This window comes from Glycine soja, chromosome 18, assembly GCF_004193775.1.
Source record: "Glycine soja cultivar W05 chromosome 18, ASM419377v2, whole genome shotgun sequence".
Taxonomy (NCBI): domain Eukaryota; kingdom Viridiplantae; phylum Streptophyta; class Magnoliopsida; order Fabales; family Fabaceae; genus Glycine; species Glycine soja.
Window position 1 is genome coordinate 56,288,043 of NC_041019.1, and position 141,286 is coordinate 56,429,328.

Below are 141,286 nucleotides of genomic sequence, written 5' to 3' on the forward strand. Positions count from 1 at the left end.
TTACAGATATTTCCGATAAATATTTTTTTCTTTTAAATTTTTAATCAACACTAATTAGTAAAAAAAAAAAACAAAATAATCGAAGTGTGACAAACATGCATGCATTGCTCTCCTCGAGTAAGCAAGCATTACGGCTGGATGTATAAATCAAAGCACAGTATGTAGACACAACACAGACAACACCCCCTCTGAACCAGAGACACGCCCTGCGACAACAACAGACAAATAAAGCAATTCAATTCAATTCAGTTCAGTTCTTCCACTTTCACCCTTATAAAACCATGCCTTCTCTTCACCCTTTTTCTCACCACAAACACTCCGAGCCACATACACACACATTCCTTCTAATTAACACACTTTGATAGTTGGTTTTGTTTAGTAGTTAGTACTATGAGGCAAGAGAACATAATGCATTACCAAGTGGAGCCTGCATGGAGCTACTACATGAGGGTTCGGAGGAGCATGGAAGAGGACCAGATGGAGAGAGTGGCAAGACTGGCCTCACAGAGTGCAGTGGTGATATTCAGTGTGAGTAGCTGTTGCATGTGCCATGCAATGAAGAGGCTCTTCTGTGGAATGGGGGTTAACCCCACAGTGCATGAGCTTGACCAAGATCCCAAAGGGAAAGACATGGAGAGTGCACTTATGAGACTCCTTGGAATTGGAATTGGAAATGGAATCAACTCCACTGCTTCTGCTGCTGTTCCTGTGGTCTTCATTGGAGGGAAACTTGTTGGCTCCATGGACAGGGTTTTGGCTTTCCACATCAGTGGCACCCTTGTTCCTCTTCTCAAACAAGCTGGTGCCTTGTGGCTTTGAAACTGATTAATTAGAGTAATTAAAACAAAGCACTGTCTATTGTCTTCATTTGTTTTTTTTTTTTTAGACATTGCTTTGCTTGTTGTCTCCGGGAGCAACCGTATTACTATTATATTATCCATACTTGAGATTTTATCATGAGTATTAGCTAACTAGCTAGCTAGTTTTCCTCCAAAGAAACAAAAAAAAAAGTAGGAAAAAAGCTAATTAGAGCCTTTTCACTTCTAACAAGCTTTATCTGTTGTAAGAAATTGTTTTCTCTCAATTTTCTTTTGCTTTTGTAGTTCGTGTGTACGTGTTGTTTAGCTTGTATAAAGAAGCACATGTTTAATGGAAATGAATGAACAAGAAGTTCTGCTGAAACTCTTTCCTCAACTTTAATTTCTTATATATATATATATATCGGTATAAATGTGCTCCTACATATATATGGTAGAAGATCACAACATATCCATAGTTCTAGTCAATCTCCTGGTGACACGCAGCGAGTTTTTCAATTTTTGGGAAAAGTTAATTAATAATTTAACTATATATCACATGAACCTAGCTGTTTACTCTTTGGAGAACATCTTCAACGAATGAAGTGAAAGAGTGTTTGTGTGTGTGGTCTAATTTTTATCCATCTAATTAACTTTGCTACATGGAATTAAGGGAAGAGAGCATGATCATTGACCGGTACAAAGTCTCTATGATATATATATATATATACACACATTTCTGTAAAAGAATAAAGAGTGAGACACATCGTATTTTGCAATGCGGGTTTTCTTCTTTTATTAATCATAATGTCTTTTTCCGTACTTGTGGGGTGTGAGATTAATCAAAGAATAAAAGAGAGATAGAAATAGAGGAAGGATATAATTAAAATGAAGCTAAAAAAAAGTGAACGAAAAAACAAAAATCATTTGAACTAAAATAAGCGATCTAAGAAAGGATGTAGGTTTTAAATTTGCTCTCGCAAGACTGATGTTTTGATCAAAGGGATATATAGCCAGGGTCGAGATGAGTAAAAGTGTAAAATTAACCACCCATACTTTTACCATTTCCAAGTTTATGAATATAAAGTTTTTTATAAGATGATATCATTGCTCAATGAGTATTAACCAGTGTTTTAGTCTTTCTATATGATGTTGTCGTTCCATGCATGTCCCAACAAAAATTAATTTCCACAAAATAAAAATTAGGTGATTCATCAATCTGACCAAATCATGAAACAAGAAGCTGAAATTTCACAAAATCAGATTCCAAATTCTAGGGAACAATTCCCGAACTATATAATCCAGGAGCGTTTCCAAACTTGACATGGCAACAGAGATTGTGAAATTTCAATTCCTCATTTGCTCAACCGAGGATGACTTTGAAATACAAGGTTTGACTTATTTTTATAACTGGTACTTTTGAGGTTTCATTTTGCTGCCATTGCCAAATGCCAAGTTTATGGAAATAAAGTCTTTTATAAGCTGATATCATTTCTCAATGAGTAATAACCAGTGCTTTAGTTTTTCTATGATATTGCATTTAGGTACACCACATCACCCCCTCTTCTTTTGGCTATATTTTCATATGTATAAAATATTGTGCCTCTAGTCCAAAAACCATATGAATATATATACTGTCACGGTAATTGGTGGATCCTCTTCTATGTTCGCTCATTAGTGCAAACACATCAACTTTGGTGTGCTTATGTACTTTGTTCTGTTTGTTAGCTACTAATCTTTTAGACTTGCTAGCTATTACAAGGGGGTTTCTGTCTCCAATGCATCACATTAATTAACAATCTCAGCTTGAGCTCGATATGCTTGTCACCATGCCACGTCTTCTCTGTAGGCATAATGTTTTATTTTTCTTCTTCATGAAGATCTAATTAATGACCAAAACCTTATATATAATATAAGGAACAATAAAGTGTTTCAATGTAACTTGTCTTGGTAAAGTGGCATAATAATAAAGTTCAGCAAACCTTTCTTTTACAGCCTAACAAAATTAATTAAAGTAGCTTAATTAGATTGGATGCATGAAAAATGGAGTTAGTTCACAAATCCGATGCATGGGGTTCAACATCGTGATTACTACAACTCTTGCAACATCCTACCATTTTTCATCACACAATGTATACTGTAGCAGCCATTTTATATATTTAATATATGCAAGACTGCAAGGGATTTTAGCAAAACCGGATGGATTAAAACTTTGCTTATTTCCATGTACGTACTAAGAGACAATTAAAAATACATCAATCGGGTTGCACACTCTTTAAAGAATACATCAATTAAATCAGATTGATGCAGTCTGTAATTCCTGAATTTATAATCAAGATTTGCTCACTGAATTCGCATCTTAAGCTAGGTTGGCGATTTTAAATTTCTTAGAGTAACATTATCTATCAACATATAATCGAATGATAGAAGAAAATTAAATATATGGTAAAAATAATTACAAATTTATCAAGTAACAAAGGTTCAGTACCACACCCTTTGCAACTTGCAAATATATCCGATCTAAAATTCGTGATTATCAATAAAATATTTTAACTAGATTTAGTTGGGGTGTGTCAGGTCCTTGCAATAGTGCAAGGCATGGAAGACACATAAGATCCCAGTATTAATGGATCTTTTCCCCCCAACAAAAACTTAGACAATATAAAAGCTAGGTTATACAAAAGAAACAAGAAGCTGAAGTTTTACCAAATTTATTGTCAATTCCAGGAGCAATTCCCAAACTATGCAGGGAGCATTTCCAAACTTGGCATGGTTACAGAGATGACAAAACTTCAATTCCTGGTGAGGAGATCATTTATCTTCATAATTCAACCAACTCCTTAAATTAGGTACAAAACTTTATCTTCAACAAACTCCTTAAATATGTAATTTAAGGATTTGATCGAATTATAAAGATAGAGTTTCATAATTTTCAAACTTGACATATCTAAGGTACTAAACTTTATTTTCATAATTCGACCAACTCCTTAAATTACGTACTTGGAGAAAAAAAATTTCAACTTAAAGATAAAAATTATTTTTTATCACGTATCAAAACAAAATTAACTTAGAAACAAAATTAGCCTCACCTAATAATAACCAAACATTTGTATCTTCATTAAGACTATTTTTGACATGAGGCAAAAATAATTGTCATACTTCCCACAGTGAAACCAAAGAGACTCTTGAAGCATTGTAGTGCGTGATTATCAAGTGCCACTAAAGTCCCTATCTTGTGCGGGGTTTGAGCTTTTGAGAACGAGAAAGTGTCCCTACTTACTATGTAGCCCAAAAACATGTACATTTCACATATAATTTTAATTACAAGCATTTGCGGGCAAAAAGGTTCAGTAAAATTAAAATTAAAAAGAGGGGGGAATAAACCACCTACTATACTGTTAATCAAATCCTTCCTAACTCAAGTAATGAACTTTGATCATGAAGATCTCAATGCAAGTGTTAAACCATGGGTGGCTGCTGTTCTGCTTCTTCAGGAGTGGGTGCAGGTGCAATCTTGATGCTACTATTCATTATATAAACCATATGACAACCAGAAAATATAGCAAAGACAACAAAAGCAAAGCAAAATATTAAGAAAAGAGCAATGCCAAATCCTGCCCACAGCACTTCTTGATTTTTTCGAGCTCTATTATTCATGACAGATGACAATTCCATTACGAAATGGATCACTAGGATGAAGCAGAAACAAACCATAAGTGCACTAAAGAATAGTGAAAGTACAAGAAGGGATATTTTTTCTCTGCCATTCAACATTATCTTTGTGTCACAAATTAATAAGAAATGAAGTGTGAAAAGTGGGAAAATAATTTTCTTCCCGTATTGTTTTGTTTGGCTTTGCAGTGGAAAGGTGTGAAAAAATTATGAGAATATTGTTATTATTTATATATGTGGCTCCTAGTATTTGTACTGTTAAAAGACTGTAGTAATTTTTTTATAGAAAGTGATTTAAATCAATTACTACCATTAAATTATTAGTACGGTTGATAATGTATAATTTATAAACGTATATTTTACATGCATTTTAAGAGTATTTTTTCATAGGCTGCATAATGCTCTTGAACTGAGTGAAATTTAATAAACACGATAAGAACAAGTTTATGAATTTATGATAGGATATATAAAGTATTCAAGAAAATATCATATCAAGATGGTTTTGATATTTATACAAAAAAAAAAAAAAATCTAAGAGGCACAAGCTAGTGAATTTTATTTTAAGAGACACAGGTGAGAAAAAAAGTAAATTAGGTGATTTTTAAGTCTGATGAAGAGATGAAGAGAAGAAGAAAAAAATAGAGAAAAATATAATTAAAATAGATCTCAAGGCAAATACTAATATTTTTAAAATTTTAGTTTTTAACTTAATTAAATAAAGTTGTATTGATTCATGTAACCAATTCACCTAGTAGGATAAAGTTTTTTTGTTGTTGTATATAGATTCTGTGTTGTTTAAAAAATATTTATTATTGAATTTAATATTAATGAGTTTATCAATAAGTTATTGATCCAAATAGTTCTTGAATTTAATTTCTTTAAGTAATATTTTAGATTGAAACCTTACATATGGATAAAAAAAAATACTTAATTGAAAGAGATAATCCACTAAAAATTATCAATAAGATTCTCTCACAGATTAATTATAATGTGGTCGTCATAAAAAAAATATTAGTCGGTATATATAATTAATATATGTAGAGTGACGATTGAAATTTTCTTAATTTATATAACTTTTAGCTGATACTGAGGGGGCAGGTTAGATTTCACCAAATCCTTTTGGGAAAAGCTGTGATGTGCATATTGTTTTGTGCTTAGTGTGGTCTCATGAAATATTAAAGCGTCACGAATAATAAAATACATTATGATGGATTGAGGTTTTCTTTTAAAATTGCAATGTTGAGTTAATTGTATGAGATTCTCACGTGCCAAGATTTATGTAGAACTTGTATATGTAACGCATATTAAGTTGTAATGGGCCTCCTCAGATTTTAAACCCCAAATTTTAAGAACTGCCCTAGGCATGAGATGTGAACCTGAAGTGACACAGCAAGGGGCTAAGAAAGGTTCCTTCTTCATTTTTTATGTTCGGGAGCTTTCATGACTCTTCAATGCAGGATTTTAACTTGCGTGGTATATACTCTATGTTGAATATGCATTGTTAGATTGTATTTAAAAAATGCATTTAATTATTCTGTATTGCAATTATGATAAAACTACAAAACACTCGATAAGTCTCTCAATCAATTCCATCAATTCAATAAACAATTTTTAAAAGGAAAATGCTGATAGTTACTAAATCATATTTGTTAGAATCACACAAGCGTATTTTCTGTTAAATCTTATTTTATATTTTTCTTATTCATTTAAAAGAATAGCAATTCACAGTATATTACATTTCATTCAATATTATTTAACCCAACACTTTTCAAACTTTGTACTAACTTGAAAGTTTACATTGTAATAAAGTCATTTAATTAAGTTAATAAACTTACTTTTTTTATAAGCAGTTAAGTTTAAGTTGTATGTATATGATTATTTTTTTTATGCTTCAGAAGGATAGAACAAGTAGCCCTGAGATAGGAAACACACATCGCATCAGATAGCATGCATGATCTTTACTTAGAAGAGGAGGACTTAATTTCCAAATCCTGAAAGTCACAGTATTTTTGGAACCTTTGCAAGCCAATATGCATATTAATTAATTAGCTTCCCTTTTAGTGTGCTCTAAATTGATAGTCCAACAATGAACAGTCTCGGCCAAATCATTTGCTGATGTTACTGATGAATGATGATACCCGCATAAATTAATAATGCATCTTATTTTAAACTCTATTTGATACGAGAGTAGTTGCAATTGTAGAATCACTACAGCAAATAATCTATCTAAGTCCCCCTTTCCCACGCTAGATTGGGCCCATATTCTATTCATCTATTGTATTTCTAATGACACCACCATATCCAGCACATTAGTCTTGGTTGTTTATCAACTGTCTTGATCTCCATATATCTGGCCGACATCATGGACTAATGTGTTCTGATTCTTACAACTGTGAAACTGTATTCATTTCAAGCTTCCATGGACTAATTGTCGAAGTACAAGTATGAGGTGAAATCCAATATGAGTAAAAGTGAAAAAGTTGAACACTAAGTGAGAAAAAGCCCCATAAAATTGAGTCTTAAGATTTTCGGTTAAAGTGTGCTATCAAATTTTCTTTTGTAGTTGCTGCTTCATGATCTAACTAAATCTCATGTTAAATGTGAGTTAAACGGTGTAGGATTTTGCAATAGGAGTTTTCGCTAATTGAATTAGATCAATTTTGAAGAAAAAAATCATCATATTTGATCACTTTGACATGACGTTGTAAAAAAAAGAAGAGACAACATCTAAGTGTGGTGTCAAATTTTCTTATCAGGTGATGTGGACATTGCAATGACTTGGGCAATGTAGATTCCTCCAAAAATGTCATTGTATAAAGTTGTTGACCTAAGCTCATTTAGCTGAACAGGAGTATCGACCTTTATAATAATAACTTATAAGAATAAGAGCAATGTGTTTCTGCAATATTTTTATCAATGGTACCTGTCTCAAAGGCTTTGTGCACTGCTTTAAACACCTCATCTTCCACAATATCCTAACTGGATTTGAAGAAAATAGTCATTGATAACCATAAGGACCTGAGGCTTTCTAGGAATCCATAGAGCTTAGAGCTGTAAATTTCTTCCTGCTTAATTACCTAAGTCGCTTAAGAAAATAAGCTTGATTGTCAATTTTGGGAACTCACTCTAGAGATTAATTATCTGAGTTGCTTCGGGAGTTTGCACAAAAAAGGTCTTTGAAGAAGGAAACAGCTTCCCTTTTCAAACATCCTCTAGAATGCACCAAATATCGTTAATAAACGTATTATTTAAGGTAGTTTTGCCATGTTAGCGAATTGTGCCACATGGCAGTTCTTAGTGGAAATATTAGTTTTCGTTGATATTTATTTATATTAAAATGCTACATGTCATGTGGCATGGTTAATTAAATAATTGACATGGCAAAATTTGTGCTAAATATAAATCAGACAGTATTTTTTAGGTTATTAATTTGTAAAAGAAATATTAACCTGCCTATCTTTTATCATAATATTTGTGTGCTTACCCTAAAAACATATCCTCAAGGTGAAAAATAAAATAAAATACGAAACTGAAGTACAAAATTTAGAGTGAAAAATAATAATGAGCAGAATAGTAATACACATGTATTACATATTTATGATAATTACATTACATAATTCTTTTTTTTTTTTACTTTTTGTCAGGAGAAATTATTAGATAGTCTAAAACAATTACCATTCTCACTAATCTATACTATATGATACATAGTTGAGTCACTGGAGTGCTATTAATTATTTTTTCCAAATTGAAAAATTTAAATACATATCACGATAAACTAGTCATCAGACCATAAACACATTATAGTTCTGGACTAAAAAAAATCTCTTACATTATGTGAATTTTTATATAAAAAAATTAATATTTATGCATTGATTTTGAATTACTTTAAATAATTTTTAAAAATCAATAAATTTATGATGATAGGTTATAATTAAATGATTATATTTCTCATAGAAAAAGGAGTATATATGTATAAAACAAAAAGTTAATGAAAGTCTATCACTTGGCAAAGTAAGAATGAGGGGCAACGTTCTAAACTCTTATCCATTTCTAGAGGCAGAAAAAAGTCGAATGCTAAAACCACTCGTGAATTTCCCAATCCATGCCACCTTGATTCCTTCTTGTTCTGTGATGCTTGGAAAAACTGAATAATGGAAGTAGAGATCAAGCTTCGTCTCCCAGACTCAGCCACTCACCAGAAACTATCCAACTTGCTTGCACCTTTCCACACCAAAACCTTAATCCAAGAAAACATCTTCTTCGATGGCATGAACAAAGAGCTCACTTCAAACCTCGCCGTTCTCCGAATCCGCTTCTACGACTTGGAACACTGCGTCCTTTCCTTGAAGGCCAAGCCAGTGATCTCGGCCGGTATAAGCCGCATGGAGGAGCACGAGGAGCCGTTCGACGTCGCACTTGGCCGTGCATGCATTGCTGAGCCATGGAGGCTCTTATCCGTGGAGTCCTCAGAGATACTCAAGAGGGTGAGGGATGAGTACCGTGTTGGAGAAAATGGGGTGGTGTGCTTAGGTGGGTTTAGGAATGTGAGGGCTGTGCATCAGTGGAAAGGCTTGAAACTGGAACTTGATGAGACCAACTATGATTTCGGGACAAACTACGAGTTAGAATGTGAGAGTGACGACCCAGAGAGACACAAGAGATTGCTTGAGGAGTTTCTTCAGGGGAATGGAATCAATTATTCTTATTCCAAACTTTCCAAATTTGCTGTTTTTCAGTCCAGGAAGTTGCCTGGATGAGGAACAAATGTTATTGATGAATGCATTATATTATGCTTTATTTCGTGCATATTATGTTATTGTTTAAGAAAGTTAAAAACACATTTTTTTTTTACATTATTTATAATATTAATTATTACTGGGTGAATTTCTATACAAGGCTTCATTCTAGTCAGGCTATTTAGCAGGGTCTCTAATAAGCAGCATACTATGTGGAGCATATCAGAAATGACAAGTGTTGTCGATTAAACCAATTGAATCACCCCACATTGGCATCGTAGCCATGTAAAGAGTAAATCTCAACAGAGCTCAAATTCCATCAAATACCAAACGATAACATACTTCTATATTAATAATAAATATTACTAGAGCCGAATAGTTATGGACAGACAGATCACGATCTGTCGAACAAAACTAAGGGGCATACATTCTTATTACAAATCCGAAAGGAATGAAGCTATCATTAGCAACATTTCTATTCGACCATTTAGATTAATGTGAATCACACGCTCACAACCACAACACGAGGAAGTTGCAATCCAGATTCTATTGAAAATGAAGCCACGTATCTCAAAGCTTATGGGCAAAGACAGAGAGAAACCAATATATATAGTATAATGAACAGAGTCGCTGCAACGATTTAGCACTTTAAAAAAATCGTGGAGGAGCGGCATTATATTAACTAAATGTTAAAGTAAATATCCTTCCTTCGCAAGTTAGCATAACAAAATGTGTATTGTAACAAAAGGCACCAACTTGTACCCTCCGACCTGTCCCAAAGGTGCCAGTAGCAAGTGCATCCAACTAGTATATCCCTGGTATACTAAAAAAAAATACATTAACTTAAAATGTGTATATGACAGTAAGTTAGTGACACAATAGAAGCAAACAAAAAAAAGCCGTTTAAGAAATACCGTTCATACATGTAAATAAACATAACAATCTGTGTCATCAGGAAACCCATCATCTAGTTCAAACTCATTAGGCAACTCTTGGGCCTATTTACTGTGTTATGTATAACCAATAAGTCGTGGGCCATTTGTCATACTGCTCAATGGATTCCCCATTAACAACTATAAGGCAATAGCAGATAGGTAATTCAGGTTACATCAGTTTCAGCTCTTGCAAGAAAATAGCAGGAATAAATAATATGCTCCTCAGAAGTTCCTAAAACCACCCAGAAATTCTTGCTGCATAGCTTATAACCACATGCCACAAAAATGAAGAAAGGTGCAACTCAACGACCACCACGTCCACGCCCACGCCCACGGCCCCTTCCTCGTCCACGTCCCAAAGGTTTCCCTGGAAATGCGATGAAAATATGTTAAAAATTAAACCTGAGGAACTCACCAAGAAACAATTAGAATGAATTGAGCATGGATGTAAATTTTGTAGTTAAACTATATACAGTACCAGCAGTTGGCTTCTTGGGTTTGATCTTAGGTGTCTCTTCCACAAGCAGGGTCTCGAGATTCAAGCTGTCAGGAAGAATGTAGTAACGGATGTTGTTACCCCTCACACTGAGATGATCCAGAGTCACTGGATTTTTCCCTTTCAGAGTTAGTTTAACTGTTTTCAAATGTGTGTTCATACTGATATCAACACCTGTGGCAAAAATCCCAGAATCAGTAAGCTAAGACTTCCTGTCTTAAAGTTGTTGGTGTAGTTCAACTAGGAAGCAGCAATATAGTAAGAGGACTCACTAAATCAAAGATTTATTATCTACACACCCAAATGGCTGGATCAAACTCAAATCAGATGGATGTCCAATAGGAAATTTCATGGAAGATGTTGCAATAATTTTAATCAGACAATGGTAAAGATACGTCTTAGAGTGTGGGTGGGAAATCCACATTGTTCTATTTGAACTGGGAAGATATTACTAGAATCAAGTAACACTGTAAAAGCGTAAGGTGGTCAGGAAGTCTAGTTCAGTAGTTTCACTATCATGCAAGTTCCTCTGAAAGTTGAAATTTCAAGAAAATACTGAGCCATGAGAAGAGAAATCGGTCAAGTGATAAGCTTAGAAGACATTAAGTTCCTGAGATCTTCCAGGAAAGGATCATTTCCCCACAAATTATCCCCCAAAAACTTAATACAAGAATCAACCATCATCCAAAGCCCACAGAGGCAGCTTGTCTCAAACCACTATAAGAACTACAAGAAATTGCAGTATCTTTAAATTATCATCCTACAGAGCACAGTCTAATTATACTCCAAATTACCCCCACAATGAACTACTCTGTAAAGGAAAGATTTGCAGTTATTCAGCCGCCAGAGAAAATCAATTTTGGAAGCTAAATCCCCAATCCCTCTCCACTTTCAGGCTAGAAGAAATCCCCCACCCAATGAGATGGTCTTTTATATGTTTACCCATACCAGACCAATAAAATGCTCTAAAATTAAATGCCTCACGATCAATAATCACCTAAAGAGTAAAGAAAACCCTTGCAAATAATTAAATGCCTCACGATCAAGTTCAAAACTAATAACCCAACTGAATCCAACACTAACATGATGTTTGTAAACGGCTCTACAAGAAGAAGAAAAGAAACCTGTAATGGTGCCATGAACAATAGTGCCATTCTTGAGCTCAATTGACACGGTTTCATTGTTCAACTTCATTAAAAACCTGCTCATGCAGTGTTCGTATATTATTAGACTTTGATCCCAGAAAATAAAAAAAAATAAAATACATAGCAGCACATAAACAGATCAATTTACCAACGCAACAAAAAAAAAAAAAAAAAAAAACAAAGAGAGAGATAGAGCAGAGAAAAACCTGACGAGCTTCATGGTGAGTCGAAGATGAAGACTCGTTTGCGCTCTCTATTCTCTTTTCTGTGAAGCAATATAGAGAGAAAAAAAAGTGAGAAAATTTTCTTTTGCACAAATTAATATAATAATGCAGAAATTTAGAAGACAATAGCAGCGATGCAGTTCAGAGAAGACGAAGACTTACCTTGGGCGGCCACCACGACGGCAGCGAGGGTTTTAGGGCAAAAAATCAAAAGTGAGAGTGAGACAGATGAAGAGAAGAAGAAGCGGTTCCTTTGTAAGGGCTTAAGGGATAATTTTGTGATTTTGAATTTTGAATTTCCAATCAAAGTAGAGAAAGTATTATTGAAAATAAATTTATTCTTAAAATTAATTCTCTATCTGCACTTTTTTTTTCTTCTTTTACAAAAAATATGATTTCTTTTCTCTTATACCTTAATTTATTTTTTTGGTTTGCATACTTCAATAGTTTAATTTTTCATGTAATTCTGGCTTATTAATTTTCAATATTTTCATTTCTTTTTACAATTTATTTAATAAAAAGTAATATTGGTGTATGGAAATTTTAATAATATCAATCATAAAAAATAAAAAAAATATGAAGTATACAATAATTATTATAAAAATCTTAAAACTTATATTATTTGTAATTAAATGACATTCAGTACAATGTCTCAATGCAAAGTTGTTGGCTATTTGGCATGACTTAAAAGCTAGCCTGAAATTTTGATATCAACTCTCTGGTTTGTGAATCAGACTCATCCAAATGCTATAGGAGTAGTTTTACCAAGGCATTTGTAATTTTTAAATCTTTCTGTTGTTATATTCCCCTTAATAAAAAAAAATGACATTCAGTACATTTATTATTTACTAAAAAAAATTAATGCCTGGAATCCACACTTTTATTTGCGCTTTTTTTAAATTTGATTCAAATAGTTTATATAATTTCCATTTGTCAATATATACAAATTAGCACTACCTCACACATTCATTACATTTTCATTAATTATTGAATAAATTTTTTAATGAAAACATTACATTATATATGACTAACTAAGGGGGAAAAAATAAATACAAACAAAAACATTTTTTTAATTAATGAGAAAATAGAAACCTGGCTTTAAAAATAAAATTCTCTCTTTCTTTTTAGTTATTAATTCAAATTTTATTGTTGTTTTCTCTTTTCATTGTGCATTCAAATAAGCCATCCTCCATCATATAGCACAAGTCCTATCATGGGAATAAATGAGTGAGAGTTATTATTGTAATAGTTTTGAACTTAATTGGGTGGTTTTAGCATTAAATTAATTTATTAGGCTACGTTAATTAGGCTTTTTAGCATTTTGATTATACTATTTTTTTTGGGCGGAATTTTAGCCTCACTTTTATATTTTGTAAATAACTTGAGCTGCAAATCTTTGTTTTTTTTTATTTTATTTTTTATTGTAAGAAAATTAGGAGAAAAATCTGCAATTTTTGTAAAAAATGAGACTTTACCCATTTTGAAGATTCAAAGGTGAATTTGGCCCTAAACTTACGATTAATAAAGATGTTGTTAGGACTTAGAAGACTTTGAGCAACAATCATTATTTTGGCTATAAATTGAATTTTTGCATAATTTCAACGTCTATGGAAAGTTAAAATATAGAGCTACATTTTTTCTTTAGTGGTCTAGTCCAAACTATATCATTTTAGACCGCTTTGGGGCAATTTGTCTAAAGTGATAAGAAAAAAAAATATGATTTGTAAATCAAGTCACAAAGTTTAATATGGATGTTTAATATTTTATTTTATATTTTTGGTTGTAAAAAAATATTATTTTATATTTTAAAACTGCAAAAAAAAAATTAGAAGAAACTGTAAAGTTAATAATGGCACATTTGTTCAAAAACTAATCGTTAATGACATTGGAAACAAATAATTTTGTGCTATAAATCTCGTTCATAAATGTTTACTACAATTAAGAAATTCGTTTAAACCAAAAACTACATATAATTCCCATTAGTTGTATGGGTTTGCTTACATTTTGTGAATATAACATTTATATGAATATTTTTTGAAAGAAAGCAAAAGTTATATATGACATTGGAAACAAAAAATTGTCCTACAAATCTCGTTCATAAATGTCTATTACAATTAAGAGATTAGTTTAAACTAAAAACTGCACATAATTCTTATTAGTTGTATGTTGTTTTAGTCCTTGCATTTGGAGTATTTGTTTTTTAAGACTATAAAATTTTAAAATAATTTTTAGTTCCTAAATTTTAACAAATTAATCATTTTTTCTTCTTTTGTGGACGCCTAAGAAATTGGTAGAATATTAAAATAATGAGTTAATTGAAAGAGTGGGAGTTTTATCCTCAAAATCAAGTACTCATTTACAAGACGGAAATAAATTACAAGATTTTAAAAAAATTACAAATCTCATCTCCAAGGTTATTATGTCATTTATATTAATTTATAGTGCTTCAAATTATATTTCAAAAACATGTTTTCCTAATCCGAAGGAACCCCCTATTCACTATTTTCATGAGCTGATTGATTAAAAAGCATCCCAGTCAAATAAATTATAAATTGCCTCGTTCCACACCTATGCATAGGGGAAAAACATTAAATTGGAAATCATGTTATCTAGAATAAATTTATGAAAAAAAAAACTCAATTAATTATAAATTGACGGCAACCGATATTTTCAATTTCTTTGGGGAAAAAAAAAGAAAGTCAAAGATGGGAGGCTGCGCGCGCTTTCACCCTCGCTCCGTAGTGCGTGGGGTCCTAACATGCATTATTCAATATGCAACCAACATGAGTCGTGCTCCAATTTATTTATGAAAAAAAAAATTATACTAGGGTGTAAAAATTCATATCATCATTTAATTATAATCTTTTATGTATGATAAATTAGTTGATTTTTATGATAATTATTTTAAAAATTATGTTAACAATAAATTATAATTAAAGGACACTGTACATAATCATTAAACACCTTATTTATTCAACCACTAATACATGGATACATGATGCCTAAGGTTTTTGATTTTTAGGAGGAAACAAAGGAAAATAAAATCAGAGAAGCAAATATGCACTACTCTAGTATCCGCCTAATTATAGATTATAGACTTTGTATAGAGCTTGAGATTTTAATTTTATTGTCCCCACTGTATAAAAATAAATAAATAAGTGAAAGAAGCAAATTAAAAATAAATACAGATAACTCAATGGACAAATTATTCAAAACTATTTCTTCCAACTAAATGAACTATTTAATTACGTACACGCTTAAGAAAAGAAAACTATATAATTGTCAAAGCAAAAATAACTCAAATATTGTAATAGACATAAATGGCTTAAACGCTTTGTTTTGCAGATATATAAGGAGACGGATTGAGGACAGAAGGGGAAGCTAATATACCATTCTCACTTGGTAATAGGAGAAAAAGGAAGGAATGTGACATGAGTTCGAATGTATTTTTATGTTTTGCCCGTTTTTGGATAAAAAAAAGTTAAGTTTTTTTTTTTACAACAATAAAAATACTCTTATATCACATTATACTTTTCACTTTAATTTTTTGAATGTGACGATAAAATGTATTTAAATTAGTTTAATCATTAATTTTACAATACAACATGTATCCTAAAATAAATAAATATTGTTTTGCTTCCATCATCCACTTGAGTTAACTACAGCTAAACACGCTATGGGACTAGGATTAGAGGGATCGCATGCCTAGAGCCTCAATGATAAGTGTTACCCTCTTCATTATATCACATGTCATTATGAAAATCTATATAATATTTAAGAAATTAACAAGCATGGTAACAGTGGTCTCATACACTAATTATTACTATGTTGAAAATATAGATTCATGATGGAGAGAATAACAAGTATACTTGGATAGTTACTTTAATCAATTATGTATTCATTTAATAAGGCTATCATATTTTTATATTAATTAAAAATCATTTTCATATCTTACAATAAAATTTACCAAAACAAATTAAAAAGAAGATATAATTAAATCATAAAGCACTTTAATTTACAAGGTAAAAATAAGGTTTTTCATGCAATTTCTCCAAAACTATAAATTTAGATTATACAAGTACATTAAAACGACGAATAGGTAAAGACAGCATGCATGTACGTTAGGTAGCTCCATGAAAGTTGAAACAAATAAAAATAGCCAAAGCAAAAGACCCGCGGGCTTGTTATGTTTATGTTATGAAAGTTGCATAACATAAGCAGCAACCAATTGACACACAAGGCCCCAAAAGCAAAAGCAAAAGAGAAGTGTCCATTATGGAAGATTGTAATATTTCAATTTATTTTTATGCTTTAGAAAACTAAACAAACAGAATTACAAAACACCTACGGTATAAACTAGCAGACATTTGAATCATTAGATGTCTATAAGTTTTTTGTTTTTTTTATCCGTAAAAATCATAAACAGTATCAAAATTTACAATAATTTACTTACCCGTTTAATTATTTGACCTAGACTCCCTTAATAAATTTCTATAAAATTTATAATAGTTCATACATGTATTCAATTATTTGAGTTAAACTTTCTTAACAGATTTTTATCAAATTTATAATAATTCATACATTTTGTTCAATTATATGAATTAGACTTCCTCAACGGAATTCTATAACCTTAATAAGTAATTAATATACTAATTTTGGCTTCCGAGTCATTTGATCTCTAAAAGCTTAATAAGTAATTAGTATACTAATTTTAGACTTTCTCATATGTTTTGAATTTCGGGAACGGACTTGGTTTGAAAAATTGTTCCATAAACTATAGTTAGTCTTGGATATAGAACACATGAAAAACAAATTGATACATAATAAAAAATACATTTTTAAAATATATAAAAATATGGATGTAACACCTGTCTAGAAAAACTATAACTTATAAGCTAGATATACTTGAATTAAAAATATATAGATATATACATTACACTGTTTGGAATACATATTATTTTTATGCATAGAACAGAGCAAGTAAAATGATTAGTGAACCAGTCACTGACCATTAATCAACGATAACTTTATGGCGCCAAATACGCAAACAAAACAATTGCAGTTGGTGCGTAAATCCACACACTACAAAACAAACTAAAATCAATCAACAAAGAAAATAAAATAATAGAAAGCAATACGCACTACGAGCCCACTTCATAGTTCATATTCATTGGTTGAAATCAAATACCAAAACAAAAACCAATATTTTACTTATCAGAGTTGTTTCCAGGAGAAATAGTAGTTACGTGTCCCTTTAAGCGAAAAAAAATCCAAATCTGTTTTGACCCAATTGATGTTCATGTCGGCTGTGTCCTTTAACTTCGTGGAATAACAAAAATTCGGTTGCAACAATTCATGAATTCATTACCCCAATTTGCTTTCTCGCAAAAGGAAGCGACCCTGATTGGTTTTGTTGCATGTAATGGAGATTTTGGATTATGGGCACCCCGCATAAACCAAAAAGGTCTTACTTTTCTTTTGGGAGAATTGTCAGAGAAGGTTCTTTCTTCCACCCCCTCTTCATTTGTTTTTTAGTAAATTCTTCTTGAGTTTCTTCATCTTCTTCTTCTTGATGACGATGGTGATGATCTATAAGGGTCAGGTTTGGAAAATCGTGATCTTGTTGGGATCTTGATTTGCTTGTGTTTTTGTCAAAGTTTCTATTTTATTATTTTTGTTTCTAGTGGGATCAGAATGATTTTGTCTCCTTCTTGTGTTTCTATGAATTGAAGAACCTTATCATTTCTTGTTTTGGCCTTTTTCCAACTTGTTTCAATTACCTGAGCACTTTACACTGTTTCTTCGCTGTCAGTGATTGCACACAGTTGAGTCAGATTCATTGACATGTTGATTTGATGGTTTCTTCCTCCTTTATGCTTTTATATAAATATTATTGTAATATTTTTATTATGTTTGTTTTGCTACTAAATTGGAAGAGTTAACTACAAGGTTTCAACTCAATGGATGATTCAAATTTAGACGAATCTATCCATTTGCTGCTGGTTGTTTAATTTTTCTTCTGTTTTGCTATATTCATTTCGTTGAACAATTTTATAATGATGAATATGGTTTAGGGTATGATGTCTCATATATGAGATTTATTTTTTTTGTTTTTCTTTTTTGCCGAAATTGAACTTGCTTTAATGCCTTTTTCCCCTTTCTTTTTTTAGGTCTCTTGTGCTAATAGAGCATTAAAATCATTTCCAGGAAGTGTTGAAGCATAGGAAGCTCTAGATTCCTCAGCCCCTATCTTGTTATTCCTTTTGGCAACAGATGAGATGTAATATATGAGGTTGGTTTGTTATTCTGCTTGCTTTAACTTCACTGTTTTGATAAGTTGTTTACTACGATAGCTGTAAAGGAAAAAAAATGGTCAAATAGATTATGTTTATCAGCGTGTACTGATCACCTTTTTTTCCTTGTAACAGTCATTGTGATTTATTGCAGACAGTTTCATTGATTTTTAGGGAGTGCTTGAGTTCCAGTGTATCAGCTTGATCTTGTAGAGTAATCATTGTCCAATGGAGTCCAAACAAGAAGCATCAAGTGTTATTTTAAACTTGATGGGTCTTGATAAAGTACCTACCCAACATCCCGTTAGAGATAAACAGAAAGTGCTCTCTGAGAATTACCTGCAGAAAGTTGCCTCTATTGGTGTCAGAAAGAAGCGTTCATCTTATCAGCATCATTCCTCTGGAATGAATACTAATGAAAAGGATGAATCGGAGGATGTTTTGAAAGTGGTTAAAGCACTAAGGCGAGGTAAGCAACATAACCCATCAAAGGGAAATGGGAAAGAGAATCCTAGTTCTTGCAAAAATTCTCATTTCCCTGATGGGCTGCTCCAAGAGATGTTTTATCCTAAAAGCATGAAACCATATCCTGAAATGAGGGAGAGAAAGAAAATATCATATCACATGAATTCTGATAAGCAGAGTTCAAGGCCTTTGAGTAAAATTTCAGAGGAGATTTCTATGCCATCGGGAAATGTTGCAAATGGAGTTTTAGGTACTGCTTCAAGTTCGTTTTTCAGAGGGAATGAAGCATTTTCCAATGATAATATGCTGAAGCCTGCTTCAAATATTTCAGTTAATGAGATCCAATGCAATTCCCCTTTCCTCTGTTCTGATACCAGGACCAACACTTTGGCACAGGGGGATGCGACTGAAAAATTGCAAGAACTTGGACGGTGTGGTCAAGACTGTATACATAACCAGTTGCCTATGATTTCTGAACATGGAAATAGAGCAGGAAATTTGAATCGTCGAAGTGGTTATAGCTATGATAAAATTATAAGGAACATTAGATTCAAGGCTGGTGTTAACTATAGCTTTTCCAGAAGAGTGGCAATACCTCTTTGTACAGCTTCAGTTATTGCTGATAACTGTGGAACTATGAATCAGGATATCTTGTTTCAGAGATATTGGGGTTTGAGAAAGAATGCATCTGCAAATCGATTATCATGGAAGTCAAAGAATCAAAATATTAACCAGAAAGAATGTTTGGAAGATGTGAACCTCAGTCCTGGCCATGAGAAATTCCCTTCTCTTTCCTCTTATTTCAATAGTAATCACACTGAAGAGAATTCTACAGGCCATACATCAGAGAAGAGACGTTATGGGAGCAATTTGTCTGATAAGGTAACTATGCCTCCTCAATTGTCAAGTTCTAGTCCTTCTTCCGCCTTGATAGACTGTCAGATCTTGCAAGAGAGATGCTCAGCAAATGATGAAGTGAGGAACAAAACATATGAAGACAGCAGTATGTCTAAGCAACATGTTGTGTCTCCTGATTCATCAGTTGAATTCTTGGCATCTGATGCAACAAATGAGGTTGTTGGCAGGTCACATAATAATCCAACCAAGCGTCAATACAAGTCAGCAGCCTTCATTTTGTCACAAGAAATTGATTCTCTGAGTCACACATATGCTTCAAAGAAACAGGTTTTTTTTTCTTTTACACAATTGTTAGGAATGTTCATATTTTTTCAATAATTTTTTTAATGGTGAGAGTGGGTACAAGGCAGATATTGAACTTTTATAACACTTGTATCCTGAAATGATATTAGGTGTCATAATTTGTATATTTGATGGAAACATACATGAATGTTCCATAATGGAGTAATATTATTGTTTTAGGTGTGCTTTATATTTTCAGTTTACCCATGAATGGACATACCATAGAAAGATCCATGTGGTTTGTTGAGATTTAATCCTTAAATGCATAAGAAATGTTATAATTTGTATTACCTCATTGATTATTAACAGATTACCTGTTGAAGGTAGTTTTATTGTTGCCTTATGACCTAACAGTCATAAATTCTAGAAGTGTAAAAACCCTCTTTGCTTTTACACGGGACCATCACTTTTTTGTGTTCTTTTTTCTACTTGTAATTTATACACTCAAGAGTATTGCTAATTGTTCTGAGACCTGCTCAAAGTTCCACTACCTACCACCATATCAAAACCAATGTGGAAAATTATAGTAAGTAATAGTAGTTTCAGGAATGCTGACTTGTTACTGAATGGCTAACTTCGCGGTCTTCTTTTGTTTTGAGTTCTGACTTCTGATATTTTTGTCTTGGGTATATTGAAGTCAAAATATAAAGGGTGAGCTTGGCACAACAGTAAAGTTGCTGATTATTTTCTTTTGCATTTCAATAGAAATATCTCATGTTTTGGATGGACTGAATGAATGAGCATTTAAGTTTTCTAGCTAGTTCGGTGCAAAAAATATTGAAATCATTAAACTGTTAATCTCAGGTAGTACATAAAACTTATGCGTTACTGTATCAGAGGCATTGAGCATAAAAGTTTGATTGCCGAGTTCTAGTTATCATGTCAATTTTGGTGAAGTTTAATTTTAGAAGTTAATGTTGCTGCATCATTGTTTTCCTTGAGTAACATCTTGAAATGTCCTTAGTTACATTAAATATATTTTTTTTATTGGATACCAAATAGTTATAGACAACTCGTATTTAACTTTTTTAGTTGACTTTTCTCTTTATATCATTGCATGTAACATAGATAATCTTTTGAATTTCTTTGTAGTTGTTGTTATTTCAGTGATGTTAAGTTTTCTCTTCAGGTTTAATTGCTGATCATGATGTTGCTTTTTATTGTTGTTAAGTTACAGGATACATCAGACTTTCAAGAAGATTCCGTTCATTCACTTTGCTCTGAGGCTGATCCAGATTCCATAGGTAGCTTTGAGGAGGCATACGAACCTAGTCCAATTTCAGTTTTGGATCCCTTATTTGGTGAAGACAGCTCTAAATGTGGCAATCATGTATATGGTATGTAATGAGTATGTTGAGTCATTTGTTCTTCATATCATCCACTTCATTTGAAGTCAATGCTCCATTTCCTAGTCCCCCTTCTTTTATTTTGGTATTAATTATAAATGTGACGTCATTTGTTCATTTCAGATTCCTCTGAAGTGGATGATGAAGAATATGGTTTGAATGTTTCAAGTGATGAAGATTGTGAGAATGAATCTGTAGGTGACTCCGAAGAAAAGAAAGATGTAGCAGGATTATTTAGAGCTGAAGAAAGTAGGGATTTCTCGTATATTGTTGAGGTCTTAACCGAGGCAGGTATAAGTAATAGGAGCTTGTTTACAGACTTTTCAACATGGCACTCTGCAGAATGTCCTATTAGCCCTTCTGTCTTCAAAATCCTGGAAAAAAAATTTGGCGAGCAGCAACTTTGGAAGAGATCTGAAAGGAAACTTCTCTTTGATTGCATTAACCTAGGGCTGCTAGAGATTCTGCAGCCATATTTGTACATCCCGGTGTGGGAAAAGCCCATGTCAAGAAGGTTGAATACTGAACCAAGCCAGGACATGATTGAGGAGGAGATGTGGGGGTTGCTTGTTGCACAGGAAAAGAAAGCTAGTAAAGGGTTAGCAGACAGTATGCTCGAAGGGGAGATTAGGTGGATAGAACTAGTTGAAGATGTTGAAGATATTGTTAGAGAGATAGTGAAGTTGTTAATAGAGGAGCTCACAAACGAGATAGTTAGCTTGGAGAATTTTTGAAAGATTGTAGTTTTGTGTGCGACTATAGCATTTTTTATGTTACAAGCAATTGGTGTACAGCTTGATTGAGTCGATTTTGGGAGGTTGGTTTTTGAGTCAATTTTTGAGAGTTTGAATTAGGACATAGGCATTTCAAGAGTTTGAAATAGCATATAGGTATAGTAGGTTCACTATTCTTTCATGTGGGGCAAATATTGTATTTCATTTGTATCCAAAATAGAAGAATCTGCTTGTTGATTTGTTGTATTTGCTGTGATGATTTTATGCATCTCATTGCATTTGAAGCAAACTTCATTTGTATTTTAGAATGCAGATGTCTTACAATTTTTATTTATCTTTGCCTATTACTTGATGTTAACAACCTTTTAGTAAACAATTTTTTAGATATTACAATTTAGATTTTGTTATCTTTCCTGGTAGAGCAGTCACTTTTTCCTTATAACGAAATGAATAAATGCAAAGATTCAGTACTGAGAAATAAGACAGAAATCAATAAATAAAATACTCCACCTGTAATGATATATTGTTAGTAGTAAAACAGACAATAAAAATTGATTATATTAATTCTGTTGTCTAACTAGAATATTTTTATGTATTGTTAGTAGTAAAACAGATAAAAAAAATAACTAATGTAATATAACTTATAATATCAATAAATTGAGAGAAATAAAAGATCTTTAAATTCTAAAAAAAATTATAAATATTTTAGCAGTAACAGAAATATTCTGAAAGAGTATTGACATTGATATTAGAATAGAACTCTAATTTGAAAACAATTAACTTCAAATTGAGAGAAAGACTATTGAAGATTTTTAAGGATGAGACATGAAAAAAAATGTAAATTTTAGCCTAAATTTAAGATTTTTACAGCTTAAAAATCGTATTAATTACTATCTTTATGTATTACAAAAAAAAATACGAAACTTACAAAAAGATCTATTCAAAACATTTTAAAAAGGAAAATAATAAGCGTTGTCACAAAACTGAAAATGACATTTTTTAGACTAGTGAAAATCTTAGAACATAAAAATTGTGTTCTGAAATAAGTTAAAATTATTGGAGCATAGAACGATGCTTCAAAAAAAGTGAAGATTAATCTACCGGCCAGAAGAAAAGCAAATTCAAAAAATCCCTTCCTTCTCCAGCAACACATTAAGATTCTATGACTATTTCTCTTTGTTTTAAAATAAGCTTATCTTAGCCTCACATCATTCAACCAAATCAAACGGATACTTTAATCAACAATACAGGAAACATGCCTATCTAACTCCTAAAATAAAAAACTTCAAAACTAAAATTGGAAGGGGCTGCGCGAACGCAAGCCCCCACTACCACAAATTATGACGTAGGCTCTGCCACTTGGGCAGACCTTAGGAAAGCACCCCTCCTAAGTGCAATGGAGGTTACTTCCCTAGGCCATGGACCTTATTGATCATCCATTGACCCCGTCCAGGTAAGTATGTTGCAATGGGTTACACATCTCAGTTTTATAGTGTATTCTCTTTGTTACTCTAGCAAATCTTTTCGATGTGGGATTTATTTAAGCAGAGTACTTCAAAGGCTACGTACAGTAAAATAGTCTCTGAACTTGATTTGTGTTTTGTCTAAAGTGGAACTACGTCTAACGTCGGAAGAATTTGCGTTCCAGCATCAGTTACTACAAGTGGAATCAAGATTATAGGTTTAATTTCACACCAACTAATGAATTGAGTGTTCAAAACCCCAAAGAAAACTTCTTCAAGCTCCTATTGAATTAAAGGATTCGATCATCACAGCATCCTTGAAGTTGTTTGCCATAACAATATATATGACGATACACTTTTTTGGTCTCCCCTTTTCATACCAGCATCTTTAGTTTACCGTAAACTACACGTCCCATCTCCCTTTCTCTGTCATGACTCACTTTTACCCCTCAATTTTACAATATAGGGGGTTTCTACAAGGAATGAACTCAGAGAATATGATAGTTCAGATTCTTCAATAGATATTAATCCAGACTCACCTTTCGGCTGAGACGAGATTATAGTTTTGAAGGTAAGCCTAGGCCATTTTTATCTTGGCAATCAGGACATTACCATATACCAACCCTTAAGCATTCCAAAGATTGGGCATTCAAATTCTTAAGGCCCTTTGTTGTTAACGAAGCTAAACGCACTTTGGTTCCGATGTTTCTAAAATATGAACAGCACAGACACAAAGCAAACTTGGTGACTCTACACACACACTACACTGGCGGATATTAGACTAATCATAGTTAACTTTAGGTTTTAGTTTTAAAGCAGCTTAAAAAATGTCATTTTGGACTAAAATTATTGTTGTCTTTTGGGTTTGGGTTTGGGAGGCCCGCCCATGAGAGTTCTGCAAAGTAAGCAGCGTCAACTCACGGCCAGCCTATAACCCCTCCAAAAACTACTTGCACATCACAATGAGTGCTGCAAGCAGCTCCCACTGCTTGCTTTGTTTTCCTTACTCATTAGTTTAAGGCAAGTTTGAATGTAGCTGCTTTCGTCATATTTATTTACTACATGTTGGGTCGATACCTCGCTTCCAGTCGATGTGGGTCTCTTTTTCTTTTTGTCGTTTTTATTCGTTATGTCTGGAATGTCTTTCATCAAATGCCATCCTCTCTTCTAAGTCTTGGTTACTGGCTTAAAGATTATATACTTGTGTAACATGAAAAGACCATTAAATCCAAGCCTCTCACATCAGCTTTTGTTAAATGATTCCGTGCACCTTGAATCATGATCACATTTTAGATTAAGATATCAATATCATGATTTTGATGGAATGGAAGGAAGTAATTTTGAATATGGCAAACAATTTCCTTGCGAATTTAGATGGTGGTAGCAGTGTCCTTATCTGCCGTTGCTCATGCATAACAACATATAATTAATCATTGCTCACAGTTAAACTCAGCTTAAATTCCAACAGATTGGAAATTTCACAAATGGACAAGAAAGACCTTAAACTAGTGTTATTGTATATTGGAATCAACAAGGAAAAAGTACACTTCGAAGAATCAATAAGGATACATTTTTCTCCACTGGTATAATGCCAAGCAAATGGAAGTGGGAAGTAGTCACTTTGAAAGACACGAAACATAGGAGAATGAAAAGACAAGATATAGGAGAGGATTAAAGCACAATTGGTAGTAACTGAATTTCTTAAGCAGGCTAAGAGAGTTCCTGACCATGTATGAAAAAGACTTTATTGATTAAGAGAAGTAAAATTCACTTTAATAATATCTACGTCTCATAAGATTAGTCTTATAGTTTCCGACTATAGCCACCAAATGATACCAAAAAGCTTTCTCAATTGATTAAAAAAAGTAGAAGTGTCATGCATGCACTTGAATTTGGTGACAACTTGATTTTTTACACAGCTTGGAATTTATTGTTTATAACAACTTTCTCCCAACACAAGTTTGGCTCAGTTTTGAAACAGAAGGTTAGTAATCATTCTGCTGCCTTCAGTTATTTGGATCCTCTTAGGTATAAAATTCTGCAGCATAAATGACTTTTGGGCATACTAGAGGAATAATAATATAAGCTGGGATACTTGGGAAAGTACTCTTCTTCTGCCTTCATGGTACTAAGCTTTTTTCTGTGGAAAAAAGAGAAAGTACGAGAGACTTTTAAATTGTACCAAACAGAAAAATCTTTGAGGCCATTTCTATTACCTTCAGCTCCTGTATTTTTGCAATTTCCTTTACCAAACAGATTCCCTTCAGGAGGAATATTTCTCTGCTTCTTTAAGCTCAATCAACTGCAGCCACACAACACAAATGTATAGCACAATCCAGTGTAACATATTTGAATATGAGAACCTTTTTGTTTCATGGCACGACGAATAAGTGTATCAAGTTTAGCATTATAAGGTTACTGTATCAACAGACTTCGGATTTCTATGCCCACAAAGAAAGCATAACACAAAACATTAAATGTTGAATCAATGGTATGCAAATGTAAAACAGTTAAATCATAAGAGGAAATTAAATATTGGTTTTGCTACACACACACATATGGTGGCATACATGTAAGATTTAATGGTCATGATTATATTCACCTCTCAAACTCTCACATGATAGATTCCCTATCTGCATTTATATATTAGTCTGGTTGATTAATGGTTTAACAAGCAGTAATAATTAAAGTGAATATTCTGTTAAGAAATCATTGCTCACAACAGAAAACACACCTCCAGGTATATTTACTGAGATCAGAAAACAAAACTCATTCATTCAAGAATCAACTTTCTGCTTTGGCTTGACCACACTCAGTCAAACTGTCAAAGTCAATTGCCCCCAATTTTTACCTAAGCAAGAAAAAGAAAAGAAAAAATGAATTCCCATTTAAATATGATAACAGTGACAGGCTTCTTAGCCAAATAACTTGGGTGACCTAAACCTCTCTGTCTCTAACCAAACTATTCCATTTTTATCCACTTTAGTTAAAGCACTTTCTGGTTAAGAATTAATCAGAAACACCAGTAATGAAGTAGGCTATGTTTGGTTTGCCAGTGAGTGAGTTTCAAACTCAATTTGAAGAAAAAAATGAGTTTAACGTCATGTTTGATTTCTCCTCAAAAGCATGTTTGAGGCTAAAAAACAACAGGATATTTTAGCAAACTTAAGTTTGTAAACTGGAATCCAAACATGTATTGAAATTTCAGTCATAACTTATAACTAAATCCATTTTATCAACTCCTATGTCATTAAGACTGTCCTTTATATACACACACGTGTCCACAGATGCTCCTCTGAGTCTCTGACCTCAGATTCATCAAACAAAGTAACTTTACATGTTCCAGGGTGACATGATAGTTGAGCAGACTGCAGACTATAATCTTTCGGACACTGCCTCTTCAGTCTTAATTAGTCATCATTGGTGAGACGGGAAAATAACATTCTTAATTAGTCATCATTGGTGGGACGGGAAAATATGTGAATGCCAAGGGTTTAGCTGTCGGAAACCACATAGCCAATAATCAACATGAGGATCCTAATTTGCTTGAAATTTTCCTGTCAAATAATCAGAGCAAATTTTGCAGGAGAGAATCCTAATTTTGCGTCATGTTGTTCGAGTCCAATGTGTAATGTTACACATTACTCAATTGCTTTTAAGAAATTCAGGAAAATTATCAATGCTTGAAAAATATTTATTTATTTTATTGCATTTTGAAGAGTTAAAAAAACAGCAAATTACTACATGGCACATATAATGAATTACGTATTAAATGAAGTTAAGGTGCATAAATTGTTTATGTTTTTGGATAAATAATATTTTTTAAACTTTTTTCATTAACTTAATCAAATTAGTGGGTCTTATTAAATATGTCTAACTCAATTAATTAAGATAAGTTGTAAATTTCTTAATATCCTTTTTCTATTTGTAAGAATAAAAAACTAATTAGTGGGGTTTGCGATTGGGAGACCTGCCTATGAGAGTTTAGCAAAGTAAAGCAGCGTCAACACACTACGGGCCTATAATCCCTCCAATTGATGTTAGAAACTGAAATTCGATCTTCTTTATTGCATTGTTGATGAATATCGATTATGGAGGATGAAAATTGGTTATTTTTTGTTATATATACGGTGAAGTGTGAACAATTGATTTTGAATAAAGATAATTATTTTTAAAAATACCATAATTTTTTCCTCACATCATACTCAATTTTTTTTTATTCTATTTGAGATTTTATCTCACAATTCTTTGGTCCTTATCATTTTTCCATTTTTCTTCTACCAAACAAAGTGAGAATTTCAATCCCATGTACTAAAAAAACCAATGTGGGAATGATCCCAAAAAGCCATGTAAAGTGAAAGTGCATTTATTCATGCACGTGCGAAATTTGGTGACAACTTGATATTTAATTTAGCACCTCGCGGTATTTTGGACATACTAGAGATGCTCATCTGTATTCATGGTACTGAGCTTTGTGGAAAAAAGTGACTGTACGAGAGATTTTTCAGTTGTAGCATACTGAAAATTTTATGAAGTGATTTATTACCTTCAATTATTGTACTGCTTCAGTAATTTCCTTCAGGCATGTAAAAGTAAAACAGTAAACACATGAGATTCAATAAAAAATATCTTCGGCACCATAGGAATTCTAATGCATGATTCATTTCGCATTCACCAAAATAAAGTGACTTTACAGTTGTGCAGGTATTACAAGACTAACTCCAATGATAAATGTATCCAGAGACCACAGTCGATTTAAACATAATGGCGAAATTTTTGTTCCACTTCCACGGCATCCCTATATATATTTTTTTCGATAAATTTTAATAAATAATATGTTATATTATTGAAAAGATTCAAACTCAGATCTCCTTGTACCTCCAACCCTTAAAGTCACTCCCCCAACCATCAAATCAATTTATGACTCTCTATCCCTGTAAGTATGCAACTCATTGGCGGTTCTAGATTCAAAGTTAGAAAGAATAATTTATGTTAAAAAATTATTATTATTATGATTTTAAATCGCAGTCATAGTACGTACGGCACAATTTTTTACATTTTGAAAAATCACTAGAAAGAGGCCAGCACATAAGAAACATGAGGAAAAAAAAACTAGCCAAGCAAAAACAAAATTTGACAGTAGCCGGAAAGTTGGAGATTGTGGAAAGAAAGAAAACAAAATAAACTATATTTAACGGTGAAGGTTCTTAACTTATTTTTAACAGGTCCTATCATCTTATATAGATTTAAGAGCTTTAAAAACTTTCTAAAGCTTATATACAATTATTTAAGAACTTCAAATGTCTCGTATATATACTACTTAATAAAATGACTTTTTAATAATAAGAATTGATTGTTTATGTAAAACTGACTCTTGCATTTAGAAGTCATGTAGTTTCCTCAAATAATGATTATGAATAAGAACCGATTCTTAAATTTAAAAACCAATTATATTCTTAATTCAGAATCTCACAAATACTGCTGTTGGCATGGCCAACAATGTGTGTTGATGTTGGAGATGCTCCAAGTTTTTTTTTTAATATTATTGATGGGACAGGAAAATGTGTGAATGCCAAGGGTTTGGCTGTCATGAAGACATTTTTCGTAGCCAATAATCAGGGAACAGGCTGACCCAGAGACATTGTTGTGTCGAAATATTTATGTTCAGTACTAGCTGTTTGAGTGCAACTAGTAGAAATTGACAAGTGGAGTAAAGTGAGAAGAACTCATGCGATGAACTTAATATCTCGAAGGTTAATATGATATCAGTTTTATTTGTATGGTTGATTTGTAGATTATTTATCTTTTTTTTTATTATCAATTTTAATAATTATTTTTTTGTCAGAAAAAAATATATATGAATCTACGGTTTATTTATTTTTATCATTAAATTAACCTTATAATTCTATTTCATCTGTAAATTATGATAAGTATTTGATTTGTAAATCATTGATAGGTATTTTACTTCCCTCTTATTCTTTAAGCGTTTAAGAAATTCGTGTCAATTTCAAAGTTATGTTTTAATGTTTGAACTACTGTCGGATTCCCTAACGCCTAGCATTATGTCAATTCTCAAATTTATGTTTTATTGTTTGAAAATATTCATTTTATTGCATAAAAATATTGCGTGACGAGTTGAAACTATTGTATTGTTTTCCGAAACAGGGAAAACAATCAAACTATATATGATAGACAACCTATACAGTGAATTACATCGGATGATTTTGCCTTATTTGCTGAGAATTGACAAAGATTTTTTGCATTTGTTGACGTACTCTGTAGAGAAAGGACGTTATAATTAAAGACTTGTATTTCTTTAGATAGAATGCAAATATATAATTGTTGCATTGATTGGTTTATTGTCCATACTCACGTAATATGGCTTTGATTAAACTCCCACTGGTATTAATAAATTGATAAATGAAAATAACATGATCCATGGGTATTCTTTCTCTCTATCGACAAAGAAAATACTAGAAAAAGCCATTGGTTCCAGATATAACAATATAATCCATGGATAGCCAAAATTATGATTGCCAATTTGCCAGATTTCAACTAGCTAGGGCTGGCTGCCACTACATGTTGTAGTTGAGCAATGAGACAAACTGCAAGAGGAGAGGAATATCTAGCTTTCTACATATATGAATATGAATGTAGTAGCTAGAAGACCCTAAAATACATTTCACGTTATTTCAAGACCCTCTTCGTCGTTTTCGATTTCATGTGTCGTATTTCTGCATGTCAGTTGATGTCATTTATTCGTTCAAGATATTATTTTGTATGCTTTCAGTCCACTCCAGGCAACCCTTGGCCTAGGTCTTATATTGAGAATTTGAAGGAGTCCCATAGTTAATCAAGGGAATCTTTCCTCACCTCTCTACTTATGGCCGTAGGCCCCCACCATCCTTTTAAGGTTATGAACGAGACCAAAGTTGAATTAACCCCACCTCTTGGGAAAATCTTTTACTTCATGACATGTTAAGGATTTGTTACGGTGGGCTAATGTTTAGCTGATTGAGTTTAGCAGAAGATTCTAGTTCTTCTTAGAATCTTTGTCGGGAGTGGTGTTTTAGGTATAAATTACAAGTATCCTTTATTAGATCGACGATATATAATTCTATTTGAACTGAATTATATATTAGCTAGAGTAAGATTGCTATGTGTGATTAAGTTGTTCCTTTGAGTATTTGTGTGACTATATATCCAAAGAACTAAAACTCGAAATTTTGTTAAATTAAAAAAAATCTCTATTGTATCAGTTGATCCATTCTATAAGTATCAGGAGGGGTGTTTGATGGCTAAATTTTGCCAAGCTCTAAGCTTGTTCTTATAAACTATATGTGTTAGAATGTAGGTGTAAAAATGAAACCTTACATTCAATATAAATAAACAAGTTAAGTAAAAGTGAGAAAGACTTAAAAATCTAATTTAACTATGAAATTTCATCATTTTTAATTTTTGGACACAACAAGTATTCGTATTAGATTCTTGAATTATATTTTTCATAGCACAACCAACTGCAATTCTGTGTGTAGAAAAAGGACCGACAATAATGTATCACAGCACGCCCAACTGGAAATTTTACCTAAAGTTCAGCTTGGGGTGACACTTGAAAATGGAAAGTTAGCTGACGTGACAACGTCTCAAGCCATTTTGTTGTTAGTTATACAAGTGGTCAAAGTGTCAGAAATAAATAAATGACAACGTTGTTGTTTGTTAATGTTGGACACCGATGGTGATATTATTACTATGTGTAGTATTCATGCAATAAGACAAATGTCCATGCTTAGGCCGTGCACCTCACGGATTCGATCAGATAGACCTACGTTTGTCGTTTTTTATCAATACAAGAAAAATTAAATATACACATACACGTAAGAAACCAATCAGCATTTGCCACACCAAGGAAAAGGATTTTAAATTTCATCTTCATTGCATGAAAACGAGAGAAGTTAACATTACGTAAAATGATTGAATAGATCCAAAACCATATGAATTGAAACTCGAAAAATCGTAGTTACTAGAGAAAATTGTTAAAACAGCATGGCTTTCACAGTGGGATCTTGTCCATAGTGATGGCCTTAGTGAGCTGGTCACGATGCACATAATTTAAAAACTTTATGTAACTTTTAAACTTATTTAAAACTTTTGTTGTTTGTTCGATTCTTAACTCTCACCTGTTACTTGTTCAATGTGACTCAGATAAGATCGTTTAAAATGAGTAATACAAGAATTTGATTTCAATTTATAACAAGTTCAATTTGACTTATTTTATGTGAATCTAATATATCATAAAAAAAAAAACTTCATGTCTCTCCCTTTATCAGTTATATAAGTTTGGATAAAATTAAATGGTCCATAAGTATTATATAAGAGAAGACTATGAGACAGATCTTTCAAAAATATTACTATTATATTAATGGATATAATATCTTCTCCACACTTTTTTTACACAGAAGATGTAAAGTATCGTGTGTCGATCTCAATCAAACAACTCCTTTTCAAATAATATTAATACAATTTTACAGCTTTAAAGAGTAACAAAGATGAAACCCAGCCTGATATTTTTGTTAAGCTCTCATTATGCACTCACTATTTTCTCTCTCAGGCTCAGGACCTCTCAATTTACACATGAAGCTTTGTTTTTCTGCTGCTGCTAGGTGCATTTTTTTTCACCTCCAAAACTCATATTACAGCAAAGTTGACTTTTAAAGGCCATTAATATGTTCTTTTAACAGTCATACTCCACCTAAAAAAACAACAGACGAATATATTCAATGTTAAAATATTATCAACATTTATATCGAATGTTAATAAAGAGTCTTTAATTAGAAAACTAAATATTATTATTTTAAGTTAAGAACCGTCAAAAAATAACATCCTTCTAAGATAATTTTGAGTTAAAAATACCCTTCTAAGATGCTTTTAATTAAAAACTGTTTCAGAACAGTAGTAATATATGTATATAAAAATTGTCATTGAAAGTATCTTAACCAATAGTGACTTCTTGCCGGCTAATATCTATTAACCACAAAAGTTTGTACTAAATAGTAAAATAGTGGCAGTTGGTTTGTTAAAATTGCCACTAAATAATGGTACCCCTGGACCTAGAGAAGCTGAGGCATATGGTCTCTATCATGCACTGATGGCTGAGTTGGGAATCCAAAATGTAGATATTGAGCTTTGATTGTAAGGGTGTGGTTGATGCTTTTTCTTCAAACTCCATAGGCTCTACTGAATCTCATGTTATTTTAGCTAAGTGTAGAGAGCTGTTTTACAAAATTCAATGGTGAGTTTCATTACAAGCAAATCATGTAACTCATTCTTGCAAGGACTTCAAGATTATTTTATGATAGCAATCATGTGTTTGATTATATTTCAATTTGTATTCTCTCATGTAATTGGAATTAAATGAAGTTTAATTTATTATTTTTTAAAAAATAGCCTAAAATTACAGTAAACATTGTTGTAATTTATGGTGATATATATATATTATATAAAACGTGAATCCATCAAACATTATGGTAGCATATATATGCATGTTTTCAATTCGGTGCAATTATTTTTATCACTCACTTGCAATAACTTTGAACTTTAACATGAGTGAAAGACATTTCAACCATTTTGCTATGGTTGCACTCATTTCTTAGGCTGGACCTAACACTCCTGTGTTTTCTTAGGCTGGTTGCACTCATCATGCTCTTAGGGCTGGGAATGTTCACAACAACGAGATACGCCTGTTATATAATCTTCACGTTACACTGAGTTTTCTGATTATCGTATGTTTACAACACAGACACATATTTATCAGTATTGGCCACATCAACCACATCTATTAATATATCATAATATTAATCATATAACTTTATCCCATATCAAATCTTTCAGCTGCTGATATGGCACACTGTTATTGGCTAACTCAAAGATCCTCTAGCAATAGCATTTAACTGAAAGATAGGGAGAGACTTGAATTTTTGTTCATAACTCGTATGGACCACGCTAGTAGTCTAGTCTCCGTGCTCCTTCCGTATGAGAACATGACTGAATATATATATATATATTATAGTACTATTTAACAACATATATTAATTTAAGAATAATTAATAAGAAATATCCATGTGCATTAATTGGAAACTTAATTAAGGACCACATTCGATAGTAGCGTACGTAGCTAGAGAGAAAGAGAAGGTGTACATATGTTTGTGTGTTTTGGCTTATTGCAAATGGAAGTGTGAGGAAAATGAACCACACGCATGCATGGTAGTGGAAGGTAGCTAGCAAAAACACACACACAGAGAGGTGAAATCGTTTTCAATGGCTGATCGATTAGTCCTTGGCAGCACCTTTAGAGGAATCTGAGATCATCTTCTGTAACATTTGGGTTGTCTCTTCCTCCGACATTCGGTCTTCTTTACTCTTACCTTTGGCATACTCCTCGAAAAACTCCTTGTTTTCTTTCTCTAGCTCGTTCCACACTGCACAGATATTTATTAAATCTGGTACACAGTATATGCATTCAACGTACGGATATATACATGTTGTGTGCTTCTTAGAAACGTGACCCTGATTTTTCCACGTGCATGCTTCTGTTTGGATTGTTTGGTTTGGTGCGTGAAAATTAAAGCATCGGAAATGAAAACATATTTGTATTTACTTATCTTAATTTTGAGAGATTATAACGTGTAATGGAAATTGTAGTTGAATCTTACACGTGTGTTACATTAATCTATAATAGTTTTGGGGTATGTTTAGATATACTTCTTCGTAAGTACTTCTATAAGAAAAAAATAAACATAAAAAATAAAATAAGTTTTTTCATAAGTTAATTTTAATTTACAGTAAAAGTTATTTTATTATTTTTTCTAATTTTATATCCTTTGAGGTGTTTAGAATTTTTTTATTCTAACAAACCCTGAGTCTTTCAATTTTAGATGTGTCCATCATTTAAATTAAAATTTCACATTAAGTAATCATAATAATTAATATCAGCAAGTATGATATTGTTAGGATATATTTCTTAATATAACCACTTAGAACAGAAAAAAAAAAAGGATAAATGACATTAGTTTTATAAGTTAAATTTTACATTTAATTAAGCTAGTTGATAGAAGTTTCTTATTTAAATTCTCTAATAGTTGACTTTAGCTTATGCATTAGTTAATTTTAACTTGTGGAAAAAACTTAATCCAGTTAATTTAACTAATGGGAGAAGCTTAGTTGAATTAATTTTAACATGAGAGAGGTTTATGTGTGTACGTGTTGTTTATAAGGAGTGTGTTATTTTATAAACAGGGATAGGTTAGAATGAAAGAGAAGAGAACATACCAGTGGATGTTATGACAGGCTTAATATTTGCATGCTTGGAGAGAGCTTCCATGCACTCTTCCTTTGACATGTGAAAGGTCAAACACTTCTCAATCAGGTGGTGCACCTAATTGTATCAAAACATGTCACAACGATCATGAAAGGGTACATATGATCAACACAAAAAATAAAAATTGAAGATAATTAAAGCTGAAGTTGAAGCTAGCTGCTCTCTTACCATATGAATGTATGAAGCAGAAGAAGAATTAGAAGACTCTCCCATGATCAATGATACTAATTAAAACTAGCTATATGTGCTAGCTCACTTCAGGAAACTATATATGTGCAAGTATGATAAGTGAAAGCAGCAGTGTCACAAGAGAGAATTACTTATAGAGAAGGTGCAAATGTATGTGATATGAAGAATTTAAAGAAGAGAATTATATTATGAGAGGGTAGTAAGGTGGGGCCCACGTGAGAGATAGATGATAATTGGCTGAGAAGGGATTAGAGAAGATTGTAAATGACCACCACTCCTTTGTCTTGTGCAACTGCCAATATAGGAGACCTCCATGTGATTTGTGGGACATCCCCAGATAGAATTACCTCAAACAGAAACTCAGATCGTCAATTGATGCCACAATTTTCCTGCAGCATTTTCAGCAACATAATAAGCTAACTAGCCTTTCCAGCTATTTAACATGTATAGTGCTTATAGCAGCAACATCTTTAACTTGATCATTCTACACCTATGCTTTCTCTTTCCACCATCCAAAACTTGCCCATGCCTTCGCATCGGATTCACCCATTGCCCTTTGGTTCATATCAGCTCATTTTCATTTGTGGTTAATCTTCAAATAATTAAGATAATGTGTACATGAAAAAGGGTATAAGTTAATGATGTTAGGGTACTTTAATTTTCAATGTAATTAAAACTTGCACTAATTAATGTGTGATGTGTGAGCTATTTTGTGCGTACGTATGAATATAATTCTCATGTTCATTGAAGTTTTGCTATCTAATAAGTTAATTGATTGAGCATCCAATTGAATAAAAATTCTGCTAGTATCTACGAATTGACAGTTAAAACATAAAAGTTATTGGAGTTGTTTAATTTATTAGTATATTGTAAGAGTTTGTTATTAAAAGGTTTTTAGAATTTGATTTTTGGATATATTTTTTTGGTGAGGTGAATTTTGAATATTATAAAAGGATAGTTGCATTGATATTTTTGGAAAGTTATAGGTCTCACATGTAGAAACTAATTTTGTAATTACTAATAACCATTTTCAAGAGATGTGCGAAAATCAATATTGTGTGCTAAAAGATATATATCGTCTTTTTAGTAAACTATTAAGCATCCCATTTAAATAAAAAAAATCGACCGTTTCCTATTCGGATCGTTTTTTTCCCTTTTCCCCGTACGATCAGTCTCTTGAAGTTAATTGAAATATTGCTATTTCCAGCAGTAGAATAAATTACTATTGCACAAGTTTAAAATGAACCGCAGAAAAAAAAAATGAACCAGAAAACGTACGTGATCAATTTTGGCTCTTTTTACACTTTTAAATTTTTGTATATGTTTATTTGATATTAGTTCCGAAGCGCAGGCTATGGTGGGGAAATATATTTCTGTGTGTTTGGTGCACAAAGATGAATAACCGAATATGGTAAGTTCTAGGGTTTTTAAATATTTGAATATTTTATTTAAGTCAACAGAAAAAGACAATTTTGCCATTTTTTTTAAAGCATAAACAACTGAATAATAAATAATCCATTGATAGAATTTCAGGCATCTTAAACAAAACCAACAAGGATAGTATGAGAGTAAGTACTGCATTCTCTAAATTAAATTAACTCATAAAAATAATTATAATAGTAAATCTTGAGAGTGACACTTTAGTCTTCTTCCGTGGCTGTTTCACCGCTCTTCTTGTTATGCTTCCTGACGTACCTCTGGTTCATCAGAAATTATGGATCCATCCCTTACGAGTTTGGTGGAAGTGTCGCGTGTCTCTTCGCCTATTTGATGTCATTCTTGTGGGCCTCAACAAATCATAATTAAATAAAATTAAAAAAATTCTTAACCAAAGGAAACTAAGACAATAACATGTCGGTCAACATTTTGTAATAAAATAATTAATAATAAATAAGGGTATAAAAGTAAAATAATCCATCATTATCAAAAATTAATTAATTGATGTAAAAGGTTGGAGAGACCAAATCCAATGGTTTAATATAAAGATCATCAATCTAACGGTCAGTAATCTTTATTGTTATCTTTGTACATCAAACATAAAGAATTTTACTTTCCGGTAATCTAGACATAGCAACTGGGCGGAGTGGGAATGAGTATTGTCTCCCTAGTTTCTGATTCTGACGTCCCAACATATACTAGTATCTGTCGGGTGAGAATGAGTATTATCTTCCTAATCTCTGATCCGTCTCAACATATACTCGTACCCCGTTTTCCCCTGACGAGTTAAAATATATTATCTCATTCTCCTTTGGTTATCCCGATTCATATTTGTAAAAAAAAAAATTAAAAAAAATTATATTGAAAATCTGATTAAAAAAATTGATTGTTACACATTTTATTTTAAAAAAATTATAAAAAAAATTAATAAATAATTAATAAAATTTTAATAATTATTCATCTGAACCGGTATGGGAATAGGTATGAGACAGATATTGATATCCTCGTCCTCGACCCCGAACTCGATTAAAAACGTTGGATAATTCTCGAACCTGAACTCATACCCAATTAACTCAAATATTTTCCATCAAAATTGAAACGGATTTAGACAGATACCTACACATACGAGTTTTATTAACATGCCTACGTTAATCGGCACCTAATTCCGATGTCACATATTAGACATAAGTTTGAAAGAGAATGTGAATAATACAAATCATCAATGAAACTAGATAAGCCAATAATGTATTGCCTTTTTGAGCTTTTTTTGTGACAATGAACTAAATACAATATATCCTAATACTATTACACGATGCCTAGCACTGATATCAAATCAATCTTAAGGTAGTTCTGATAGGCGTTAATTCATATAGCTGAATATAACATTCTTTTATGCTGTTTATTTTGTTATCTTTATAATAAAACAAGTTATACTTATTCAATTAACAAATCATTTTTACATTTATAATTTTAAAATGTTAATCATTAGAATTTCGGTAATATAGAAGTCTCGTGTTAATACAAACATAATGATTAAAATGTAGTTAACTAGAACATGACCCATAAACCAAAAATGGAACGAATTGAGATTTTAATTGAACCTTTTTTTTATGAAGAATTACAGAACTGGAGTTAATAAAGACTCACATCTAAGTACAGTGGTTATTACCAGATAGCGGATTTTAGAGTGGGATCACTGGGATGATTTTGGTTCGATAATTAGAAATTATTGAATAATCTTAATAATTTTTTCAAATGATTCTTGCACTTTACGAGTGCTGTGACTGGCTTCCACCGATCACTTTGTTTGTAGCTAGTTTCCATCTATTTAATTACTAGATGTTGGGCTTACGTTAGATACTTGGTTGGGCCCCTTATCGACTGCTTGAGCATGAGCTTTTGGGCATTTATTTTGCATCCTGCACCTCCCAAAAAAATTCCAGCATACAAAAATACTTATTTACCAGACACTTTCATTCCGAAATGATTATCTTGGAATAAGATATTCTTCCAAAATAGCTATTGCGGAATATGGTTTTTCATATTCCAAAATACCTATTTCAGGGTAGGTTTAAGAAGTACTTATTATATTTCATAATAATTATTTTAAAATATGGTTTTTTTATTCTGAAACATAGGTTTTTATATTTCAAAATAGTTATCCCATAAACATATCTTATAGCAGAATAGTCGTTCTAGAATAGGTGGCAGGAGACCCCCCCCTTTCCTTTCTTCAAACTCAAACATGTGTTGCTAAGCAGTCATGTCACTGTGTGTCGCGTATTCACCTTCACACCACCATGCACCACCTTATTTCGTCAACTTGGGGTCGCCATGTGGAATGGCAAGGAAGGTTTGAACGATAACATTTTTGGTGTAGTCAATGATGATTTGGTGGTCATCGGGGAGGAGATGGTTGACGGAGTACTAGGGGCAGGCGAAAAGGGTGGTGGAGGGGAGTTCGAGCCAATGGAAGAGGGAGAGGAGGTGTTAATGCTGAAGATATTTTTTTTATCATTGAGGCTTTTTGGGAGGTGTAAGATTCATATTGGGAGGTGCAATATACCAATGGTCAGCTTTTGCTTTCATGTTGCATTATTGGATTTCAGTTGAATATGTATCCATTAGTTAGCCATAAACAATTAAAAGGAAAAGGTGTCAAACATTGAAACAAATCACCCTCTTAAAATGTTGAAGCAAAGTTTCAATAACTTATTTTTTCATCCTCAAAAGGGACTTGTCAACCTGTCTTATGGTCATTTGTTTCCTTGTCTACCTATTATACCCATTTGTCAACCTCCTCCCATCTTCCAGTGTTAACTCATAGTCTTTCTCCAGTTACCTCTTCTAACTTGTTCCTTAAGCCTTTTTCCACAGTTGTCTTTTTCTTTTTTCAGTCTTGATTAATGGTTTAAAGATTATATTTGTCACGACTCATTGATTTAAATATCCCAAGTGGTTACCATCCTTAGTTCCCCAACAACTGGTATCATAATCGATGGTTCAACTTGGTGACTGACTCATTGATGTAAACAATTTTTCACTTATATGATTAAATTGTGGTGTCAGTTTCCCTTATATGGTTGCTCATGATTCATTGATGTAAATATCTCAGTTGTTTACTCCTCTTCCCCAACAACTGGTATCGGAGTCGATGGTTCGACTTGGTGATCGGCTCATTGTTGACATCTTGATTTTTTATGCAAGTAGGTACTAGGTAGAAGGTATTATTTATAACAACTTTCTCCCAAGTCCTAACGCTAATTTTGGCCCAGTTCTTAAGTAGAAGTTAATAATATTTCAAGTGCCTTCACATTATTGGGTTTTTCGCAAACTGCTATTTGTTGGAGTACAAGTGTGGGGTGAAGTCTTACATCAAGTAGAAGTGAAAAAGTTGAGCATCATATAAGTGAGGAGAAAACTCATAAACTTGAGCCTTAAGGTTTTTGATTAAAGTGTGGTGTCAGGTTCCCTTATATATTTGCTCATGACTCATTGATGTTAAATATCTCAAGTGTTTACTCCTTCCTCCCATCTTCCAGTGTTAACTCATAGTCTTTCTCGAGTTACCTCTTCTAACTCATTCCTTTAGCCTTTTCCACATTTGCCTTTTTCTTTTTTGAGTCTTTATTAATGGTTTAAAGATTATATTGGGCGAACATAAAGACAATTTACCCTCTAGATTTTAAAAATGTCATGCTTTTGGAATTATACAAAATAGAGATTTGACTAATCAGAAGTATAGACTAGGAATGAAATGGAGTTGAAGTAAAAAATTCTGATGCAATTAGAGAATGATATCAAAAAGTTCTATCAAGGTGTTGATGATAAATAACATTTTATGTGTGATTGTGTTAGATTTGATGACATCTTATGTTTTACACAAATTGATATTTATTGTCTATATCAACTTTCTCCGTTAGATTTGCTGACATCTTGATCTTTTATGCAACTAGGTACTAGGTAGTAGGTATTGTTTATAACAACTTTCTCTCAAGTCCTAATACTAATTTTGGCCCAATTCTTAAGTAGAAGTTAATAATCTTTCAAGTGCCTTTACATTATTGGGTTTTTATGTTAAGAAGTTGAAATAATTTTAAATAATTTTATGTTGAATAATTTTTTTTATTAACTTCCTTTTAGAACAAAAATATCGAAATATAAATTACATTGTTTCAAAATTAATTTTACAACATTCGTCTAACCAAATATTCACACTCCTTATAAATATTTTTTAATACATCAAATTATTTAACAAAGACATAAAAGAAAAAAAAAATACAGAGATTCTTTTTCAACAGATGTAGAAGTAGGTATGATGAAAAATAATGTGAGATAATCAAGGTTCCTATAAAAAAAACCAGCCATATTACTTTATTTAAAAGATAAACATCATAAATAATAATTGATGTAAGCTGTGGTAGACGGATTTCAAGTTTAAATATATTTTTCATGTGACTTTCTTTAAACAGTTTGTAGAACCACACTATAGTACGATACTTCGTTTTGTATTTGTAGCCATTATTTTATAAAGTTGATAATTATTCAATTGAAATATTGTGCAAAATTTGGGCTGGCTAGAAGCGACGTGTCCCACAAGGTGACAGTGGTTGATATTGAAAATAGCGTAGTGAGTAGCGGTTTGGCGTGGCAATTATTTTTATAATTCGATAATTCAATGGACTCATTCTACTTGTTTGCATTGAAATACAGCACACCAGTTTGGACTTAGGACTGACAATTTTTTTATTTTTTTTCTAAGTTGGTAAGTAGGATATATAGATATTCTACTTATTTTGATTCAATAAGTTATCTGTAATTGTCAAGAGTTGAAAGTTTTTAATTACTTGATTGTATAATGTAAGAAAAGTAAGAAGATTCAGTGAAATTAAATTGGAATTTGGATTGCGTCCACATCACATGGAAAATAGCGTAGTGTCACTATAATCAACATTCGCAAGGGTTATTTAATTAAAATTCTCGAGCAATATCTGGCACCAACAGAATGGTGACACTTTGCTTTATTCTCTCAAGAGTAACCAGAAAACACTCAAACTGTGAAATTTAGGTGACTGCTCATTCTTCATCCCATAGATCATCAAGAAGAGGCTTGGTTGGTCCTTTGATGAGCCTCTCTTGGTGGATTTCACTTATTTTCTTGTAATCATCCTCAGTCAGTGACCAATCAAAAATTCCCAAGTTTTGCTTCATCCTCTCTTTGTCATAGCTCTTGACCACAAAAGTCAACCCTTGTTCATATAGCCATCGAAGACAAATCTGCAAAAAAATTTGATTAATTTTCTGAACATGAAAACACAGTACTTCAAATATATAAATAAAAATAATCAGAAATTAATTAGTATATAGTATATACCTGGGCTGCAGTCTTGCCATGAGCATCTGCCAATTCTTTGATTACATCATTGTCCAGCACAAAATTAGCACCCCTACTAGCACCCTTCCTCAGGGGTGAGAAGGCAGTTACAGTAATACCCTTTTCCTTGCAGAAATCTCTAAGCTTCTGTTGTTGCCACCCAAGGTTAACTTCTACCTGTTAAGGATTGATTAAGGTTTAGTTCGATCAGTGATTTTGATCAGTGGATCAGTCACGTAATTAAACTAATGTGTGATTAACTTAATTATTAACTAATTACTTGATTCACTGCGGGAGGGATGGTAGCAAAAGAGAGCAATTTTTCAAGCTTCTTGATGGAGAAGTTGCTGACTCCAATGGCTTTGGTGAGGCCAAGTCTCTGGCACTCCTCCATGGATCCCCACACACCCTTCATGTCAAATTCCACTATCTCTGATACTTCAATGGGGTACACAACTTTTCCAGGCTTAGTAGCAATGGGCCAGTGGATGAGAAAGAGATCTATGTATTCTAGTTGAAGTGTCCTGCATATGGTGAATTTCAACGCAAAGTTAACACAAATATAGTCAGAGAAATTATTACATAAGTAAATATTAATTATTAGCAGATTAGCAATGACCTGAGAGATTTCTGCAGGGCAGGAAGAATAGTATGGGCATGGTTATCAGTGACCCACAATTTGGTAGTGATGAAGAGTTGATCTCTGGATGCAATTAGTCCTTGCTTAAGTGCTTCAGCTATGGCTTCTCCCACAGACTGTTCCACACCATAAGCAGAAGCAGCATCAAAGTGCCTGTAGCCCTGCTTGATGGCCTCAAGAACAGCATCTTTTGTGGTAACCGCGCTGGTTGCTTCCGGCGCGGTGCCGAGGCCCATCAGCGGCATCTTCCGCTGGCCGGAGGAGGAGGGGAGAGTGACTTCAGAGACTAAGGTGGTGGCAGCCATTTTGCGGAATGCTATTAACTTGTTGGTGATGGTGATGTAAACAAAAGGGTGAGCATAGCTCGTTTTTATAATGAGAATTTACGATGTGGGTAGGTGGGATTAGTAGTAAAATTGCCAATTTACGATGTGGGTAGGTAGTACTTGATGGACTATCTACTCTCGGGTAGCTGCTGTTGGAATTCGAACACACGAATTTTGAATATTAATTTGGTCATTTTTGGATGTACCAAAAACACACATCAGAGTAGAATTCAGCGACACCACTGCTTTTGTGGGTGTGCAAACTTACAAACTTAATTCCTCATGTTAAATATGTTCAAGTTCTAGCGGTAGAATAAATTACTATTTACCATTGAGGTCTGAAATTAACTAATGAAGTACACAATCAAACTTTTACTATTTTTTACACTTCTATATTTTTGTGTGTGCTACTTGATATTAATTTTGATGTCGCAAGATTTGAGATTAAGTTGAAAGAGAAACCAACATAATATAATAGATGAGTGACACTATATAGGTAAAAAAATGTAGTTATTATTTATCAACGAATAGTTAGTTGATTTGAGTGACTTACTTAAAGATAACTTTTATGTTATCTCTTGTAAAATTATCTGAAAAATTTGTTTAAAGTTGTAAAACTAATTGCTAACCAAAAGTTAAAAAGTTGATTTATTAAACTATAAGTATTTGATAAAAACTAGTTATTAAAGTAACTGAAAAATATAAAATGATAAGAAAATAATAAAATTATGATTTATTTTAAAAAAGATAATTACAAAATTAGTTTAATATATTAAAGATAAAAATATAAAAATATAAAAAAAATAAAAACTAAAAGATAACGTTTTAAAAAATATATTATTTCAAGTAATATTTGAAAAAAGTTAAAAATTACTCAAAATTATTTACCAAATAATTTTTCAACTATTAAAAAATATTAAAAATTAATTAAAATATCATACAAATCTTAATCTCAACTGTTAATTATTTTATTATAATTTATTGGCTATTATTAGTAGTTTCCATTTCTTATTTTAAGATGTGATCTCATTTAAAATATATTGTAATTTAATGACTATATATAATGTTTCAAATGAAAACATATCTTAAGATTTACGAGTAACTTGGTGATATAGTGAAGCTTTTAAACAAAATTTGGAACTGGTAGTCTTATTCTAACTAAAGCTTTTATTAAACAAAATTTGGGAGTGACTGACGAATTTATTCTGAATAGCAAGGCTTTTAAATAAAATAAATTGACTAAATGGAGTGGTCTTGTTCTAATAGGTTACTTCTATAGTTTTATTAAACAACATTTAGAATTGACTCGCTGACTCGGAGGTCATTTTAGTCTAATAGCGAAGCTTTTAAACAAAATTTAGAATTGACTTGGTGACTCAGTGGTGGTGGTCTTAATCTAACAGTGAAACTTATTAAACAAAATTTCACTTTATATCATATAAGGACATATAAATCAAATTAGTTTTACACAATATTTTTTCATTGAACGATATAACAAATTTTAAATAAAACTAAAAATTTTCTATAAAAAATCAGCAAACAACTTTTAACTTAAAGGAGTTTTTAAGTAAATACAAAACAGTCATCACTAACATATTAATTATTTTTTAGAAAATATTTATTTTTAACAAGATAATAATAATTATTTTTATAATAAATAAGTTTAAGAATGATTAAATTTATTTTTTTATGTCAAAATTTTAAATTTTATTGTTTTTAGTCCAATCTAAATTATTTGCAACGTGTAAAAAGAATACTCACACAGATAATAAATTTATAAATATTTCATTATAATTTTTCATCCATAAATTAAGTTAAATTTTAAAAAATAATTTAACAAAATAATAGGTTGTAAAATATTTTTTCATAAATTTTAAATTACACTATACATTGGTGTGATTGTTATTCTCGAATGCTATAAAGACTACTAGTTATATATATATATATATATATATATATATATATATATATATATATATATATATATATATATATATGTTGGGCCTGGCCTCTATGAATGTAGACCCAAAACTATGGCGCAACGTGGCGCGAATCGAAATTATGGCGCGAAGAGCTTCTTCTTTATTATTATTATTATTATTATTATTATAATAGTTGAAAGATTCTGACACTACACACATTTCTGCATCCATGGCTTCTTCACTGGGTCGAAGAAGAACCCACGCTCCCAAATCTTCCTCCACCCTAAACGACGACGTTTCCTGCGAGGAATGCGGCGGAGGCCACTCTCCTTCGAAGCTTCTTCTCTGCGACAAATGCGACCGTGGCTACCACCTCTTCTGCCTCCGTCCCATTCTTCCCTCTGTCCCCAAAGGCTCTTGGTTCTGCCCCTCTTGCTCCAATCACAAACCTAAGTGTATGTTTTCTTTGCATGCTTCACTTTCATTTTCATTCAGATCCCAAATCGTTCAAAGTAATGTGTTCAATATTCATGAGCTAGCTTTTAGGGTTTAATTAGGGTTCTCTATACAATTTATTAATTAAGCTCTGGTGCTTTTGCAAATTGCAGGTTTCCCTCTTGTGCAGACCAAAATCATTGACTTCTTTCGAATCCAACGCTCGCCCGAGGCATTGGCGAACCAAGGTAAGGCGAAACCATTTTCAAGATTATTATTGTTGTTATTATTATTTGGATTAAAGGTTGGAACTTGAATCTGGTGTGTGGTTTTTAGACACGCGGAAGAAGCGAAAGAGGGGTGGGGGCTTGGTGGTTTCGAAGAAGAAGAGGAAGCTGTTGGCGTTCGTGCCGAGCGAGGATCCGAAGAGGAGATTGGAGCAAATGGCGTCGCTGGCGACGGCGTTGATCGCAACTGAAACGGAGTTCAGCAATGAGCTTACTTACATGCCTGCAATGGCGCCAAGGTCCGCTAATCGCCCTGCTCTTGAGCGCGGTGGAATGCAGGTACCTAATTATTTACTCTAATTATTCTGTGCTTAAATGAAATGATATGTGATGCTATTGGTACCAACAAGTCGCTGGTCCAAGCGGTCCTGGGTTCGGTGTCCTTAAGTTTAAGCTTTTTTAATGGAAAAAACGTGATTGAGATAGGAAACTCCACTAAAGGTGGCTAGTCGGGTTTTCTGGCAAAAATCAGTTATCAACAAAACTGGTGAATACTTCGCACCAATATCACGGTGATAGAAAAAATGTGATGCTATTAGTTGAGAAGGTTTTTGATTTACACGTTGATTGATTGGTTTAGTGAAGCATTCTGTGCAGAGATCAGTGTATTATCATATAACCTTTTAAACTTTAGATTTTTGCATATGTTGAGAAGCTAGAGTTGGTCAAGTAAAGAAATTGTGTTTAGAGTTTGTGTGCTTGCTTACATGTGGTAAAATTTTGTTTCTCCCCTTTGTCAATCCAAGGGGTAATATGCTAGTATATATTTTTACTTCTCACTGCCTAGTTTTTTTAATTATCGAAGAAATGAGCATTTTATGTTTCCGGTTGATACAAAACGCATCTTTTATTCACTATTGCATAAAAGGGATCATGAACATTTGTTTATGTAGAAAAAGCAGGAGCAAAAGATGAATTTAAATAAGAAAAAAAGATGTTACTTTGAGCTATTGGTGTTTTGCTCCCAAACCTATCCTTATTGATATAAGACTGTTCCGTGGTGCAGTTGCTATAACAGAAGTAGAGTACTAATTGGTGATGTCTAAGGAGCACAGACAATTCAAAGTTTGCAAACTGTGCAATATAAATGGAGTGACTCCCATCTAATGTGAAATTATCATTGTTTCTTAGTAAATAAAGTAATTAGCTTTATTTTAAATTGCAATTCCCTCAAGATACGTTGGGGTTTTTTTCTGCACTTGTCCATTTGGTTTTGCAATGTACGATGTTTTGTCTAGTTATCTGTACGCACATGTTTGTAAGAATAATGTATTTCGTAATAGTCAAGCTTTTTCTAAAATGGGGCAAAATTAAAATAAGAATAAGTATGTGCATTTAGAACCAGTGGTAGTTTCCTGATCCTTCTCCATTTTTCTGCATTTGATTTGGCCACTCACTCATGCTTGTTTATCTTTTGACTCAGGTCTTGTCAAAAGAAGACACCGAGACCTTAAACCTGTGCAAAAGTATGATGGAAAGAGGAGAATGGCCGCCTCTCATGGTTGTTTTTGATCCTCTAGAAGGGTATGTATATGGAGCATAAACTGGCATTGTCCTTGTCTCCTTAATATTTGGCTGAGAAACGCAGCGAATACATAGTAGTAGTACTCAATAGCTCAACAATTGACACATAATATGTTATGTGCCACCAAATATATAAGCATTCAACAGCAATCCCAATTTTCATGTCACAATGGAAAAACACTTGACTTTTAAATTTCTTTGTGCAGCTTCACTGTAGAAGCAGATAGATCCATCAAAGATTTAACCATAATAACAGAATATGTTGGAGATGTAGACTTTTTAAAGAATAGGGAAAATGATGATGGAGATAGTATAATGACACTTCTCTCAGCTTCTGATCCTTCACGGACGCTTGTCATCTGTCCAGACAAACGAAGCAACATAGCTCGTTTCATTAACGGCATCAATAATCACACACCGTAAGTTATTCTCAGATTTTATTCTCTGCTATCTTGAGTCTTTTTTTGAAAGAAGCAAGTCTGAAATTAAGAATAGGCTAATTATAATATAGAAAGAGTGTACCCATTTGACAGGATTCCTGTCACTTAAAGATTATTATTCTCAGTTGATGTAATGTGATTGTTTGATGGAAACAACTATTAATGAAGGCTCTTGCCTCTAGTGTAGGGAAGGGAAAAAGAAGCAGAACTTGAAATGCGTGAGGTTTGATGTTGGAGGTGAATGTCGGGTTCTTTTAATTGCCAATAGAGATATTACAAAGGGGGAAAGGTTGTACTACGACTACAACGGAGATGAACATGAATATCCAACTGAACATTTTGTCTGATTGCGTTCAAATATAAATTATAAGCAAATCACCGTAACAGGGAGGGATTGTAAGCTCGTGATTTTTTCATTTCTTAGTTGATTTGGTCACCCCTTAATATGGTTGCCTTGTCACTACCCCACATGTATCATGTTGGATACTCAATATATTTCACAGTAGACTTGTGGTTTATATTATATTGTTCAATTATATTTGGAATTGTTTATTGATTAGATTAATTTTATTATATATGCAATGGCCAATGCATATTTTTAGCAAACGTTGATATATTTTCCATAATAATAAAAAAAATAGTACTAAATAGATGAGGAAAAAGATAAGAAAAGAAAAATAAAAAGATGCATTCGGTATTGTTACTGAATAAATTACTATGGTACTTTTCTTGTTATCGTTAGTGTTTCAAGTAAAGGACGTAAGTTGGACAATGTAGATTATTTGTATATGTTTATGTAATAGACACCAATTTTGTAACTAAATTATATTAGTAAGGGTGTCGAAGAATTAGCCTTTTATGTTTGTTTTTTTATGACATTAATGGACTTGATGGATCAATGAGATGATTTATCTTGAATTGAAATAGGATTGAATTGGTCAGAAACCTTTCATAATTTAACAAGATTTTCGTATTAGAGATACACAGCTGACAGGAGATTTACATAATAAAACCATTCTTAAAAATTCATTTAATTTTACAACAACCGGCCAATCAAATATTACACAAGCTATTTTTTAACGTTGGCTTGATTACACCCGGTTTAACTTTAACCTATTCGTTTTATTTTTTCTGAAAGAATGGCTAAATACACTTTTTACCTTATGATACAAAGTAGACTTCAATGATCTTTAGACAACAATGGCTCCAATTTGGAATCTCTCTCCTCGGGGAGTGGAGGCCTGCCATTACCAGACTCCAAGTCGGTAATTGAAAGCTTCTCCACTCTCTCTTTTGATAATCGTGCAAACAAACTTGGTTTGTTCTCTACTGAAGAGAATGGTGCTTGTGGACTGTTAGATGCTCCTTTCAAGCTTTGAACATGTTGCAAGCAAACTTGAACAGCATCATGTACTCTCACAAAGTACCATTCTTTGCCTATCAACTCCACCAGACCCGATCTAGACAAGGTAAGCAGAACTTCTGGACTTGGATTGGATATTGCAATCTGCAAGAAGAATAAGCTCAAGTTGGTTGGTGGGGACATTGTAAACCTGTAGCGATTATTTCAAGAATTCTAACGGTAGTTGAAACTTCACAATCTTATTCTACCTGAATGTCCCGTAATTTGTACTCCTGATACAAGTCTTTCAAAGCCTGAACAGCACTAGAATCTATGTATGTCACAGCTGCAGTCATCAGAAGTCAGAATTATTATCATTATCCCTTTCATAGTTTAGTTATGAACAATTGTAGTGGAAAACAGCATTCACAAACTTCAGTACAATGTGGTTCATGTAATTCAGCATCTGAGGTAACTTAAAAGTAATGAAAATGATAAACACCTGCTGAAAATGTCTCACACAGCATCCACACGATCCAGTTATGACACAGTTAACCACCATTAGAAATTAGGCATTTTGATAGTCTCATGAATCAATTGAGTCATATTGACCATTAGTGCCACTAGTACACATCGATAATTATACATTCACATTCATTTACTCTTTAAATAAAATTTCAACATGTTAAGAAATATGTTAGCTTAAATAGTTAAACACATGAACAATACAGCATATGCCTCTTTGTGCACAGGGCAAGCAAGACTTACGTGCCATCTCTAGAATCACGAAATAAATTCTTTCAACCTCAGGTCCACGTCTTTTAGAACGATCAACATCAACTTCATATTCACGCAACCTGATAAGAGAACTCTAAATGAATTAAGGCACGCTCTTGATTGGGAAAATGTCAATTACAACTCACTTCTCATTACCTGTCCTTGATGTAACTTGTGTTTGCAAAATAAATTGGAGCATCAACACGAACGATTACAATTCCATTGTATGTATATGCTTCAGGATACTGTTTAACATTCCTATAAACAGTTGTCCCTGGCAAACGACCCAAAACAGCTGCAGTGCAGATCAGACCAAACAATGATGTCAGCATACTAACATATTTACACAATATATACAGAGACATTCCAGTCTAGAAAAATAGAAAAGGACTAATCTTGTATTAGATGCAAGATTGAATTATTGCTTTTTATTAGTTATATTGAACTTGAAAGGTATACAATTTATATCTTAAAAAAACTATAGGCATGCACAGATGCTTATTTAAAAATCAGATATCAAATAACTTTGGGAATTCTGTACTTTTTTTTTTTTTATCAGCTGGGAATTCTGTACTTTGAAATACACTCTTTATGGCATTTGATTAAAATATTAACCGCTGAATTAACGTAACAAGTAATTCAGACACACTACCAAATGTAGATGCCTTAACTTGGGATTAATCCATTGAAACCTAAAACATAGTCCTATCATATTTTCTAATTTATTTTTCTGTATTGAGCTGTTAGCATTCCTTCATTTGTTGTAGATTATTGCAGTCTTCCTATACTAATGCTGATGATTTTAGTGTGGTTTCTTTCAGGTAGACTGATAGTCTGGTAGACTTTAATAATCCATAAGCACAAGTATTGAATCATAATGGTTGCTTTCTTACTTTTAGGGGACATGACTTGACCATGACTATTCAATATTAACGCAAGTTAGCATCTACAATATGATCCAACTCTATATACATGATGTAAGTGTGGAACAAACAAAAGCATGCATAATTTCTGAACCCAGGCAAATCAACTTACCAATATGTGGATTTGCAGACTCATGAATGACAAACGCAAGTGAAACCCCAACCTACAATTTCAAAAACCTTATAAAGTGAGAAAAGTGATTATCTTAGCCTATGGAAAATGCCACAACTTTTGCATGTTGAATACAAGAAAATCATTTTTTAATTTATATTAGTTTATAGTTGAATGAAATCAATGAATCCAATATCTTAAGAAATGATTTTATACCCATTTCTTCTTCTCTAAATGAAAACAAAGACAATGAAGCACTAAAGTTTTAGCCAACAAACATGGTTCCACAATGAATATGCATAGCCAGATAAAGATTTCAGCCTCACTAAGTTGATGCATCAAATTATGAACAGATTCTAAAAGTGAAAAAGAAAGTTTTTGCAATTATAATGCACCCATTACTTACTAACAGAAAAAAAAAAAATTCACCTTGTACTCACCCCAACAAGGACCCCAATCTCAATACCAAGGAACAATGTTGTAGTGCTAGTAATGGTCCAAAGAAGAAAATCTTTCTTATCTACACGCCACAAAAAAATGGCCTCATCATAATCTACCTGAAAAATCAAGCAAAAGAATTAAGAATGAATGCTCAGTTAACAAATAAGATAACCATCCAAAAGGATATAGCAGCTAAACAGAAATTTTCTACAATGATAGAGACAAGCTCTATTTTAACATTACATATTTCCATTTTCAACGGCATAAAACTAGTAATGCTATCTCTTCCTCTCTTTTCTATATTGAACAAAAAATCACTTCCAACGACCCATGGATGCAGAAGAAGAAATTAATCCTTCAGCATAAAAGAGGAATTCTTACCAGACCTATCACAGCAGAGATCACAATGGCAGCAAGGGTACACTGGATTGTTGTAGCCAAAAAATTCATAATCAGCATTCCAGAAAAGAAAATGCATCTCTTACATTTGAGTGATAGAGAGAAATAAAGAAAAAAAAATCAAAAGTTAAAAATGACAGAAAGAAAAGATAAAAAGGGACTTTTTTTATAAGCAAAGTGTTTTTTCAATTAAAAGATATGCTTAAAATTTTTATAGTAATTATGTTATGTATGTTTAAAACCAAAATGCTAAAAAAACTGTTTTAGAGCTTTCCTCATGAGCAAAAAAAAAGTAGATTTTGAAGAAAAATACTAAAAATAAGCTGTATCCTTGCATCAACTTTTTTAAAACTTAAGCAAATGAACCCAAATTTTAAATCATTTTTGTAAGTCTTAATGCCATATCCATTTCATTCTTGATGTTATGAATTGAATACCAGCAGAAGTCATTTGTAAATTGTATAATGTTTCAGATGGAAGTAGAACTTCCATTGAATACAAGGAAAAGCATTTTCAAACATGGCCTATGACCTATAAAGACTTGAAAACAAACCTGAGGTATGTACTCAAATAATGGTGTTAGAAACAAAAGTGCACAGGTCATTATAATTCCTGAAACAATCCCAGATACACCAGATTTTGCACCACTTTCATGATTTACAGCTGACCTTGAAAAGGATCCTGCATACATTCAAAAGAAATATCTATTAATATAAAAAAAAATTCAAGTAAAATCATAATCTTGAAATTAATTGAGGCTTTGGAACCAAAAGCTAAGTAACCAACTACAAATAATGACTCCTTATTTTTCAGAGTCCAATTGAATACTTACCTGTTGTGGGGTATGCTGAAAAAAATGAACCAAGAACATTGGAAACACCAAGACCGAACAACTGTAAAAAAATATCAGGAAAAATAGTTGTCAAATAATATGTTGGAGCATTTGGGAGGGGAGTCCAGACATGTCCAATAATATGTTGGAGCAGTAAATATATTTTGGAAGAAATATACCTCTTGATTTGAATCCAACTCGTACCCATTCTTTGCAGCTAATGCCTTCGCAATTCCCACTGATTCCTGTCGGTTGAAAATTAATTTAATTGGAAAAATAATTCCCAAATCCCAATATACTATTTTCTTTAAATTCAAAGTGGAGAAAAGGAGATCTTACCAATATAGCCACACCAGTTATGAGAAGAGCAGTTGGAATTAAGGACTGTGCATACTCGAAAGATTTTGGAACAGAAAATTTTGGTAGGCCTTGAGGTATATCACCCACCTAATTAAAAACCAGTATTATTTGTTAATTCTATCAGCTTCATGTTAGTAAATTACTGACCTTAGTCATACATAGTTCTCATTTACAAAAGAGCATTCATATATTACAATAACAAGGGAAGTAAACCAAAAACAATAACATGAGTGTAAGACATTCAAATGAGAGAAGACATTCTCCAATAATATAAACAAAAAACAAATTAACATGATTATTATGTATCATGATTACATTCATAACCAAGAGTGTTTAATTAAGCCAACATTATCAACTACTTTTTTGGTTCATGTTTCTCCTAGAACACAGATGTAAGAAATTCAGAATATCCTTTTTACCAGTTTTCTCAAAATTTTATGCACGATGATTTTAGGGGTATAAGAACAAAAATGTTTTAATAATAGAGTACATAATAGTTAAATCTAGTTAATGATGGTATCCACATGGAACTTCATTCCTTGTTTATTACTTTAGTAGCTTTACCCAGATTCATATTACTATTAACATGCTATATATATTTGATACTCACCAAAGAAATTGATGATGGATGAAATATTTTTGCAAAAGTTGTTCCCAGAACTACTGCTGTAAGAGGACCTGCAGCTCTCAAGAATCGCAAGTACTTCCTCGATTTTCCCTGGTTGTATAACATCAATACAATGAGTAGGATGTTGATACCTAAGATAGGTATTTTGCCAAACATCAGAGATAGATTCATACCAGGTGTTTCATGACAAGCAGTATTGCAAGCATAATGGATCCCATCACAAAAGGAGGCCATGAAAACTATAAAAAGGAAAACTCTGTTAAAGATGGGATTTGACAAGTGAAAACACCATAATGACTTTGAAAAAAAAACAACAATATAGACAATTGAACAAATATGGTAATTCTGAAGTATTAATAAATAACAGGTTCATTGCAGCTGAAGTTCAAAATGGAATCTTGATTCCAAATAACATATTATGGACATAAAAGGGCAGTCTAATTTGATGAATTGAAATTAAACATATAATAATGACACACATTACTTTAAACAATGGGTTCTTCATAACTGGGTCCTTATAATAAGGACACCTATTAGAAAATTATTTTAAACAATGAGGTCCCAATAAAAAAAATTAAACTATAAGAACCTATTTGAAAACTCTAGAAAATTAAAGGGACATACAAATTAATTTAATATAGTTTATATTGTTTAGATATTACTGGCAATTGTTTTAGCATCCATGTTTTTTTGTGTTTAATGATTAATGGTAGCAAAGTCTCAATCCTAATCCTCATGGGATGAGTTGCATACATGATACATGAGATCTTTTTGAATGTTCATAATGCATTCATTCAGATTCAATGTTCAATTTCGGATTTTTCATAAAATTGCTACTTCTCAGTTGTATGCTGCAACCAAATTCTTGGTGTGACCTTGATGCTAAAGGAACCTCAAATGTTAAGCTGAAGTTATTTTTCCTCTTCTCAAATTTGTTTTCAATTATTTAATTTTTTTACCTTCCCAGACCTAATTTACTTGGAAAGAATTGAACATCCAGTCCTTAAAAACCACCATCCTTCCTTGTGCAGGCTGGCCCAAGAACCCATCAAACCCAGAATTTCAATTCAGCAGGTACCATTCAGTTCACCATACCCAAGCAGATGCTAAGTTGTCCCTAAAACTACATGTTTTTATTTATAATCTATCCATTTTACACCTACAAAACCTAACTATCATCAGTCTCGATCCTAATTTCTTAGGTTTCCTACATGATTTAGTTATCAGTAGCATCTATAATTATATGTAGTTATGTAGTAAAGGTTAAAAATTAAAGAGATGAAAAAGGATCAATTCTGTGACAGTGATATGACACGTGACTTAAATTTTACCATAAAAATTGCTAGATAACAATACCACCAAGGTAAAAAAATTCCATTGAATAATTCAAATTTCAAATGAAATGCATACCTTATCTGCTCCAGCTATTATACTCTTAACTACTGGAATGATCTTGCTACTCCCATCTATATCATACCCCAAGAAGTATTTCGCTTGAGATAAACCAATGACAATAGCCGAAGCAGTTGTAAAGCCAGAAATCACTGAATGGCTAATGAAACGAATCAGCCATCCAAGCCTGAAAGAACCAAAAGACAAGTATACATAGGTTATCGTTAAAATCCCTTTCATAAAAAATTCAGGCTTGAAGCTGAGTGCTGAGCCTGCAGAATCATATAACTACTACAGGAGTCCAATGATCCAATCTCTCCTCTTGCTATAAAGCAGTCATTTTGCAACTTAAGCCATTACAATTATCATGGCATTACTGCAACCATGTCTATTGGTATATCAAAATAATCATGTAATATAGATGCATGAATACAGAAGAGAAAGTAGAATTATAAATTTAGTTAGGGTATTAGATATGAAAGAGAAAGAACAAAGAAAGAAAACTTCATGCATGGATTCCTTATTGATAAAAATGAGGAATGACGAAAATACCTCAAGAGTCCCATTATACACTCCATTATCCCAACCATAAGGGACAGTAATATTGCCAGCTCTGTGTATAATTCAGTGGATGAATCAGCTATGCTACCCAGCACATTAGAGACCAAGAGAGAAACCAATGCCACCGGACCTACTGCAAGCTGGCGAGAAGACCCAAATATGGCATATACAAATAGGGGCACAAAACCAGAGTCTTCCTTGCAAAGAGAAATAACATCAATAAGCAGGCATTATACAAAATTTCAGGACGTAAAACATTGATGATGCATATAAATAACATGAAAATGTAGAAAAACACAATTTGAAACTAACAGACATCTGGCGAGAACAAAAGGGTAGAATTCCATCAATACTCATCATGGCAAGAGCAGCACTGTTGCTTAGAACAATGAGAGATAAGACTCTCAATAAGAAAGAAAAAACTGCTAGAATTTTCCAGCTGTTACTCAAAAAAATGTTACACCAAACCTTGCTCTTAAAATTTTTTAGCACTACACTATGGAAATTTGCTTTTATCAGAAAAATCAAAAGCTAATTCAAATCATATCAGGAAAAAAGGACAGAACTATAACACTATATTCTGAAGACAATTAAACACGGAACTGAGCTTAACTACATAAACACAATCCAGAAAATTCTTGAAGAGCACGGTATTTCAGCAATCTTACAGAGTCCATATATCGGTTGAAGTCCAGCCAATTTCGCATACGACATCGACTGCATCAACAATTAACAGAAAACAAGCATCGATTATATCAAAACTAAACACAATAACTAGCAATTCAAGACCTCAGAATTCGAAAATTCATTCAACAGAAAACGAGCATCATCATCGATTACCTGAGGAACGAGCATGACGCCGACGGTGATTCCGGCCATGAGATCGACCTGGAAATACTCGCGCCAGTTGTAGATGCGAATCCAGCGGAGGCAAGGGAGGAAGAATTCAATCCACTCCAGCCACGTCATTCGCCGGAGCTTCGCCGTCCAGCGCGAGAAGGCGGCGTTCGGCTGCGGCGACGACGTCGTGGCGGTCGGGTGCTGCAGGGGAATGATCCTGACGGGACGCGCGGCGGTCGCCGACGACGGCATGGCGCGGAGGTCGGAGAAGCTAGGGGATGCGTAGGTTATCTCCATGCGCACCGCCGGCGCATTATATATATATGGTGAGAGTTCAGAGTATGCGCTAGCAGTGGCGCATCGTTTAAAAATCAAATGCGATGCAATGCTGTCTAGAATTCACGAAGCTAAGGAAAATAGCAAATGGGACCCACAAAGAAATCTACATTTAATAATTTCAAGGAATAAGGAATGCATGTTAGCCTAAGTAGAGACGTGCGGAAAACTTAAACTTGATTAAGATTGCATAAAATTAGTTCTGACGTAAAGTGGTTACTATTTTTTTGAAAAAATATATTCTATAAATAAATTAATAATAAAATTCAATACAAAAACTCACCTAAACACAAATTTTATGTAAATTATTATTGGACGCATGCTTGAATGAATTGACATAATTTTTTCTAATTTAACTATAATTGTGTTAGCTACTAAAGAAAAAGAGTTTTACTAATATATATTTTTTAAGAAAAATAATTGTGTTCCATGTAAAAAAAATTACAAAATCATTTAATCATAACACTTATATAGATTTATTGACTTTTTAAATAATTATCATAAAATAATTTAAACAATAATTTATTATTAGACCTAATATAAAATGCATAATCATTCAACTTTTTGTTTTACAAAAGTTTTACTAACATATAAACTTTTACTTGCATGAGTACAAACAATGTTATAATTAAAAAAAAAACTGATGGTAGATCAAGTTACACACGTCACTGTGCTGGGCGCAAGGCTGGGTCCGATTGATTTATTTATAATTAATAATAAAAAACAATGAGTGTTCCAATTATTTAATATGCATGTAGTTAGTTTATTCTCGTCATCGCGGATGGATGTAATATCAATGTAACCGGAAAAAACATATGATGTAATGTGTACTATATAAATTAAGCATTTGTGGCGGAAATTGCTAATAAAAGTTGTTTGAAAAAACGTTTGAATTATTGACATGAACCTAGACTTTTCTTGGGGCAGATTCAATTTCCAGACTGAAGACCAGTATGTATTTTCTAGAGATTTTATATTATAGGAGTATCTTATCTTATGTATAAGATATTTCTAAATGTTTTATCATAATTAAATGTAATTAATTCAATTTTTTTGAAAAGTAATTAATTTGATTAGTAATACTTCGGCCCTGTAAAAAAAAAAAACTTTTGTCTTAATTATAGAAAAATATGATACAACTTTTGAATATACTAATTGTTAAATTTTTTATACTTTTAATTTATTACGAAGCCTTTTGATGAGATATTAATTAATTTCTCATAAAAGTATATGCCTTTATTGGACAATTGACCATATGAGTAATGTCATTCAATATAAGTATCACATAAATGGTTTAATTTTATGAGTATTTTTAAAATAAAATTTAAATTTATAATATTATTAATTAAAATTAAAGTTTAAAGATTTATTATTAATAGTATAAAAATGTTACTATACATTATCATTTATTTAAATATCACATTTTGTATTATTTTAAGATACTTTTGGAATGTCTTTAAATACAAATTGTCATATATTTAATATAAAAAATTGTTAAATTTTTATAATAATTATATTAAAAGTCATACTAAGAATATTTTTTAATTAATAACAGTATACTTTTTTTATTAGTTCACCTATATAGCGATGGGAAGTTTAAGTAATTTGTAGAAAGCAGTATTAAGTTCTAACCTTGTTATCCTCGTCATAAAAAAAATACTAACAATGTATTAAGCTCGTTAAATAATGTTCTCAAGAGTATAAAGGATTGGGTGAATTGAAACGGTAAACACTTGTGGAAAAATTTCATTTTTGTAGCCCACAAAGACTAAATTATTATAGCAGTATTAAACAGATTTGCATTTTTTGTTTTATTATTTTATAAAATCATAAAGATAATTATATTTCAGCCAGACTATTATAAGTCACATAAAAAATAAGACTATTATAAGTGATTGAATTTTACCTCTAATATTTAATACTCTTCCATATTCATGACTTAAATTCAAATATATTTTTTTATTTTGCTTTAGTTAAAGCACCATATATTAAAGCAAATTGAAAAGTCTATTTGAGTTATTGATATATATATATATATATATATATATATATATATATAGATAAATAAAATAACAGGTAATGTTTACATTACACTATTAAAAAATGGTGAAATGTTGCATCACTCAAATTAATGAGATGTTGCATTAATATCCATAGTCTCTAAAAGTACACATGAACATTTGACTTCGTCAAGGTCAATTCGGATGGTAGTTTTGCAAGTAATCCAAGAGCATCTGGCTTTGGTAGCATTGTTTGTGATTCTTCAGGTCAATAGCTGCTTGGTTATTCGGGAAAATGTCTGTTATGTAATCCTTACATTTTAATAAGAAATCTACTCCATTGTACATAATTATATTATATATACTTGCACATGTTAGAAATTAACCAACACCAACACACAACACCTTACATCATGAATTAAGGCCGAAAGAGTGCACTGTACAAAAAGGGGGAATGGAAAAGAAAGTAGTAAGATTCTATTTACCCTAAATGGAACCTGAAAGGGTCTTGCCTGATAAACCTATCGTGATATACATTTGGGATATTATCAGGGCTGCCAGAAATTTGGGATTGATAGCCAACTTCTCAGTGACTTGCCCTTAGGTTCAGATTCCGAACAACCAGAAATGGTTCGCATATACAACTAACGGGAGATGAAAGGGAAAAGGAAATGAACAACAAAGGCATTGCTTTTCCTGATTGCTGCTAAGAGTGTGCTTGAGCATGCTCAGGTTTGTGACTATACTCATAATCAAGATGAACAAAAGCACGCTCAATCTCAGGCAAAAGCTCAAGCTTCTCTTGCAATGATTCCCCAATATCATGAGCCTCTTGCAAGGGCATATCCGATGGCAGGACAATATCAACCTCAACAAAGTAGTGAGATCCAAATGTGTATGCCCGAACCGTATCAATGTGCCTTACAGCCTTATGGTGGTTCCAGCATAGGTATGTAAGTTTCTGAAGATACTCTGGTGCTGCTGATCTTCCAACCAGGGAGTTAACATTTTCCAACACTGTCATTGACCATGTGCGAATGGTGTACAAAGCCAGCTGCAGTAGATGAATTACACATAAGTAAAACAAGTAAAATTTATACAAGTGACCAGGTATAAAATGATGGCCACTTGCAAGTTAGATATGCATATACATAAAGTAAAAGTAAACTGTTTCCAGTAAAAACTTGTGCTCAAAAGAACCAACAGTGGTTCACTAAAATCTTATTAGTCCAGCATAGGGCATAAAGATGTGTATTAAACCATCACAATATGCACAACATTCGCCGAGAGGTTTCAGATATTTTGATAAGCTAATTAGATGATAATAATAATAATCAGATGACACTGCTCTTCTGCAATGAAAGACTTCATCTGAGGAATGTGAGTTCTTGATATTTTAAATAATAGGAGCATATAGGATATAGCATAGGCAGAGACACGCAAACGGCTACAGTTGTTGATCAATCAGATTACTGGATGTGGTTCTTTACCTTCTATCCCCAGGAATGAATCATTATAGCCTTATTATAGGTATCTCTCCCAATCTGACATATATCTCCTTTCCTAGGGATATAATCAGCAAATCAAAACCTTTAACAAAAGGAAAGTATTCACTTACAATGATAGCACCAACAGGGTCCATCCAATCATCAACATAATTTGCCAAAAGTGCAGCAATAAGGCCAATGATATTAGTGATCACATCAAAAAAGTGATCCTGGGCATAGGCTTTAATTATCTCATTGGTAAAAGAACGACAGTAAATCATCAGCAGGAATTTCACCAAAGTCACTGAAAGCATAATGCCCACAACCCAGCGCTCTTGTTCCTTGGTCAAGTTGAATGCATTTTCCTGGAAATGTCATTACGAGACACATTAGAAATACCTAGAAAAAAAAGAGATCCTAAATGCAACTAAATGAAAATTTAATGTTTTAGCAGTTTGGGTGTCAGATTTGCCTAAAAAAATAGAGCAAGAATCAACTTACAGAAGATATTAATGTGCGGGTAGACTCCAAGATTATCTGCAGTCCAAGTGTCGCCATAACAGAGGCAAAAACAAGAATTCCCTGTACCAAATTTTGAATTCAAAATCTCAGCACCAAGGCACAGTCATAATAACTCGTTAAGCCATTAACAATTTAATAATGAACTTTCACTTTATAGTTTATACTTTATCTATAGAACACATGCATACAAAAAAATGTATGCTAGGTAGTTTTCTTGATATTTAATTTGATTATTAAGATTTAAGTAACTCCTAAGAGTCACTGAAATCCTATCAATAGGCAAGAACAGAAGACGATGATTCAGATAGTTTCAAACAGAATATTAATTAGAAGAACTGACCAATGGTTGCATCCGTTTCTTTCCTATAGGGTACTGATATGGGTTTGGTGTTTGCATGGAAAATGCAGTGAACCAGAGGATGAATCCAGAAAGGAGGTCAAGAAGTGAGTCTAACGTGGATGCAATGATGGCCAGGGAACCACTCCTGATTGATGCATAAACTTTGGCAACAAAAAGAACCATGTTTGCTGCATTTGACACTCTGATGGCAAATGTCTCACTTCTTGCTAACTTGTCTCGCTCTTCCTGCCCACATCAGTGGATATTCAGCAAAAGCATTTGACTACATATCAATCTTAAATCTAGAGACCATAAAAGAGAAAAAGAAACCTTTGACATTCCAGGAATAAAACCACGCTCTGCTAAAGCATCCATTTCAGTAAAGCCCTCAAGCACTTCAACCTGCTGCTGATAGTACTCTGCAATATTATCTTCTTGACCTGAAGAAATATATAACAGAAAAAGAACAAAAAAAATTAAGACAAGATCCATGAAATCCCATTTCAATTTAGTAGAAAGGATGCCATACTCAAAGCATACAGTTCAGAAACATAGCTAACCTCCATGGTGAAAAAAAAAGATAGAGATTAACAGATGAAGAAAATTATATGATATTTAAAGTCATAGTTATGCTTTGAACTTCCATGATCACCAATATAGGACAAATGAACTTCATTTCATGGACCACAAAAATTTTACAAAAAGCTTCCTAAACCAGAAAACATCATACAAATGAAGTCACAGCACAACAGGAGGCTAATACAGCAATATGAAAACTTGGAAACAATAAACTTCAGCAAGAGCAGGCTCCAAAAAACTCATTTGTAGAAATAAGGCAGAAATCCAAACGCACTCAGTTCAAATGTAAAACCTAAGCATCAATTCTATGAAACCTCTTCCTCTAAAAACACAGAACCCAAAAACGGGGAAAAAAAAAGTTAATTCAGTGTGGAAAAAAAGTTTTGCCTCTGGTCTCTAGAGCTTGCAAATGCGAAACCCTATAGTCCATCTTCCAACAGCTGCCCTCAAAAAGCAAGCAATACCCAATACACCAAAAAACCCACCTCAACTATATATATATATATATATATATATTACCGCATCATCAGTCCAAATCTCAAAAAAGAGAGCCACAAGATACACCTAGCTTACTTCCAAATTCTAACAAACATTACTAAACCTGGCAGAAAAGGAAAAAAAAAACATAAAATACTACTACGCACACTGAATGAAATCGAGTAATAGCATCTTTAGAGCAAAGGGGACACAATACACATACGAAGAATATAAAAAAAATGGAACAAAACATCACAGCAAAGCAGAAACCACAATTAACCACAACCACTAATGTAAAAGCAAAATGCAGGTTCCTATTCCATGATGAAAAAAAAAATAGTGAAAATCTATGTCAATAGATTCCAAAAATTACCTAGAACCCCGTAACAGTCGTGGAGTCCGCGAGGGGGTTTCACTTGCTTCTCCGCGTGCTCCGAAGATAGCTGAAACCCGTCGAAGTTCAACCGCCACGACCGATCACCATTGCTCGAATCTGACAGAAGCGAGAGCTGCTCCTCGCAGCGAAGCTCCACCGGCTCCACCATTTCCCGGTCGCCGGGTCAAAACGGCGTCGTCTTTTGTTAGCCCGAGAAAAGCAAAGAAGGCAAAGTAGAGACCAACGAGATTCGTTCTGGTAGGTACTTGTTATAACGTCAGCCATAGCAGATCTGAGAGCGCGTGGTACACGCGGATTGTGTTTTGGCAGAGGATGGCGCGTGTTGCAGTTTCATTGGGTAGTTTCGGAGCGTGATGGGTCGCCACTGGGTTCAGAATATTTACGCTTTACACGTGTACGGATGAGATTGCGTGACCGGAACACTGTTTTGATGTGGCCGCTTTACAGGAGCCGCATGAATCTGAACCGCTGGGCCCGGGTTGCGTAGTGCCCATTTCAGGTGTGATTGTAAAAAAAACAAAAAAAAACTAAACAATAAAATAAAGTGGAATTTCTACTTTTATATTCAATTTTAATTTAAAAATTTATTTCATTTTTATTTTTCTTTCATTTCTTTCTCCTACACGGATTCTTAGGGTACATTTGTAATGAGTGAAACTAAAAGAAAAAAAATCAAAAGAAAAACATACATGTAACAATATCTTTTTCTTTTGTTTGGTTGAAAGAAAAATTTAAAAAATAATTGATTTTAAAAACAAAAAGTTAAATTTTCTTTTCCACTCTTCCTTTAATTTAAATTTCAAAATTTTCTTTTCTTTTAATCAAATACAGAATTAGGCATTGGTATATGTTTGGGAAATGCTAGGGTGTGGTCACGTCCATGGAATTGGAAGTGTTTGGCTAGTTGTTGTTTGGCTCATTTGACACTTCGTTTGGGTGAGAATATGCAAAATATACGTACCGATATGGGTATGTGATATGTGATGGATAATAATGGAGAGGAGTTATTATGTATATTATGTGGTGAGTGGATTCTAGGGCACATTGTGACTCGTGATGGAATTGCTGAGCTGATATACATGACATCTCCATCCCATCATAAATGTTTTTGATACTATTGGAATCGGATTATTCAAAGTTCAAATCTATTCTATATTTGTGAAATAAATTAACAAGGCATTTTCTATCACTATCATTTTTTTCAATATTTTATAATTGAATATGTTATTAAATACCTCATTAATGAATGTAAAATGTTGGTATGTTGACTTAAGTAACAATTGTATATTGTGAGTGAAATTCTTATCCAATGCAAAATTTATTTGAGTCAATAATAATTATATATCGTGGATAAAATTAATTTTTAATTAAATAAATTGAAAGATACTCATTATCTTTGACTCATGATAAAAAAAATCATTAATGTCTATGCATAATACTTAGAGGACTATGGATCATTTTGTTTGGAAGAGAATAGGCAATTAAGAAAATGTTTGTTAATATGACAAATTGATTATTAGATAAACTCTTGATAAGATATTTGGACGAGAATAATCATGATCGCCTTTATTATATATCAACTTAGAAAAATCTAATAATAAGTTAAAGAAACAAAATAAATAATCACCAAAAAGGTCTACTTACTCAAAGAAATTTCAAGACTTATTTAAATAATAGGTGACACATGACAAAACAAGCAAACACAAAATCATAGTAACACAATAGGAGGTACATCGCCTCCTCACATGTCAAAGAAGTATAACTGACACAAAGCTGACGAGTGTTACTCTTGACACGTGACAAAGAATAAAAGTAAAAATTGTTATAAAACACCCATCTAAATAGAATGAGGGACACCCTCACTCACACAAAGATAATATTTTTTTATATTAATAAATAAATAAAATTGTGTATGTAATAACAACAATAACAATAAAGACTATAATTTTTGTTAAATTAATCAAAACATTATTTTTAAAAAAAATTTAGGGATACATATTTGCAATCCGTATGAATCATATAGATTGTGAATCCGTATAATTCATACGGATTGTGAATCTTTATGTTTATTAGTAGACTTTTGGAGTTTTAAAAAATTTACTGGGTGCAAAAAACAGTTGATGTATATTTGCTCCATGTTTGATGAGATGATTTCGGAGAATTGATTTATGCATTTTTTTTTTACTTTATCTACCTCCAAAATTGCTAATATTCCTATTTTATCATGTCTCTCCCAAGTAAAAACCTTAACCGTCTCTCCCCAAATATCCGTAACCACAGCGTCCCACCTCCACCTGACACCACCACCACACCCAAACATCATCCAACACTATGGTTTTTGTTTGGGAACAACAAAGTAAGATGGGAATATTTGTAATTTTTGAAGTGCACTGAGCAAAAAATGGAGTGAATAAAGCAATTATCGTGATTTAGGCACTCAGGGAGTTGGGATCCTAGGCTAAGGCTTTTTTTTTTTTTTTTGTCGTTCCTGGGCTAAGAATAGACATTACTTTCTTTTTGTCACAATTATTTGACCACTCAATTGAAGACTTTGTTTATAGTGTCCTTTACTTTTTGGAATGTTGCTTCCTCCACTCCTATCATTTTTCCTTGTTAGCAACAGGAAATAATAGTGAGTGTGTAAAATGTTTTAGTCTTACTATTGTATGCATAAAGATGATTTTGACTAGGCATAAGAATGGGACCCTAACAAGCAGGGTTCGTCCTAGGTCCACCCTAATTTTGACGGAAAAAATTCAAGTTGATTGGGGTGAAGGTTGAGTTTAGGTTGTAGTGAATGTTATCATGTACAGTATAAAAATATGTTATGATTCTTATTTAAAATTGTATTTTTCATAGAATTTTATAAGTATGTTAGGAGTGAAATAAAAAGTAAATCTACATCCCATTAGATTTCAGGGGCAAGGACAGGGGATAAGCAAATCAGTCCCAACCGGCCTCGTTTCCATGCCTAATTTTGACACTATATTTTATGATAAAAAGATTGACGAATAGGTGTGTTTATAAAAACGAAGTGAGTTGTAACAAAAGAAAATAAAGAGTATTGTTTAAAAAATAAAAATCAGCAGTCCCTACATTTTATTCTTGCATTCAGAGGAACATGATGGGAAATAAATTGTAAAGTACGTAGTTCAATGTCGTAACTTGAAAAGCTGTTGCTTCATCATATTCCTCCAAATCTCTTTACCTTGACTACTGATCAATTAGTTTCAATCGTTAAGCACTTAAACTCTTCAAAACACAGATTCGATCTCTAAATTATTAGTTTGATTAATACAGAAGAAAAGGTGTTTTAAACAACAAAAGCTTAATTATATTTTTTATCTTTAACTTTTCAATTTTTAACAAATTTTATTCCTAACAAATTAATTTAACATATTTTATTTCTAACTTTTAAAAAATTTGTGGATTTTATCCGTCATTTTACACATAACATAATTATATTTTTTTATTACCCATTTTTTTTTACAGATTTGACCCTTTTATTTTTATGATTATTAATGGATAAATGTTTAAGGGTAAATTTTGCAGATTTCTTAAAAATTGAGAGTAAAATATGTTAAATTAAAAATTTCGAGATAAAATTCATCAAAAAATTAAAAGTTAGGTATAAAAAAAATGCAATGAAGTCAATAATAGAAGAAAGAAAGAAAGAAAAACTATGTACTGATAATAAAATATTCAATATCAAGTGAACACCAGTTTCCATCATGTTACATATTTGTTATGAGAAGAAATAAGATGCTAACCACTTGGATTGGTTACTTTTAACTTCTGTATGTATATTCTGTTGGTGGCAACAGATTCAGAAGAAGCAGTAGAATTGGAAATCTATTTGCAACAAATTAAGAAAGAATTTAGCCCGCGTTTAGATGCAGAGAAATAAAAGAAAAATTAAGGGAAATGCTTAAAAAATTAGTATGGATTTTACACTTTTCACATATTACTTTAATTTTTTTTTTAAAATCATTCCTTTTCATTCTATACAACCAAACCACCCTTAGAGAAATGAAAAACGTGTGAACTTTTGAAAAGAGAAATGATAAGTTAAAAGTTAGATAACGTGTGAAGTAGTCATTTTAATGTTTTTAACAATTTAATATCTCAATATAGGCATATAGTCTTAATCCTTACATGTTGAAAATGCTAATATTTTTTTTTATATATTCTCCTTCATCTTTACACAATGTAAAATTTTTTGAAATAATCTTCATAATTACTTATAGTAGAAATTAATATGTGTGTGTGTGTTAACATAAACGCGCTTATTTTTTTACTATAGTATGTTAGGTTGGTTTAAGAAAAAAGATTAATTCTTCACGATTGATTTGACGAATCAATATTTGAATTCTTATTGGAAAATATATGCACAAACAAGTAAAAGTAGGTAGCATAGAAAATAAAATAAAAACAATCAAAATGAATTAATGAAAATATAAATTATGAAAAGAAACTAATGAGTAAATGATTTCTTAAAAATATGATAGAAGATACATTAAGAATTATAAACTGAATCATTTAACATTAATAAAGGTTAGTTTAATTGATAAGAATGAAAGTCATATCTTGTTGTGAGTTTGAATCTTGTTGTTAATGAAAAACCTTGTTCTTTGCTTTGAAGGAGGAGGGAATAAATAATAAGACATTTTTATTACCTTAGATAATAATAATAAACAGAACATTTAAATGCATTTAATAATGAATTAATAAAATGTAATATAAATATTAAGATGTATTGATTATTAGGGCAAATCATTACTGATAAAGAAGCTTGTACATATAGGAACTTGAAGTGTTGGACCATCTATTAACTATTCCCATAAAGATATTCTTGGCAGCTTTGAATGAAGAAGATGGTAAAAACTCGTCGTAAAAGAAAAAATAAAAAGGAAAATTGTAGAGTTTCTAAAGTAAAAAGTTTGTAACGTGCACAACGTTGTTCCTTTCACGACACAGATTCCTCCAAATAAATCCTTTGTCTTCCCTCACTAAGCTACTTTCTATTCTGCCACCATGTTTGTCTTCAAACCCACCTCTTCTCTTTTCTTTCTCTTCCTCCTCATTATTTCATATTCTGCTTCTTCAGTTACCTCACTCACCGTACCGCCGCGAGGGGGTGCCCCACTCGACCTCACCACTACTCCGCAACAACAAACCGATGGCGATGATGATTCCCTCACCTACCTCTGGCCCCTCCCCGCAGAGTTCACTTCCGGCGGCGACACTCTCTCCGTTGACCCCGCGCTCACCCTCTCCGTCGCCGGAAACGGCGGTGGCTCCGCCATTCTCAGAGAGGCCTTCGGCCGATACAGAGGGATCGTGTTCAAGAACACCGCTGGTGTCGGGTTTAGTTTCATCAGAAAGCTGAGGGAACGATTGGTGTCTTCTGTTTCGGCATTCGACGTTGACACTTTGAAGATCACAGTCCATTCAGACAACGAGGAGGTGAGGGTTTGGGCTCTCAATTTTTTCTTGGGATTGTAATTTTGGGTTTGAGCTTGCTTATATACCTTGTTTTAGTCTTGTCATTAGTCAATGTGGGATCTCCAACCGAGTGAGATTTTTTTTTTTGTTTTCTCTTTGCAGCTTCAATTTGGAGTGGATGAAAGCTATACCTTGCTGGTTCCCAAAGCCAAGGAATCTTCCCAAGTCACGATTGAGGTGAGGTGCATTGTTGATTTACGATTTCTGGGTTTTGGTTTTAGTTTTTTCTTAATTACTAATGAATTTGGATATTCAATGTTACTTTTCTTTTTTGTGATTTGGAAATTGGAATTGAAGTTGCTTGTTACAATACGACCTCTTGAGTCTTGATCATTAATGGGCTATGCAAGTTACGATTGACTTGAGTTTTGATCATTCACGGGATGCGCAAATTACAATTGACAAGCACTTTTCTGAGTGCCAAAAGCTGAATTGAAGCTGGTTTCGGCTTTATTTATTTATTTCCTTTTTGAGGAATCTTCCTACTTCGCCGTACTAGAAACAATTCAATCATGTACTTTCCTTTTCTTTCTAAGATTATAGTACTACGCATATCTTAACTTGTATTTTACATATTGCCCTTGTAATTTACTCAAACAATTGTTGCAGAAAAGGAAAACAAAAATATTATTATTATTTTTAAAAAATTAGAGAATGAGGTAAAGTAGTGCTTGGCTGGTTAGTTTTGGACTTAGAACAAATAAAGTAAATTACGCGATTCATTTCTTAGTCATTCTGCATGGTTGTAAGTCATCCTATTCTGTGATTTTGTTTTTTATTGTAGGCAAATACAGTTTATGGTGCATTGCGCGGATTAGAGGTATGTATATATTTGCAACTCAGTCAGCTCAAACTGTTTTTTTTTTCTTCTTTTTATTTTTTACTTTATTTGGTGGTTTGAAGTGGAGGAGCAGTGATGGGCAGATGGTGAGGAGGTAAAGACTACAGATTGATGAATGCGGAGCTTTTAGTTATTGTGTAGTGCTTAAACTTGTGATGCTTGATGGCTTTATTTCATATCTGATAGTTGGAATTGTAGATACCCGATATCTCTGGATGAGTTGTGACATATACTCTTTAAGATAATTTCTAACATGTATCTCCATTCTCCATTTTTCATATTTTAGGTTTGTTTTTCTCCATATGATTGCTAAATCTATTATTTGCCGTGTCCTTGCATTTGGGATAGGATTTCAGCAATTTACTAGAATGTATTTCCTTCTTATACCTTTACATTATTGATCTTGATACTGTGAAAGTATAAGCCCTCCCCTAACATGTATATGTAGTCATAATGCACACATATAGTAAATTGCTCAAAGTGTTAGTTTATCTGCTTCTTTACCTTGAAAAATGAAAACTGAACTGTTGTTGTCTTTGCATGATGCCCCAGACATTCAGCCAGTTGTGTTCTTTCGATTATACAACTAAAACAGTAAAAATATACAAGGCACCTTGGTCCATCCAAGATAAACCTAGATTTGCATATCGTGGGCTTATGCTGGGTGAGGCACAATGTTTTCAAAGAGAAAATATTTTATTCTGCTAGCGGTTTTATACTATGATCAGAGGATGTTGAAACATGATTTTTTTTATTTGTCTATTTTTGCAGATACATCAAGGCACTATTTACCTATTGATGTAATTAAGCAGATTATTGAATCTATGTCCTATGCTAAACTTGTAAGATATATAAGTTATAAGTTTCTTTCATTTTTCTTCCATGCTTTTTTTTTCATGTAATGCTGAATATGAAAAATTTATGCTTCATAGAACGTTCTACATTGGCACATCATAGATGAGCAGTCATTTCCTCTTGAGATACCCACATATCCAAACTTGTGGAAAGGTTCATATACAAAATGGGAACGTTACACAGTAGAAGATGCATATGAAATTGTCAAGTAAGACTCACCTTATCCAAATTAATTTGTGTACTTCTTGTTTTAACAATCTTCCTTACGAAAGAAATTTTACCAAAGGACAACAAGTTGAAATAAATTATCCGTTAAGTCTTTGATAAAATCATCTTTGCCTCGAACTGTCCAGTTATAAATAATTTTGTGACCACAATTATTCCATTTTAAACATGTCACTTATTTTTCTATGATGAGCAATTTTTAATTGGAAATAGTTAGTCGTAAAATTTCATTTGAAATTGTGTAGAGGGGACAAGAAAAGCTACCAGTGGGGGTGCAGAATTATGTGATTAAAATCTTAAAATATTGATACATGGAATGCCTTTTCCTTTTATTGAATTGTTAGTTTCAAATTTCTTTGAGTTGGATTTCTTAATCTATCATTGACAAATATTGTGTTTTCTTTTCTTGCTTCATGGTATGTTGATATAAAGCTTCGCCAAAATGAGAGGTGAGGTATCTTCAAATTCCTTTTCCAAAGTTTCTGCTACATAATATCCTCAGCATTTTGTGTTGATCATGATTTCAGATTTTTGGGTTTTCTTTTCCTATTTTCCTTTTTCATCTTCTTGGTATCATGCAAAATACGTTTATAAAAATAAAAGTGAATCTGCATGCCTTTATGAGGCTAATGATTGTATATTTATTGAGTATTTGCATGATTTATTGCAGGCATAAATGTGATGGCAGAAGTGGATGTCCCTGGTCATGCAGAATCATGGTAAAGCACATGCCTTGGCCATTTTTTTGTATTAAGTATGGCCTGATAGTGTGATAATAATTGGCTTCATTATTGTGATGCATGGAGACCCAGGAAATTTATTTTACTTTAAAAAAATTATCATAGATGTTTCATTTTAGAAAGGGTTGGCCATAGAAAGGTTCATTCTAGCTTGCAACCTGTAACTTCATTGAGTTGAGTGTTTCCGTTAAAGGAAGTTTGATGTTAAACATGGGTATGTGCTAACCTCATTCCTCCAATGATTGGTACTTGCTAGAATTGACATTGAATAAAAAAATTGTTTATTTTAGCAAGCAGTTGATTTTTTTTCCTTCCATATTTGCTTGGTCTGATTATTACCTGGATTTTTGTTCAATTAGTTTTTTTTATCAATTTGGACTTTAATCAATTAATTTTGTTAATCTGGACTTTGATTGCTACTCCAACAATTTAATATTTCTATTTTCTACTGACAAGTAGCATTCATAGCAAATTTTTAAGCTTTTTTTTTTGTTAGGGGTGCTGGATATCCTGATCTTTGGCCATCACCTTACTGTAGGGAGCCACTTGATGTTTCAAAGAACTTTACTTTTGATGTCATTTCTGGTATTTTGGCAGGTTAAGTTCTTATAAAACCTTAAGCCCCACATTTGTTCTGTTCTTTTCAGATTTATGCATTACATTTATTAACTTTCTCCTCTATTGAATATCAATATGACTTCAATTCTTGAATTCTTGCTATACAATATATTGGGAAGATTATATCATAAACAAGTTGAATATGTCAGTAATGTTAGTTATATAACATGTTTAGAGTCTATTAGAGACACCATTTAATATTCAGTTTCAAATCACTTATCTTTTTTCTCATTTATTTAACAGTCTTTGATAATTTTCATCTTCTATTTTAACATGGCAGTAGTGGTATTTCCTTGTTTATTAAATTGTTACCTTACCTGAATATGCACATGTAAAAATGCATGCATTATTTCAAACAACTGCCAGGTATCGTTGTTTAATTTGAGAATGAAGGACATTAAAATTGTTATTTCTTAAATTGATAATTTTTAAGGGTTGAAATAATGGATTTCTGATACTGAATTACCAATCATGGCTAAAAAGTAGTTTGCCTTGTTTTATGATATATGAAATGCAATAACAATAATACATTATTTGCAATATTATATAATTTATGATATTTTCTGGATACAATATTAGTCATCTATATTTAATAATACTAATATTCTTTTGTTTTTACTTTTATAGATAGCGCTTGACTGTGGAGTAAATAACTAATAATAGTTATTATTTTACTGATATCACACCTATATGTTTTCTCAAAATTTAGCTCTATTTACTTTGTTGTCTATCTTTTACTAGTAAAAGAAATTGTTTGCTATGATCTGCTTAAGTATCTGGACAATAGATTAGGAATCCAGATGTTTGCTAACCATATTGAAACACCAAAGAAAATCAAGTATTTCAATTCAAGTTTTTAACTATTTTGGCCGTGGTTATGATTGCATATGTCTACTGTACCTCCAGGAATGTAATCAATAACCTTTTCCATTTCTCTGTTTTACCTAACACCCCCTTTATTAATTTCAAAATTTTAATCTAGTCTTGTTGAAGTGGTAGATTATATGAGGTAAATATACTTCCTTATGCTTTCTTCATTTTTCTTTTATTGTTTGTTTCTGCATTAATAAAACATTCATCCATCCACTCATGCATTTTTATTCTTGTTTCTTCAGCCACTTAATCTTGTCCTTGATATATCTTGTTATATTATTAATATTATGTGGATTGTTAAACCAGCTTATCCCAACATCTTCTGATTGTGTATTTGCTCCTCTCTCTCAACACACATAAATTGAGATCTTTCTCCTTTTATAAATTTTGTAGATATGAGAAAGCTTTTCCCATTTGAGCTATTTCACTTGGGTGGTGATGAAGTTAATACAGGTCAGTCTAAGTGGTTTCTTTCTTGCAACTTGCCAAAGAACCACTTGAGCTAAAAGCTGAATTCATTTAAATGAGGGGAAATGGTTTTTATCATTGTTATGTCTTTCTTTAAGTTAATTTCTGAAGTGATAAATGCTATATGAGAATGGAAAGTGATAATTGCCACATATTCCCACATTTATGTTTTTGGGGCAATTTCGTGGTTTTATATTTTTGAGCTTTGTTTGTGTTCCTCATAATATCTGAACTTAAATTACTTTATTCAATTGATAACGAACTATCAATTCAGAGAGATGTACATGTATGGTGTATCTGCTCTTGCAACCCTCGTAATATCTGAACTTAAATTACTTTATTCAATTGATAACTTTAGTAAAGATCAACCTACAATAGCAGTTTTTAACTTAATATCGAAGATAGCAATGCAGGACCATTAGAATATAGCGTTCAAACAAGGAAGAAAGTTGGTGGTAGGCAAATCCAACAGCATCAATGATTTATCTGTTGCTCTCTGATAATTGCCACATATTCCAACAGCAACACGCCTACCACCAACTTTCTTCCTTGTTTGAACTCTATATTCTAATGGTCCTGCATTGCAATCTTCGATATTAACTTAAAAACTGCTATTGTAGGTTGATGCTTCTGTGCAAACTTGTGATTGTTATGAGTTGATCTTTACTAAAGTTATCAATTGAATAAAGTGATTTAAGTTCAGATATTATGAGGGTTGCAAGAGCAGATTCATCATACATGTACATCTCTCTGAATTGATAGTTCTTTATCTTAAAAACCCATGGAACTGAAGTTTCCTCAGAATTGTTTTTCATGTACTTGTTTCTTTCCAATAAACCTTGAAGAGGATTCTCATTGCAAGGGGGCCTCTGGTGGTCCACACACTTAGTTTCCATGAGTTTATTTATCATTGAAGTTTGAAAAGCCCTCAGTTTCGTTAATATGGGTATTTTGTCTATTTAGAAGTGGTTTCATAGTAGTGACCATGTGTGTGACTTCGTAAATTTATAATACATCAAGTATAATAAAGTAGACTTTGCATAATTGTTGAAGATATTTGTATCAATGCTAATTGATGTGAAATTATGTTTTGTTTGACAGATTGCTGGAGTAGTACTTCTCATGTAAAGGAATGGTACTAACATTAACTTGTTAAACTCATATATTACATTCTATGATGACTTTTTGTTTAGCCATTTATGTACAATTTTTGGAAATTCAACTAAAACTTTTTGTGTAAAGGACTTGGCATATGGTGTGCCTTGCCAAAATAATTTCGTATCCAACCTTGTAATTTTGTTGCCAATGCAAAGCTTTTAACTGACAACAATCTCAATGTAGACAGAATTATTGGCTCTGATTTTGTTGTTAATCTTATTCTTGTCTCGGTTTCCAGCATGTGAAGGGCAAGAAAAGTAATGGGGAGGGATTTCTGTCGCCATCTTTGAGTGACTTAATTTGTCATCTTTTGGAATCAACTGAAATTTTTGGGATTATTTGCTTTGAAGTTGTCATGAACCAATAATCTGAATTCCCAAAAGCTTAAGTTGTTAGTTGGAGATACATGAATGGTTTTAAGTTGTATCTTTAACACACCCTCATGAAACAGCCATCTGGGCTTGGAGGATGGACAAATGCATAAGCCCATTTACCTAGTGTTGAAATTTGATTTTTTATTGGAAGGATCAAGAATGGGGCCAGCAATGATTGACCTCTAGAACACTTGATCATAGAGGGTCTATTACCATGTCATGACATGAGCCAACAATTGACACATGAACACAGTTTTATATTACTTTTTTTAATAATTCATAGGAAGAATTAGCTGCTCAATTTTTTGTTCTTTACCCCCCCCCCCCCCCCTCCCCCCCTCTTTCTCACACCATTTTTGGTACTGAGCATTAAGGTGGTTGTCAATTTCCAGATAATTAACTACCATTGTAAATCTGATTGTTTGTGAGTGTAAAGGTACTATTTTTAGATGTGACATATATTCTGTATTCTGACCATTACTCGAATGCAGGCTTCAGAGTCACAACATGACCACTAGAGATGCTTATCAATATTTTGTACTGAAGGCCCAAGAGATGGCTGTTTCGAAAAATTGGAGTCCAGTGAACTGGTATGATCTGAATATATATGGTATTATAACTAAAATAAACTTATTTGTACCCTTAATTTATCCTTAGTGTCTGTTTTACCTGAGTATCTTTCCATCCTAATCCTTTCTTTCTGTTGAAAACATCAATATTTCAAAATTCAAATGCCACCACTAGTTTATGTGCAAATCAATAAGTAATTGTTCTGTTTACTGCATGTTCTTAAAATGAAGACACATTTTTTAGATTTGATTTTTTATTCAATTTCTCAGGGAGGAAACCTTCAATACGTTTCCATCAAAGCTCCATCCAAAAACCATAGTGCACAACTGGTGAGTTTCCATCTCTGGAAGTAGTTTTATTGCAGGACCAAACTCAGATGTCATAGTTTCAGAATAAATCATTTCAAGTAAATACTGTAGGTTGGGCCCTGGTGTTTGTCCAAAGGTTGTCGCAAAAGGTTTCAGGTGCATTTACAGTAACCAGGGTGTCTGGTATCTTGACCATCTGGATGTACCTTGGGATGAGGTATATACAGCTGAGCCACTACAGGGAATACATACAGCTTCCGAACAAGAGCTTGTAATTGGAGGAGAAGTTTGCATGTGGGGTGAGACGGCTGATACATCCAATGTTCAGCAAACAATATGGCCTCGAGCTGCTGCAGCTGCAGGTAGGCATATCTTGCTGATGCTAAGTTGTTCAACATTCTTATAGGGTACTTAAAGTGTTATTGCTACAGAATTCTCCATAACTCTTAGATATGTCTTCCTACCTGCTAGTGGTAATTCTAAGGAAAATGTATCAGGCAATGAGCAACCTACTCACTTTTCCTCGTGGCCTGTGGGATAGCTAGCACATAGGACTTAAGCTGTCATTTCCTGATACTATAACTGATTTTGTTGCAGAAAGTAGGTAGTAGAAATTTCAGTGTCCCTCTTCTATAAAATGAAAAATAGGTCCTCTCTTTATATATAAAAAAGGACAACTATCTAAAAGGTAAAATACACAAGCCATATGAAGGGCTCGTTTATGGTCTCTGATGCTTGTTTCTTGATTTATACCTTTTCCCTTGAGGATCCACAATAGATATAGCCGGTGTACATTTATAAATCCATCATTCGTTTTTCTTCCCTTTATCAAATTTCCTTTGATTATAGCATATATTTTTTGGGGAAGGGGGAAGAAGGGGTGTGATTGAAAATTGCAGACTGCTGATTTCGATTATGCAAAATTAATTACTCCTTGTGTCCTACAGAACGCTTATGGAGTCAGAGAGATTCTACCTCACAAAATATTACCTTAATTGCATTGCCCCGGTTGCAAAACTTCAGATGTCTATTGAATAGACGAGGGGTTCCAGCTGCTCCTGTCACAAATTATTATGCTAGAAGGGCACCTGTTGGTCCAGGGTCATGTTATGAACAATAATCCTTAATGATTTATATGTTCATGTGTAACCTGGTATGCAAGTAATTGATGTTTCATCTACTTTACCTGGTTGATGAGCTAGAATCATTATTTGAGCTCAACTCCTGGGCAGATATGGTTACTGATGTCAGAACTCTTTAATGAACTGGCAACAGCCATGTTGAATTGTAATTTATTGTTGAGTTAAATAAATCATATCCAGTTTACATGTTTTGATGTGTTTCTAAAAGCAAATTATATAGAATTGAGAATGATGATTTGGCAATAGTAGCACACGACTATACAAACTATATAAATCAATCAATCATAATAACCCTTCCAGTAACACTGCACATTGTAAAGAAGAAAGATTAACATTAGTATCGAGGGTTCAAACAGTTTAACTTTACAATATTTATGTAACTATTTTTGTCTTTACGGTTCTCAAATATAGCCAACTAGTAATGTTCCCTAGTGTACTATGATAAACGTATTATTTTCTGGGATCGGTGATCTAGTTTCCCCCACCCTCTACAAAATATTTTCATAGCCATGTCAAAATTGTTTTGTTTTGTTTTTTTTTTAATAAGGTGGGCCTTGCGCACTGTTTGCATGGATAATTTTGTCAACTATGAACTTATTAATCAATTATTTTATACAAATGATCAACCATTCAACCGTGTTACTTTTACTCAAATTTTGTTGTGTTTTCCATTTTATTCAATCCAGGTAATATTCTTGCTTCAAGAGATTGAAAGTAAATGAATATTTTCCGTATGTAAAAGACAGAGAATCGGATATTTTTTTTGCCACAGCGAAAAAGGCTGAACCTGTTTAATCTATTTATGTCGCGAATAATTTCAGTCCATGATGTCATTTTGGAGATCGTGCTGCACTTCCTGATCTGTGATACAAACAGATCCTAAATCATTAAGGATGAAATTGTGTGTGGAAAAATATTTTGATAGTTTCTAATTTCAAATTTCCTCACTCCAGCACAAAATCTATATAAATAGAATAATATTACTAGTGGGTAATGCTTATGAATACAAAACTCTTTGGTACGCAAGATTTCAAATTTATAGCTTTAGCCTTTGGCAATTAGGTTCTACCTACGTACCTATATATGGATGAGTAGGAATAAATGCCAATTTTTTAACAAAACCATAACACATCAAATTGGCACCACATTCATAAACCAACTTTCGTATTATTTGTCATTTTATTCCATAAAAACTTTCGAACTCATTCATTTTTTTTTTCACTCCATTTTAGGGACAACAAAACATGAGGAAACCAGTAATAGCCAAGCAAAGCCTTATGTTAATCCGGGTATTAATTAGCACCTAAGCCCTAAGATCATAACAACATAGTAAATGATTGACAAAATTATGGTAAGGGGATTCAATTCCTTCCATTGTTCTATACTTGCTTATTGCGTGATGCAGCAGATTTCAATTCTTCTGATAGTTCTTTTTAATGTACGATTTGGCAGATTTTTCTCTAGACAACCTAGTTAGGAAGCTTCTTGTTGCAATATAGTATTGATTAACCACCATCCACCACTCGTGAATAATGAATAGGAGGACATGCAGTAAAACTGAGTGAATCAACATTAAAGGGGTGTTCCACCGAATTGCCGGGGCTTCAAGGCAAAGTGCACTTCTGACTCCAACAGAAAGCACGTGTTAAGATTTATACCCCTCTTACGTATAAAGCCTTCACGTAAGTAAAATCCTCAACTCTTTTGTACTACTCTAGCTACTAGGTTTAAATTTTAATTTCATAACCGATATAAATGAAATAAAGTCATTCATCAGCTCATACTTAATAGCCTAAAGTTTATAGAAGAATTGGTTCCATTCTCGACAGTGATTCAAGAAATGTTTTTTTTTTAAATGTATTAAAATTAAGACAAAACTAACATTTAGTCTTTTAAGTATTAGTTTCTTATGTGGTTTTCTAATTAAAATTAGAGTTTCACCTTGATAATATTTTATGGTAATTTTTAGTGTAAACTTTTGTTACACAAGTCAAATTCAAATTTTGATCGAGAAATAATCACTACACATGTTTATTTTGCTTTCAAAGAAATGGAACGTGCGTCAAGGTTGAAGTTACTAATTTGATGTAAGTTTAGCTAAATTATGAGTAAAAAGTAGATCCAAACAAAACCAAAAACATTTGAATAATTATATCTAAGCTTTATCCATAAAATCATCCACGTGCAAGCCTCATGATAACTAATTATAACAAACGGGGAGTGACCATTAATGTTTGATTGGTTGACCATAGTCTGATCCCTATATAATTAATTAATTATGTGTGGAGGCATAAAATGTGGCAATTGACCATTATATATACTACACCTAATTGCGATAATAGGCTTCTAGGTCTAGTTTATCTACTTAATTTAGGTGACATCCTTGTTGCCCGTGTGTACAAGCTTTTCAAAAAATGTTGGCTCCATGCATGTTTTTAAAGTATTCCAGGCTTTGATTGGAGGTTGGTATCCTTTTTATGGCGTTATCATGTCTTGTCAACAAGAAATGCATGCACGTATATATAGTCATTCAGTTTTGTATTAACATAGCAATGAATTCGTCATCTGACTTGTTCCAAATGTTAGAAATCGGAGCATCGCTTTAACAACTTTAGTTAAAGCTGTAAATTGGTGATATCACCAATTATCTTCTTCTTCTTTTTTTTTTTTTTACTGAAATATCACCAATTATCCTAGGACTGGCTGTTCAGGAGAAACATTATATCTTAGAAATTCCTCCTTTTTTGTCAAAAAAAAAAGTAATGGTTCTCTCCCCAATTAGAAGAAGTACTTATTACTAGTCAAACTTGTTAAAACAGATACTTCTGAGGAAAAAAATAAAGAACAAAACATAAAACTCCTACTATAATTAATCAATTAATTATCCTTCCTCTATCTTTCTCTTGATCAAAACATTGATGACTACCCAATTATTAAATAGGTGTACTCTTTATTATAGTTTTGATGTCAGCATTGCGGTGGTCATATCAAACATCGATTAGAAGAATAGAAGCTGGGCTGGCTTGGTGCTTGTTGGCACTTGGTAAACCCTTAATTGTATTTTCTGAAAACATATGTTTTCACGTAAAATTTATGATTATTAAGGTTAATTTAAATATACATTTCAATTATATTGAACGATTTAAAATTAGTATTATCATAATTAATTTTACTTGACTACTTCAAAACAAGATTGACATGGTAGTATTAGTAGTCTAGCTAGCTACCTCATTTGTCGTTTATTCATCCTGTAATGATGATAGTTGATGGTGACTAATTGGCCTCAAAGTCAAAATCCCATCAATATTTTCTTTGCAGTCGTTAATTAACTTCTGGTTGAGCATCCAATATATGATCCTCAAGTTAATTAACTAAACCTAGAATTAAGAATCTTCCCTATAACTATAGGCTTAATTAGGAAGTTAGACCATGATAGCTAGAGGTATAAAATAGAAGTGAAAAAACAGAAAATGTGTCATGGTAGATGGGAAAATGAGGGTAATAAACAGGGACGTGTATCATTGCGATGGATAAAATCATAGTACATACAAATAATAGCAATGATGGTTTGACGAGGAGACGCGCAGGTCATTTCACATAACATAATAATGCAATAAGAAATGTTAATGGATAACATTCTCCAAAGACTTAAATAAATAATGTAACCAATTATTAAATTGTAAATAAATTTATATAAAAAAATTACTATATTAACACTCTTCTTTAGTATTTAGTTTATGTTTGATTCAGTTTATTTTGAAAATAATACTTTTTTTTATATTTTTTTAGTTTTTTAAACAAATAATTATCCTTTTGAAATAAACTCATCCAAACATGCTATAATTTAGGTTTATTTGAACCGTAAAAGTTTTTTTTTTTAGTTTACACCTTTTTTATACATTTTTTAATTTACACCTAATCATGCATGTCTGCTTGCTAAAAAAAACTGGAACATTTTTCTAAAAGGTCAGATCTTTACCAAAAAAAATTAAATATTAAACTGAAATTTCTTAATTTCTAGATGTATGTCTATTTTGATTTCTTGTATGCACTTGCTGACTATAGCTAGTCATATGTGTGGGCCATTCCACCCCCTTGACGTAAAACTAAGAAAAATTTACAGGGTAAGAGACTAAGAGTTGCTTTGGGATAACACCTTAATGGCTGAGAATGGAGATACTCGTGACAAATGGTACAAAAGTTGTATTATTGGTCAAAGTAATCCCTTTGAGGTTCAGTCTCTATCATTTTCCATGTACACTATTTGTCTTATTGAACGTTTGGTAATGGAAGACTTTTGAAGCCATGTGTGAATTGAAAGTGTAACTTAATGTCAATTGGGTCCCTAATATTTAATGATATCCAAAGCTCCTACCCATTCGATGAAAGTTTATGAGTGCTTCTTTGCTACAATATCATGCAGGGTTTTTGTCATCATCACCTGCACTATAGCGTCAAAGTACTCCATGACGTTAATTTTCCAATGGCTAAAACAATCATAACATCTCCTTGTGAACGGGAAAATTAATATATTTTGACAACAAAATGAGATAATACAATGCTGCCTCCTTTCATATTATGGTGTATTTTTCAGATGCGTGTATATAAAAAATGAAAAATATTTATATAATTGTATGTAATATAATACTACGTACTTCCGAGAGGTTTTATACCACAAACAAAATAAGACAATGCATGACAATAGCTAAGTGGATTGTTTTTAATCAATAACATCATTAATTTAATTAAAAATATCATTAAAATTAAATAGCACTTAAGTAGTGATTATATTTAATGAGGCTGCTCATGATTTAAGAATTTTTTAATCAATGAGTGTGACTTATACTATTTTTAATAGACCAATAAATATATTTACTTGCATGAAAAGTGAGTGAGTGTCTAATGAATAAATCTTTTAAATAAATTAAAAAAATTTACAATTAGTACATATAAAAATAGGTTTAATTATGCTTCTTGCATTCAGGAAAAAAAATGATCTTTCTTACCATTACAATTAAGACGAAAAAATTACTTCCATTTTTTTTTAATAATTTGAAGTCCTTCTATGTACTAATTAATCATCTTTTTTTGTGTGTCATAAGTATTAAATGCGTTTTATATTTCAAGGCATTAGATGCTTTATTTTTATTTAATATTTTTCTTTATAAAGTAATGAGAAGATTTATATCAAAAAAATAATTTGAAATACTTCTACGCACTAATCATCTTATTTCTTTTTTATGATAAGTATTAAATGCGTTTTATATTTTAAGAAATTAAATGTTTTATTTTTATTTAATACTTTATTTATAAATAATAAGAAGATTTATCAGATAATTAATGGAAAGATATAATATTACTCTTTGGTTTTTATATATATAAAGGACCCAGGGCCATATATATGGTAAGGTGTTAATTCTATAATGGATTTATTGTGAATGCAGAACTGAAAGTGTACTTGTCCATGCATAACCACACCCCTTGTCATGATAAAAAATAAATTAAGATTTCTTTAATCTTAAGATGAAGGTTCGAATCAATTCAAACTATAGAAACACGTGACGAATTGATAAACTGACTAATTAAAAGCATTCATTTTCTTAAGGATTGACTACCATGCTAACCGCCAAGAATTGAAAAAATCATTCTATGTTTTGGGTAAACACGTGAATCAAATTAGTCCCAAAAACAGATAGAAACTTCTAATTTAATCACCAAACTCAAATTTACAATTTTATAGTTTTCTTCGGTCCCAAATCCATGCTATCATTTCTTTAGTTGTAAATTAGTCCCAACTCAAATTCAAATTTTATTATTAAATTATAATGTTTAAAGATGAATTTGAAAATAAATTTTATTTTTTAGAATTAATTTAACATTAAATTATAAATTTTAGAAATCAATTTGTCATTAAATTATTCAAATGATTAATTTATCACATTGTTTTATATATTTATAAATTAAATTTAAATTATTCATCTTTCATAAATCAATTTATTACCATTTCACACTTACATGCATAAACCAAAATGAATATTTATCCCTATGTTTTCTGTGCAAGAGATTTGTCAAGTGCCATGTTTGGTCACCTCAAAGTTCAAAACTCGATCAGTTTTGAACATTCTATTTGACTTGACCAGTTGGTCCTGAATAGCAAACAGATTCCTTAAAAATTGATGCTTCAGTAATGGCTTGTGTGTAATGTACATCAAGCAAGCCTAAAAGCGTGCATGCAAATATGCATGCAATGCGCTTAATAATGGATATAGAGAATCCCATTAATATTATGAATCTCTTTATTTATTGGCATGGAGGCATCCAACTATAATATAAAGAGTATTAGTAATATCAAGTAATAGATTAATTCTCCATATATGAAAAACAATATATTTGATTTTTCTTTATCGACTCCATTTCTCCTCTTAGTTATATATGCAGAAATAATTAATACAGTAGAATTATGTCTTATGGTCGGTTTGGGTACTTCCTTGAATTGAAAAAGAGAAGCACGGGAATATCAATTTTAGTTCCACGCGTGTAAATATAAAGTTAACATTCATGTAAACGTTATAAAATTGTCTTGCTGATTTATATATTCATTATGGAAATGTGTGAAATTTTGTTGGGAGTGTTAAGATTAATTTTGAAGTTTCTTTGATTATACTAGTTAAGAAGTTATCAATTTTTTTTACTGATGAAAATGTAATATTATAGAATGTTTGAATTTCACATTCTACATATCGAACACATATTTCTATTTGTAGCTTGTGGTATAGTACTAGTTTTTTAACTGTGTGATGAAGCACGAAATTTCTTTGTTGGACATAAATTGTAATAATTAGGAATGACAATATAAGATATCATATAAGCCATCCTCATACTTGCCCATTAAAAAAAAATCGTTTCTCACACCCCCAACTCACCTAGATAGGTGATAACTTTAATACAAGTCACATTTCCGGTTGGGTACCAAATTACTCATATATGTTTCCATTATTCACACTTTAATTAATATGAAAATTTTAAAAAAATATTGATTAAAAATATGATGATAATTAAATTAAAACTTCATTAGAAGATCTTTCATAAAATATTGTCATAAATATCATAAAAAACAAAATCCTATACAAAACATGACCTTCAAGCAAATAAAGAATGTGATTTTTTATGCTAAAAGATAATGTTTGTAAATGGTTTTTGGATGTGTTTCTTTTTATTATTATTTTGTGAATAAGGAAGGTGATTTTTCTATATAATAAACATGATTTTTCATGTGAATTAAAAAATGCTATGTACCTCTTAACAAATAAGAAATAAGAAATGTGATATTTTTGGTGAATTAAAAAACATGATCTATCTCTTAATTTATTTATTTTTTGTTATTACGTGTGAGTATGAATAAGATTCCAGACTAAGATATCCTTACCCACAAAAATTTATGAGTAATTACCCGTATCCAACTTTCACCTATTAAGTGGTAATTACACTATTTATCATGGATAATTTTTGCGGATACCGATGAGATCCTGGATCAATTGTTATCAATAAATATAATTTATATCTTTATTTTTAAAATAACATTTACAATTATACATCACTCGTGAAAGTTAAACGAATAATTCTTTAAATTTCTATGTTACTATAAATATTTGGTTTCCGTCAGAAAAAATACTTGGTTATTTAAACTCAATACCATTAATTGTGTAAAGTGTATATTTGATTTTTATAGTTTTAAAATATAACTTATTAATTATTTTATTTTATGATATATGTATATATAATATGACTTTTATTTTCTTTAAAAATATTAGACTGAATAAATTTCAACTGATTATATAAAAAATTTATTTTATATAACATAAAAAGTAAAAGGAAAAACAATTAAATTGTCATTTAAGCTCCTTTGAATTTATAGTAACAATATATATATTTATCAATTGTTTATATATGATTACCACTTTACATATAAAAAAATTAATCATTTGAACAAATTCAACACTAATCAAATTTACTTTTTTATTAGTTTTTATCACAATTAAACTTATTCAGATTATAATAAATTAAATTTATAAATATAATAAATTACAAGGATAAAAAATATTGTTTTCACTTCATAATAATTATCATCCTAAGTTGATTTACATATATATAAAAAATCTAATAAATGATAATTTTATAAAATTAATCATATCATTAATATTATAATGATATAAAAGAAAAAAAAATATTATATTAATTAAGAACTACAATAATAATTATTTTAAAATATTTTTTTTTCTAATACGATAATTATTATGGAGTGGGGGAGTACTGAATGAATGCACAAATTCAATACTCATTAATGACATTGTAAAAATCTATTTTCCTTCTCCGGTTATTTAATAATAAATGTGAATTTAAAATGCGTATTTAATTACATGTTTGCGTAATTAATATGATTCATTAAATAAATAAATAAAATAGTTAAAATTTAATTGTCTAAAGTGTTTTTTTATATAAAAAAACTGCCAAAATTTATTTACTTTATTACTCCCTTCAATTCCAAGATACTAGTCTTTTTAACTTCTTTTTTTTCAAAATAATGGCCCTTTTAGATTTTTTTTAAGATGTTTATTTAACAATACTTCTATATATAATTAAGATGATAAATTCATGTTTTCATTGAAAACAAACACCAACCATAAAAATAAGTTGGTAGTTAATACAATGCATTTGTTATTCAGGGATATAAGTCATGATAATTTTATGGCAATTTTATGGCAGAAAATGTTAGAAACACCCTTTCAAACAAATTTTTTATTGGTTAAAATTTATTAAAAATAATAAAAAAATGATTTTATTATTTACAATAAAAATTTAAGCAATTAGGAAAAAGTATATTTCAAAAAATGTGTTCCTATCATTCTTATTTTATGACAAGAGTAGTTGAAAAGCTAAGAATATTTTTGACTAAATTTATATCAATTAAATATTTCTTAACATAACCTTAAAAGATTGTTAGTTAGTAATGAAGGCATTGTAAAAGAGAATAAATGAATGTATAATAACTAATAATTGAATGTAAAAATTTAAATATTCATTAACGTCATCATTAAAATTCTGGATTCTTCCCTTAATACCATTCAAAACTATCTCCTATTAAATGTTCCATTGATTAGGATAATTCATTAGATAAATAAAAGATAAACTAATTAAGGCTCTTATTAACAAACGTCTTAAGATATCCACTAAGGAATTAAAATTAGAAGTTTTTATTAAAAATTATATGAAGTACATTTATTAGCATGCCAATAAAAAAACTTTTTTCCTTTTACTCTCTTAACCAATGATCTTAGCATTTGCTAATAACTAAAAATGAATTGTCTAAAATATCTTTATTATGGGTGGAAAGAAGCATGTAAAAACCTTCTTATTTTATTAGATAGTAAAGGTAAATGTTAACAAATGTTATTATGATACTTATTAAGAAAGAAAAATAACAAAATGTTAATTGGAACACACAAAAATATACTTCCTTATGATTTTAAAACATGCTCTCATATAATTTTTAATAATTTTTTTAATTCCTTAAACAATGTCATTTAAACATTGGATAGCAAAACCTTATAGTAAAAGACAAATGAACTTATAATAATAATTAATGAAAGAATGCACAAATTCAAATGTTTATTAATGACAACATTAAAACTTATTATCATTTTCACAATACATAATAATAAAATAAATGCACACATTGAAAAGTCACTCTCTATTAAATGTCCATAATTCATTAGATAAAATAAATTAAATTACAATTTTAGTCACTTATTTTGTTTAATTCACAATTTGGTCTCTTTTTTTAATAAGGAAACCAACTTATCATTGTATTTGTTAGATGAAAAATTAATATTTTGATTTCATATTAATATTTCAAATGAAAATTTAGTTCCATTATACAAAAAATAATAATTACATGCATGCATACTTCACGCCTCATATATTGAAACTTGAAAGCATTAAAAATGTGAAAAGCAAATTGTTGACTGATAAGTATTTTTCTTTCCTTAAATGGCAATAGTCATTATTCAATTAAAGACTTATGTTTAATTTCTTCCATATATACCTATCCAACTCTTGCTGGTCTCCTCTCCTTGGGTTGGCAATGCAAGACAAATCATATTCCTGATTTATGTGCCATTTTTTACAGTAAAATAAAAATAAAAATAAAAATAACTGAGAAAACCCCAAACACAGAAAAACTGAGGTGGCATAAATATAGAAAGGACTCTCCCCACTCAATACAAAAATACTACTCTATGCATATGTTCTTCCCCTCCTCTTCCCTCCTATGAACCACTTTTCTTCCTGCTCTCAGCAACAACTCAAATACCTTTCTCCCTCACTCAATTCCTAAATCCTAATCCCCCCTTTTCAAATCAAATCCCAATTCCCCTCCCAAACCCCAAAAACATTCACCTCTTCGTAAAAATCCCACCTTTCCTTCGATTTTCCCCTACCCACCCACCCTCTCAGTTTTTCACTTCAAGATTCAGATGCGCTTTCTTTCCGCTACTCTTCTTTTCTTCGTGGGTTCCTTTCCCCTTTATGAAATGCTTAATCCTACGCGGCCACGATTTCTTCAATAGCCTTCAACGCGCACCGTCTCTGCGTTGCCCAGAAAACCTAGGTGCTTAGGGCTCTTCAAATCCTTCGTGGGTTTTGCTCAAAATTCGAATTTTCCGATTCTTTTGCAAGTGGGTATGGTGGGGAACGATGACGCGGGCCACCTCTCCGCCTCCCGGAAGATGTTCTGGCGGTCGGCGTCGTGGTCCTCCTCGCGAACCGCCGCCGGAAACGCCTCTTCCGGCGAGACGGAGAAGGGTTTCGCTGATTCCGGTGCCGCTGACGGTACTCACGGCCAGAACCGGCGGTTTGGTCCGCCGCCGCTGACGCCTCGGTCGCAGCAGAATTGCAAGGCGCGGTCGTGCCTGCCACCGCTGCAGCCGCTCTCCATCGCCCGGCGGAGCCTCGACGAGTGGCCGAAGGCGGGCTCCGACGACATCGGTGAGTGGCCGCAGCCGCCTACCACCCCCGGCGGGAGAGGTAATGGTAGCAATGGTGAAAGGTTGAAACTTGATTTGTCTTCCATTCAGCATAACAACCCTGATCATAGTAGGAGTAACAATGGGAATGGGCTTGTGAAGAGGGATAAGATTGCATTTTTTGATAAAGAGTGTTCAAAAGTTGCTGATCATGTGTACCTTGGTGGTGATGCTGTTGCCAGGGATAGGGACATCTTGAAGCATAATGGGATAACTCATGTCTTGAATTGTGTGGGGTTTGTGTGTCCTGAGTACTTTAAGGCTGATTTTGTTTATAGGACTTTGTGGCTGCAGGATAGTCCATCTGAGGATATTACTAGTATTTTGTATGATGTGTTTGACTATTTTGAGGATGTCAGGGAGCAAGGTGGGAGGGTGTTTGTGCACTGTTGTCAAGGGGTGTCTAGGTCTACCTCCTTGGTCATTGCTTACCTTATGTGGAGGGAAGGGCAGAGTTTTGATGATGCTTTTCAGTTTGTGAAGGCGGCGAGAGGGATTGCTGATCCAAATATGGGGTTTGCTTGCCAGCTGTTGCAGTGCCAGAAGAGGGTTCATGCTGTCCCTCTTAGCCCTAGCTCTTTGCTGAGGATGTATAGAATTGCTCCCCATTCGCCGTATGATCCTTTGCATCTTGTTCCAAAAATGTTGGTGGATCCTTCATTAGCTGCATTGGACTCCAGAGGTGCGTTTATCGTGCACATTCCTTCAGCAATATATGTTTGGGTGGGTAAGAACTGTGAGGCCACCATGGAGAGGGACGCCAGAGGGGCTGTTGGCCAGATTGTCCGGTATGAGAAGGTACAAGGGCCTATTGTGATGATTAAGGAAGGTGAAGAGCCTGTTTACTTTTGGGATGCTTTTTCAGATTTTCTGCCCTTAATGGACAAATCTGGCAAATCTGGCAGTAGGATAGAAGATGGAAAACTATTCGTTTTGCCTGGTAAGAGGAGAGTAGATGCATACAATGTTGATTACGAAGTTTTCACAAAAGCAATCACGGGAGGCTTCGTGCCTCCATTTGGTTCATCTGGTGAACATGAAACCCATTTGCCTGCAAGGGAGAGTAGTTGGAGTGTAAGGCGTAAAGTTTCCCATGGTAACATGAAAGAGGTTGTTACGGTCCCTCGGCTATCGTTTCCAAGGGTTTATTCGGATTCCATGTTGTGTCTTCGTACATCAGCAAATGCAATTTTGTCTCCATCCTCATCCCTTTCGTCATCTTCATCATCTATATCATCATCATCCTCACCGTCTTTTGTTTCTCCAGATTCCATTACTTCTGATTCTAGCATTCATTCAAAGTTTTTGTTAGAAGTGTCCCCAGACTCTTCATCTCTGTCTAATTTTTCTAGTTTGTCAATCACATCAAATTCTACTTCTCATAATTTTTCTAGTTTGTCCATCACATCAAATTCTACTTCTCAACCAGTGTCTCACAGTACAGATATCCTTGGTGTCAAGTTATCACATCCCTTGTTTCAGTCAGCCTCTTTACCATTGAAGAAACCATCAACTTCCCTTGCTGAACGCAGAGGTAGCTTGTCAAAAATTCTGATGTTGCCGCTAATGAATGATAAGACACAAGTAACAGATAAATCAGATAAATCGACAACGTCTCATGCTAGTCAAGAATCTGACATTCTTGTTAATGACAATGTTAGCTATCAACAACAATCAGATAGTAAAGATTATTTTTGCGGGTCTAACAACCATGCCAAGGATGGAGGTGTGAATTCCATTCAAAAGTGTGAGCCAAGCATTGCTGATAGCATGCACCTCAAGGAATCATCACTTAGTCAGTCTACCACATTGAAGGGAACTAATGACAGTGGCTTACTGCAGTATAATGTCGCACAGACTTCGGTATATCACTGGCCCAGTATAGAAAAGATTGAGACATTTGGTGCAAGTCATTTGGATTCTAAATCTGCTTTTGTCATATTCTCTCCCAGTATGCATGTACATGCAGGGAACATTTTATATATTTGGGTAGGGAGGTCTTTCAGTTGTGACGCTTCACAGGTTCACTTAGATATTGATAAACAATCAGATGTAGGAGCTGTCGACTGGAATCAAATTGGATGTGATCTCCTTGCTCGGTTTAGTTTGCCAAAGAACTCAGTCATCAAGGTATGACCTTTTCCTTCTTTTGTCGCGTCATTCTTACAACTATATGCAATAAATAAGTTGCTGCAGTCGTGACATGCCTGTTTAATACTATCTCTAGTCCTACATAAAAATTAATTTCATACTTTTTCTTTTTTTGGGTATTCTAGATTAAAACATAGTAACCACAAGCAATATTTATGGTAGGTGAGCTTGTGCTTGCTTAGTCGGTCTCTTTACTATCATTATCTTTTTTTGGTTGGAAACATTCTTAATGATATGCTGAAAACAAAATGTATAGCATCTATATTATAAATGTTAAATACCTTGTTAGCAGCTTATTAGAGAGTGAACAGAAGCAGAATAATCGATTGCAAGAAAGGAAACAGTGTGGCAATTGCAGTGTTGCTTGGTGTGAGCGGATGGTGGTATTTTCTTCATTCCATGGGCCCCCGAAAGTAAACCTAAGTCATATGGGTCTTTCTCTATCTGATTTTTGGGTAATTGAGTGTCACAAGCTCATTATATGGCATCACAAGTTCCATGAACTAAGAGACTTGCTAGTAAATAATTTCTGAGTATGCAGTTTCTGGTCACATATACTTCCACTTAGATTTTTAATACATTTTACAAGATTAGCAGTTGGGAGTATAAAGAAAACCGGAAGTATCTTGTTAGAATATCTAGGCTAGGAAGAATAGGAGGATTAGAACCTGATTCTTGTAGTCAATGATGAGAGAGGATTGGAGGAGTTGGCTACATTTAGTTTTGGAGAATTTTTTAGAACTGAGATCAGGAGAGTCCAGGTCTTTTACATACCTAGGAACCAGAGAGGTTTGTTGTAGAGAACTCTTTGCCCTGGATTCTGTATCGATCAACATTGACTAGGGCAATTTATGCAAGAAAATCTAACATTTCTTGCTATTTTCTCGTCCACCATTATCTATTTTTTCCCGCATTCAGTGGAATTGATAGCGCAAGAGGTGATGGAATCTCTAACTGAATCTAGTGTTTTGTTAGGTTGGGTTGCTTTTTAAGATTTTAGGTGGGCCAGCTGTTGCAACGTGTTTTTCCACAAACCACATAAATGATTTCTTTCTTTCTTATTGGAATACTATACAAAAAAGTGGTGAAATTAACTTTAATGGTTTGAAAGGTGACATTTCATCACTTCAGTTCACAAAAATAAAGATGCAGAAACTGCGAGAATGAAGGACAACACTCTTGCTAGGATCTGCGGATACAATAAAACCTATTTCATTTCTTGGGAAAGAGATTTTCTGTGAAGCCCATCTCCATTTGTCCGTTTCCCTTGATGTTACATGTTTTATCCTTTAATTCTTCTCTTCTCTTGTTTGCGTCCATAGCATTGTATTGTTAAATTGTGATCAAAGTAATGACTTTGAACTTCAAACCATTTCTTTTTTGTTTCCTATAATGTCAAATTTATGGTCAAGAAATCACTCCAACCTTGCCTTGCTAACATTTGTTGATTTGTGATATATCTTCTATTATTTTCAATTTTCCTATTCTAAAAAAAAAAAAAGATTGAGTTGAGCATTACACTGTGCATTGTCCCAATATTTTGAATTCTCATGTTGATCTTCTCTTCTGTGATAGGTTGTTAAAGAGAATGAGGAACCCTCAGAGTTCCTTGCTTTGCTGAGTTCATTGTAGTTAAAACTACACTAGGAGAATCCTTGGTTCAAGTAGCTTCTTTAACCTTTTCCAGCACCAGCAGTTATCCCTTTGTATGGCAAATTTTCAGGCTCTAATTTGATCTTCCCTGTGACAAGAAATCCAGTGAGGTAATGAATGGCATCCTAGTTGTTACAATTACTTGTTGTGCATGTCCCTCTAACTTTCCTATGCATATTACCTAAAACTACCTAAAACTGAGTTTTGTTAATGTTACTTGCAGGAGGTTGCCCCATGCCAAAAGTCTAAGTGTAGCTCGGCTGAATGTATAGCGCTTTAACACCCTCAACCTAGAAATTTATGTTCAATATACTCAAATTTCTTTCACATTCTCATGTTATTTATAAAAAAACAATTCCTTTTTAGCTCTCTTTCTCTCTCTTTCATATTCTCCCTAAAATGGTGTAGTTTATTTGCTTGTATGTGAACAATTTCTTGAATTTCAATAGCTGGGTGATATAGATTTCTTAATAGAAAAAAAATACTAGTATTAGATTGGTAAAAATGCGTATGATAGACCACTAAGGTAAATGTTTTTACATAATCCCGTGCAATATTATTAGTATGTTCACAAGTAATCAAACGTGGTTAACAAACTAAATTCAATGAATGATTGCGGATACGAAACTGACGATTGTAAATTGGGATGTAAAATAATGCAATTTGAAGATTGGATTATGCAATGTTCTTTAGATATGGTTTACCATCGTTTAAAGTTCGGGTGCATTTTTTAATTAACTGAAGTAAATCGATTCGCTTGTTAATGTTGATATTCTCTTAAATATGAATGAAAATTGTTAGTGAAGTCGATTATTCCCCCCTATGCTACCACCTTTCTAATAGGAAAAAGGTAAGAAAATAATCGTTTTTGTCAGGCACTCCTAGTTATCATTTGATGTTTTTTGTACATTGTAAAATCGTGGAGAATGCTAAATTAACTGTTTTCAGTATGAATCACGTTAAATGGTTGAAAAATGGACGGATTCTATGGTGCCCCATTGTTAATAACCTTTAGATTAGTGTTGGTGGGGAGAGAGAATTAGAGTAAGGAGCGGAGAAGAGGAAGGAGACGGAAAGAAGCAGAAAAGAGGAAAGAAATGGTGTTGTTATAGAAAATCATTTCTAGCAACGACATACAATAGTTAATGATGTTGGCGAGGGAGAAGTTCAAATCAAATGTCTTACATAAGAAGGTGCACTATAGAGGCAAATTGACCTAGATGAGATAATTTTAGAAACTAGGTCCCGTTTAAAACATATTACAAATGTGTTGTTTTTTACGTGAATCCAAGTTGTATGCAAATAAAATCGTCATGCACGCTGATGAGATGACGAGGGAAGGGCACGTGGCATATCACTATTGCCACTAGTGACACAGCCAATGGTTGTCGCCATTCCCATTGGCGATCCCAGCTTAGACTGAAGCCGCTGGTTTGATTGGCTAGTTCAAAGGCAGCTAGGTGCAGGCTAGGCTGGGGGGTGCAGAGAGGGGCGAGAGCGCATGAGAGAGAAGAAAAGTGACTTATGGAAGTGTAGCCCTCCCTTCGTTCAGTTCTTCTCCTTGCTAATGTCATTTCTTTTTCTTCATTGAAATTTTTTTTATGTAGTACGATATTTTCTTGTTTTTTCTTGTCATTCACGGGAAAAAATAAATTTTGATTCCTTTGAAGTTTGATAGATAAATAAGTAAAATTTGATATATATATATATATATATATATATATATATATATATATATATATATATATTAGTTAAAGTAGTAAGTGTAGTTATAGGAAAAAACTCAAAAAAATATAAATAAAGGAAGATGTTTATTGTTTATAATATTTTAAAAATAAAATACTGCACTTGAGATTAAAACTTTCTCCAAATAATTACTTCAGGATATATTTTGTTATTACAGACCAACTTACAAAAGTGAAGCTACGAAATTTTAATACTGAAGAAGACACACACAGAAAAATTTTTAAACCTCAATAACAAACTGAAATAAATGTACTTAAAAAAAATAAAATATTATACTGCACTTTAGATTAAAACTTTCTCCAAATAATTACTTCACATAAATAATTTTATTCACACAAACTTACATAATTGAAGCTAACAAATTTTAATGGTGAAGAACAGAGAAAGAAAAACAGCTCAGTAACAAAGCACGAAGCAGTGAACTGGCTCATGCAATTTAAAGGAAAGCTAGATATATGAGGAACCTATCCCGCCAGCTTCAATGGCGATTTTCGAACCTGTCCTGCCAGCTGCAATGACGACTCCCTCCCTCAAAGGCTGCAACCCCTGTGCCCCCTGCACCTTGCTGCCTCCGAACTCGTCAATCAAACCAGCGGCTTCAGTCCAAGCTGGAGTCGTCAATGGGAATGGCGACAACCATTGGCTGTGTCGCCAGTGGCAGTGGCGATATGCCACGTGCCCTTCCCTCGTCATTTCGCCAACGTGCATGACGGTTTCATTTGCATGCAGCTTGGATTCACGTAAAAAAACAACACCTGTTTGTAATATGTTTCAAAAGGGACCTAGTTTGGGAAATAGTTTCTAAAACTACCCCATCTAGGTCAATTTGCCACACTATAGATCATAAACCACAGAGAGTCATGGTATCCCATAAAATTTGTTTGAAAATGACACATTTACAACAGTTTTTTAGATTTGTATCTTGTGTAATTATCTTTCACTTCTAATCTAGTCCTTTGACTTGAAGACACTAATTGTTACTTGCCATAATTTTTAGACACGCTACATAAAATAAACATTTCAATTGATATATAAAAACCATGAATTAAATACTATCTTTTTATTTTTATATTATCAAATCAAATACTAATAAAAATAGTTAAGTTAGTTATCTTTAATTAATATATAATATCATTTTTTTTAAAAAATATCCATGGAATTAAGTGATCGTTTGGGATGTTTGCAATTTTCTTATTTATTTTTATTTTCAAGAATAAAATGCTTTTGACAAAAATGAAGATAAAAGAGTTTTTAACTTAATTTTAAAACACTTTTATATTCATTTTTAAAACAAAAATACATGTGAATTTTGTTTCTTGTTTAGAAGAAGCACTATTTGTATATTTGATAATGACCATTTCTTATTATCATTATTATTGATACTATCGTCATTATTATTATCATCGACATTGATATTGGTATCATCATCATCACTATCATCGACACTATCACCGCTATCACCACCATTATCACCAACAAGACATGTAAATTAAATTCTATGGTATTTTAAATAAAAATAATATTTTTTAAACCAAATTATTTTTACATTTAAAAAATAAAATAAAAATTCCCATACTTTTTTATCATTCATTAGTTTTTTTTATTACTATTAAAATAATTTATAAATTTAATTAATATTTTCTCAATTTTTAATTTATATTTATTTAAAAAAATTCATACCATAAAAATACTTAAATAAACTTTAAAAAATAAATAATTTATGGTGGGCTAATTTATGTTCTGTGTCTCGGACCAAATCATTGATATCAACCCATTTTGAAAACTATAGGCACAAGTTCTTTGGATTTCAGATCTTGGGCCCGACAAGTTTGTTACCGTAATTTCGTGTTCTATATAAATCACCTCCCTCCTTCAGCTGTTCAACCCTAAACCCTAGTTCTGCAGCAGCCATCCGTTTTGTAAGGTTTCGTAATTTTTGATTCATGCATTTCCACTAAGCCATTTTATTTTGAATCTGAATGCTGAAGCTTGTTTTCGTGTAGCTTTCGTTTTATTTTAAAAAAACTTGCTTATGCTTTAATTGGCTGATGCAGTTTAGTGTTATTAATGTATATGCAGGAGGTTGTAAGAATTGCCGGTGAGTGATTACAATGGCTCCTGCTAAGGGTGGGTCTTGCATTATTCTTTTTATGGTCATTTCTTCAATATTATCAATCTATTTATCTAGAGGCTCATGTATGTAATGTTGATATTTATGTTTTGTTGCTGAAAAAGTTGGATGCTAGTAATGGTCTGTTTTGTGCTAAAACATATCCTGTTTTCTGATGTTGGATACTCGGTGCATATGGTACTTATTATCTATGAAGCACTGACATCCAGCCCCTTGCCGTGTCACGCGTCCGTGTCAGTGTCCGACACCTACACGACACCTGTATTACGTTCAATATTTTGGATATTACAGGTGTCTATGTGTCCGTGTCCGTGTTGTGTCCGGTGTTGGTGTTGGTGTCGGTGTCGGTGCTTCATAGCTTATTATGGTGAATGCACTACTTTTTTTTTTGGTTCTTTTGGTTACGGGGCTCTTGAATTCCAGTGTGTGCTTGTGAACTGACTGAATGTATTCCTAATTTAAAGAAAATGGATGTGCCACTGGTCATTTTCTTTAATATTAGCTGAATGAAGAATATTTTGTTTTTCATTTATACCAGCGAGTTTGGAGTGTTTGTCGAGATATTGACAAATAATACATAAGTATTTGGCTTTCCTTTAGTTTGCATTTCCTTTTAACTCTCCAGTCATAAGTCATGTCCTGCTCTTCCTTGTAATGCATCTTTTTGTCAGTTTTTGCTAGTTTGATTTTCTGTTTCCAAATTGTCTTTTAGGTTGATGCATTGTTTTATAGACATTGGTGGCAAATGCTCAAAGCAGTACTGGTTTCCTGGTAATTATCTAATTACTTTTTTTTTCCTTGTGCAGCGGACAATGCCAAAAAGGCTGATCCCAAAGCTCAGGCTTTGAAGACAGCAAAGGCTGTCAAATCAGGTGGCCAAGTGTTTAAGAAGAAAGCTAAAAAGATCAGGACATCTGTTACATTTCACAGGCCAAGGACATTGAAGAAAGAAAGGAACCCTAAGTACCCTCGTATTAGTGCTCCACCCAGAAACAAGTTGGACCATTACCAGATACTTAAATTTCCTCTAACTACTGAGTCTGCAATGAAGAAAATTGAGGATAACAACACACTGGTTTTTATTGTTGACCTCCGTGCTGACAAAAAGAAGATTAAAGATGCTGTGAAGAAGATGTATGACATTCAGGCGAAGAAAGTGAATACTTTAATCAGGTAATGGAAATGAAAAATGTATTTAGATCTGCTACATGTAATTTTGAATTGTTGATAAACAACCAAATGTAGAGAAAGAGGACCAATTGCTTAGCTTACAGTGGTTTCTGTTAACTTGTGTCCTTAGAAGTAGATTCACATTCACAATACTGACATACAGATGAATCAACTTATAACTATTTAAAGAAGTTATGTAGTTTTTTTTTTTTACATTGCACTTTGTACTTGGAGTGCTTCATTAATGAGTATCACATAATATATTATATTAAGCAGTATATTTCTTTGTTTTTTATTACCAACTTGGTTTTTTTTTTTTTTTTGCAGGCCTGATGGAACAAAGAAAGCCTATGTTAGGTTGACTCCAGACTATGATGCCTTGGATGTAGCTAACAAGATTGGTATCATCTAAGATGTACTCTTGATTTTTGCAAAGCCAATCCTTCATTGTTAAGATAGTTGTTCTACATGTCCTGAGTTAGGACTCTTTGTTTTCCATATGTATTAACTATTGTTTATTCAATTTTGAGTTCAGAACATTTTTATGAATTCAGTTTTATACTAGTATAATTAATAATTAATCTGTGACTGATTGCTTTATCATTATCACCACTTAAATATGCTATATATCTCACCAGAAATAAATTTCCACCTTGATTGTTCAGTTTCTGTGGTTTAAGTCAGTATTATGAGTAATTTATTCAACTCATTTTCTGTGTTAAATTATGCACATGGTGCAGAGTCTGCTTATGGTGCTCTCATAGGATTTGAAGTTCAAGACATGCTACTGTTTGGGCCAACTCATTTTATTGGATGAACAAGAATTTGAATCCAAACCAATGAAACCCTGTTTTAAACTCTAGTTTTATTAAAAATAGATTTAGTTGTCTTTCTTATAATTTATGAATGTTTCTGTGCAAGGTTTTGGCTGTTTCCAATGCTCTGGATTGTGTAGTGCTTTGCCATAACTGTTTGAAGCCATCACAACATTCCAAGAAAGTAACTTACAAAACTCATTAACTGCATTAGTGTAGGTTATGGGTCAATTCACAAATTAAATATTACTAATGAATACTTATTTTTACTAAAGAAATCATCTGTAAACCTAGCTAGCATCCTAATCCTAAATTGGTTAACACTAATCCCGCTTATTTATTTTCATCTTCATTAATGCTTAGTCACAAACCATTCCATTGTTTCCCCTGTGAGTCATCATTGTCATCTGCTACCATCTTCCAACAATCAGTCTCAGATTGCATGCAGAGCAGAGTAGTGGAAGGAAAAAGTAGTTTACTGACTCCATTGTTTCCAAGGTTTGATCAGTCTCCATTTCCTTGTATTCCAAGGTAAAATTTTTTGTCCTGAACACCAGCATAATTTAGTTTTCTTCACTTGGAATGTGTTGTCATGTTGGTAGTGGATAATTTAAAGATATGTTCACGGTTTTACCCATATGTAATTGACTACAGAAAGTTCAATTCATTTTTGCTTGCCTGTAATTAGTTGTCTTGTTTCTTGATCCACACAAATGAAACTGGAGATAAATTTAATCTAAGGGTTTGCATTTGTGACCATTTGGTTGTGGGTTTGAATCTGGAAACAGTCTCTTTGCATATGTAAGGGTAAGGCTGTGTACAATGACCCTCCCTTATACCTTTGCACATCGAGAAGCCTTTTGGCACTGAGCTATGTTAGTTTTAAAGGTTTTGTGTTTTTAGTATATTATAGTGTATATTGATTCATTGTAGTGACAAAAATAAAAGTGCTGTTATAGTTAGCAATCAATGAATGTATTAGTTGATATATTATTTGAGTTACATCTGGACTCTACATCACAATCTCTGCCCCCTCACTAACCTTTGTTCCTTTCAACCAAATCTTGTCTGCAATAGTCATGCTATTAGAATTTAGAATCTATTGATATACAAATAATGATGGCGAGTTCCTATTATGATGGTAGAATACCTGTAATAGTTTTCTTTTGAATACCAGACATAGTCAGGTGTCTACCGTGTTTTGGAAATTTGGTAGAGACTGTTACATGTCTGGGACATAATATACTGAGAGTGAGTCTGATAAATATGGGTTTCCCATGTTGTCTGATGACATATCTTGGAAAGGTGTCCATCGTTGCCCAATAATACACTTTGTTATTTGAGCTACATCTGGACTCCACATCACAATTTCTGCCCCTTTACTCAACTTTGTTCCTTTCAAGCAAAACTTTTTTTGCATTAGTCAGGCTTTTAGAATTTAAGAACTTATTGATATACACACACAAACAAGATTTAATTATTTGTAGTTCCTATTATGGTGGTTGAATACTGGTGTTAAGTTTTTTTTCCCTTTGTTGCTGAGGAAAACAATTCATGATTTTTTTTCTTTTGAATACCAGACATAGTCAGGTGTCTTCCGTGTTTGGAAATTTGGTAGAGACTGTTACATGTCTGGAACAAAATATCCTTAGAGTGTGTCTGATAAATATGGGTTTCCCATGTTGTCCTATAACTCTTGGAAAGGTGTTCATCGTTGCCCAATAATATATGTTATTATTTGAGCTACATCTGGACTCCACATCGCAAAACCACTGCCCCTCACTCAGCTTTGTTCTTTTGAACCAAAACTTTTCTGCATTAGTCATGAAATTAGAATTTATGAATGTACTGATATACACACAATATTTAATTATTGCTTGTTCCTATTATGGTGGTTGAGTTTTGTTAAGAGAAAAACAATTGCTGACTTTTTTCTTAAAAATCCCAGAGATAGTCAGGTGGCCACCTCGACTGGAAAATTGGTAGAGACTGTTACTTGTCTGGTACATAATATATTGAGAGTGAGTTTGATAATTATGGTTTTCCCATGTTGTCTTGTGACATCTCTTGGGTAGGTGTCCATCGTTGCCCAATAATATATTTTTGTTATTATTTAAGCTACATCTGGACTCCACAACGCAAAACCTCAGCCCTTTGCCTTTGTTCCTTTAACAAAATTTTTCTTTATTACTTGTGCTATTAAAATTTAGAATTCCTATTATCGTGGTAGAATACCTGTTATTTTTCTTACCAGACATAGTCAGGTGTCTGCTTTGTTTGGAGTTTGGTAGAGACCGTTACATGTCTGGGACATAAAATACCAAGAGTGAGTCTGATAAATATGGGTTTCCCATGTTTTATGATAAAATCTCTTGAAAGGTGTCCATCGTTGCCCAATAATATGCTGTTATTATTTGAGCTACATCTGGACTCCACACGTAAAACTTCTGCTCCTCCGTCTCTCTTGTGCCCTTTTTTTACCTTAGAAATTGTAAAAGGAGAGTCATATATTAGTCTCAAGTAGGACCTGTTCTGCATATAGGCATTTGAATGTGCTAATATTAATATTAAATATTATTATTAATACATTACATACACAAACATACTATTTTGAAGATAACATACTATCGTAGAAGAAAAAGGATTGGTTGGCCCTTCTTGTTGAAGTTAGAGTATATATGCATCTGGAGAATGGTTAGATGTTGGAATGCTTGTGTACCCACTTCGTGTGCACTAGTCTTTTGTGCAATAGGGGGTGGAGACGCACCCAGTCTTGTAACCATTTCTGACGCATGCCTTGGCGTGCAGTTGTGCGAATGCAAGGATGAGCCCTAGATTTTGCGTGGTGACTGATTGGATGTTCCAAGTTTCAGGAAAGGAGTGCAAAACACAAATCATTTCCATTTAGATTTATTGATCAGAATTTCCATTTAAACACCAACTTTCGTTGAATAGATTAATTAGGGTAATATGTTTTAGTCTCTATATTGTGTAATTTAGATTTGTTGAATTTTGATTTTAGTCCCTAAGTTTTATATTCTGTAATTTAGTCCTTGAACTATAAAAAAGTTTTTTAATCCTTGTACAGTTGTACTTACTCTTCAATTTGTACACATTTTTTAACTTCGGGTTGAAAGGGACTATTATAAATGTGTTTATTTATAAAGTGTAGGAATTAAATTGTACACTATGAAAATATGAAGACTTAAAATATATTTCTCTAATAAAAATGATTTGAGGCACATAAAAGAGATCCCGTGTTTTATGTTTTTAAATTGATTATGTTTAGGAATGTAATTCGGATCATTTGTCTGTAATTCCTGAATTTTGAAAAGCATGAATTGTCTTTAACATCACGTCATCCTTCGCACTATCGTCCTTAGCCTTCCCACCAATGAAATTATCCAAATAAACAGTTTTTTAAAGTCAAATCCAAATTAACATCAGTCATGGAATCCTGGGAATGAATTGTACTTAAGAATATTTTTTGAAGCCTTCTAACAAACATGCCATATTTTCTGGAATTCAATAAGATTTTGTAAAATAAATGCCTCTTAAATGATTATTTCCCTGGAATCATATTTTCCGAGTTTGGAAACTATTTTTATATAAAGTCTTTCACAATTTTTTGTTTTATCTATTAAATAAACTTTATACATGGTGTTGTAAACTCTTTAATTCAATATCAGGCTCGCATAAAAATGTGTGTGAAAAAATATTTATTAAGAGATGTTGACCTCTTGTAAATGATCCCAATACCACAATTGATTAATCCGTGACTTCTGGTCGAGAAATACTTTGGTTAAAAAAAATTAATAAACTCTTTGATCCGAGAGGTTTTAGGCTTAAAATTAAAATATGTTGAGTTGACTCTTTTAATAGGTTATATTATCGAGTTATCGTTGCTAGAAATTTTGCTGTATGCATAAGAATTTCCCCCCTTTTTTATACAATGCATTACTCATTTATTGTACATATATTTGGATAAAGTTATAAGCAAACAGATTAAACTTGGGACTATAAAGCTCAAATGAACATTCTCGCTGAAGAGTTTAATATCTCTAATATGGTAAATGGTAATAGTAAGGATCATTATCAAACATCGAAAATTTTGAAGGATTCTATGACTGTCTGCAGCCTGTCTTTCATCTTGTCCCATCTTCTCTCGTTTGCTCCTGTTGTTAAGGTGTAAAACTTACCTACAATTTATAATTACAACATAAGCAAAAACATCAATAAAAATCTTGGAATTGACTTCTGAAATTTTTTTCATAAGAATGTAATTCCGATCTCGTTAGACCTTAGTTATTTAATATTTATTTATCTAAAGCTCAAATATTTTGGTTTTAATATGAAAATCAACACATTTGAGTTTTAGACACTAGAGCATGTTTGCTATTTTTATGTAATTTTAAAGGTTCAAGGCACTTTGCTACTTTTATGTAAGTTTTAATTTTTAAATATGAAAGAATAAAAGGTCAATTTACAGACTTTATCACCAACTTAAAATATTTAAAAGGATCAAATCATACCATTGCCAATGGAGACTGTGCTGAGAGCATGACGAGTATAGTTTGGAGCCTTAGCAATGAACTCAAATTGATAGTACTTTTTTCCTTCAACATCTTGCTGAAGCATTACATAGATGGAGCAAGTCATGATCAGTGTCTTTGCAGTTATACAAACATATATATACTCACACATAAGAACCAGAGATCAGAACATTGGAGGTACTTGATGCAGGTGGCACACGTTTTGCATAAAAGAAATGATAATCACAGAACACATATTCATCAACATGATTAGATACCTTCAGAAAACAAGAAACAAGGAAAACAAATTCAAGAGTAGCATTTAGTTGCTTAAATATTTCCTATTTGACAACAGTAAGTCAGTAGCCAAATTCAGAGTTGTTTATGATGTGCTAAACACATCAATTTAACACTCTCTCCATTAATATTTGAAATCTTCACAAGTTTTTAAATTGTGATTCTTCCTTATGTCCGGAAGATCAAATCAAATAACAGAATATGATGATGACCTAACTGTTCTCAGGCCAAACACACTCAAAAACATAAAAGATTTCTGTTCTTTTTATCCAAAAGAGAAAAATGAACATTCTTCTTTGTAATCCTATTTCTAACTATTATCTAATCTTCTCTTCTCAATTTGTTGGCAATGGTTTCTGTATGAATACTACAAACCTCTAAAACTGGAATTCATCTAGTTTGCTGATGTTTTGTTAGGGAAGATGTTAAAAATTCAATAACTTACATTGTTAAGCTATAGAAGTTTTTGAAGACAAGATTTGTTTTTCTCTTAATACATTGTAAGATAGAACAGAACTTCCCAATTTAAAACTACATATGCTATTTGAAGGCAAATTCCCTTTAGCTAAGATGTCCAAATTGAAGACAGTCTCTGTAAAATAAGATTGGGATGTGAGAGTGAGACTACAATGCTACTATTGTGATTGGTGAAATCCCATCATTAGTAAAATTTCCTCATCTTCCCAGAGGACAAAGCTATCTGTGAATTGAGTCACCACGAAAGTCACCTTAGACAGAGATTTTTTTCCCCCATGATAAAGTAAAAGGGACATAGATAAATGATATCAACATTTTTAATGGTGGCATAGGAAGAATAACATTTTACTTCTTCAAGTAACTATATCCTGTGTAAAGCTTGAGATCAAAATCAAATAAGATTAGCAGAATAGAATTGCATGGGGGTCACAAAACACACATGCACTTATGTCTGCAGAACAAATATCAATGCATTAAATGTGCAGAGTCCAAATAACAAAAAAAATTACTACAAACAAGAAAAATAAATGTAAGACATCAAACCTCTTTTGCTTCTACTATCTTGGTTTTCTGGTTTGGAGGTGCCAAAACCTTTTTTATTAGAGTTTCAGCAACCTCTTGAGGGGACCCAAATTCTGTAATATCCTGTTTGCCAGTTGGTATCACATTTACACTGACGTTCTCCAGTGGTTCAATGACATCTTTGAACACCTTATCTTGACCTTCAATTACTACTTCCTGCTCACTCCCCATGATAAAAAAGAGATGAAGGAGCTAACCTTAACTTCCATTTTAGTTGTGTATCAATAAATCAACTTGATATAGATAAAAAAAGTCACACTGGTGCAGTGCAGACAGTATTATAACAATGCTCACCTGCCACCCGAAAGGGTAGAGAAATGAATATCCATCTTTCTTGTCCAAAACAGGCAAAAATCCCTTCTTATTTTCTGCAGCAACTGAGCCATATCAAGGGTATATCCTCAGGATGTCAGGCATCAGTATTTAGGAAAGTCTCATAAACAGCATTTGTTCCTTCCTGATCAAGCACAATTCAGTAACATATGGAAAATTTAACTGCTTATAATGCAATCTTACAAGAGTTCGAGTGTTGGTTGAACAGAAAAACTAATGGGGCAGTGGTTCCAAAGGCAATCACTTGGCGCCTTCTTTGTCTATCTGCCAAGGTATGGCAAAGGATTAAAAACAAAAATTGATATAGTCCCAGTTAATGATAACAATGCAATGTCAGCTAAGAGTAGTGTTATATCTCTAACAAGTTTTCCTAATACTTTATAAAGAAAGTATTAAATGAAAAAACAAATGCATTTAGTGTCTAGTAAACAAATAAAAATTCAATACTTACTACCATACAAAGCAAGTAGGAGGACTAGTAAAAGAATGTTGTAGGAGGATCTAAAGTTGTTTACAACAGGTATAGGGATTGGTAATCAAAACTGTTCAGATTTCATTGCGAATAACGTGTAATTCGTATTCGGATTTTTTGTGCCCCACATGACACCCCAACTACAACAGCTGCTTACAATTTCCACTCCCCATTCCCAATAACTATTGTTTCTTCAAAAACACAAACAAGGTCAATGGCCTAAATGATTCATATGTGGGTGGGTTACATTATACTTGTGAGGGATAATTCTTGATTTAAACAACAAGATTAACATTGCACAGTGCATCTTCATCAGAAAGCTAATTTGCCTACATTGATATATAGAGGCACGCTCAAGGAGATATTGAAAGATACTTATTTATCCATTGGATTCTGAAGTATCAAAGAGCAGCAAACAAGGCATCCTAGAATGCCAAATAAACAGATATCGTGTACAAATTCTACAACCAACCAACACAAGCAACTCTAATAACACATATTACATATAACTTGTTGTAAGATAATGGCAGCTGTGAATTCAGCTTCAAGAGACCCAAATGAAAAAAGAACAAACCTTGAGAAGCTAAAGAAGCAGAGGGTTCTTGGGCAGCTTTGACAATGAAGGAAATGGCATCTCTTCGAGATGAACGAGTGGCATGCTTCTGTAACATAACCAGAGAAGAATGAATCAAATTAGCAGGAGTTAAAAGCATGAATGTGTGTGTGCGTGTGTGATTGTGAACCTGAGGGAAAGAGTTGTGGAGCATAGTTCGGTGAAGCGTTGGTGAATTCTGCAGGGACGTCATTGTTGTTGTGTGAGAATGCAAAGAACAAAGTGACTTGTATTGGTTTGTTCTGTGTGGTGGAGGACTCAGTTTTTGGAACTTTCACTTATCCATATAACAATCTACTCTCCCTCCTTACTATTTGTCCTCGTCACATCTTTTTTATTCTTTTTAGTTTAAGGAATCTCACATGCAATGGTTCACACCAGTCAATCCTTAAGTGATTCACATTTTAATTTTAATTATTTTTAATATAAAATAAATTATATTAAAAGTGATATATCTATTTATATAACTATTTGATTTAAGTACACATTTTATTATAAAATATTCTATATGATAACATTGTTAGATTTTGTAAATTTTTTTTATAAAATATATATTATAATGATTTTTAATTAATTGATCATACATAATAAATAAATAAATATATACGATATTATATCAACCTATTTTATCATACAAATTTAATTTATATACATTACTATTATAATTTTTTTGTGCATAAGATTTAACAATTTTATCATATTCTGTTTATTAATATTACGCGGTGATAAAATAAATTATTATTAAGTGTCTATGTATTTTTTACTTATAATATATATAAATTAATTTTTTACTATAAAATAATAGAATAATAAAGGTTTGTGACTTTAATGAATACATATTTACATTGTTTTTCTAATACTTATTTTTTTAATAATCAAAATTTGAGTTGATACTTAATTTAATGATCTTGTGATTCAAAATATTTAGTGCTTCGTATTTAAGTGGGAAAAGTTCGAAAAGTATTTTGCTATCAAAACAATTATTCATCCCTTCTTAATTTTATGAATTAAAATTCATAAATATGAATTGAAATCTACAAAACAAAACTAATTTTCCAACCTTTATCCATCACAACCTTGGTGCCTATCATTTTTTCTTTCCTATCCTTGCTCTCTCTCTTAAATTTAGGAATGCCATGTTATTTTAAATTGAGAAGTTTTAATAAATTTTTGAAATAATATTTTAAAATTAAATCCTCTCATACATATACATGATATATGACAAACACATAATTTGATTTTTTATAATAAATTAAATTTCTCATTATTGAAAATGGGATAATATTCATGTATTTAATAATATTTTTGAATATCAAATTTATGTTGGCTGCCAAGGAACCTAACATAATCCTATTCCTTAACTCGGCTTAAGATCGACTAAAACATAGGCGGAATTAAAGGATTGGGAAAAAGATGAAGGAAGATTGCTTAAAGAGTATGTTGCTAATTAAAAAGGAGGAAAGAAAGAACAAAAAGGATATTGTTGGAAGACACAAAGAAAGATCTCATGTAAATAATATTCTTAGAACTTTTAATTTTTAACAGTGTTGAATGGTATGGGGGAATCACGTAGTTTGTTTGACCGAGGAAGATAAAACTTTCACGTTGTTATTGTTGTCACCATATATTTTTTTTATTCCATAACACGTGTCTATTTTAAGCTTTATAATAAATTCAATTAATATCTTCTTTGATTAATTATTCAATAAAAATATTTCAGTTTCCTAGTTTATTTTTGGGACACGTGATCTCACCATTATTTAATATTTTATTTTACATATATTTTAAACTTTCTCAAATCATTAACTTTTTTAAAAGCTTCTTCTTTCATGTTAAAATATAATATTTTGTTACCTCAATTTCTTAAAACAATTATTTTAAATTTATATTAATTTTTAATTTTAAATCTCAGCTATTTATATCATCAAACTAATCATTTCAATTATTTTAAACTTCCTCTCTTCTCTATAAATCTAATTTCTTTATATTTTTTACTTGTTTCTTGAAATTGATTACTTTTATTGATTTTTTTAAAACTTATAAGTTTAAATTTTATTCAAAATAAAAATAGCATACAATGCACAAAATAACTTGCTAGTTTGAATTTGATACTTAATTCATTCACGTTACCTGGTTGAATGATGCACACCTCCTATGGAACTTGGGAAACATCTTTATTTTCTTTATTTTGGGATTTATTCTGCCATCCTCTGTAGAGTCAAATGGTGCAGACTTTACTCAGGTTTTATTTTGCTGACAAAAAAGAAAAATAACTCTGGCTTTATTTTATTTTTTAAGTGTAACAAATTGACCCGGTATGGTCAAATGATTTAGACTTCATTTTCTTTTCGAATTCTCCATCGTGCTTTTGAAAGCAACATTTGACCCGTTGTTACATTACAGAACCTTCCTCTATAATATATAAAAATACCTGTAATTGTTTTAAGTTTTAAATATTTGTTGGGAAAGAAGAATATTCATACTATTCAAAAACAAAAGAGGCATGATTTGATGTTGAAACTTTTGAATAAGCTATCCTTCACATAGTGTAACACAATAATCTTCTTCCACGCCCTCTCTTGTTAGTCTAACGATTTTTATTTTTTTTTGTTAGTCTAACTTTGAATAAGTTATTATCCTTAAAACGTTAAACCCTACCTGCGTGCCCTCTCTTGTTAGTCTAACATTCTTCTTAATTACTCATTTATTTATTATACACACATAATCTTTATATATATTTCAATCCTTATACTTAAAAACTTCTTTAGTTTCTACACATATACTTTTTAATTTGTAATTAAAAAATATATGTATATAGACTCAAATGAGTTAAAATTGTATGTATAGAGAATAAAATATATAACTTTTAATTGTAGAGATAAAAACGTTAAGATTTTATATGAACTAAACAAGTAATTAAACATTTTTTCCACTTGGTTAAGTTTAGTTGATATGGTCCTATGTACATTTCCATAAACTGATAAAAGTGAATGATAATGCACAAGAATCCTTTCCATAGTAGCTAGCTTTTGCCAGATAATGAATGTAACTTGAAGCCACTAAAGATAAGTAAAAAAAGACGAGTGACAGCATAGAGTATAATTAACTTTAATTCTTGCACTACTTCTGCCATCATTCATGCGTGTAGTCTCCCAAATTTCAGAAAACTCTAAGAAGAAAACGGGTGACATTTGAGAGTGGCTGATCTATCATCTATGAATTGGCCTAATAATTAGTAAGAAAAAGTAAAGAGGTCCCTTGAATGCCATCAAGCATGAACCAGAAACACAATTGAGCACTCTAGCACTATGAAAAATTGCACAAGTTCTCAATGTTTTTTTATTTATTTTTTCTTTCTCAATTTTATCCCCAGTGGTCCTTTCGTAACTCCCAATCCCTAAAAGGCAATAACTTTTCATGATTTCATCGACAAATAAGAAACCTTTTAAAAACTTTTAGAAACACAATGGAAACTTCAACAAACTACCTTTTGATTATTTTTATTACTAGTAAGTTTTTTTTTCTTTTTGACATTTTATCTGTTTATCTTTATTTTATACTTAAGTATTTTTTTTATATAATAAAAACATTAATGAAAACTGTTCTCTATTTGTGCCACAATTATAATTTACCGACGGTGAAACTGTTTTAAAATAAAATAGAAATATTTTAATTGATTAAAACTAAATAAAACTCGCAGTAAAACAATGGATTTCTAAGATTAATCCTCGAATAATTTTTTAAAATTAAATCTACCCACACTTGAATGTGTTTATTAGCTAATTTTAAGCGCAAACAACGATTTAAACAAGTTTTTATACCATTAATTATTTGTATAAAATATATTAAAGTAAATATCATAATCACAAAAACTTAAATCTTTTAGTTATCACTTGTAACAATTAATCTATAAGTAATTTTCAAAATACAATACAACAGAAAGGATAACTTATTTAATAGAGTTTAATGGTCATATAGTGTAAAATTGTTTTACACATTTATCTAATTATAAATTATCATTAATGTGATTTTAAAATTATTATTATAAAAGTTAACAATATTATCATATATGATGATTTGTGATTAAATAAATATATAAAAAAACATATTTTTTATTTATTTAATATGAATATTAAACATTTTTTCTCATTTAAGATTTTAAAAGTGATATGAGGTGGGTCAATATTTAGATCATGTAATTTTTTAAGTAAATTATTGGTGCTTTTTGGTAATAGTAGAGTGCGATGGGACTTGGAAGGGATGGTAGATCCTATAAAAATTCTGATGCTTAAGTTAAGGAAGGATTTTGGTCTCAGTATAGTGTGTTGGTAATTATTTGCATGTGCATAACAATGTGAAACACAAAGAAGTGAAATGTAGAGAGTTTAAAGATGTTCATATCTTGTAGTCCTAAATGTCCTTGGCAACCTAAGAAGTGTTTAACAAGATGACACATTTATCATGTCAACTTGGGTGTATGTCAAATTATAAATTTCATCACTCTTCCAGTCAAGTATAATTCAAAGACCTAATTCGGGACAAAAATATTAATGCATGATTGGATTCATGTTGGATGATCCAAAATTACATTGAAATATCATCTAATACAATTTTAGGTGTTTGGGTGAGTGCTAAATATTAAACTAAATTAATAAATCATTATAGTTGTTTTGGTAAAATAAAAGGAGCAAAAGCTCCCAAAAGAAACTAATAATCCCCATGAAAACATACACTAGAAGTGTTAGCCAAAAGTCATTCATCCAAAAAATGGGAGAAAAAACATGAAATTCTTTTTGTAAGGACAAACCATCATCGACTAGGAAATCAACTTCATGCAACACATAAGAAACAATAACTTGAGTTCTAGTAAGTATTAGGACTTTGATCTCCTTCATCGTGTTAAAACAGGAACGAGAAATATTACAACCATCTACAATCAAACTAAGAATAATCGACACATTTGACTTGATTAAATTGTGCATGTAATCCTTAATTATATACTTAAGTACTTAACATATGCATACTAAAAGGATTGAAATTTGAATCATTCTCAGATTACTAATTATTATTCAAGGCAGTTTATCTAATAAATAAATAAAAAAGTGAACTAAAAAAGTATGAATAGCCATTATTAATGTTATATGTACTTACACTATTAGTTTTACATGTATAATATATGAGATAACTAATATGAGATTGTATTGACTTAATTAATAATTTTAGCTTTTGAGTATACATTTAATATTAAAAAAAGAATTTTATTTGTACATAACAAAACCGTCTAACTTAAACAATAATAAATGTTTATAACATTCCACATAAGCAATTGAGTTTAAACACTTTAAAGACTTACAATAGCTTAACCCAACCTAAGTTATATTTATAAATAATTTAATGTTATTTAAACATTCAACAAAACAAATTTTTACATTTCATCCATGTATTACACAGATTAAGTTAACAAAACTAAATTATAGATGTACACATGTATATAAAAGCATTAAATCTAACCTTGAGAATAAAATCAAACAAAATGAAAATGTAAACACATTAAATCAATCAATTCAATTTAAAACATCTAAATTACATATCTCTCACTGCGCCCCTTCACTTGGCACACCAGCACGTAACACGTGTCATCTCTAACGACTCTCGCTAAAGGACCCTAACGTAATTTCCCACCAACACAAAACCATGATCCATCATCATTGACCGTGACTTTACCAAAACACCCTTCTCCGTTGTTCCAGCTTTGCATGCATGCCTTTGTCGTCACAGCGCACACTCACTGTATCTCTGTCCCTAAAAAGCATAAACCCATAAACAAATCAATTAATATTTAACCAAATATTAATAAATACTCATAATTTAGGAAAATACCTTAAAGCACATCGACGCCGGCGTTTGACCGTTAAACCTATCAAAAAAAAAAAAGAAGAAGAAACAACAACTCTCCCAAACCCGAAGAAGGAGAAGAAGAAAACGGGAGAGGGTTCACAATTTTCGCGTGCTGCCTCGGGTGACGATAGTTTCCTCTCTCCGTGCTCCGTTTCCGACCTGAGAAGGCGTAAAAGGAGACGGTGACGGCGTGCCGGCGAAGGCCAGGACGACGTCGTTCGCCGGGAGAGAAAAACGAAGAGGCGCAGTAATAATTATCCAAGGATTTTCAGTTTTTGACTGGATCTGCTGAATTAAGAATTTTCGTTTCGGAGATAAAGAAGAGATGATGGTATCGAGAGGGTTGTTCGGGTGGTCCCCGCCGCACGTGCAACCGCTCACGCCGGTATCGGAGGTTTCGGAGCCACCGGAGTCACCGTCGCCATACCTGGACCCCGGCGCAGAGACCTCCGCGTCGCAGCAGGTGGAGGCGGAGGAGGAGATGGAGGAGCCGGAGGAGATCGAGCCGCCGCCCGCCGCGGTTCCGTTTTCGCAGCTCTTCGCATGCGCCGACCGCTTCGATTGGTTCCTCATGGCCATTGGTTCCGTCGCCGCCGCGGCGCACGGCACCGCGCTCGTCGTTTACTTGCACTACTTCGCGAAGATCATCCACGTGCTGCGGTTGGATCCTCCTAACGGCACGTCGCAGGAGCAGTTTGACAGGTTCACCGAGGTTAGATTGTTGTTTTCATGCGTAAACCCTAGGTTTTTTTGCTTTAATTTGTTTTCCCCTTTGTTTAAGGCTCAGGTGATGTTTTGCCGTTGAGATGTAATTGAAAGCTTTAATTATTGAATTCATGGACAAGCTTTGTTGTTATTAGACTGGGTTGGGGTAATGATGATGCGTATGTGGATATAGCTTGTACATGTAGGTTTTCGTTTCTGAGAGTTTGATTTGGTTCGCTTGGCTAGCTGGTGATTGACGAAGGTATTGTTAGGGTTTAAGCTATGTATATCAAAATGTGTCTTCTAAGCTGCATGTACTGTTCTATTAGTTTTTTGGTTTCGTGTCTGGAACTAAATTGGTCAATATGTGGGAACTTCCGAGTGGAGAAAATTAGAAAGTTTGTCGAATTACATTTTCTAAATCATTAACTCCTGCTGTTTCTGTAATTGATTGGACAATGAGGAGTTCAAGAAAATTGTTTAGTTCTGCTAATTTTGTCGTTGCCTTGTCTGCTTTTTAATATTGATTATTTTCATTGGCTGTGGCAGTGCACTTTTTGTTTTCATAATTTCTCCTCTAGCATTGAATTGGTGCAATGTTTCTTTAGGTATTTGTGCAATTAATTTTTCATGGAATGTCTAAGCCTTGTCTAGTCTGTATGCAATTGTAAGGGTAGATTGTTTAGTACTTTTAAGATATTTGGTCGTATCATTTTATAGTAATAAATGAAATCATCTTTGACTATCGGCCCTGTCCATAATGGTTTGTCAGTTGTCATAAATAATTTCATTACTTTAGTAATCGGTCTGTAGTTTGTTTCAACTCATTGAGTTGATTCATACAAGAGTGAGTCTCCCATGATTAGTTGAGTCATGGAGCTAATATTTAAACCTATTTATCAGCCTGAGCTTTTGGAAGTGAGCCCTCTTCTTAAACTATTTGCCTGAAGTGCACTGCTAGCTTACAATTTTTCTTATCTCATAAACATACACGGATGAAAGTGGGTTAGGGTTCCGGTTAGGATTTAATCGGTTAGCTTTTTCTAGGGTGAATTTAAGTTTAGAAACATATTGAAGTTTCATTGAGGTTAAAGGACTTGCAATTTTCAGAAAATAGGAAGGGATTTTAAAGAAAGTTTCTTTTGTACTTGATTGCTGTGGAAAGTACCTGTGGAAAGAGGGCTTTCTATTTGATATTTTTAGGGTCTTGATGGGATTGCTTTGTGTTGCTGTCTGCCAAGGAAAATAAATCTGGAAAGAATACAAAATTAAAGAAAGCAGGATCAAGTACTGGAGAAACCTAAGCACCACACTTCACATCTAAGGTTTGATTGCATTAGGAGGGTACACTTGGTCGCAATTCGCTGCCATAATTCATGAAAATGATCATTTTATTAAGAAAGCAAAGATGCTACAACTTTTTTAATAGGCCTCTTATACTATAACTTATCCTCCAATGGTATGGAATAAAGTACTCTGTAAGGATTTAGACCTCCAGCTATTATGTAGAAAACAAGACCAGATTTCAGCTAAGTAACATAAGCCCAATCTCAAATTCAACCCAAGACCATGAAACGAAAATTACGATATCCCGTTGGGTTGTAAATACTTGAAGTTGTATTCCCAGATAGGGTGGTTAGAATCTTCTACAATTCTACTTGTATTTGTCTTGTGAGTGGTTGCCTGATTCTTTCTTTTTGATTTTTGCCAAGGATGGCTATTATTATGGTGGTTACAATTTTGTTTCTCCTTGTCAAGAACTTAGAGAGTAAAAACAGGAAGCAAAGGTAAGGTAGCGGTTAATATATTGAATAAAAGGCGTTGATTGTACTGATCCTACTCCTGTATTTGTATTGAGAATATTGTTATTGGTTTCACAATGGCACATATCCTTTCCCTTAGACTGCAGTACAAGCAATAACTTCCTTAAATCCATAACACTTCCCTAAATTACCAAACTGTATGAAGACTTCATATACATTTATTGTGGCTAGTAGTTTCCTTTTTTACTATCAGATTCAGATACATTCTATTTATAGCACATTATACATTCCTTGTAAATTGCCATATTCTTTCTGGGTCTGTTGGCCTTCAGACAATAGTACAATTTGAGGAGGTACTAGCTATTGGGTGTTTTATGAACTTGTAACATTTACCAGGCTATTGTGGATAACTATCCTTAAAAGCTACATATTTGTGACTTTTGTTAATTGTTGTCTGGTTATTCTTTCGTTGTAAGTAAAGCTTCAAAATACATTCTGTTTGTGTTTGGCCTTTTGAGCTCTTGGAGGAGAGAGAGTAGAAGGTTTACAAGGCTTTTTTTTCTCTCCATGCAATTGATTTGGTTTTTCTACTATTTGGAGGACCTTTGAGATAGAAAGCATGAAATGCTTAAAGTCAGGGGAACATACTTTTCCTCTTCATTAATGAGCATGCTGAAGTTTTACTCCATTTTTTACTGTTGTCATGGTTTCTCTTAACTTTTTCATGATTGTGTCTCTCTTGTTCTTGTTGCTCTGCTTTTGGTATACCTTTTGTTATTTGAAATTTTGAAAAGAGGAAACTTCAGAGGTGAAATTATCTTCAGTTTTCTGCAAGAAATTGTTATTTGTGAATCAGTGGACCTTGGCTAACTTACCTTTTTTTTTCCTCTTCTGCAGCTTGCTTTAACCATTGTTTATATTGCTGCGGGAGTTTTTGTTGCTGGTTGGATTGGTAAGTTAAATGTTTATTGAAATTAATCATGAGAAGTGTGCTTTATGAGATGTTGCATTTAAGTCTTGTGCAATTCTAATGCTTTTCCCCTCCTGTTAAATAGAGGTTTCATGTTGGATTTTGACGGGAGAACGGCAGACTGCTGTCATCAGGTCAAATTATGTTCAAGTACTACTTAATCAAGACATGAGTTTTTTTGATACTTATGGGAATAATGGAGACATTGTGAGTCAAGTATTAAGTGATGTGCTGCTTATCCAGTCCGCCCTTAGTGAAAAAGTATGTCTTGTTTTAATCATGTGTATAAATTACTTCCTTTGAAAATGTTAATTTCTCTGCAGTTAATATCTTTGGATATATCTCTTGTATAATGTATTTATATGCTTTTGATGATACAGGTTGGGAATTATATTCATAATATGGCTACATTCTTCAGTGGTCTTGTCATTGGCCTTGTCAATTGTTGGCAGATTGCTTTGATAACGTTAGCCACGGGTCCGTTTATTGTTGCTGCTGGAGGAATATCAAACATATTCCTCCATAGGCTTGCAGAGAATATCCAAGATGCATATGCTGAAGCAGCTAGCATTGCTGAACAGGTTGTTTATTGTTTGAATTTTAATTGTGTTACAATGAACTAAATATTTTCCTCTTTTCTTGTGCTTATGCACAAGATAGACATATAGATGAATGCTTCAAGATTTTTGCTAGTTATTTTCTCTATAGCATGATGGAGTCACGGAGTCTCAGATTATACGTAGAGCTATTTATATTTTACATCTCAGATTATTGTATATGAAACAGTTTTGAATTAGGAAAAAATGAATATGATTGCTCTGTTTTGTTAATAAGATAAGAAATGCTTCAATTTTATCTTTAATATTTTAAATTTGAAGTGGTACTCGTAAGAATGGTGACGTGTTTTAGTGCTACTGATTCTCAATATAGATAATTTCTTGTGTTGCAGGCAGTTTCCTATATAAGGACATTGTATGCATTTTCAAATGAAACTTTGGCTAAGTATTCATATGCAACATCACTGCAAGCTACTCTTAGATATGGTATATTAATAAGTCTTGTTCAAGGGCTTGGTCTTGGATTTACTTATGGACTAGCAATATGTTCTTGTGCATTACAACTCTGGGTTGGAAGATTCTTGGTTATTCACGGAAAAGCACATGGTGGTGAAATTATAACAGCTCTTTTTGCTGTAATTCTAAGTGGCCTGTGAGAATTATTCCCACCCAACTCACATCACATATTTTCATTAAATGTTAATTATTTCACTTAAAACTTTTGTTACTTATATTCAGGGGATTAAATCAAGCAGCGACAAATTTCTACTCATTTGATCAGGGACGAATAGCTGCTTATAGACTATTTGAGATGATAAGTCGGTCATCCTCATCTGTTAATCATGATGGCACTTCCCCTGATTCTGTGCTAGGAAATATAGAGTTCCGGAATGTTTATTTCAGCTATCTTTCTCGTCCTGAAATCCCTATCTTGAGTGGATTTTATCTCACTGTACCTGCTAAGAAAGCTGTAGCACTTGTTGGCAGAAATGGCTCTGGAAAAAGTAGTATTATTCCACTCATGGAGCGTTTTTATGATCCTACATTAGGTAACTATTTTCCCCTTGATACAGTATGATTTTAACATTGCATTCAAAGTGCTCTCTATTGGTCATTGGCAGATTTAAATTGATTTGCTGATCTGTGATTCAGGAGAAGTTCTTTTAGATGGTGAAAATATCAAGAATTTGAAACTGGAATGGCTGAGGAGCCAAATAGGACTAGTCACCCAGGAGCCTGCTTTGCTCAGTTTGAGTATAACAGACAACATTGCTTATGGGAGGGATGCTACCATGGATCAAATTGAAGAGGCTGCTAAAATAGCTCATGCACATACATTTATCAGCTCATTAGAGAAAGGTTATGACACACAGGTAAAACTTGGTTGCATTATCATGTTTCCTTTAGAGTAGTATTTTTAATTGTCCCCTTTAAGCGGCAGTGAGGTTTTAATTTCCAAAACTGGTGCTCCTGGCTTTCAGGTTGGCAGGGCTTGTCTAGCTTTGACCGAAGAGCAGAAAATAAAACTTTCTATTGCTAGAGCTGTGCTTCTAAATCCATCAATTCTTCTTCTTGATGAGGTTACTGGTGGACTTGATTTTGAGGCTGAGAGGGCTGTTCAGGGGGCTCTGGATTTGCTTATGTTGGGACGCTCAACAATAATAATTGCTCGAAGGCTTAGTCTCATAAAGAATGCTGACTATATAGCCGTTATGGAGGAAGGTCAGCTTGTTGAAATGGGTACTCATGATGAATTATTAACACTGGATGGCTTATATGCAGAGCTTCATCGATGTGAAGAGGCCGCAAAACTTCCCAAGAGGTCACACTTCTCCCTTTGGCATGCATTACTGTTTGTCTACCATAATATGACATGGATCTCTTAAAATATTGGGATGATGAAAGAGGCAAGAGTTTGTTGCGAAAAATATTTCTTAGAATAATAAACCTCATTAGTGATTGTAAATATCACAGTACGACTTGTATTGACTTTAATCTAATATATAATATATTTTTGCGGATAAAAAAAAAGAATAATAAACTAATAATATTTGCACTTTCTTTAGTGCATCTGAGTGACCACTAAGCTACAGCATCAAACATTTTCTGTTTGAATAATGTTTAAGATTTCCCCGCTGGCATTTTGATGTCTTATTTTTATTTTTTTAATGATCACCAGGATGCCTGTTCGAAACTACAAGGAAACTTCAGCCTTCCAAATTGAGAAGGATTCTTCAAGTCATAGCTTCAAAGAACCATCATCCCCTAAAATGATGAAGTCACCCTCTCTTCAAAGAGTTTCTAATGTATCCCGACCTCCAGATGGCGTCTTTAACTTGCTAGAATCACCTCAAGTCCGGAGTCCACCGCCTGAGAAAATGCTTGAAAATGGTCTGGCGTTGGATGTAGCAGATAAGGAGCCATCAATAAGAAGGCAGGATAGTTTTGAAATGAGACTGCCGGAGTTACCCAAGATTGATGTTCATTCTGTGCAACGACATATGTCAAATGATTCTGATCCAGAATCTCCCATTTCACCTCTTTTAACATCTGATCCTAAAAGTGAACGCTCCCATTCACAGACTTTTAGTAGACCACATAGTCATTCTGATGATGTTTCAGTTATAATGAGAGAAACAAAGGGTGCACGGCATCGAAAACCACCATCACTGCAGAAGCTGGCTGAGCTTAGTTTTGCTGAGTGGCTTTATGCTGTGTTAGGAAGCATAGGTGCTGCTATCTTTGGGTCTTTCAATCCCCTTCTTGCTTATGTTATTGGTCTTGTGGTGACAGCTTACTATAGAATTGATGACACTCATCACCTTGAACGGGAGGTAGACAGGTGGTGCTTGATCATTGGCTGCATGGGTATTGTAACTTTAGTTGCCAACTTTTTACAGCATTTCTACTTTGGTATTATGGGAGAGAAAATGACGGAAAGAGTTAGGAGAATGATGTTCTCAGGTTCATAACTCCTCTTTCACAGTGTTTTTCTTTTAAAAAATGTATTATTTTGAACATTACTTAACCTGCTTCTATAATAATGGCAGCCATGCTACGCAATGAAGTGGGATGGTTTGATGATGAGGAAAACAGTGCTGACAATTTGTCCATGCGATTGGCCAATGATGCTACTTTTGTGCGAGCTGCTTTTAGCAACAGGCTTTCCATATTTATACAGGACAGTGCTGCAGTTATTGTTGGTCTTCTCATTGGTGCTTTGCTGCACTGGCGGTTAGCACTTGTGGCTTTTGCAACCCTTCCAATTCTCTCTGTTTCTGCCATTGCCCAGGTTTGCACCTGCTGAAATATAACTATTTTGGAAATGAACATTATTAAATTATTGTACCTGTTCTAGATAAGTGAGATCTGTGAAATACAACATGATTTTATTTTCTGGATCTTTTATTATATGAATTAATGAATGGCTTGCTAAGAATGATAGGAGTCTGGTTGATTTACTTTAATTTTCTGCATGAAAACCATATTAAATGCAGTCTGCTTGAATATTGCAGAAATTTTGGCTTGCGGGATTTTCGAGGGGCATCCAGGAAATGCACAAAAAGGCATCTTTGGTTCTTGAAGATGCAGTTAGGAACATTTACACTGTTGTTGCCTTTTGTGCTGGTAATAAGGTAATGGAGCTCTACAGGCTGCAATTAAAGAAAATATTTAAGCAGAGCTTTCTTCATGGGATGGCAATTGGTTTTGCATTTGGCTTTTCACAGTTTCTACTTTTTGCCTGTAATGCCCTGCTACTTTGGTACACTGCAATATGTATAAAACGTGGTTACATGGATCCACCTACTGCACTCAAGGAGTACATGGTTTTTTCATTTGCAACATTTGCACTTGTGGAGCCTTTTGGATTGGCTCCTTACATACTTAAACGACGAAAATCTCTCATATCTGTGTTTGACATTATAGATCGTGTGCCTAAAATTGATCCTGATGATACCTCAGCATTGAAGCCACCCAATGTATATGGAAGCCTCGAGTTAAAAAATGTTGATTTTTGTTACCCATCTCGTCCTGAAGTGTTGGTATTGAGCAATTTTAGCCTCAAAGTCACTGGGGGCCAAACAGTTGCTATTGTGGGAGTTTCTGGGTCAGGAAAGAGCACTATAATATCTTTGATCGAGAGGTTTTATGATCCAGTTGCAGGCCAAGTTTTCCTGGATGGTAGGGATTTAAAGGAATATAACTTGAGATGGTTGAGGAGCCACCTTGGTCTTGTTCAGCAGGAACCTATTATCTTCTCAACAACCATAAGGGAAAACATTATATATGCAAGGCATAATGCAACTGAAGCTGAGATGAAAGAGGCTGCAAGAATAGCAAATGCTCATCATTTCATTAGCAGTTTGCCTCATGGTTATGATACTCATGTTGGGATGAGAGGTGTTGACTTAACCCCAGGACAGAAACAGAGAATTGCAATTGCTAGGGTAGTGCTGAAAAATGCCCCTATCTTGTTGTTGGATGAAGCTAGTTCAGCAATTGAATCTGAGTCAAGCCGAGTAGTGCAAGAGGCTCTAGACACGCTAATTATGGGAAACAAGACTACTATTTTAATAGCACATAGGGCTGCAATGATGAGGCATGTGGACAATATTGTAGTGCTTAATGGAGGACGGATAGTGGAGGAGGGCAGTCATGATACATTGGTAGCCAAGAATGGTTTGTATGTCCGACTGATGCAACCTCATTTTGGTAAGGCTTTGCGTCAACATCGGCTTGTTTAGGATGGGAGTATGTGATGTTGTGAGAGTAATTGCTACTAATTGTTGGCTCATTTTCTGCTTGAGTTGAATCACTGGTGACTTCTGCACCTGAAGGGTTTTTCCAAGAATGTCAGGTGAAAATTGTGGGTGGAAATGGGAATGATGGGACTTGGATCAGCACCTGGCATTTGTAGGCATAGGAAGAGAATACTGTAGGACAAATAGATGTGTAGGAATTTGATTATAGGATTTTGGAGTTTGGTTGGTTTGCGGACTTGGGTTGAATTCTTTTGGAAGGCAAGCAGCTTAGATTGAGGGTGTTTTCTATCCATGGCATTGATTTGTTTCTCAAGAGAGAGTGGAATCAACACTAATTCTGCTGAGGTGAGGTGACTCTTTTACAGGACTTCCTTTTCACTCTCTCTAACTATGCGTGGATGATGAACTTATTCATAACTGTAATTTTGTTCTTTTTTCTTTTTCAATTTGTGATAATTGTAGAAAGTTCAGATCGAAGAGTTGTAACCTCTGTAAATATATAGCAATAGTTTGGAAGGCATTCGTTTTGCTGCTTGAATCCCAAGTGTTTTTCCCTACATATTGAATGCATATTTTCAAGTGTATTTGGCCAAGAATCTTAATTACGTTAATAGTCTTTTAAAACATTCATTTTGTCAAATCCTTTTTACTTGTATAAAGATTCAAAGTTCAGTGCATAACGTGTACCTGCTTCGCGTCCAATCACCTGCCTCTATTCCATGAGAAAACTTCCGGGTTCCGTGCACACCAATGCTTGCTTTCATTCGCCTCCTTTTGCCTGGTTTGAGTTGATGCAGCTTTTCAAATTTATTTTTTGCACGTTTGCGCGTGACAGAAGAAGAGACCAGTGTTCTGGATTTTTGTTTTCCTCCGTTTCTCGAGATTCTGCTCTGCATTTTAAGCAGAATCTACACAACCCCTCCCAGCAAGTGTAGATGGATAATGTCCGTGAATGGCAAAATGTTTTTCCATCCCTTCTCTCACTTGTATATCTAGAATGCTACTTCGTTTCTAAAGTCTAATCCCCCCACCACCCACACACTTTTACATGAATTAATCACTATAAAATTACTTATTACTAATCTTCAGTCTTTTTATTTTGGTGTGCCCGTGTGTAAATTATTTAGAATCTGATAAACGTTTTAAAAAGTACTTGTAAATGAAAAAAAAGGAAAATAAGTTAATCATTAAAATTAATTTATATACTTTAATATTATAGAAGTTTCTTCGTTCCTATAAGTTGATTATAAGTTGATTTTAATTTATAGGAGAAGTTTAATTTAGTTTCTTTTATTATGATCATTTGAATTTAATTATTAACAAAAATAATTTTTTTATCAGAATTTATTTATTTTACAGTCAAATTCTATATTAATTATGATCTCACTAAAGGATTAAAACAAAATAGAAATCTTATATTTCAGTGTTCAAAATATAATACTGTTTACTTTGAAAAGAAAAGGTATAAAATACGATCCAAAGTAATTTTAGACACAATGATATCCTTATTAGATTTGAAAATTAAAAATAATTTAGGCTTAAATTTCCTTTTGACCATTGTAATTTCATAATCGTAAAATTTTGGTCCCTTAAAGTTTTTTATTGCAAATTTTGGTCCAACACATATTATTACGTATTTAAATAAAATTGATTACTATATTCTTAGACGCACAAATTAAAACCTTGTAAGGCATTAAAAAAAAATCAAACATACTCTGTTCTTATGGTCGTCAAATATTAGGCTAGCCGGCACTTTCGCTGATGCTGAAAATATTATCAAGCAAAACCTTTTAAGTTTTAAGAATGTTTTGATCTCCCGCTTCAGCAACATCACATCACAGCCACACACGTGCCAAAACTATGACCAAGTTCCCTACAACTACAAGTGGCTCCACTCCTTAGTCTACGTTGCATGCTTACAATATTATAGTACAAAGTCTTACTGACCGTTTCCTTGGCCATTAATTTTGCTGTTTAAAGTGCAAACAAAGCTCTCACACTTTGCCCTCACTTTTTTAACCAAATTATACAGAAAAGAAAATCAAGAAACACATAGCTTCTCTTCTGTTTCTTGAGGTTCTGATTCCTGAGCTTGAGCTACCTAATAGTAATGGCAATGCATAGAATTGCAATTGGGACCCCTGGAGAGGCTGGCCAACCTGATGCAATCAGAGCAGCATTTGCAGAATTCTTCTGCATGATCATTTTTGTTTTTGCTGGGGAAGGATCTGGCATGGCTTACAGTGAGCACTCGACATAGTATTCTTTTCACTCCAAAAATGAGTTTTAGAAGTTTATCTTAGTTACATTGCAGTTTAGAATAATTTAAATTACAAGTGTTGCAGACTATTTTTAAGACTATAGTGTAAAGTTAATGCCAGATATTCAATATTCCCTTGCTCTCTCTTTGCCTCCCCTATTTAGGAGAAATTATTATATGATCTAGGATCATCACACGTTTATAGTTTCCACCAATCTCCAAGTGACACAGTCTAATTTTTCAATTTACAAGAAAAAAATAATAAAACTTTGATTACTTGCCATATAAATATTGATGGAATTTATGATGGTCCTGAACCATGTAATAATTTCTCTTTACCCAACTGCTTACATTTCTAAAGTAAAAGAAAACTAAGACAACTGTTATAAAACAAAGTGTGGTAGGTATCAGAATCACTCATACTTGTAATAGTTAAATACTTCCATTCTAAATAATTCTAGCTGCATAAGGTTTGTATACTATTAAACAAGAGTTGAAAATTTCAACACGACGTTCAATAGTTGTGTCACTATTTAGGCCTAGTAGTAGTGTGAGAATTGTGTTGCTAGTGAAATGACTAATTATTGGTTATTTTGGCAGGCAAACTTACCAACAACGGACCTGCAACACCAGCTGGTCTCATTGCTGCATCACTATCTCATGCATTTGGGCTTTTTGTGGCCGTTTCTGTTGGGGCAAACATTTCTGGTGGTCATGTGAACCCTGCAGTCACATTTGGTGCCTTCATAGGAGGAAACATAACCTTGTTGAGAAGTATTTTGTATTGGATTGCACAGTTGTTTGGTTCAGTTGTTGCATGCATTCTTCTAAAGCATGCAACTGGTGGAATGGTAACCATATTTTTTTTTTTTATCGGCAAATATTAACAATTAGTATCGTTAGTTTTTGTTAGCGGGGGATTTGAACCCGCGACCTCTCCCCCCTTCCCTTCTCCCTTCATCACTAACCAACCTTATATCTCCATATTTAATCTTCTGCTTAAGCCTTTAACACTGCTATGCTACTCAATTCTCATAAATTGATAGTAACCTTTTGCACTCGATTCATGATTGAGACTCTAATTAATTTTGTAATTTGTACATTGCAGGAAACATCAGGTTTTTCTCTATCCCCTGGTGTGTCTGTGTGGAATGCATTGGTTTTTGAAATAGTGATGACTTTTGGGTTGGTATACACAGTTTATGCCACAGCAGTGGACCCAAAGAAAGGGAATGCGGGAGTTGTTGCACCAATTGCAATTGGTTTTATTGTGGGTGCCAACATCTTAGTTGGTGGTGCATTTGATGGTGCATCAATGAACCCAGCTGTGTCCTTTGGCCCTGCTGTGGTTACATGGTCATGGACCCATCACTGGGTCTATTGGGTTGGTCCATTCATAGGTGCAGCAATTGCTGCAATTATCTATGATAATATCTTCATTGGAGATGATGGCCATGAACCTCTTTCAAGCAGTGACTTCTAGATTAATGTGTGCTTGTCCTCTCCACATTGAGGAGTGAATAAATTATTCATGGTTTCAGCTCCTTTAGAGATGGTTAAGAATTAAAAGGTTCCGAGTACTCCATATTTTTTGTTCAAGGAATTAAGATTTCTCTTTTCTTTGATGTGATAGAGATGAAGAAAGAATTTTCTAGATGTAATCTTTACTGTTAGACCAATGAATTTGTCCTTTACATTAACTTAACAATGTATTTTTGGCCTGCAGTCGGTAACTAAGAGCATATTTAGTTTATAGTTGCAAAAAGTAATTTTATCAACGATTTAAATTCTTATTCTTATTTTTGTACTATTTTATTTTTATTTGTTGGATTTGCATTAAAACATATATTATAATATTTTCAACTGTAAACCAAACATCAACTAAAAGGCTTCCAACAAAAAAATAGTTGATAAACACATCTTTTTGCTAGAAAACAAACTTCTTTTTTTTTTTGTTTAAAATTACTTTTAGATTATTTTAGTATTAAATAATGAATTATTATAATTATATTAATTATTCTAATTAATTTTAATTATATTAAGTATTAAATAAAAAATGATTTATTCAGCACAAAAACTCAATAATTATTTCACGCTTTAATTAACTGCCCTACGGGTCGATCATCAATGCTTCAATTTGACTTATACATGAACCTACAAATTTAGTTACACGTCGCTTTTAAGTTGGAAAGAAGAAGAACCTATGTTTTATGCTTTAATTGCATGTGGCATCACATTAATATGCTTTTTTTTAAGGCAATAAAAAAGCCAACAAACAATCATATATCGCCCCTTGTTATTAAGCCACTCACCTTCGCTACTGATGACTTTTCATGACAGCATCAACCAAGATTTTAAGGCAATAAAAAAGCCAACAAACAATCAAAAATAGCTTTCAAATAAATGAACCATTTATACTATATATTTGAATAGTTAGTAGCAAATAGCAATAACATAAAGAGGAAAAAAAAATAGATACATTACAAGAATTACACGTTGTTATTATTCAGTATTTATTAACTATCAATAATTTTTTAGAAACATTAATAAAATAGTAAATATATAGATTTAATATACTAAATAAACTTAAGAATTTGGAATTTATTAAAATATCTTTATTTTTTAAGGAATGAATATATAAAAAAAAGTTAATAAATATTTTTAAAATTTGAAATAAATAGTAATATATTGTTTTTGTATAGAAATAGGGATATATTGTTAGCTTTATAAAGATTGATTAACGATGAAATGTAGTATTTTTATAAAAAATTCAAATAAAAAATAAAAATAGATGGTCAGATGGGCTATTGTGAAAGCATAGCAGTTTTCCAACACCATCACTTCCGCCGTCATTCTCTCAAATTTCTTCCTTTTCAAATCTAAAACAACCTTCCTAGTTCCTAGTTCCTACAAGTATAAATGTACGAAACCTACGATATATAGGAATATAAATGCAATTTTTTCATATGTATTTTTATAGATTCTAATTTGAAACTATTAAATAAGTTAAAACAACATTATATTTGTTAATTCATATGTTTTGGTGGCAGCATTTTAAAAAGTATGCATGCATTACTTATCTGAAATGTGTCTTATTCTCTCTTTCCACTTCAAATTACATTTATATAAATAAAAAAATATTAATTAAATATATGAAACACAAACTTTTTATAATTCAATCCTAAATATAGAACATCATAAAACTAAAATTAAATTGAATTTGAGTTTTCCTTTTTCTTGTTGATGAAAAAGAAGATTAAGGGAAATAATCAAAATTAAAGAAAAATATAAAAAGATGAATATCCGTAACTAAGACCAATCTAGCGGGAAAAAAATGAAAGTTGGAAAATGTGTGAATTAAAGGAAATAGAAAATAGTAACATAATTAATTAATTATAGTAGGAAGCAAATAAATTCAGAAACATTGAAATTTGACGTTTAATTGAGTTCTCATACCTTTGACAATTATTGATTAGGTTGGAGTGAATATTTCATCCATCACCGTGTCTTAATTTAATTTTTTTTAACATGATTTTAAAATTCTTATTATAAATGAAATTTATGTGATCTTCACTTCTATCATAAACAAAATTTATTAACAATTTCTTATTTTATAAATTAAGTATATAGCTTAAGTAAATAAAAAATATATTTTTATTGAAAATATTTAATGTTTATTTTAAATTATTCAAGAGTGTGTATTTAGTGCCTTTTAATTTATGTACCGATTTTTTTGACTGAATATTTATGTACCTGATGAATAACTACTAGTTTTGCAAACATCAATGATATAACTAAAAACTATTTCAACTATTACTAAATAATAAAAATAAAATTTACATGATAAAATATAGACTCCACATAATCAGATATTAAACCATTTCTTTTATTAGTTATTTGGAAATGAGCCAGTGTTGTGTAGAAAAATTACCCAACTTTTATTACTGTTTTATTTCTTTATTAGGAAGGCGTGTGGTGTGGTGTGAGCAGCATAGTCTTTGTCCCCCCACCCTTTGCAAGCGTATTTAATTGCTAATACTTTACAAGTAATTATTTGTTCAGGATGACACCCTATGTATCATCATTCATCACTCAATTCTGCATTCGTTGCAGCCACAGTTTTCACAGCCTATTTAGTAGCTACGTAGTTACTATGATTTTCAAGTATTCACTTTGAATTGTTGGATTAAGATTGAAGAATTTATATTATTTTTCTCTCAATAAATTCGACTTAAAACATACTATCTATTTAAGATTTAAATTGTCCAAATTTTTATTTGATATAGATTGGATAACTGGCTAAATGTATATGTATGAACACGAAGGCTGCAACCAATTTAGATTAATCATCATTGTTCCTGCACTCTGAATTCATGGGCAACAATTAAGCCATTTAACCGTGAACACATGAATTACGTTCTATCCTAGTTCTAGAAGAAACCAATTCCAAAAGGAGCACGAAATCCGCAGAGTCCATTCCTTTCATCAGCAAAATTGTTACTAGCTTTGACCTCAACATTTGTACTTTTACTACGCGCGCCAATAGAACTGGTCCTCGCTATATATGCTTCTCTCATGCATATCTCAATGGTAAGAAAAATATAATGGGTCCATTATCCATAATTACAAGCTTTTCGTCAATTCAAATCAACAAGTATTAAGAAACCTTGATCTGCTGAAAGATTTCTATGTCAATCATAATATAAAACTTAAAGCACGACTTTAAATATAGAAGAGTTTGCCAGTTATACAAGCTACTCATTTAAAAAGCCACCGAAATACACTTACGGTTACAGTTTTTGCCCCCATTTGACCATATACATGGTGTTGTCGTAATGAAGGAAAAGTCGAATTTTGATCAATGAAGCCGTTACAGATAGCATTTAATAGTCTTCGAGAAAATAAGTTTTTTATATAGACTATATATATCTTTTACAAAAAAAAAAAACTTGTTTATTTAAGTACTTAAAACGCTTACAAAAAATTGTATTTAACGTAACTATTTATTACACTCGGTGTATCAAAAACTCGAATTTGACTATTAGTTACAATTATTTGTTTTAAAACACACATACATATCTCCTTGTTGTCACTTGCATGGTCCACATGAATTTTTAAGTTACAAATATATAGATGTCATTGTAATCTTAGTCCAAACAAGATCATTGCTGAAACAATAGATTCATTCCACATGGGAAAGGATCTGTTTAGTAATTTACCAGACCAAATTCTGTGTCACATAGTTTCATTTCTACCAAATGAGTCATCACTAGAAACCAGCCTTCTTTCTACAAGGTGGAGAGACCTGTGGAATGAAGCTCTTGTCAAACATGGAACTCAAGAGGATATTATAGGTGTTGTTGCTGATTTTATCACAAATTTTGAGGAGTTTGATCCCTTGAAGCATCCCAGAAAGCTTCAATTTCACTTTGCTGAAGAGAGTGTAGTCTCAGTAACTGTTGCAAACAATAGCAAGCTCATGCTTGATTTCTCCCCTTGGAAGGAAGAGATTCCAATAGGGTATGAATTGGAGTTCAAGCTAAGTAAGCAACACATAGCCACCTACCAGTCTTTTCCTTCCACATTCTCAGTCAAAACCCTCCATTTGAAATCAGTGAGTTGTTTCACAAGTGAGGTTGCTGCTTCCATTGTTTCAAATTTGGAGCATCTTGAGAACTTGGTGGTCATTGACTGCAAAGGGTTGGAATCTTTGAGTGTTGACTCCACCTCTGAGCTTCACAAGTTAACCATCTTGGATTGCTTAGAGTTGAAGACTCTCCGTCTTAAAACTTCTAAACTCAAGTCTTTTCGGTATCGTGGGCCTCTTCCTTTGATTAGGCCAGAGTATCATTTCAACCTGAGTGATGCCATGCTTGATTTCAGATTAGGACTCAGCTGCAGTGGTTTAAAGGCCAAGGATTTTGATGCAACCCTTTTAACAATAAAGAACTCTGAAGTTCTTACTCTGTGTAAATGGACTTTTGAGGTATGCCATGCTCATTTAATTGCAATTTTTTGATATTTTTTTCTATACATTGAGAAATCACAACATGGGTTGAACCTCTACCTAGTACTTCTATGCAAAATTCTGTCACTTGACATATTCTTATGACATTAATATGGTGTGATATGGTCAGGGGTTTCATAGTGCCAATCCCTTAAATGAATATTAGAATTTCGAGATATTAGTTTCTGACTTTTGACTAAATGATAATCGGGTACATCCTGAAAAAGCATGTTCAAGATGTCTCATTTTATTTTATGATGTGAAGTATGAACAATTTAACTCCAAAAAGGTTCTCTTTTGTAGGAATTAATATGGCCATCGATTTCTCCTCTATCTGGGAGCTTCAAATTCTATAAATTAAGAGAGTTATGGTGGATTGACAACTATAATAAGGATGAATCCAACAAGGATGCTTTATTCTCCTTCTTAAAATTATGCCCTACCTTGGAGCAACTTTTTGTGACTGTAAGTTTCCTCCTTGGGGCTTAATTGAACCTGTTGTTCTGCTTTGGTTTTTAAGCTTTCTGACATGATTTTTCTTTTTTCACTAACTGATGTGCAGAATGATCCTGAAAGTTATTTGGCTGGAGGGTCCAATTCATACGTAGTGAAAGGGACTAAATGCACAGGAATGGAACATCTTAAACTGATAAAGTTTATGGGGTTTTCAAGTCGAAGAGATGAAACCTCCCTGGCTAAATGTTTGATTCATCTGATCAAGGGAAAGCCTCCAAAGATAAAGACTTCAGATGGGAATAGCTTGGATGCAATGTTTGTGGAGTGATTTTTACATCAATCACAGCTAATCAAGATTTCCCGCGAGTACATAACAAAGGAAAATTATGAACAAGTCATGTGCTAAGTATGTATGCAAGGTATTATAAATAGGAATACATTTGTTTTTTGTCTCCTACTGCCTCTTTAAGTAGTCTTGAAGCAGGGATATTTATGGATTAAATTGATTCATATTTGAAGAATAAAAGCAAGTGATAATGTAATCATTTTTTTAATGATGTCATCCAATTGATTTGATTCAAAATATATTTTGATCAAATTCTATTTAATCTAAATTAAATCACTTTTTCACATGTTTTGTTATATTTTTTAATAAAAATCTAATTTCATAAAAAATACATCAATAATAGGTTTATAATTCATCAAAATACTAAATCCAAATCCAGCAGAGATAAAACTAACCTTACTTTTGGGTATAATAAGAAAGTTTCTAAATAAATATAGATAATATAAAAGTTTTTAGGCAAAATATTATTTTTAAAATGTATTTATTGTTTTTTATTTATGTTGAATTGGATCCAAAAGCTAGTCCAATTCAACAATTTGTTTTTATTTTAGATTTCTTCAACGTTTTCAATTTATTTACTTTTTATTTTTATTTTTTAACTATTTTGTAGGCTTTAATTAGATTTGACTAGTTTTAAGCATCCTTGTTTTGAACCCCAGAAAGAAGCTTTAAATATTGTTCCTAACTCCCTATTATGGAAAAGAAGTCAACGATTACAAGATCAATAGTACACTCATCGAAATATTTGCTGTTTCTGTTGTTTGTTGTAATGAATAATTATAATCGAATAATTAAGAGTCGATTTTAACTACAGAACAAAGAAGACAGATAAAGGTACACACAAGATTACAAGTGATTTATGTTTATAAAATTTTATGACAAAAATAAACTGTCATAAATTAACATAATATTTTAACCCAATACAAAAATTATGTTTCATTTCTACTTAAAGACGCTCTTAGAAGTAAACTTAATTTTAATTAAAATTTCACTCAAAATCAAAATCAGGCTTATTACCATGAAACGCACATGGTTTACCAACCACCTAAACGGCTAACCAACCTGAGACTTTTTGCTAAGGTTCCAAAAGGAGAAGCTCTTTCTTGTTCAAAAGTATATCCTTCAATCCCCAAACAATGATTTCATCATCCTTTGGCATCCAAATAAGCTTAATTGACGAATTATGGAAGGACAAAATAATGCAAAGAACCCATGATATTCATTGAGACCCTCTGAAGTTTCAAAAAGTAAAATTACATGATGTGAGTCAATAGTTTATATTGACTGAGGGTAGTCATTAAAGAATTAATCAATAAAAAATATGATAAGATGTGTTAATGTTTTTTTTTAATTTCTTTTTCTTTAATTAGATCCTTACATTAATTTGAGGATTTTTATCTGTATTATTTGTTTACTGTATTATTAACAATATTTCTAACACTACGTGTCTGTGTCTATATTTGGTCTAGAGAAATAACGGATAATTTAATTTTTTTTTTAACTCATCTTATTTGCTTTAGAAATTAAGAGGGAAAGGAAAATAAAAGAGTACATTCCTTCTGTCTTCCTCTCTAGTCTCATATTGGAGGAAACACATTATTTGTAATTTTTAAATTGAAAAATCATATTATTTTGTTGGCTTATTTTATATTCATCTCCTTCGTTATTATTTTTAAGTATATAATAATATATTATTTATGTTTTGTCCCGCATTCTCTTATAAACCAAATCAGATATATATATATTTTTTTTCATCTCCTTCTATTATCTTGAATAAACCAAATAAAGGGACCTTTTCTTTCCTTCTCTTCGTTAAAATTAATTTCTCATCTTCCTTTCTCCAATTTTAACCAATCGCATGGTAAGACATCATTTTGATATACCTAAATTTGTTCTCATCTTTCATTTGGCATATGTAGGCACAGTCATTCCAATATTGCTCGGAAATTACTAGCATTTTAAACGAAACAATAGAGATTTAACTTAAGCTTTTGTATTCAAGTTTGTACTTATTTTGTTTATGAATTATTTGTGGTTATGTTGCTCACATGATAATGTAACAGTGAATAGCTAGTATTTTATAACAACGTAGTTTCAATTTAATCTCTAAGATTGTTAAAATATCAATGGTCTTCATTGAGCAACCCTTGTGATAAATGGTCAATGGACAGAAGATAAATTCTAAGATCAAATGGAGCTTTGTATAAGTTGAAGCAAACCAAAGACTTTCTCAAGTATTCGCTGGATGTATTAAGATAACGAAGATATTTGGATTGCTTTTGACACCAACAATAATCCAAGTTTGATTCAAGAGAGTTCAAGAAAACCCTGTCACTTGGTTTGAAATGAGTAGCATACGGCTCAAGACATATATTTATTTGGGCTAGAGGTGAAGCAATTGGAGAAAGGTACCTATCTCAATTTCTCAAGAAAGCCATATTCAAATTGAAGAAATTTAAATGTTTGCAAATCAAGTGAACACACATATAGATAGCAGAATGAAATTATGGCAATAAATCTTAGATATATTGATCAACGTCTTCCAATCACCTAATGAATTAATGTTCAGATGAGACCCACAACAAGAGAATATTAGTATCCAGTAAAAATATATTTTTGATTCTCATAAATATAAAAAAATATTTTATATTAGTAACCATTAACATTTCATCATCTACCGTTGAAATATTTGGCTTGGACCGGTGATCCAAACTGATCTCTCTTACTAAAGTGTCTCGTATTAAAATTCTCATGCCAGTCAGGATTATCTATCTTTCCTGGATGTGCTTGACAAATCCTTGCATCATTCATCCTTCATTTCACAAGCTTGAAACAAATCCAAATTCCTACTGCGGAGAAGCCTATAGCATCTACCAAACGGGTTATATCTAGACATTGTATCTACAGTTGCTGTAATCCAAGATCATAAATCTGGCTGAAGTCTCTGGTGTTAAAAGTTGGACGCCATGATGGATGTATTATATACTGTTTCTCTACCGCCTGAGAAAATAATATGATGAATCCCGTGAGCTGACATGTATTCATTTGGTAGCTCCATTGACGAGACGCTGTGCCTATGAAGTAGGTTGTTCCCACCCGGTCATCCAAGGACAAGCCTGCTGAAATATGGTGACTGGACTATACATGGAATTTTAAAATCTCATACCTTTAACATTTTAATATACATCATTACTTTTTTTTATCAAGAAAATTAATTAAAATATTTTTTTATCTATTTTATTTTTTTGGTAAATTTGATATGTCCTTGTGTTTTAAGGGGATTGATACTTTTTTTTTTATAAACAATAAATAATAAACATTTGTATTAGTAACTTTCACCTTATAAGTTATATATATATATATATATATATATATATATATATATATATATATTATAACTTATTATTTAGGATTTTTTATTTTTTAATTGTTGAATGACCTCTAGGATTAGTTTTGTTGTCTATTCATTGATACTTTGTATTTTTCATATTTAATATCTAAAAAACTGGCATAATTCCTAAAAGAAATTTTTGTCAATTATAAAATTTAGAATACCTTTATAAATAAATTATAATTTATGTATGAAATGATTTGAAAATATGGATAATTATTTTTTTATCAAATTAAGATAAAAAAGGAACCGGTCTCCTAAAAAGAACTCACTTCATATTTTTAAAAATTACTTCTATATCTTTAAATAAATCATATATTAAATTATTAATTATGTTTTAATTCAACCTATGTATGAAAATTAATAAACAGCCAAGATCTTAAAAATAAAAAACTAGAAACTGAAATTATGGTTTCAGTTAAATGTATGTTTTTAATCATTTTATTATAATTAATTATTTAACCACTAAAATAATGAATTTATATTTAATAATGATAAAATGTAAGTATGGAAATAAGTAATTTATATGTTATAATTATGCAAGTGTTCAGATTAAGGAAACACATGTAACATGACCGGTGGGTGTGTAGACATGTATTTTTATAATATAATAGTGAATTTTATTGATTGCAATATTTTTATTTCACTACAAATTGTGAAACTAAAATATTAAATCCCTCCCACTCATTTTGAGAACAGAACGACGAGAAAAAGAAAATAAAATAGAAATAAAAGTGTCATAGATGATAAGTGAAGTGATGAAAATCAAGGAAGAGAGAAATGGAAAGAAGAGAAAGTAAAAATAAAATGTGATGTTTGGACAATACACACATTAGGTACAATGTTTCGAGGAAACAAGATAAGATTATCACATTAATGCAGGATGAACAATGATATAAAGGACGATTGATAACATCAAATTAATATGACAATTGATGAGAGTATATTACATGATTGTCAATATGGATATGTTATTTACATGCTATAAGCATGACAAATTCACAAGTAGTAAACCATACTTGCTAACAATAAATCAATGTAACACATGTAGAGTAACACTAAAAGTGCAAGCATAGCAATTTGATGTTTTATTTGGTTATGCATTTTATCAGTAACATGTACATATTTCATGTGGGATAATAGGTATAAATTTAAATGCATCATTCATGTGTTTGTTGTTACTTTTAAAGGCGACGGTAGTATATTATAATAATAATCATGGACTTCTAAAATTTAAAATAAATAAATAGTTAAAATAATTTACTCAAGAAATATTTTAATTTTGGATTTGATGCATCAATGTTCAAAATTCAGTTATGGTATATCATATTAATTATTTAGCATTTAAATGAGTCAGTCAAATCAAGATATCACCAAAGTGACCTCTAGATTGTTATGAGAAATGCTAAATGTTAACGTGTGTGATTATTTATATGAATGATAATTGACCCAAATAAATTGTGATAAATTAACATAATATTTTAACTCAATACAAAAATTATGTTTTTCATTTCTACTTAAAACGCTTTTAGAAGTAAACTTAATTTTAATTAAAATTTCACTCAAAATCAAAATCAGACTTATTACCATCAAACACACATGGTTTACCAACCACATAAACTGCTAACCAACTTATTAGCCCTAAAACTTTTATTGCTAAGGTTCCAAAAGGAGAAGCTCTTTCTTATTCAGAAGGATATCCTTCAATCCCCCAAATAATGATTTCATTATCCTTCCACACCCAAATAACCTTAATTGAAGAATTATGGAAGGATAAAATCATGCAAAGAACCCATGATATTCATTGAGACCCTCTGAAAGTTTCAAAAAAGAAAATTACATGATGTGATTCAATCGTTTATATTGACTGAGGGTAGTTTTTTTTTTTTTAAATTTCTTTTTCTTTAATTAGATCCTTGCATTAATTTGAGGATTTGTATCTGCATTATTTTATTTACTGTATTATTAACATTATTTTTAAAATCGTATAATAAATCTGTATCCATCATTCTTTCTAACACTACGTGTCTGTGTTTATATTTGGTCTAGATAAACAATGGATGATTTAGATTTTTTTTAACTCATCTTATTTGGTTTAAAAATTAAGAGGGGAAGGAAAATAAAAGAGCTACATTTCTTCCCTTCTGTCTTCCTCTATGGTCTGATATTGGAGGAAACACATTATTTGTCATTTTTAAATTGAAAAATCATATTATTTTGTTAACTTATTTTATATTCATCTCCTTCGTTCTTATTTTTAAGTATATAATAATATATTATTTATGTTTTGTCCCGCATTCTCTTATAAACCAAATTCAGATATACATTTTTTTTTTCATCTCTTCCTATTATCTTGAATTAACCCAACAAAGGGACCTTTCCTTTCCTCCTCTTCATTAAAATTAATTTCTATCTTCCTTCCTCCAATTTTAACCAATCGCATGGTAAGACATGATTTTGATATACCTAAATTTGTTCTCATCTTTCATTTGGCATAAGTAGGCAGTCATTGCAATATTGCTCAGAAATGACTAGCATTTTAAACGAAACAATAGAGATCTAACTTAAGCTTTTGTATTCAAGTTTATACTTATTCTGTGTTTATGAATTATTTGTGGTTATGTTGCTCACACCATAATGGAACAGGGAATAGCTATCTTATAACAACGTAGTTTCAATTTAGTCTCTAAAATTGTTAAAATATCAATGATCTTCGTTGAGCAACAATTGTGATAAATGGTTAATGGACAAGAAGATAAATTCTAAGATCAAATGGAGTTTTGTATAAATTGAAGCAAGCACGAAAGACTTTCTCTAGTATGCGCTTGATGTATTAACGATAATGAAGATATTTGGATTGCTTTTGACAACAATAATCCAAGTTTAATAGTTTAATGCAAGAGAGTTCAACAAAAAAAAAAAACCTTGTCACTTGGGTTTGAAATGACTAAGACACGGCTCACATGTTTTTATTTGGGCCTAGAGGTAAAGATTTAAATGTTTGCAAATCCAGTGAACACACAGATAAATGAAATTATTGCAAAAAATCTTATATATTGATCAACATCTTCTAATCACCTAATGGATTAATTTTCAAATGAGACCTACAACAAGAGAATATTACCATACAAGTTAAAATATATTTTTTTTCTCATGAATATAAAAATATTTAAAATTCATTCCTCTTAAATTTTTAATTCATTTTTTATCTTCACAAAATTAAAATATATTATTTTTTAATCAAGAATAAGTTACTTTTTTTTTACATAAATTATATATAAAACCAATGATAAAAAATCATATAAAATATGAGTTATATACATCATCAATATCAAAATGATATTTTACATTAATTATATAGTATAATCTTTGAAAGGTACTTACAAACCACCCTCTTAAGTCTTAAAGGTATTAATAATGCAACTTACAGCACCCAAATGAGACTAGGCACCTTCGATGACTAGGAATAGTTGCTTTGTAAGATCACTGCGCTGCCATTGCCAAACATTCATTCATTCATTTCCATAACTTCAGAGAGAGCACGCCATGGTGGCGGAAATCGTCGGCCAAATCAGAGAGGCTGCATACGAAGCCGAAGACATCATCGACACCTATGTGGCGGACATGATTCGACGTCGAAAGATGAACCTGTTGGAGAAGGTGGTCATCGAGGCCATGCTTGATTTCAACCTGAGTGATGCCATGCTTGATTTCAGATTAGGACTCAGCTGCAGAGGTTTAAAGGCCAAGGATTTTGATGCAACCCTTTTAACAATAAACAACTTTGAAGTTCTTACTCTGTGTAAATGGACTTTTGAGGTATGCCATGCTCGTTTAATTGCAATTTTTTGATATTTTTTTCTATACATTGAGAAATGACATGGGTTGAACCTCTACCTAGTACTTCTATGCAAAATTCTGTCACTTGACATATTCTTATGACATTAATATGGTGTGATATGGTCAGGGGTTTCATAGTGCCAATCCCTTAAATGAATATTAGAATTTCGAGATATTAGTTTCTGACTTTTGATTAAATGATAATCGGGTACATCCTGAAAAAGCATGTTCAAGATGTCTCATTTTCTTTTATGATGTGAAGTATGAACAATTTAACTCCAAAAAGGTTCTCTTTTGTAGGAATTTTCTTTTTTCACTAACTGATGTGCAGAATGATCCTGAAAGTTATTTGGCTGGAGGGTCCAATTCATGCGTAGTGAAAGGGACTAAATGCACAGGAATGGAACATCTTAAAGTGATAAAATTTATGGGGTTTTCAAGTCGAAGAGATGAAATCTCCCTGGCTAAATGTTTGATTCATATGATCAAGGGAAAGCCTCCAAAGATAAAGACTTCAGATGGGAATTGCTTGGATGCAATGTTTGTCGAGTGATTTTTACATCAATCACAGCTAATCAAGATTTCCTGCGAGTACCTAACAAAGGAAAATTATGAACAAGTCATGTACTAAGCATGTATGCAAGATATTATAAATAGGAATACATTTGTTTCTTGTCTCCTACTGCCTCTTTAAGTAGTCTTGAAGCAGGAATATTTATGGATTAAATTGATTCATATTTGAAGAATAAAAGCAAGTGATCATGTAATCATTTTTTTAATGATGTCATCCAATTGATTTGATTCAAAATATATGCTTGCAATATTGCTTGGAATTGACTAGCATTTTAAATGAAACAATAGAGATTTAACTTAAGTTTTTGTATTCAAGTTTGTATGTATTTGGTTTATGAAATATTTATGGTTATGTTGCTCATATGATAATGTGATAGTCTCTAAAATTATTAAAATATCAATGGTCTGCATTGAGCAACCCTTGTGGTAAATGGTTGAAGGACAACAAGATAAATTCTAAGATCAAATGGAGTTTTGTATAAGTTGGAGCAAGCACCAAAGACTTTCTCAAGTATTGGCTCGATGTATTAACGATAATGAAGATATTTGGATTGCTTTTGACACCAACAATAATCCAAGGTTTGATTCAAGAGAGTTCAAGAAAACCCTGTCACTTGGGGGGTTTGAAATTACTAACATACGGCTCAAGACATATAACTACTATTTGGGCCTAGAGGTAAAGCAATTGGAGGAAGGTACGTATCTCCATTCCTGACTGAAGAAAGCCATTCAAATTGAAGAAAGTTAAATGTTTGCAAATCCAGTTAACACATAGCAGGATGAAATTATGACAATAAATCTTAGATATATTGATCAACATCTTCCAATCATCTAATAGATTAATTTTCAGATGAGACGTACAACAAGAGAATTATCATAAAAGTTAAAATATATTTTTTTTTCTGATAAATATAAAAAATATTTAAAATTCATTCCTCTCAAATTTCCAATTCATTTTTTATCTTCACAAAATTAAAATATATTATTTTTTAATCAAGAATAAGACTTACGTGCATTACTTTTTTCACATAAATTATGTATAAAACCAATGATAAAAAATCATATAAAATATGAGTTATATACATCATCAATATAAAAAAATATGATATTTTACACTAATTACATAGTATAATCTTTGAAAGGTACTTATGAACCTTCCAGGTAATACACCTCTTAAGTCTTAAACGTGTTAACTTACAGCACCCAAACGAGACTAGGCATCTTCGATGACTAGGAATAGTTGCTTTTAAGATCAGTGCACTGTCATTGCCAAACATTCATTCATTCATTTCCATAGCTTCTAAAATCTGCAGCTAGCTAGCAAAAATGGCGGATGCAATTGTGAACTTCTTGGCAGAGAAGTTGACGAGGCTGCTTGAGGAGGAAGCCAAGCTTCTCACCGAGGTGCATGACAACGTGACCTCGTTGCACGACCAGCTTAAGATATTGAACCTCTTCCTCAAAGAGACCCAAGGGACCAAGCAGAGAGAGCACGGACTGGTGGCGGAAATGGTCGGCCAAATCAGAGACGCTGCATACCAAGCCGAAGACATCATCGACACCTATGTGGCGGACATGATTCGACGTCGAAAGATGAACCGGTTGGAGAAGGTGGTCATCGGCAGTGTCAACCACGCGCTCATGCTTCACAAAGTGGCGGTCAAGATAGGCGACATCAAGACAAGAATCGACAATAGGTTCGGCAACATAGAAAAATACGGCGTCAGACTCATCAGTGCAAAAGGTGAAAAAAGTAACGGAGAAGAAGAAGAAACAGAGCGCGTGAGGAAACAGAGGAGCGAGGTGGAGGAAGATAAAGTGGCGGGGTTCGAGAGTTACTCCAGGGCTGTTATAGAAAAACTCACGGCAAGGGTCAGGGACAGGGATTCACGCCTTAACGTTGTTTCCATCACCGGTGTTGGTGGCTTGGGGAAAACCACCCTTGCCAGAAAAACATACAACAACGTTAGGGTCAAGGACACGTTTTCTTGTCGTGCATGGGGTTATGTTTCAAATGATTATCGGCCCAGGGAATTCTTCTTGAGTCTTCTAAAGTGTTTGCAACCCGGGGAATATAGTGATATGTCAGAGAGAAGGGAGAGCGACGAAGAACTGAAGATGAAGGTGCGAGAATGCTTGAATAAAAGCGGAAAGTACTTGGTGGTGGTGGACGATGTTTGGGAAACCCAAGTGTGGGATGAGATTAAAAGCGCTTTTCCAGATGCCAACAACGGAAGCAGAATATTGATAACAAGTCGTTCGACAAAGGTGGCTTCTTATGCTGGAACAACCCCTCCCTACTCGCTTCCCTTCCTCAACAAACAAAAAAGTTGGGAGCTACTTTTCAAGAAGTTGTTTAAGGGACGAAGAAAGTGTCCCCCAGAATTAGTGGAACTGGGAAAATCCATAGCTGAAAGATGTGATGGCTTGCCACTTGCCATCATCTTCATGGCGGGGATTCTGGCCAACAAGGAATTGCACAAGGAGTGGTCTGATATCAAGGACCATATGGATTGGCATCTTGGTAGTGACAATGACAACATACTAATGGATATACTGAGACTAAGCTACGACACCTTGCCTTCACGGTTGAAGCCTTGCTTTCTATATTTTGGCATGTTCCCTCAGGGATACAATATCCCCGTCAAGCAATTGATCCGCTTGTGGACATCTGAAGGACTATTAACAACACATGATTCTTCTTCCGGAAGCAGGACCAACGCACCGGAGCCCGAATACATTGCGGAACAGTACTTGGCTGAACTAGTGGAACGAAGCTTGGTCCAAGTCATACATAGGACCAGCTATGGCAGTGTCAAGACATGTCGTGTTCATCTCGTTCTCCGCCACTTCTGCATATCCGAGGCCCGGAAGGACAAGTTTTTCCAAGTTGGTGGAATTATTAATGATTCTTCTCAAATGCACAGTCGCAGGTTGTCCCTCCAAGGCACACTATTTCACAAGTCCTCTGTTTCAAGCACTTCATTATCTAATAATTCCTCTGTCTCCGGAACTCGTTCCCTCTTATGCTTCGGCAAAGAAGAGGTGTCCGACGTTAAGAAAGACCAATGGGAATGGCTTTTCAAGAGTTTCAAGTTGGCTCGGGTGTTGGATCTAGGACAAATGAATGTTACCTCACTACCTAGTGGTTTGAAGAAGCTCATCCACTTAAGGTACTTGAGTATACACTCACACAATCTCGAAACTATTCCGGATTCATTATGCAACCTATGGAATCTAGAAACGCTTGATCTAAGGGGTTCCCCTATAAAATCCTTCTCTGCCGAACTCTGGCAGCTTAAGCATCTGAGAAATCTTCTGTTGCTTGGACCCGTGGTGCTTCCGGAAAGTGAAACCATGCCGAATCTCCAAACTCTCTCTACGGTGGCACTTGATCCACGCACGGCATCGTTGTTGGAGAATGGTAGATTCCCCGAGTTGAAAAAACTGGGTTTACATTATGAAAAACGTGATGACACAATGTGTGAGTGTGATCCTCGTGTGCTGTTACAAAGTTGCCTCCACCGGCTAAGCTATCTCCGGAAGCTAAAACTTATTGGCACTACTGAGATCCCGCAAAATGCAGCAAATGTGTGTGTGTTTCCCTCAACCATCACCAAGATAACCCTAACAAAGTTTGGTTTCTTCAACTCTAGTGCCATGAACACACTAGGAAAGCTTCCAAACCTCTTGGTGCTGAAATTGTCATCGCAGAAAAGTGATGCTAGTTTTGACCTGCATTGTGCCGCGGGAGGGTTCTCAAAGCTTCAAGTGTTTGTGATGGTAGAGATCATGGTTAAAAGCTGGAGAGTAGTGAAAGGTTCGATGCCAAGTGTTCAACGTGTAGTCGTCAGAAACTGCGAATACTTAACTGAGCTTCCAGAAGAAATCTGGTCCTTGACTGCATTGTGCCAAGTGAATGTTTCTTGTCCCAGTAGAAAATTGGCAAAAACACTGCAAAATTTGGAGGTGAAGAATAAGCGTAAGCTCGTCGTCTATCCTCGCTCAACCAATTGAAGAATTGCATTCTGTCAAAATCAATTCAATCGCTATTCGCTAGTTTGATTAAAACTGATGCATCATGTCCTGCCTCATTCGTAGAATAGTCTATGTATAAACTTTGTATTTATTTTTCCTTGTTGTCCTCTTTATTATATTGATTAAAACTGTTGGTGCATCATGTCTTGCCTCATTCTTAGAAGAGTCTATGTATAAACTAATGACATGGCACCTTGAGAGTCAAACTCAATAATAATTTTAGGAAATCCCCTGAACCAAGCTAATCTTAAACCAATGAGAAGGTCCCTAAACACTCCTTTGAAGTGTGATATCATGCAGGGCCCATTTAAAGATGCCACTTATGCTGCAATTTTGAACGAAGAGGTGGAAGGAATTGTTGGCTTGACATTGTTGAAGATGACCACACGTTTCTTTGCTTAAACCATTGCCAAATTTAATAGACCAGTATGCAATTTTAGTTAAATTAGAAATCAGCAACTGGTACTTTGGGGTGTCTAACAAATATCAGCAGCAATACGATTAAAAATAGAGAACTAGATATCCATGCTTATTGATTGTTGAGCGAAGACTCAATCATATCATGGAATCAATCTTTCAATATAACAATTGCAAAGAGCATAGAGATCTCTCATCAGTGGATAAGTGACCCAGGCCTAAACTACAAAAAGCTATCAACTGCTTAACTTTAAATTTATCATATACTGTATTAATTTATATCAAAATTTAGTTATTGGATACTTCTAATTTTTATGAATATAATACAGACGACCATAACGAAAAATAAATGCTTAAAATCATGCATAGACACTTGCATGAACTAGGCAATGGCATGTATTTTTAATTAATTAGTCATTGATTTAGAGAAAATCTAATTCATCATTTGTTGAGAGAGGATAGACCACGAGCTTGCACCCATTGTTCACCACCAAATTTTGGAGCCTTTTTACCAATTCAGTACATGGCCACAAGACCTGCACTTCCCGCAAGCTAGTCAAAGACCATAGTTCTTTTGGAAGCTCCGTCAAGGATTTGCAGCTTCTAACGTCTAAACGTCGAATGCGTGGCATTGAACCTTTGTCAAGTCTCCAATTTTTTACCTTGATTGCTATCATCTCAAACACTTGGAGCTGAAGGAACCCTCCCGTGGCACAGTGGAGGTCAAAACGAGTATCATTTGTCTGCGATGACAGTTTCAGAACTTGGAGGCTGGGAAGCTTTCCTAGTATATGCATGGCATTGGAGTTGAAGCAACCAAACTTTGTGAGGGATATTTTGGTGATGTTTGAGGGAAACACATTTGCATTTTGCGGAATCTCCGTGGTGCCAATCACTTTTAGCTTGCGGAGATGGCTTAAGCGGTTAAGGCTTTGTAACTGTATACGAGCATTGCACTTATCACGTCTTTCATGGTGTATACCCAATTTTGTCAACCTGGGGAATCTACGACTATCCAACAATGAAGTTGTGCGTGGATCAAGCGCCACTGTAGAGAGAGTTTGAAGATTCTGCATAGTTTTACTCTCTGATGGCATGTCTGGAAGCCCCACAGGTCCAAACATCAGAAGATGCCTTAGTTGCTTAAGTTGCCACAAGTCACCAGAAAATGATTTTATGGGAGAACCCCTTAAGTCCAAGGTTTCAAGATTCCACAACCTACATATAGAAGCTGGAATAGTTTCAATGTTGTATGAGTGTATTCTCAAGTACCTTAAATGGATGAGCTTCTCCAAATCATTGGGTATTGAGTTAACATTCATTCGTCCTAAATCCAACACGCGAGCCAGCCTGAAACTCTTGAGAAGCCATCT

At 32.7% G+C, this 141,286-nt stretch overlaps 18 protein-coding genes and 2 non-coding genes across 31 annotated transcripts in view; 11 read left to right on the top strand and 9 right to left on the bottom strand.

The window, feature by feature from the left end:
- Positions 1–330: 330 nt before the first annotated feature.
- LOC114395312 (glutaredoxin-C1-like) lies at positions 331–949 on the top strand. Its single transcript, XM_028357053.1, has one exon. It carries the CDS (start codon positions 391–393, stop codon positions 817–819), a length of 429 nt encoding a protein of 142 aa, XP_028212854.1. The 5' UTR covers positions 331–390; the 3' UTR covers positions 820–949.
- A 7,522-nt stretch (positions 950–8,471) lies between these two features.
- On the top strand, positions 8,472–9,325 carry LOC114395855 (triphosphate tunnel metalloenzyme 3-like). The gene has a single exon (XM_028357722.1). The coding sequence runs from the start codon at positions 8,621–8,623 to the stop codon at positions 9,224–9,226; it is 606 nt and encodes a 201-aa protein (XP_028213523.1). The 5' UTR covers positions 8,472–8,620; the 3' UTR covers positions 9,227–9,325.
- Positions 9,326–10,026: 701 nt separating this feature from the next.
- On the bottom strand, positions 10,027–12,289 carry LOC114394790 (small nuclear ribonucleoprotein SmD1b). Its single transcript, XM_028356462.1, has 5 exons — positions 12,168–12,289; positions 11,988–12,046; positions 11,761–11,837; positions 10,619–10,810; positions 10,027–10,507 (listed from the first exon to the last, which is right to left on the bottom strand). The coding sequence occupies exons 2-5, from the start codon at positions 11,999–12,001 to the stop codon at positions 10,443–10,445; spliced, it is 348 nt and encodes a 115-aa protein (XP_028212263.1). The 5' UTR covers positions 12,002–12,046; positions 12,168–12,289; the 3' UTR covers positions 10,027–10,442.
- Positions 12,290–17,184: 4,895 nt separating this feature from the next.
- On the top strand, positions 17,185–22,375 carry LOC114396825. 5 transcript variants are annotated; one of them, XM_028359007.1, is made up of 5 exons: positions 17,185–17,504; positions 18,176–18,297; positions 18,434–19,948; positions 21,141–21,300; positions 21,433–22,375. In XM_028359007.1, the coding sequence occupies exons 3-5, from the start codon at positions 18,527–18,529 to the stop codon at positions 22,041–22,043; spliced, it is 2,193 nt and encodes a 730-aa protein (XP_028214808.1). In that variant the 5' UTR covers positions 17,185–17,504; positions 18,176–18,297; positions 18,434–18,526; the 3' UTR covers positions 22,044–22,375. The 5 variants fall into 5 exon arrangements, with proteins under 5 accessions (XP_028214808.1, XP_028214804.1, XP_028214807.1 ...); XM_028359003.1 differs by having other exon boundaries at positions 17,186–17,504; positions 21,135–21,300; XM_028359006.1 differs by having other exon boundaries at positions 17,186–17,504; positions 18,213–18,297; positions 21,135–21,300.
- Positions 22,376–23,343: 968 nt separating this feature from the next.
- LOC114397826 lies at positions 23,344–23,504 on the bottom strand. Its single transcript, XR_003663444.1, has one exon. It is a non-coding gene; the product is annotated as a U1 spliceosomal RNA (small nuclear RNA).
- Positions 23,505–24,373: 869 nt separating this feature from the next.
- On the bottom strand, positions 24,374–24,530 carry LOC114397803. Its single transcript, XR_003663426.1, has one exon. It is a non-coding gene; the product is annotated as a U12 minor spliceosomal RNA (small nuclear RNA).
- A 9,065-nt stretch (positions 24,531–33,595) lies between these two features.
- LOC114394918 lies at positions 33,596–35,205 on the bottom strand. The gene is made up of 3 exons (XM_028356602.1): positions 35,049–35,205; positions 34,832–34,937; positions 33,596–33,981 (listed from the first exon to the last, which is right to left on the bottom strand). The coding sequence occupies exons 1-3, from the start codon at positions 35,091–35,093 to the stop codon at positions 33,833–33,835; spliced, it is 300 nt and encodes a 99-aa protein (XP_028212403.1). The 5' UTR covers positions 35,094–35,205; the 3' UTR covers positions 33,596–33,832.
- Positions 35,206–41,384: 6,179 nt separating this feature from the next.
- On the bottom strand, positions 41,385–42,869 carry LOC114397614 (NAD(P)H-dependent 6'-deoxychalcone synthase-like). The gene is made up of 4 exons (XM_028359735.1): positions 42,500–42,869; positions 42,161–42,404; positions 41,881–42,057; positions 41,385–41,783 (listed from the first exon to the last, which is right to left on the bottom strand). The coding sequence occupies exons 1-4, from the start codon at positions 42,823–42,825 to the stop codon at positions 41,583–41,585; spliced, it is 948 nt and encodes a 315-aa protein (XP_028215536.1). The 5' UTR covers positions 42,826–42,869; the 3' UTR covers positions 41,385–41,582.
- A 2,082-nt stretch (positions 42,870–44,951) lies between these two features.
- LOC114395530 (histone-lysine N-methyltransferase ATXR6-like) lies at positions 44,952–48,013 on the top strand. 2 transcript variants are annotated; one of them, XM_028357332.1, is made up of 6 exons: positions 44,952–45,223; positions 45,377–45,451; positions 45,540–45,769; positions 46,914–47,014; positions 47,221–47,433; positions 47,637–47,807. In XM_028357332.1, exons 1-6 carry the CDS (start codon positions 44,998–45,000, stop codon positions 47,665–47,667), a joined length of 876 nt encoding a protein of 291 aa, XP_028213133.1. In that variant the 5' UTR covers positions 44,952–44,997; the 3' UTR covers positions 47,668–47,807. The 2 variants fall into 2 exon arrangements, with proteins under 2 accessions (XP_028213133.1, XP_028213132.1); XM_028357331.1 differs by having other exon boundaries at positions 44,953–45,223; positions 47,642–48,013.
- A 388-nt stretch (positions 48,014–48,401) lies between these two features.
- LOC114396579 (probable sulfate transporter 4.2) lies at positions 48,402–56,481 on the bottom strand. Its single transcript, XM_028358641.1, has 17 exons — positions 56,062–56,481; positions 55,890–55,938; positions 55,213–55,414; positions 54,679–54,847; positions 53,442–53,507; positions 53,251–53,358; positions 52,620–52,727; positions 52,460–52,525; positions 52,281–52,341; positions 52,002–52,129; positions 51,431–51,472; positions 51,049–51,165; positions 50,609–50,660; positions 49,730–49,868; positions 49,565–49,653; positions 49,066–49,142; positions 48,402–48,961 (listed from the first exon to the last, which is right to left on the bottom strand). The coding sequence occupies exons 1-17, from the start codon at positions 56,356–56,358 to the stop codon at positions 48,635–48,637; spliced, it is 2,097 nt and encodes a 698-aa protein (XP_028214442.1). The 5' UTR covers positions 56,359–56,481; the 3' UTR covers positions 48,402–48,634.
- A 2,199-nt stretch (positions 56,482–58,680) lies between these two features.
- LOC114396653 (metal tolerance protein 11) lies at positions 58,681–62,432 on the bottom strand. Of its 2 annotated transcripts, none has more exons than XM_028358742.1 (6): positions 62,176–62,432; positions 61,077–61,186; positions 60,747–60,992; positions 60,386–60,466; positions 60,016–60,249; positions 58,681–59,451 (listed from the first exon to the last, which is right to left on the bottom strand). In XM_028358742.1, exons 1-6 carry the CDS (start codon positions 62,345–62,347, stop codon positions 59,104–59,106), a joined length of 1,191 nt encoding a protein of 396 aa, XP_028214543.1. In that variant the 5' UTR covers positions 62,348–62,432; the 3' UTR covers positions 58,681–59,103. The 2 variants fall into 2 exon arrangements, with proteins under 2 accessions (XP_028214543.1, XP_028214544.1); XM_028358743.1 differs by lacking the exon at positions 62,176–62,432 and adding an exon at positions 61,713–61,808.
- A 4,704-nt stretch (positions 62,433–67,136) lies between these two features.
- On the top strand, positions 67,137–76,068 carry LOC114396574 (beta-hexosaminidase 1-like). Its single transcript, XM_028358634.1, has 15 exons — positions 67,137–67,665; positions 67,807–67,881; positions 68,489–68,524; positions 69,098–69,209; positions 69,317–69,387; positions 69,478–69,608; positions 70,058–70,074; positions 70,296–70,344; positions 70,862–70,962; positions 72,250–72,309; positions 73,426–73,459; positions 74,348–74,446; positions 74,696–74,755; positions 74,846–75,096; positions 75,682–76,068. Exons 1-15 carry the CDS (start codon positions 67,234–67,236, stop codon positions 75,852–75,854), a joined length of 1,701 nt encoding a protein of 566 aa, XP_028214435.1. The 5' UTR covers positions 67,137–67,233; the 3' UTR covers positions 75,855–76,068.
- A 10,072-nt stretch (positions 76,069–86,140) lies between these two features.
- On the top strand, positions 86,141–91,132 carry LOC114396081 (protein-tyrosine-phosphatase MKP1-like). Of its 2 annotated transcripts, XM_028357971.1 has the most exons (4): positions 86,141–88,155; positions 88,186–89,087; positions 90,684–90,871; positions 90,985–91,132. In XM_028357971.1, exons 1-3 carry the CDS (start codon positions 86,616–86,618, stop codon positions 90,738–90,740), a joined length of 2,499 nt encoding a protein of 832 aa, XP_028213772.1. In that variant the 5' UTR covers positions 86,141–86,615; the 3' UTR covers positions 90,741–90,871; positions 90,985–91,132. The 2 variants fall into 2 exon arrangements, with proteins under 2 accessions (XP_028213772.1, XP_028213771.1); XM_028357970.1 differs by having other exon boundaries at positions 86,141–89,087.
- Positions 91,133–94,306: 3,174 nt separating this feature from the next.
- Positions 94,307–96,411, top strand: LOC114397603 (60S ribosomal protein L23a-like). 2 transcript variants are annotated; one of them, XM_028359718.1, is made up of 4 exons: positions 94,307–94,431; positions 94,587–94,634; positions 95,445–95,811; positions 96,136–96,411. In XM_028359718.1, the coding sequence occupies exons 2-4, from the start codon at positions 94,619–94,621 to the stop codon at positions 96,218–96,220; spliced, it is 468 nt and encodes a 155-aa protein (XP_028215519.1). In that variant the 5' UTR covers positions 94,307–94,431; positions 94,587–94,618; the 3' UTR covers positions 96,221–96,411. The 2 variants fall into 2 exon arrangements, with proteins under 2 accessions (XP_028215519.1, XP_028215520.1); XM_028359719.1 differs by having other exon boundaries at positions 94,332–94,426.
- A 4,134-nt stretch (positions 96,412–100,545) lies between these two features.
- On the bottom strand, positions 100,546–104,217 carry LOC114395194 (psbP-like protein 1, chloroplastic). The gene is made up of 7 exons (XM_028356908.1): positions 104,060–104,217; positions 103,891–103,978; positions 103,028–103,108; positions 102,806–102,888; positions 102,473–102,667; positions 101,156–101,252; positions 100,546–100,822 (listed from the first exon to the last, which is right to left on the bottom strand). The coding sequence occupies exons 1-7, from the start codon at positions 104,120–104,122 to the stop codon at positions 100,719–100,721; spliced, it is 711 nt and encodes a 236-aa protein (XP_028212709.1). The 5' UTR covers positions 104,123–104,217; the 3' UTR covers positions 100,546–100,718.
- A 5,586-nt stretch (positions 104,218–109,803) lies between these two features.
- Positions 109,804–119,170, top strand: LOC114395104 (ABC transporter B family member 6-like). Its single transcript, XM_028356805.1, has 11 exons — positions 109,804–110,539; positions 113,193–113,247; positions 113,351–113,526; positions 113,646–113,846; positions 114,215–114,474; positions 114,561–114,871; positions 114,975–115,195; positions 115,304–115,644; positions 116,002–116,786; positions 116,873–117,114; positions 117,338–119,170. Exons 1-11 carry the CDS (start codon positions 110,153–110,155, stop codon positions 118,565–118,567), a joined length of 4,209 nt encoding a protein of 1,402 aa, XP_028212606.1. The 5' UTR covers positions 109,804–110,152; the 3' UTR covers positions 118,568–119,170.
- A 1,341-nt stretch (positions 119,171–120,511) lies between these two features.
- LOC114394603 (aquaporin TIP1-3-like) lies at positions 120,512–122,565 on the top strand. Its single transcript, XM_028356236.1, has 3 exons — positions 120,512–120,828; positions 121,446–121,696; positions 121,954–122,565. Exons 1-3 carry the CDS (start codon positions 120,696–120,698, stop codon positions 122,326–122,328), a joined length of 759 nt encoding a protein of 252 aa, XP_028212037.1. The 5' UTR covers positions 120,512–120,695; the 3' UTR covers positions 122,329–122,565.
- A 3,353-nt stretch (positions 122,566–125,918) lies between these two features.
- On the top strand, positions 125,919–135,718 carry LOC114395047 (F-box protein At2g39490-like). Of its 4 annotated transcripts, none has more exons than XM_028356733.1 (3): positions 125,953–126,831; positions 127,156–127,317; positions 127,415–127,862. In XM_028356733.1, exons 1-3 carry the CDS (start codon positions 126,037–126,039, stop codon positions 127,634–127,636), a joined length of 1,179 nt encoding a protein of 392 aa, XP_028212534.1. In that variant the 5' UTR covers positions 125,953–126,036; the 3' UTR covers positions 127,637–127,862. The 4 variants fall into 4 exon arrangements, with proteins under 4 accessions (XP_028212536.1, XP_028212534.1, XP_028212535.1 ...); XM_028356734.1 differs by lacking the exon at positions 127,415–127,862 and adding an exon at positions 135,217–135,718 and having other exon boundaries at positions 125,982–126,831; XM_028356735.1 differs by lacking the exon at positions 127,156–127,317 and having other exon boundaries at positions 125,919–126,831.
- Positions 135,719–136,646: 928 nt separating this feature from the next.
- Positions 136,647–139,741, top strand: LOC114394409 (disease resistance protein RPP13-like). The gene has a single exon (XM_028355981.1). It carries the CDS (start codon positions 136,785–136,787, stop codon positions 139,473–139,475), a length of 2,691 nt encoding a protein of 896 aa, XP_028211782.1. The 5' UTR covers positions 136,647–136,784; the 3' UTR covers positions 139,476–139,741.
- A 256-nt stretch (positions 139,742–139,997) lies between these two features.
- The window catches only part of LOC114394410 (disease resistance protein RPP13-like), a 3,494-nt gene continuing 2,205 nt past the window's right edge, over positions 139,998–141,286 (bottom strand). Inside the window, exon 2 of the mRNA XM_028355982.1 lies at positions 139,998–141,286. This exon is cut by the window's right edge and continues 1,209 nt beyond it. Coding sequence (XP_028211783.1) covers positions 140,336–141,286 — 951 coding nt within the window. The 3' untranslated portion in view covers positions 139,998–140,335.

Coding starts and splice junctions, on each gene's coding strand:
- LOC114395312 (XM_028357053.1), top strand. CDS start 391: ATGAGGCAAGAGAACATAATGCATTACCAAGTGGAGCCTGCATGGAGC.
- LOC114395855 (XM_028357722.1), top strand. CDS start 8,621: ATGGAAGTAGAGATCAAGCTTCGTCTCCCAGACTCAGCCACTCACCAG.
- LOC114394790 (XM_028356462.1), bottom strand. Junction 10,811..11,760: donor TGTTCATGGCACCATTACAG/GTTTCTTTTCTT, acceptor TTTTTGCCACAG/GTGTTGATATCAGTATGAAC. Junction 10,508..10,618: donor ACCCAAGAAGCCAACTGCTG/GTACTGTATATA, acceptor TCGCATTTCCAG/GGAAACCTTTGGGACGTGGA.
- LOC114396825 (XM_028359003.1), top strand. CDS start 18,527: ATGGAGTCCAAACAAGAAGCATCAAGTGTTATTTTAAACTTGATGGGT. Junction 19,949..21,134: donor CATATGCTTCAAAGAAACAG/GTTTTTTTTTCT, acceptor ATTGTTGTTAAG/TTACAGGATACATCAGACTT. Junction 21,301..21,432: donor ATGTGGCAATCATGTATATG/GTATGTAATGAG, acceptor TGTTCATTTCAG/ATTCCTCTGAAGTGGATGAT.
- LOC114394918 (XM_028356602.1), bottom strand. CDS start 35,093: ATGGGAGAGTCTTCTAATTCTTCTTCTGCTTCATACATTCATATG. Junction 34,938..35,048: donor CTGCTTCATACATTCATATG/GTAAGAGAGCAG, acceptor TGATACAATTAG/GTGCACCACCTGATTGAGAA. Junction 33,982..34,831: donor GCCTGTCATAACATCCACTG/GTATGTTCTCTT, acceptor ATATCTGTGCAG/TGTGGAACGAGCTAGAGAAA.
- LOC114397614 (XM_028359735.1), bottom strand. CDS start 42,825: ATGGCTGCCACCACCTTAGTCTCTGAAGTCACTCTCCCCTCCTCCTCC. Junction 42,405..42,499: donor GCCCTGCAGAAATCTCTCAG/GTCATTGCTAAT, acceptor CACCATATGCAG/GACACTTCAACTAGAATACA. Junction 41,784..41,880: donor ATGGCAAGACTGCAGCCCAG/GTATATACTATA, acceptor ATTTTTTTGCAG/ATTTGTCTTCGATGGCTATA.
- LOC114395530 (XM_028357331.1), top strand. CDS start 44,998: ATGGCTTCTTCACTGGGTCGAAGAAGAACCCACGCTCCCAAATCTTCC. Junction 45,224..45,376: donor CTCCAATCACAAACCTAAGT/GTATGTTTTCTT, acceptor TGCAAATTGCAG/GTTTCCCTCTTGTGCAGACC. Junction 45,452..45,539: donor CGAGGCATTGGCGAACCAAG/GTAAGGCGAAAC, acceptor TGTGGTTTTTAG/ACACGCGGAAGAAGCGAAAG.
- LOC114396579 (XM_028358641.1), bottom strand. CDS start 56,358: ATGGAGATAACCTACGCATCCCCTAGCTTCTCCGACCTCCGCGCCATG. Junction 52,728..53,250: donor ATCCATCATCAATTTCTTTG/GTGAGTATCAAA, acceptor GTTTTTAATTAG/GTGGGTGATATACCTCAAGG. Junction 52,130..52,280: donor TTCAGCATACCCCACAACAG/GTAAGTATTCAA, acceptor GAATGTATGCAG/GATCCTTTTCAAGGTCAGCT.
- LOC114396653 (XM_028358742.1), bottom strand. CDS start 62,347: ATGGTGGAGCCGGTGGAGCTTCGCTGCGAGGAGCAGCTCTCGCTTCTG. Junction 61,187..62,175: donor CGACTGTTACGGGGTTCTAG/GTAATTTTTGGA, acceptor ATATTTCTTCAG/GTCAAGAAGATAATATTGCA. Junction 59,452..60,015: donor ACCCTGTTGGTGCTATCATT/GTAAGTGAATAC, acceptor CATCTACTGCAG/CTGGCTTTGTACACCATTCG.
- LOC114396574 (XM_028358634.1), top strand. CDS start 67,234: ATGTTTGTCTTCAAACCCACCTCTTCTCTTTTCTTTCTCTTCCTCCTC. Junction 69,388..69,477: donor CTATGTCCTATGCTAAACTT/GTAAGATATATA, acceptor TATGCTTCATAG/AACGTTCTACATTGGCACAT. Junction 75,097..75,681: donor TCGAGCTGCTGCAGCTGCAG/GTAGGCATATCT, acceptor TGTGTCCTACAG/AACGCTTATGGAGTCAGAGA.
- LOC114396081 (XM_028357970.1), top strand. CDS start 86,616: ATGGTGGGGAACGATGACGCGGGCCACCTCTCCGCCTCCCGGAAGATG. Junction 89,088..90,683: donor CAAAGAACTCAGTCATCAAG/GTATGACCTTTT, acceptor CTTCTGTGATAG/GTTGTTAAAGAGAATGAGGA.
- LOC114397603 (XM_028359718.1), top strand. Junction 95,812..96,135: donor AAAGTGAATACTTTAATCAG/GTAATGGAAATG, acceptor TTTTTTTTGCAG/GCCTGATGGAACAAAGAAAG.
- LOC114395194 (XM_028356908.1), bottom strand. CDS start 104,122: ATGACGTCCCTGCAGAATTCACCAACGCTTCACCGAACTATGCTCCAC. Junction 102,889..103,027: donor CAACCAACACTCGAACTCTT/GTAAGATTGCAT, acceptor GATATGGCTCAG/TTGCTGCAGAAAATAAGAAG. Junction 100,823..101,155: donor CACAGTCTCCATTGGCAATG/GTATGATTTGAT, acceptor TATAAATTGTAG/GTAAGTTTTACACCTTAACA.
- LOC114395104 (XM_028356805.1), top strand. CDS start 110,153: ATGATGGTATCGAGAGGGTTGTTCGGGTGGTCCCCGCCGCACGTGCAA. Junction 113,847..114,214: donor CAGCTAGCATTGCTGAACAG/GTTGTTTATTGT, acceptor CTTGTGTTGCAG/GCAGTTTCCTATATAAGGAC. Junction 114,475..114,560: donor GCTGTAATTCTAAGTGGCCT/GTGAGAATTATT, acceptor ACTTATATTCAG/GGGATTAAATCAAGCAGCGA.
- LOC114394603 (XM_028356236.1), top strand. CDS start 120,696: ATGGCAATGCATAGAATTGCAATTGGGACCCCTGGAGAGGCTGGCCAA. Junction 120,829..121,445: donor AGGATCTGGCATGGCTTACA/GTGAGCACTCGA, acceptor TTATTTTGGCAG/GCAAACTTACCAACAACGGA. Junction 121,697..121,953: donor AGCATGCAACTGGTGGAATG/GTAACCATATTT, acceptor TGTACATTGCAG/GAAACATCAGGTTTTTCTCT.
- LOC114395047 (XM_028356733.1), top strand. CDS start 126,037: ATGGGAAAGGATCTGTTTAGTAATTTACCAGACCAAATTCTGTGTCAC. Junction 126,832..127,155: donor TGTGTAAATGGACTTTTGAG/GTATGCCATGCT, acceptor TCTCTTTTGTAG/GAATTAATATGGCCATCGAT. Junction 127,318..127,414: donor TGGAGCAACTTTTTGTGACT/GTAAGTTTCCTC, acceptor ACTGATGTGCAG/AATGATCCTGAAAGTTATTT.
- LOC114394409 (XM_028355981.1), top strand. CDS start 136,785: ATGGCGGATGCAATTGTGAACTTCTTGGCAGAGAAGTTGACGAGGCTG.